The sequence below is a fragment of the Phaseolus vulgaris genome, chromosome 8, assembly GCF_051622355.1.
Source record: "Phaseolus vulgaris cultivar YP4 chromosome 8, ASM5162235v1, whole genome shotgun sequence".
Taxonomy (NCBI): domain Eukaryota; kingdom Viridiplantae; phylum Streptophyta; class Magnoliopsida; order Fabales; family Fabaceae; genus Phaseolus; species Phaseolus vulgaris.
The window spans coordinates 54,564,243-54,687,515 of record NC_143505.1 but is presented as its reverse complement, the minus strand read 5'-3'; the positions used below and the strand labels follow the sequence as shown (position 1 = coordinate 54,687,515).

The 123,273-nt window shown below is 31.0% G+C and overlaps 10 protein-coding genes and 1 non-coding gene across 18 annotated transcripts; 5 read left to right on the top strand and 6 right to left on the bottom strand.

The window, feature by feature from the left end:
• Positions 1–8,062: 8,062 nt before the first annotated feature.
• Positions 8,063–14,097, bottom strand: LOC137827070 (L-ascorbate oxidase). Its single transcript, XM_068633280.2, has 5 exons — positions 13,783–14,097; positions 13,531–13,623; positions 13,100–13,312; positions 12,221–12,415; positions 8,063–9,159 (listed from the first exon to the last, which is right to left on the bottom strand). Exons 1-5 carry the CDS (start codon positions 14,059–14,061, stop codon positions 8,200–8,202), a joined length of 1,740 nt encoding a protein of 579 aa, XP_068489381.1. The 5' UTR covers positions 14,062–14,097; the 3' UTR covers positions 8,063–8,199.
• Positions 14,098–23,843: 9,746 nt separating this feature from the next.
• Positions 23,844–23,927, bottom strand: TRNAL-CAA (transfer RNA leucine (anticodon CAA)). Its single transcript has one exon. It is a non-coding gene; the product is annotated as a tRNA-Leu (tRNA).
• Positions 23,928–25,065: 1,138 nt separating this feature from the next.
• Positions 25,066–29,618, bottom strand: LOC137826745 (Leucine-rich repeat (LRR) family protein). The gene is made up of 6 exons (XM_068632878.1): positions 29,156–29,618; positions 28,111–28,182; positions 27,167–27,310; positions 26,134–26,205; positions 25,959–26,030; positions 25,066–25,357 (listed from the first exon to the last, which is right to left on the bottom strand). The coding sequence occupies exons 1-6, from the start codon at positions 29,593–29,595 to the stop codon at positions 25,285–25,287; spliced, it is 873 nt and encodes a 290-aa protein (XP_068488979.1). The 5' UTR covers positions 29,596–29,618; the 3' UTR covers positions 25,066–25,284.
• A 7,249-nt stretch (positions 29,619–36,867) lies between these two features.
• Positions 36,868–44,795, top strand: LOC137824374 (protein argonaute 4). 4 transcript variants are annotated; one of them, XM_068630006.1, is made up of 23 exons: positions 36,868–37,056; positions 38,441–38,674; positions 38,758–38,966; positions 39,068–39,292; positions 39,418–39,554; positions 39,659–39,756; positions 39,846–39,943; positions 40,061–40,223; positions 40,313–40,429; positions 40,514–40,621; positions 41,070–41,132; positions 41,214–41,327; positions 41,403–41,568; positions 41,662–41,774; positions 41,881–42,018; positions 42,113–42,243; positions 42,591–42,656; positions 43,241–43,304; positions 43,393–43,504; positions 43,588–43,661; positions 44,051–44,145; positions 44,247–44,278; positions 44,372–44,795. In XM_068630006.1, the coding sequence occupies exons 2-23, from the start codon at positions 38,444–38,446 to the stop codon at positions 44,530–44,532; spliced, it is 2,715 nt and encodes a 904-aa protein (XP_068486107.1). In that variant the 5' UTR covers positions 36,868–37,056; positions 38,441–38,443; the 3' UTR covers positions 44,533–44,795. The 4 variants fall into 4 exon arrangements, with proteins under 4 accessions (XP_068486107.1, XP_068486110.1, XP_068486106.1 ...); XM_068630009.2 differs by having other exon boundaries at positions 36,928–37,056; positions 39,071–39,292; XM_068630005.1 differs by having other exon boundaries at positions 36,947–37,114.
• A 16,447-nt stretch (positions 44,796–61,242) lies between these two features.
• LOC137826293 (protein argonaute 4) lies at positions 61,243–68,085 on the top strand. Its single transcript, XM_068632204.1, has 23 exons — positions 61,243–61,554; positions 62,352–62,585; positions 62,671–62,879; positions 62,972–63,196; positions 63,290–63,426; positions 63,531–63,628; positions 63,718–63,815; positions 63,935–64,097; positions 64,187–64,303; positions 64,388–64,495; positions 64,833–64,895; positions 64,977–65,090; positions 65,166–65,331; positions 65,866–65,978; positions 66,055–66,192; positions 66,287–66,417; positions 66,507–66,572; positions 66,728–66,791; positions 66,878–66,989; positions 67,065–67,138; positions 67,262–67,356; positions 67,450–67,481; positions 67,565–68,085. Exons 2-23 carry the CDS (start codon positions 62,355–62,357, stop codon positions 67,723–67,725), a joined length of 2,715 nt encoding a protein of 904 aa, XP_068488305.1. The 5' UTR covers positions 61,243–61,554; positions 62,352–62,354; the 3' UTR covers positions 67,726–68,085.
• A 711-nt stretch (positions 68,086–68,796) lies between these two features.
• On the top strand, positions 68,797–70,856 carry LOC137826294 (3-hydroxyacyl-[acyl-carrier-protein] dehydratase, mitochondrial). Of its 3 annotated transcripts, XM_068632205.2 has the most exons (5): positions 68,797–68,879; positions 68,981–69,020; positions 69,784–70,113; positions 70,403–70,518; positions 70,606–70,856. In XM_068632205.2, exons 3-5 carry the CDS (start codon positions 69,826–69,828, stop codon positions 70,706–70,708), a joined length of 507 nt encoding a protein of 168 aa, XP_068488306.1. In that variant the 5' UTR covers positions 68,797–68,879; positions 68,981–69,020; positions 69,784–69,825; the 3' UTR covers positions 70,709–70,856. The 3 variants fall into 3 exon arrangements, with proteins under 3 accessions (XP_068488306.1, XP_068488307.1, XP_068488308.1); XM_068632206.2 differs by lacking the exons at positions 68,797–68,879; positions 68,981–69,020 and adding an exon at positions 69,229–69,391; XM_068632207.2 differs by lacking the exons at positions 68,797–68,879; positions 68,981–69,020 and adding an exon at positions 69,229–69,467.
• A 3,126-nt stretch (positions 70,857–73,982) lies between these two features.
• LARP1A (LA RNA-binding protein) lies at positions 73,983–82,949 on the bottom strand. Its single transcript, XM_068632203.2, has 14 exons — positions 82,223–82,949; positions 80,897–81,428; positions 80,528–80,693; positions 79,971–80,061; positions 79,772–79,843; positions 77,659–78,197; positions 77,266–77,335; positions 76,808–76,912; positions 76,376–76,707; positions 76,017–76,205; positions 75,849–75,912; positions 75,265–75,410; positions 74,996–75,100; positions 73,983–74,642 (listed from the first exon to the last, which is right to left on the bottom strand). Exons 1-14 carry the CDS (start codon positions 82,451–82,453, stop codon positions 74,495–74,497), a joined length of 2,790 nt encoding a protein of 929 aa, XP_068488304.1. The 5' UTR covers positions 82,454–82,949; the 3' UTR covers positions 73,983–74,494.
• Positions 82,950–84,847: 1,898 nt separating this feature from the next.
• LOC137826291 (UBP1-associated protein 2B) lies at positions 84,848–89,090 on the bottom strand. Of its 3 annotated transcripts, XR_011083473.2 has the most exons (3): positions 87,476–89,090; positions 85,589–85,804; positions 84,848–85,075 (listed from the first exon to the last, which is right to left on the bottom strand). XR_011083473.2 is itself a non-coding variant. In XM_090294191.1 (2 exons), the coding sequence occupies exon 1, from the start codon at positions 88,958–88,960 to the stop codon at positions 87,476–87,478; it is 1,485 nt and encodes a 494-aa protein (XP_090150317.1). In that variant the 5' UTR covers positions 88,961–89,090; the 3' UTR covers positions 84,848–85,804. The 3 variants fall into 3 exon arrangements, 2 of the variants coding, with proteins under 2 accessions (XP_090150317.1, XP_068488303.1); XM_090294191.1 differs by having other exon boundaries at positions 84,848–85,804; XM_068632202.2 differs by lacking the exons at positions 84,848–85,075; positions 85,589–85,804 and adding an exon at positions 86,450–86,748.
• A 6,634-nt stretch (positions 89,091–95,724) lies between these two features.
• Positions 95,725–98,338, top strand: LOC150025666 (uncharacterized). The gene is made up of 6 exons (XM_090294161.1): positions 95,725–96,252; positions 96,341–96,566; positions 96,651–97,091; positions 97,240–97,598; positions 97,685–97,778; positions 97,836–98,338. Exons 1-6 carry the CDS (start codon positions 95,806–95,808, stop codon positions 98,336–98,338), a joined length of 2,070 nt encoding a protein of 689 aa, XP_090150287.1. The 5' UTR covers positions 95,725–95,805.
• An 11,328-nt stretch (positions 98,339–109,666) lies between these two features.
• AKINBETA1 (5'-AMP-activated protein kinase beta-2 subunit protein) lies at positions 109,667–114,662 on the top strand. Its single transcript, XM_068632201.2, has 4 exons — positions 109,667–110,170; positions 113,077–113,255; positions 113,380–113,542; positions 114,187–114,662. The coding sequence occupies exons 1-4, from the start codon at positions 109,976–109,978 to the stop codon at positions 114,502–114,504; spliced, it is 855 nt and encodes a 284-aa protein (XP_068488302.1). The 5' UTR covers positions 109,667–109,975; the 3' UTR covers positions 114,505–114,662.
• A 5,832-nt stretch (positions 114,663–120,494) lies between these two features.
• Positions 120,495–122,509, bottom strand: LOC137826289 (calmodulin). Its single transcript, XM_068632200.2, has 2 exons — positions 122,375–122,509; positions 120,495–121,207 (listed from the first exon to the last, which is right to left on the bottom strand). Exons 1-2 carry the CDS (start codon positions 122,448–122,450, stop codon positions 120,834–120,836), a joined length of 450 nt encoding a protein of 149 aa, XP_068488301.1. The 5' UTR covers positions 122,451–122,509; the 3' UTR covers positions 120,495–120,833.
• Between the last annotated feature and the right edge of the window lie 764 nt (positions 122,510–123,273).

Below are 123,273 nucleotides of genomic sequence, written 5' to 3'. Positions count from 1 at the left end.
TTAGTAGTCGCCAGTCAAATCCTTAGGCGTGCATTGCAATGGTTCCTCTTCACTCACTCTTCAATGCTGAAAGGGAAATTGCCTATTTGTGAGACAGGGAAAGGACCACATCACTTGTCAGTGTTAAGCTTCTATACCTGTGCTTGGTTAGTTTACGTGCCAATGCCACCTTTCTTTTGCAAACTGTACCTTCATTTCTTATATATCAGAAGCATCTGTTGCTAAATATCATGTTCAGTGGCATAATTGTCACCAAATTCAGTGACTGAAAGGGTGGTATAACTAATTGTACTACGTATTCATCATTGCATATGGGGAAACCTACACAGTGCACGATTAATTGTTGTTTGGTCGTGTAGAAATCTCTTCTGTTTTAAAGATAAGGTATATAGCACTTCTAATAATTTACATGGCATAATTTCAAGTTGTAATACATAGCAAACTTGTTGAGTTTAATCAAAGGTTAAACAATATTCTAAAAGGCAAGCTTACCTTCTGTTTCTCTTATTTATGGTTCTGACTAATATAAATTTTCATTTATTATATACTTGAGAAATTAATGGTTGTAAATTTTGAACTGTTTTATCCTATAAAGTTTGAATGCAGAGAAATTAAAGTCATACTAAAATGACAAAAGGGTGTAGATGAAAGAAAGCAAATTTTGATGATAAAGCTTTTCACTGAATTATTGAAAGCATGAAATAGACTTTGGCATAAAGAAAGTGAAGTGGGGGTGGTGTAGCAGCAGGTGTGTTTTTTCTACACATTGTGACAACAGGAAGTTAGAGAAGTGAGATTGTAGAATAAGCAGTGATGAACCCCACCTTTCCCAAAATCATGGCTCCCTAGCTACTGCCACCATCATAGCTTAAATTCCACCACAGATGCTTATATAAAGTGTAAACTCCTTTTTATATCAAAGATGTAATTCTTTTTCTTTCACCTTTTGAGTTACTCACTTCCTCACTCATTCTTCTCTTTTAACCTAAACTATATATATTTAAAAAGTTCTATCAGGCATCAAAATGGTCTGTGGAGATTCCAAAAGTGTAAAAAATGTCAGTTTTCTAGAGAGACCTCTTATGAGCAGGAGTTGCTTCTAGATTCATTTTGAGGATTGGCTGTAACCAAAGGGAAAAAAGATAAATTCCAGTTAAAAAGCTTTTTCACTCTCTCTTTTCACACATCACCCTCTACCATCTTTTCAGTTATCCATTGGTACTATAAAATCATTTTTATTAATCAAAATCTCAAATTCAAGCTTTGTGATGGCTGACAAGGAATTGGGAGTGGGACCAGGCCCAATAAGAAGAACATTTTCGAGAAGACTGTGTAAACATTTTATGACAAATTCTCCTCCACCTTCATATCTCTTCCAGCTCTTTCATATATATATATATAATAGCTTGTGTTGAACAATGTGATGTCTTTTTTTTTTAAGTGGTGAGCGTCTTTGTGGTGATTGGTGGTAAAAGTTAGTATGGTTAAAATAAGTTTTGTAGTGTTTTTATTAGTGGTGGTTGTGTTTTTATTTTATTTATTTTTTTAGAAGTCATAAGATAAAAAAAAATAAAAAATCAAATGTGTAAAAATGAAGCACAAAACTCAAAAAAAATATTTTAGCACTAAAAAAACATCAAATACAACTAATCTTTTTTTAACTCTCTCACACGTTAAAATAATGAAATTGTTCTATCAAATGTAACAAGTAAAAAATAATGAAAGTATTGCAGTTAGAAAATAAGTATGCGGCTAAAAAAGAAGTATGAAGATGTGGAATTACAACTATAATTATTAAAAAAAATGATGTTATGCTTTATTTAAATTTATTTTACAAAATTAAATCCAAGTTTTTACCATTAATATAAAAGTGAAAGAAGACAGGAGAATTTACCCATTTTATGGAAAGATCTATATTTCTTGATCCAACTTCACTTGAAACTTTGAACAATGTTAGAATAGAAGTTGGTTAGCTAGAATAGTGGTTTTTATTTTTAAACTAAGAAAAATATAATAACATTTAATATAATCATATTTATAAATTCATGAGAAATATAATAAAATTGAAAAATAGAAAAGGAAAATTCCTCCAAAAATGCTTTAATCCTAAATCTTGTTAGGTGCACCCTAGATACACACTAGGAGATGATTAACATTTTCCTACCAACACAAAATTCAAACTTTCACACCTTGAGAAATGTTGTATTGAAATGTTGAGGAGATTTATCACTACAAGAAATCATTTAATAGAAAATAATTTTAGAGATAAAAAATAACTAGTTGCTATAATAACCAAATTAGATATTATTTTAGAGACTAAAAAAATTGTTGGTTTCTAAATTAGTAAATAGTTTCTAAAGATATCTAATTAGCTACAAGATTTTTGTTACCAAATTTAGAATCTAAATAATTGGTAGTTAAAATATTGGTAGCTAATTAGATAACAATTTAAAAATTATTTAACAATAATATAAACTAATTTAGAAACCAAAAATTATTTTAGTCTCTAAAATAGTATCTAATTTAGTTACTATAACAATTAATTATATTTTAAAAAAAATGAATTTTTATTTATTTTCTTGTATTGTATGGAAACAAAATCGGATATAAGTGTTATTAAAAAACAAATTGTATCATATTTTTCTTTGAAATGATCAAGGATTCCAATTTTATTATGTGTGAAATCTAAGAACCAATATTTTTTTTGACTTAATTAGCTTAAGGACAAAATTATCTTGAAACTCAATTATTTAGTAAACACTGTCTTGCCTTTTTCTACATTTACAAGTCATTGTATCATTAGTAAAGTTAACTTTTGAGTTCTTTATTGAAAAAAATTAAAGTAGATTGTACCAAAAATAGTAAAAATGTTAGATTATCAAAATTAATAAATCTCCCACTAAATAATGTGTCAATCATTTAGGGGTGTGTATAATTAATTTTTCTCTGCCAATTATTGATTTCACAATAGAAACTTTTTTATCGGTAGTGTTTACTTTAACTGCACCTTGTACAATGTATTTAGTTAATTATATAATTGATTATTCCAAACATGTATTTAGTTAATAACTTATGTTAATTGATTAGAAGCATTTGTGGATTTTCATCAAGATAATAGATTATCAAACAACTTAATTAATTACAAACTTTTTTTTCCTTTGATAAAATTTTAATTAGGGTCAATGAATTAAATTTAGATCAACTTGCTATGTAGTTTGCTAAAAACTGCTTACTTTTTTTTTTCTAACTGTGTGAATTAGTTTTATAAATTTAAATTTTAGATACTTACAAGTTATTTAGACATGAATGCGGACACTGATACGATACGAACACAAATACGAAAATACATATAATTTCTAAAATGTAGGACACGAGAACACAAATATATATCATAAAAATTGATAATGAATATTTATGTGCACAAGTATGTTTATATTATTTTGGAAGCATGAAGATGTTTTTCATTATTGGTTCAAAAGAATTTGTTTCTTATTTTTATAATCATAATAAATATTTATACAATAAATTTGAGATTTAGAAATTATTGTATTTGTTCTTTTAAAATTGTGTTATAACCGTGTTAGAATTGTTAGAAATCCAATAAATATTTTTTGAATTGAATACTTCACTATTAAGTGTCATACGAATGTCGTACGAGTGTCGATACTGATACGTGTGTCAAACACGCTATTTAAAAAAAAATATTTGAACCTCATAGCTTACAAGTAAATTCTTTTCTTTTGTTTAAAATAATTAAAAATAGTTTGAGTCTTTAATTAAAAAAGAAAAAAAGAAAATTCAGAATCTTACAAAACAGTTAACACTTAATTTTATGTGTCATGTAAGTTTGGAACACATACCTACTACCCAAATGAATATGAACTTCATTTTGAAGCCACCCCCACTTTTGAATGTGTAGAATGACTAGTATGGATTTGTTTTAATTTAATTAGTGATTTTAAACTTAAAATAAATAATTATATTAAATATGTTTTTTATTCTTTCAATTTCACATAAAAAAATACATAAACGGAAAAAAAGTTATACTGCTAAAAAATATTCCTACTTTCTTAATTTTGGTCCTAAAAGAAATGTAGATGCAACCTACCAACACTCCATAAGGTAGCCTAGTTTTATCGATTATTCTTCTGCAGCTGAAAGGTATCTTCAATATGAAGAAGTTGAAGGAGAATTTTTTTAAACAAAATAAAAGTTGAAAAGATAGTTAGGTATAATTATAATGAACAAGAAAAGATAACAAGTTGAAGTGAGAGTAAAGCACAGAGGAATATTATATTATTATGCTTCTGGACCTATGCTTTTGAATTTTGATGATGAAAACTTCAATAAAAAAATACTATTTTATAATAATGCAAGAGAGAGACAAAAAGAGTAGAAGATGCAATTTAAAATTATTATTTGAAGGGTTGGAGAGAAAAAAAATTATTGTATAAACTGTTTGAATGAATAACATAATTGAAGTAAATAAATGCCAACTAATGTGAAACACACATAGTGCAATAAAATATACAAAACATGTGCGATTTATATAATAATAGTTATTATTGAAAAAGTCAAAACTAGAACATTGAGTCACGTCTCTATCATTAATTCACTGTTAACATCACGGATGGTATATTATCATCAATGTCCTAGTCAAAAGGATATTAATAAAATAGTAAAATAATTATAAGATATTTTTAATATAAAATAATAAAATAGGATATGTCATAATCATGGTAAGAGGAGAAGGAAGAGAAGAAACGTAATAATGTTTCCCTTTTTCTTCATACTACAAATTGATGATGTGAAGTGACTCTTTCTTCTTAGTAATAGAAAATATATTTTTATTTTTTTTACCATCTTCTTATATAATTTAAAATAAATTTTGGATCCGTCATACATCTAAAAAAAAATTTTATGGATTATATAATTCGGAAGCTAATCTTATGTATAGAAAATACTTTCAAATTATATAATCTAGAATCTAATTACAAAAGACTTTCGGATTACATAAAGCTAATTTTGAATCTAGAAAAAGACTTCTGGATTATGTTATCCGAAATATTAAAGAAGGATATTTTTGAAATACAAAAACTTATGGGGTGGTACAAGAAGGTGTAGAGGTGCAGGAAGAAGCAGCCTGTGAAGTTTTGGATCAAGAATTCAGATCCAGTCCAGGCCCAATAAGAAGATATTACATAAACTTTGTCTAAAATGCACTTTTAAGTATTAATAAATACTTTTAAATACAGATCCCCTTTATATTTTTAATCTAAAAATACTTTTAAAAAAGACTAACAGTGATCCAAAATGCTATCATCTTATACCTTATTATCTATGGAATGGATAAATAGCAATGCAAAATTGGTGGTTCCTCGGCTTCTAATTCTTTAGGAATTTATTTTTAAAAGTTTAATAAAAGTATACACTTTTTAGATTTAAAAAACTAAATCATTAATAGGTACAAACTTTAGAGTTAACATTATTAATGCAATGAATAGATCAATTTTATTTATTTATTTGAGAGTTAAAATGTCTTGACATATATACCTTGGATAAATTAGAAATTGATAAAGAAGTATACATGAATTTTCCTTTGGTAAGAACATTTTTCAAGATGAATTTTATATTTTTGTCCATTAAAAATGGAAACTATCAGCAAGATCCACGTTCGGAACCAATTTAACTATTTACCTATAAATTAAAAACTTAAAACATATTAACCTAAGGTTGTATATATGCTGTTGGGTTTTATATTTATGGGCCCATTTTTGTTGATAATGTTGGACCCTTGTAAATATTGTTAGAACCATAATGAGACAATTGCTTCTTGTACCATATCACTGCACTCAATTTCAGTAAAAAGACAAAAATGCTCTTTGATATATTATTTTTGTATTAATTTTCTTATCTGGAATGGGCTTTTGATTTTTTTTCGGATTTTTTATTTCAAAACACAAAAAGCTCTTCTGATATACTTTTTCGGAATATATTATTTTTAAATTTTAATTTTAATTTTTGAAATAAAGAGTATTTTTGGAATTTTAAAATTGTGTTGAATGCAGGTTAAAAATATTGGATTGTAGGAAGAATTTGGCCTGATAACGTTCTATTTAGAAATTAAGAGAATATAATTATATAATATTACAAAAAACAAAGTATTAAAGGATAAATTTACGTTCTCTCAAAATAAGTAAAAATACTTTATCAGTTTGAATTCGTTACTATAACTCCTGAAGTAATTTTATGGTAACTATTAAACTTTTATTATAACATGTAATTAAACGAAAATATAAAAATCTTTCAGTACACGTAGACTATTTATTAAAATTAAATTATTAAATGTAGATTGATTTATGATTACATTTTTAAAATTATTAATTAGACTATTTATTAAAAATCGTATTTAATTTTTTCCTTTAAAATTAAACTCTAAACATATACTCTAGAAAAACTGTTGTCGTGAAGTAACTAAAAAAATATTATATAGTAATTAATTTTAAAAAGAATATTCATTATATTGATTAAGTTAAATATTATTTAATAAATTAAAAAAGTATTAATATTTAAAATAGTTTTAATAAAATAATTCATTTTCTAGAGACTAATTCTCTAGTTATTATCCAACTACTTAGACATAAAAATTGATGATCTAATGTCATTCTAAACAACAAAACTTTTGTGACAAATGAGACTAAGATCCCTCACAAGTTTTCAGTTTACTTTACTATCAATCACATTGTTTGTGTTTTTTAATACAAATTTTGAAAGTCCTATATAAGTGAGAATGAGAATGTTACGTATTATATATAAGTGAGAATGAGAATGTTACGTATTATTTATAGGTGTTAATTTTTCATAAGAGGTTAAACACTACAAGAAAATCATGAAATAGAAACTAATTTTTAGACACCAAAATAAAACTTTGGTTGCTAATTAGATACCAATTTAAAAATTGTTTAACAATAATAGAAAATAATAGAAACTAATTTAGAAACCAAATTTCTTTTTAGTTTCTAAAATGGTCTCTAATTTAGTTTTTATTGCAACTAATTATTTTGGTTTCTACAAATTAGTTTCTATTTCATGATTTTCTTGTAATGAAACTTGAATTTGATTCTTGCTACAACTCTAAAATCGATTAGTGCACAAGTATCATTATAAAGCTGCAATAGTTTTTTGTTTTGATAAGATATAACTCTTACATGTGTTTTGTTATCTTATAGAGATATGTTAGTTAGAAATGTTTTTTTTTGTTATTTAAGAGAGAAATATGTCTATAGTGTTTTTTTATATGAATTGGAGTATCTAATAAATATTTAATTTAATTTATTATTTTTGTTGATAAAAAAATAACATTATAAAGCAACCATTCCACTTCCAGTTTCTTTTATTATCATATAGTAAAAAAAAAAATTACATGCAATTTCTTTAGTACTTATTTGCGTTGCTCATTGATCATAATTAAAGTTTTACTTTAATAATTAGAGAATAACACTAAATATACTTGAGGATTTGCATCTAATGTTTCAAAATTCTGATTTTTTGGTAATGAGTTGTATGAGGATTTAGTGAAAACGATCAAAGAGGAAGCTAGTAATATAATTGTGCAAGCCACCAAGTAAAAGTGTTATGGAGGATTGTAATTATGTTGTAGAGATGACACTAAATTTTCACTCAGATGAGAATTTGTTTTGTATAAATATTTGTAAAAAAAAAAGCTAATATTTGTAATTAATACTATTTAATTGGTTTAATTGTTCTACAATATATTTTGTATTGCCCCTCTCATAAATTTTTAAATTAGTCTCTTTTGTATAAAATTATTTTGAAAACTCATTTTTACTTTATTATCTAACATCATTCTAATCATATCTAACATGACTATGTTTAAAATAAGTTGTATCTAGTTTTGTGTTGAAATATAATCATTTCACTCGCACAACAACATGTTATAAAGAGTACATTATAAAAATTATATAGTAAGAATAATACATTTTGAATTAAAATAACAAAAACAAATTAGCAGAGAAAAAAATAAAAAACAAGACAACAAAAGTTAGTCAAAAGATCAACCTAACCTTTAATAAAAGCACAATATATACCACCAAAAATGATGAAGAAAATAACAAACTAAAACACAAAAGAAAGACAAACTAAACTAACTAAGGACAAACATGAGAGACAAAACTAACTTTAGTTGTGCTTTTTATTTATTAACACCTTCCTTAGAAGGCCACATGCTAGAGCTTCACGAGGTATTTTCTTAACATTTAGAACAGCCTCAGCAAAAATTACACCCATTCCCATGTACAAATGAGGTTGAATGTGACAATGGAAGGCCCAAACACCAGGATTATCTGCCTTGAACCTCAAAGCAGTCCAACCATACGGGAATATCACTGCAGTGTTCCTCAATGGTGGGTTCTTCAAGTTGAATTTCCTCTCATCACCCTGTTGAAACTTCCCATCTCCATACCCCAAAACCCAAAAGTTATGCCCATGCAAATGCCAAGGGTGAATCTCACTATTTTGCCCCTTCATTACATTAGCATTTTGGAGTATCACATCCACCACTTGGTTTAACTGGAACATGTAAACCCCATTACCAATGTTTGAATTAGGATTCAAGGGAGGCTTGTAGATGTCGTGATCCTCTGAGAAAGTGTCTGGGGGGCTTTTTGTGTCAAAGGAACCATTGACATTAAACTTAATAGAGCCTAGGTATGGAGTTGATGGCAATACTAAGGAGACATTGTTGATGGCCCATTTAGTGTATCCACCGACAAGGTTTTGTGTATTAAGAAGGAGAAGCCTACGATCATAGTGTTGAGGAGGTTTTCTGGTTCCCTTTCGTGCAATAATTTTGTATGTGAATGTCTTGCTATGATTGTAATCATCCCATTGAGGTGTGATTGGTGGTGGAGAAGTGGGGAAAATTGAAGCAGATATTGTTTTGTAGTTTAGTATAGTTAACCCTTGTGGAGTGTTAGGTTTTCTTCCTCTAACACCAATTGAAATCCAATAGTTCTTCTTTGGATCTTGATTTGTTGTGAGGAGGACTGAATAGGATTCACCAGAATATATATCTATGTCATTAACAGTAAATGGTTTCACATAGTTTCCATCAGCTTCCACCACCACCAATTTGTGATTCTTCAAGCAAAAGAAAATCAAATATTAACTACAAATCACTCATGTTGAAATTAGACATACATGTTGAAGTAAACTTTTCACAAAGATTATGAATTTATAGGTATAAATCATATTACATACACTATAAAAATACATTATAAGAGTATGGACAATGATCAATGACATTAATTTTTATTTTGCATATTGATACAAAGAATTTTGTTACATATCACTAAAAATTATTAAATTAGAGATTAAAAAGGGATGAAATTCAAAGCAAATGGATAATTTTGGTTTTTTATAAAAAAAATTGATGTGAGATATATAAAATTATTTACAATAATAGCTTAGAATGATGAATGATGTTGTTTTTTTATATCAATAAAAGAATGAATTATATGCATAAGTGAGGCACATGTGGATGTTCCAACCTTTTTACATAATATATACAAAATAAACTTTAACATCTCATAACTTATAACATTGTTTCTCTTCCCCCTACAAAGCGTTCATCTCTTGCTATATTAAAGTACATATTTTGCTTATCGCATTTGTCCATTCCCTAACAAAAGTCCCTTCTATCTTCTACCCTTACATGACTTACACAATAGCATAATAGACATGTGTATATTTTTATCATCTTGCAATTGTCCCTATTTTTGTACTCCTTGTTGCATTGTCATTATTTATGTTCGTCCAATGTTTTTTTCTTGTTTGTGTATTGACTTCTTCGTGTTCTCGGCACATCCTTATCCTATAAAAAAAATCAGTCAGTCTATTTTTTGATAGCAACCTTCCTTACATTCCTCTAACTTACTCTACCCCCATTGACCTAAAAACCTATGGTATCAACAAACCTCCTTAACCATATCCAGTCCCTCTTGTTTTGTTCCTTGCTTTGTATTACAGTACCCCATTAATTTAGTAAGTCTTTTTTATTTATGATTTTTATTCAAGGACTATATACAATACGATGGATCAAAGTAGCAGCTTGAATAAGAGAAATTCACTTTAGAATATTTATTTTTTATCCATTCTCATGTTTTCTGTTATGCCACGCTAAATATTTCTTTTAAATCAACCTTCTCATTTTGGAGTGTTAAATAATTTCTCTGATTCCATAATCCCCAAATAAGTGTTATTGACATTCCTTTCCACACTTTGTTTCCTTTCTTATTGAACTTTCGATCATTAAAGTTTTGAAAATGATATGTTGATGGCAGTGTGAAACTATTTTTGTGTCTAACCACTTATAACACATATTTCATACCTGATTCACTATAGAATAACAAAAAATATATATGACTCTATTTTTCTCAAACCACTCATTTCCATTTCCTCTTTTACATACCTCTTGTAGATCCTTCCACCATCTAAACTATTTGTTGGTTTTATCTATGTCTTGTTCTTCATATCTTGACTCTAAAACTTCTTTTCAAAACCCTTTTTTTTTGTTTTCTAATCTCCATTTTCATTTAGCTATGAGAGCTTTATTGAACTATTTTAAATCTTTAATGCCAAGATCACCCTTTTGTTTTGATTTACACACCTTCTCCCACTTGACCCAAGCTATCTTCTTATTCTCCCCTACAAAAAAGTACATTGCAATTTCCTAATTTTCTTTCCTACCTTGCTGGAAGCTTAAAAAGTGATAGGTAGAAGACAAGTAAAGTTGTAAGTACTAATTTTAGCAGGCATACCCTTCCTGCAAATGTCAAATATTTTTCATTCCATTTTGAAAGTTTTTTCTTGAGTTTATTTAGTACCGGCTGCCAAAATAATACGTACTTGGATTTCCCTCCATGCTAATACCTAGGTAAGTAGAAGGAAAATGCATAATACTATAATTAAGAATGGATGAGAATCTTTCTAAGTTAGAACATTGCACTCCAATCCCTCCTATCTTAGTCTTTTGGAAGTTTACCTTGAGTCTTGATGTCATTTCAAAACATATTAGCGTGTTTTTAGGACCAATATATTATGAATTTGTGTCTCACAAATAATGTGTCACCTATAAATTATAAGAAGTTAATCTCAAGTTTCTTAGTTCCCACCTTAATTCTTGTCAATGCTTTGACTGTTTGCCTTACAATTCCTATCATCCCCTCAGCCATAATTAGAATAGAAAGGGTGCTAGAGGATCACCTTATCGTAAACCTTTAGATGATTTTATTTCCTTAGTTGGATTGTCATTAACTAAAATTGAAATTGTAACACGTTCTATTATCCAACTAATCCACCGCTTACAAGATCCTAATATTTTCATCATATATTGTAAGAAGTCTCATTTAACTAATTGTATGTTTTTTCATAGTCAACATTTATAATCAGACAACTTTTTTTTTAACCTCATTTACCACTTTGTTTGTTATCAATACACTATCAACCTTGTGTCTGACAAAAGTAAAATAGGTCGAGAGATAAGGAGAATGTCTTATTAAAAATCAAAATAAGAGGAAGCAATGACAAGAAGTAAATTTTATTTTTGTCTTACATCTTGTTTTCTTTTTACATCCCTACTATATACTATAATGACATTCCGCAAACTTATAAAGGAAGTTTCATCTCTATCGTATCTCTATTGTATTATCACGTTGTTGTTATTTTTATTTTATTTTTTTTATTAAAATAACTTTTTGCAACATCTTTAAAAAATTTAATTCGGTTAATTTTCTAAATTTGGAATCCAATCATATAATCCAAATTTGGGTGATCTAACTGAAATATAATAATTTAACTATTAGGAATTTATTACCGATATTATTATGTTGAATATTACTTGTAAGTGCTTTTGAAGCAAACAAATCTTGTTTTATATCATATACATTTATATTATCAGCAAAAGAGTGCAAGCTAGTACCATACTATATATAGCACATTTATAATATATTTCTCCTGACGTGATATCTATTATTAAAATAAATAAATAAAATAGTAATATTGGATATTTAGCTCATAATAAAATTGTCCAAGAGAATGTACTCTTTATCACTAACAAATTTAAAAAATAATTAAAATATATATAAAACTACTATGATGATATAGATATATAAAAATTGATGGAGCAATAATATAAACTTACCCCAATGGCCAAGTTGAGAGATGCTAAGGAAGTTGCACTAGCAATTCTAATTCTGTAGGTCTTGTTTGGATGAACATGAAAAATCTGGGGTGCACATTCTTCATTGCCTTTGAACTTACATTGGGACAAGGAGGTGTTCATAACATTAGCTGCCAAGGAACAATTGTATTGTCCTCTTCCATTCATAAGCAGAGACTGAAAGGCAAAATGTTTCAAACTGTCACAAAATTATTTCAATTCAGATGCCTTTTCTAAGCTGAAACTCATAATTAATTAAGTAGTGTATAGGTAGAGTTTTTATTTTCCCTTTTTCTTCTACTTTTAGAGTTAACCTACCTTCAAACTATGGAATCAATTAAATATTAAAAAGTACTATGGGAGAACTTGGACCACTTCATAAAAAATCAAAAAGGTGTTATTTGAATAAGCACGGCACTCTTAGAGTCTCCTTCTCCATCTATCACAATTAATTTTTGTTAATCATAATTAAAAGCAATAATTACAGTCATTTCAAATTTATTTACATCTTATTAGTTTAGATTTTCTTTAATATCACAGTATATAAATGAATACAAACTTCTTCTTATAAATTTAATAAGTTGAGTTAGTACTTAAATATTTGTTTATATCAAAATTATTTAAAATTTATTATAACTTGTTGATTTTATGATTCTTATTATCAAATTATCCATAAATATATATAATAATGAAGTTAATCAAAAAATAAGTACAAATTTTGTGAAACTTAAATACACTTAAAGATTTTTTTTTAATTTATTTAAAAATATTTTAAACTATATTTTTTTGGATAGAAAGTAAACTAGTTAATATATATATATATATATATATATATATATATATATATTTGGGTTGATTTACCTGAGGTTCATTAATCCATCTGAAAGGAATGGAGGAGAGAGCAAGCTGCTGTTCATGTGTGCTTTGGTGCCACCAATCACTCAAAAGAAGGTTGAACTCACCATCATAATCAAATGCTTCTTTCTTTCCCTTTGCTAAATCCACTATTAGAAAACCATACAACCCTGCTGTTCTCTGCATACCATAGTGTCCATGGTAGAAGTATGTACCAGCCTGCACCATATTTCACCTAATACTCATACTTTGTACATTCAACATCATATGCAAATCAAATAAAAAAGAGACAGAAAACTTATGTTGTACCAAAATGTAACACTTATATGCACATGTAAGTTTTGTTCATACAAAAATGTAATAAAAATTACCCATGTTTATGTTGGTCCAACATTTATTCAACAAAAAAACTGTCAAAAAATGTTGTATATACATACCTTGTCAACTGTGAATCTGTAATGAAAAGTTTCTCCGGGGGATATAGCACACTGAGAAATGGAAGCAGTTCCATCTGCCCAAGGCGTTCCATACTGCAACACAAAACATCCAAAAAAAAAACATGAATATGTAGTAAAACAAACTTTTTACAAGAATTTGTTTTAAAGAAGATATGGAAAAAAGCACGTTTACATTTTGTCGAAATCATCTTTGTATATGCATGAAGAGAGTGAGAAAAATAGTATGAAAACCTGTCTAATTCCATGCCAGTGAATAACTGTTCCCTCTGTGACAAGCTTATTGGTGACAGCAATATGAAGGGTGTCTCCAGCTTTTGCTCTTATGGTTGGGCCTGGAAACTGACCATTGATTCCCATCACAACTTGCTCTTTGCAATCTGGCTCACCATATCTGTACTTCACATCTAACTTGTAGTGCCTCACAGCTCCCAGTGATAGTTGCAACAAACACAACCAAACACACCACAAGATTACACCTCTTAAGCTCATTGTTGTGTTGCTTTTGCTCATAGAGGAAATTTCTCATATATCTATTACAACTTAATTATTCATCTACTGCATAACTTTTGCATTATAGGGCATAGCATGTACTTTTTTTTTTTAATATATAGAGAAATCGATTCTGTCCTTTATTATTTTACTTTTATTATGAAAAATATGTTTACTTTAAAAAAACACCCTCTTAATCAACTTTTGTGGCACAAATTTTTACTTTTCTTGGTGTAAATATATATCTTAGAGAAATTATAAAGAGAACAAATAACATCATAAAAGTAAAAATAAAATAGTGGTAGATGAATAATATAACACTAGCTGTCTTTACTGTACCCTTTTATATATTATTTAGAATTTTATAAGTTTAAAAATATTCAAATCATTCCATCACTAAAAAAAATCACTAAATAAAATTAATTTTAAAAATAAAAAATTTATTCTTATGTTAGTTGTTAGATACTATTTTAAAACAATTAAAAAATTATTAATATTTAAAATGATTTTTATTATTAATAAAAATTTATAAACTAGTTTTAAATTGGTATCTAGATATTTGTATTATTAAATATTTTTTTTAAAATACCCTATTTTTTCCGAATTTAGATTATTTATTTTTATTTAAATTTGGGAGTATATGAACATAGAAATTGAGTGGGTAATATTAATGAAATTTTTGTATTGGCTTGGGGTGGTGAAGCAGGTAAAATGTATTTGATTTCGTCCACAAAAAAAATAGTAGTTGCTGGTTATAAAGTCACAGAGAAGTGTATAAAAAAGTCATTCAGAAAAAAGTTATAGCTATTTTAACTTTTGTGCTTCCATTGTAAGAATCATTCTTCTCTCAGTATAAATTCTTTCTTGCAGATTAAAAAAAATCATTCTTCTATAGTTCTTCTATAGTTGCTTAGCCTTTGAAGTATTTCATTATTTGTTAAAATAGAAAAAAAAGTAAATAAAACATTAAATATCTTGGATAAAGTAAATTCTGTTCTCTTACCTTCGTTTTACTTTAATTTGATCTTTTAAGTCTTATATTTTAATAGATTACAAGAAAATTATTAAATAATATCTAATTTTAATAATAAAAAATAATTTATTATTATATTAATTAAGTTAAATATTATTTTATAAATTAAAAAAATATTTATATTTAAAGTAGTCTACAATAAAATCATTAAATAAAAACTAATTTTAAAAAAAATAGTTATTATATTAACTAAATTAGAGATTATTTTAAAAATTAAAAAATATTAATTTTTAAATTAATTTATATTATTGTTAAATAATTTTTAAATTAATATTTAATTAATTACTAACGTTTTAACTACCAAAATTATTTAGATTTTAAATTTGATAAAAAAATCTTCATAGTTAATTAAATATTAATTTATAAACTATTTAAAAATAATAGAAATTAAATTTATACTAATAACAGAATTTATCTTATACATCAATAATTTTTTAGTATATAAAATAACATTTTAAATTAATTTTTATTTAATAATGTTTTTTAATACTTATCATAATAAAAACAGAATGATTACTTAAAGGGGAATTTCTTTTAGAAAATTCGAACAGAAAATTAAAAGGATCTCAATTACTTCATAATATATATATATATATATATATATATATATATATATATATATATATATATATATATATATACACAAAGAACCAGAATTCCCCAAATATATCTTCTATCCGATCCCTAATGATTATATTTTTCAATGACGAAACTAAATCGAATCATAAGTTAATAGTTATAATGTGTTTATGTTTATTTATATTCTCTTTGAAAGAAGAAATTGGTCTATTTAAAAAAAGTTACTCGTAAAAGATAAATAACTTATTCTTATAAGAAAAATAGTTTAAAAACAAAGTTTTAATTAGGGCAGTAGGAAGAGCTTTTTCACATTTTATATTAGCTTATTCATCTCTTCAAATCTCAACTCAATCTAAAATAACACCATTTTTATTCTTCACTGTCCTAATTTATGAGTGCTTTATTGATTTTTTTTATTCAATAATTTTCACAAATTAAATATATTTATTTCTTTTTTAGGTCTTGATTGGTTTTAAATCATTTCTTAGAACGTTAAAAATTATTGTTTTATTTTAATTTGATTACATAAATAAGAAAACGTTACTGAAATCAATAGTATGGTTAAATAATAATGTATATTCTTTAAATTGAAATAAGACTTTATAAAACTTTTTTGAACTTTTTAATTTGTAGGAAAGTTCTTTAATTCTTAAAGAGAACAATATATTTCAAAATGTTTTCGAATTTTGTATTAATTATTTTTAATCTAATGTGATATTTATTAAACTCTGTATAAATAAGGACATTGTATTGTTTCACGTAAATTTGTCCAAGGCCAGGCCCAGGCCCATCAACAAGTTTTAAGTGATTAACGCATGTGTTGGGCAATGAACAAAATATATGTTTTATAACGGATTTTATTTTCTTTCTTTTTGAAATATTACAAAAATAAATTATCTTTTATCAATAAGAATTAAACATTATACTTTACAACAACTCTCACACCTTATTATTCATCGAAACAAAATGTTTTTCATATATTTTTATATTTTTTATTAAGGAGGTGAGAAAATAATATTTTCGTACAAATGTAAAAGATTGTTTTTAAATTTTACTATATTCCTAACCTTAGTCAAGCCAAAATTTTGATAATAAATTTAAGAATTCATTCAAAGGCTTAGAATATATGTAAATTAAAAGAAATTTTCAAAATTTAAAATACAACGTCAATTACGCATATAATCAGATGAAAATTGTATTATATTCTGTAAATATTTAATTTCCTGTTGTACCTGCTTTGGAACAATATTATAGATATAAATAAGGGACAGAGATGCACTCTTTTTTCATAATAAAATAACTCTTTCAGAGTTTTCTCCAAACTTTTCTAAGAGTTATTTTTCACACGTATGATTAATATTGTGTTAAATAATTATTTTATTATATTATAATTGCTATATTTAATTTCATTCTTCTAAGCACATGTTGTATATCACGTTTCTATTTTAACAGATTTATTTTGGCATATTTAAAAAATAATTTCTATATTTAACAAATGCTAGATTTTATCATATATTATTATACTTAGATAATCTATCTATTTAATGGACTTAGTCCATATCTTTTTATATATTTTATCTTTATAATATATGTTTAATATAATTTGTTTTATTTTTTTCTCTATTTTAATAGGTATCTAGATCATTGGGTTAGGTTTAATTTTTTTCTTACTGTTGGAGTCGAATCCTCGTCAAAGCTATTGTTATTGTTGCCGCTAATTGGTCGGCAATTGAATTTTTCCTGTCATCTATGGATTTTTCTCCTATTGTGCGTGATTCATCTATTTATACTAATTATGTCAATATTCATCTTTCTATTGACAAACTGGATGGAACTAATTATAACACTTGGGCATCAAATATCAAATTATGGCTTAAGAGTCAAGGTTATGTTGATCATCTCACTTGTCCTAATGTTGATGAAAACGAGATTTCCCTTTGGTTGAAAATTGATGCTCAATTATGCATTATGATCAAATCTACCATTGATTCATCTTTAAAAAAAAAATTTCATACATGTGAGACATGTTCAGAAGTTTGGGAACAAACAAAATTATTACGTCTTTATGAAGTGTGTCAAGATCTCATCACCGTTGTTGCTTCCAAACGTCTTAACGGTACAATGGTTGAATATGTGGGTAAACTTCATGCTCTCCTTCATGATTTTAATGAGTTATTGCCTCCTGCCTCCACTCCTTCTCAAGAACTAGAGCAAAGGTCCAAGTTCTTCATGTTATTATGCTTACACGGCCTTCCTAATGATTATTCTCATGTTCGCGATCAAATTTTGGGATCTCTTGCGCCCAATTTTACTTCAACTTGTTCTACCCTTCTGCATGTGTTAGATAAACACACCACTACTGATATACCTCCTTTTGTTGATGACTCTTCAACTTTAGTCTCTCATCATAATGATCGCACTCGCCCTCATAAGCCGACAGGAAGAGTTTGTCACAAGTGTGACCATTGTGGCAAACTTGGCCACAAAATTGACAGGTGTTATATCTTACATGGTCGTCCTCCTAGATCTGTTTCAAGTGCCCAAACTTCTCATGTGCAACCTTCTACTATGGATCCTACTTCATTTGATACTACAGGACAACTTGCTATTTTCAATAAATTTCTTAAATGGTATGAGAATCGTCAGAACTCTAGTCCCACAGCTTCTGTTGCACATTCAGGTACATCTTTATCTAGCCTCAATCACTCAAATCTTATTGGTCCTTGGGTTATTGACTCTAATGCCACTTTTCACATTACTAGTAATAAATCTTTTTTTCTCTTCCATGTCTACCTCATGTTATTTACCATATGTTACCATGGTTAATGACTCTAGGGTGTCATCATAGGATGTTGGTATTATTCATCTTCTTCCTTCTTTATCTATTGATAATTTTTTTTATGTTCCTAAGTCTCTCTTCAACTTATTATTAGTTATTCGTCTAACATGTTCCCTTGATGTTATTTATCTTACCAAAGATCCTATTTGTTTACAGTATTGGAGTTCGGGACGAATTATTGACACCGAGTGACATGGTCTTTATCACCTACATATCTCTGCAGATGTTGACACAATTATGGATTCTCCATCTCTTATTCATACTCAGTTGGATCATTCTAGACTTGTTAAGATGCAGTAGCGTGTTCCAAATTTGTCTATTTTATCAAGTTTATTGTACGAGTTATGTAAACACATTCGTAGTTCTTTTCATATTAGTGTTTCACAATATGTTCATCTTCTTTTGGCTTAGTTCACTCATATTTGGAGATCAAGTCTAATAATATATAATATATTATTAGATATATTACATATTATTAAATATTATAGATATATTATGTATTATATATTTTATATTATTAGATATATTACATATTATTATATATTATTAGATATTATTATATCTTATTATTATATATTATTGTATATTATTATATATTATTACATTCTATTATATATTATTAGATCTTATTATATATTATTTATATATTATATATAATATATAATTGTATATTATATTATTATTATTATATGTTATTATATATTATTATATGTTATTATATATTATTATATGTTATTATATATTATTATATGTTATTATATATTATTATATGTTATTATATATTATTATATGTTATTATATGTTATTATATATTATTATATGTTATTATATATTATGATATATTTTTATATAGTATTATATGTTATTATATATTATGATATATTTTTATATAGTATTATATGTTATTATATATTATGATATATTTTTAATAATATTATATATTATTAAACATTTCTATATATATATATATATATATATAATGACTTAACCCATATTTTCTAATTTGTTTTCTCTATGTATAAACATAATCTATATACAATAAATAAATATATATATATATATGTATATATATATATATATATAAGTGGATTTATTTTTACTTCTTTAAAAAAACAATTTCTATATTTAATATTTGATTAACATCTAAGTTATAATTTTTAAATATAATATCTATATTTATATCTTCTATATATAAAGGGAATTCCCCTCTTAACTACTCTTAATTTTTTTTTTCTATTTTATCCTTATATTAATATTTAATTTTATTATTGTATTATGGTCATCGTGTGATTTCTTATTCCCCTCTTAACTGCTCTTAATTTTTTCCCCATTTTATCCTTATATTAATATTTTATTATTGTATTATGGTCCCTGTGCCCTTTCTCATTTTTTCTACCATATTTGGTATACGTAGTGGGGCGATTTTGAATTGAAAGAGAGGTGGAAAAGCGGTTTTGAATTGAAAGTGAGGTGGAAGAACGGTTATGAATTGAAAGTGAGGTGGAGGAACGGTTATGAATTGAAAGAGAGGTGGAGGAACGGTTATGAATTGAAAGAGAGGTGGAGGAATGGTTATGAATGGAAAGAGATAATTTATTTTGAGAATTAATTGCATAATGAGAGAGTGTCTTTTGTATGAGAGAGAAATAAATTTAATAAAATATTTAAAATAAATGGAGCAACCATTTGAATTGAAAGAGATAATTTATTTTGAAAATTAATTGCATAATGAGAAGGGAGTGTTAAATATTAGGAAATGTGAGTAGTGACCAAACGTGAACAATTTGATTATGGTTACGAATGAGTAGTTTTCACCAGCTACATCCACTCCCTTATAAGGAGTAGCTGAGCGGTTACCACTTTCTTTCACTTCCTTATAAGGAGTAGTTTTCACCAGTTGCATCCAAAGAAAAAAAATGCTCATAAATTTTGACACATTTTGACCCTCTTCCTTCACGCTCCATGTTCTTCTCCTACTCTCACCCATCTTAGTCCCTCTTCAATCACCATTGTACAACAACAACCACCATTGTTTCCTCTTCAATCACCACTGTACAACAACAACCACCATTGTTTCCTCCTTCTCGCATTTCCCAAAGCGTTCGAAGCAGAGACGTGTCTCATTGTTATAGGATTTGAAAATTTTTGTTTCTATTGCTTTCTTAATTTTTTTTTATATTTTTGTATGAATCCTAAGCCCAGCTTTGCGGGCAAAGTTTTTATGTCTACTGATACTTTGATCTATTAGATATTACATAAGTTGGAAGTTTGGTAATTTGTATTTAGTTTATTATTTTATTTTTTTCAACTTCTTTGTCATGAAAGATGTAGATTCAATTGATATGGTGATATATTCTACAACTTCCAACATACAACCATTGGCATTATGTTTTGACATTGTTTGCTGGTCCATTTTTTTAAACCTTAATTTTAATCTTGATAACCTTACAAAGTTCAAGATTACACCCAAGTTAAATCAAAATTTAATATTCAAAAACAATAAAATGAAAATATAAAAAAATTAACATAAAATCTTAATAAAACTATTATCAATGTTGCATTTAGATAATTTACATATCTTCTCATATAATTTAATATTTATTAAAATTATATGAATATATAAATAGTAAAAATGAAAAATGCCCACTAGTTTATATATAAAAGAGATTTTCCTCTTAACTGCCATTTTATTTTATTCCAATTTTATATAATTTTATTTTATTATTTAAAAAATATATGAGAGGAAATATTTGTCATTTTGTGAGTAGTTTAATTTTATATCTCAAAAGCATAACAGAAGAGATAACACTATTTTTAAATTCAAAACTAAACATTGCAAAAGTGAGGCTTGCGCATTTCCCAATTGCATCTTTTCTTTTCCCATTCATCTTCATTTTTATCCATTTAAACACCTTTTTTGTTTTCTATTTTTATATTTAAAATTCAAAATATGAGAAGTCGTAATTTCTTTCCAAAACTACTAAACCAATTATAAAGATGGAAATGCAATGTCTGAATTTATTTTTCTTTTTTATTCATTTATGCGTGTCTTTGGTATTGTATGATGACAATATTGTTATTATTGTGCTGACGCAAATAGTGCCATAAAATACACGAATACAACAATTTAATCAAACTTATAACAAAACTATTAAAGAATAGTAGGATTTTGTTCATTGAATAAAAAATTGAAAGGGAAAAAAAAATACCAGATAAAAGTGCGTCGGTCGGAGTGAGAGTGGTTAGTCTATGAGAAAGAGAGGGCTTAAGGAGAAAAGGGGAGGCGCATTAGTCTAAGAGTGAAAGGAGTGAGAATTTGGATCGGGAGAGAGGAGAACAAACAAGCAAAACGCTTACGTTTTGGGATTTGATTGGGAGGATTAAGAATAAGGGGGTGACAGTGATGGAGGATATGGAGGGGAAGTGGTTGACCGTGGTGGTAAAGGATAGGAACGATTTGACTAAGTTTCTCTACGGGTCCAAGACAAATAAAAGAGAAGCATATTTCATTATATTTTCTTCTTTTGTATATAACATTTCTCATGATTAATGTTGATTGAACAATTGAGGATGAAATTCTGGTTTATTGCTTAATAGTATCAAATGTGTTATAATGATAAAAATAAAAAGTGTGGATACACAATAAAAAGTGCACATACACCGGCACAACAATAAATGAGTAGAATATATTTTTTTATATAAAAATTAAAATAAATATATTTTATTTATGTGGGTCACATCCCATCCTACTATTGACCCTGTTGAGGCCTAAGTGTTATAAAGATACATCTATAAGTATTATAAACATACATGCACTGTTTATTCATTATACATATAAACTCAGAATGTAGTTAGGTTTAATAGTATATTTTACTCATAATGTGACCAACATAGTGGGGCCTGGAAATTGGGCATTGATTCCCATCACAATGTGCTCAATGCAATCTGGTTTCTGAATCATGTACTCCACATCAAACTTGTAATGCCTCACAACAACAAGTTCGGCCAAATGCTTGTGAGACCTTTTAAGATCACAATGATGTTGCTTTTTGCTTGGATATATTATCAACAATTGATGAACTTGCAACAAATGAACTCAAAAAAGTGAGAGTTGAAAAGGGTTTGATCATGCTATGTAGGTTGGCTTTCATGTATGGTCAGAGATATTACGTCTTTAGACGAGATAATTATGAATGCGTTTTTAAAAGCCTGGTGTTGTTTTTTATTAAAATTAATCATTCTTTTACGATTAATTATTTTATTTTAAAATTATTTATTAATATGACAGAAAAATGCTATAAAATGTCATTTTTTATATGTAGGAGAATTTAACACATCATCATTCATGAATCGTGTTAAACTAATTGAACTACATTCTTTTAACTTATTTCACAAGTTATTGTAGATTCTCAAATTTGTTAATCTTCTTCTTCTGTAAAGGCTAAAACTAGCAGTTTCTCTTATAATGTGATAACGCTTATAATATAATGTAAAGTTATTCAGACATACATAATGTACTTTTTTTTCTTCTCCGAAATACAAGTTATTTGCTCCAAACTAAGAACAGAGAAAACTAATTGGTAGATATATGATAATTTAGTTTTTAAAATATATTTTATATAATCCAAAAGAGAAAACTATCAAATTTTCATCAAGTATGGCATGTTCTCCTAAATAGGCCTTAAAATAATAAAATTATACAAGTAGTTTTTAAAATATTGAATATTCATAAATTTAGATTATACAATGATATATTTATTACCACTCAGGAACTAGTTTGAAAATAAAAAATAAAAAATTGGAGGAACTGTTTGGTATAACTTTAATTATCAAATGATTTCTTAATATAAAAGAGAAAATAACACTTAGAAAATAAAATCCGTCATTTATTATATCCTAAAACTAATTTTCAAAAGTATTAAAATTATAATGCATTTTGAAAACTTAAACTTCAACACTTCATTCATGAGCCACGATTTTCAGATGGGAAATAAAGATATGCAAAGCCACTTGTTAAATGTGCTCTCTTATTTTAAATTTTTTTTATTTATACTTGTTAAATTTTATCTAACTTCACAACAATGTAAGAAACTATGTTTCACCATTTTTGCATTCAATTGACTTTCTCTAAATGGTGGCATTAAAAAATTCTTTTAATGGTGTTATTAAAAGAATTCTCTTAATGGTTAGCATTTATTTGTAAGTTTAATATTTTTCAACCGAACCTAACCTTAATGTTAAAAGTTTGTTACCCAATTACTAACAAACACTTGATTCAAGTGGAATTAAACTTTAAAAGGGTTTAACTAAATTTTATGAAAATAATAATAAAAATCAAAATGTAAGTAAAATTGTCAGAAGTGGGATTTGAACCCACGCCCTCTTTCGAAGACCAGAACTTGAGTCTGGCGCCTTAGACCACTCGGCCATCCTGACATCTTATTGATAGTGTTGAGCTTATCTATTTATTAAAACTAATTATATTCTAATATTAGAATGTTGTAATTAACTTTATTTATTCAAGCTTAGATAGAATCATGAGTGGAATTGTATAATAAAAACGTTTGAATCCGACGTTCTAAAAGCGTTCATAAATTTGCGGAAAACTTTTCTTTGACACAGTAAACAGTGAAATACACACACCGGTGTTACTGTATCAGGGTCCAGAATTTTGTTTGCACAACGCGACAATTCTGAATGCTGCAATACCAAACATGGTTTTAAAAGAGAGACCCGAGCCTTCACTTAGAAGAGCAGTGAATAAAAAGGACGCCGGTATATTTTCAACTTATTATCCAATAAAGTGGAATTAAACTTTAAAGGGTTCAACTTACCAAACAAAATATGATATTTTTATTTTAAATAATAAAGGAAGCATATGGAAGAACTCAAACAAAATGCATAACGTAACCAAACAAGATGTTATAACAATTGAGTTGTTGCATTGCAACTCATTACCAGCGCTTGCCATGACTTCCCTATAGAGACGTGAATGATTTCAGCATGATAAATGACCCCAACTCTCGAAACGACGAATTCAAACAATGAGTGCACTGATGGTGAGTTTAAAAAGGATAGAATACCATGTTTTCTCGCTAAAACAAATTAGTTTCCTTGTTTCGTAGTTAATTACCAATTAAATCCAATGTAGAAGGAAGGAGCCATTTATTTAAAAACCTGTAAATCACTCCCTAAATTAAATTGTCCATTATTACGCCTCCACTTCTATCTGCACGCAATTTTAATTTCCCCAAACATCTAAATATGATATTTAAAATTCTGAGAGGTTAACTCGAACCATCCAACTGTTAACCATTTTCATTGCATCCTTTGCTTAATAAGCGTCACCTTTGTAAGAAAAGCAGAACAAGAGAATATTCCTAGTACCATTATCCAGTAACCGCATCAAATCCTAAAGAGTAAACCATCTTTGAAGAAAGTTTTTTGCCGTGCAAAAGATATTCCCTGTCACCCAGCAAAAGTGGACCACGGCGACAAAGAAACAATAACAGGGCTTGCAATAGGAACTGACAAAAAGTATTGCTTTACAGTGGAGAGGAATGCGTATCAGATATTTTCAGAGTAACCAAGTCGACTTTTTTCTAGTATTACATCAATAGATATTCAAGTCTCAACATCATTGTCAGATCATAATATTGTTACAGATGCCAATGCTCTTCAGTATGTAAATTTACATATACCAGAGATCACATTTACCACTGCCCATTACACTATGAGGTAATACACTTAAATTTTAGAATATATATATTGAGATCCTACCACATCACGTTATTCACGAGCAGTTTGTATCGTAACTTACAAGACCCAACAACTCTGGACCTTCCAAACGAGGGTTATTCTCAAAGCTACAGCATTGAAACAAAAAAAATGCTTATTCAACGGGTAACAGGAAAGATAACCAGGTAGCAGAAAACATGTTCTAGCTAGAATCTAGAGTGCAAACTTTGAAATGATTTCAGAATCAGTGCCCCAGAAAAATGCAGGAAAACTGACTATAATTAACTAAAAGAACAGATAAATGCAATCAGATTCACTGCCATCACTATGCACAAAACATTGATTGTTACAGGGCAGCGGATTTAATTAAATCAAAATTTTGCATTCCTATTATCCAATAAAATGATTGGAGAATGTATTACATGCAGATATATCATTATAACACAACAATAAATAACAATCAAATATTACCACCACAAGTTAACAGGTCCATAAATAGAATGTGAATAACAGTTTAACAGGACCTTCATGAATAGAATGGGAACAAGACATCTTTAACATCCTACTCATTAAGCAGCAAATATTGCACCCGAGTGATTAATATAGCAGTGTATGGCACAAAAGGTTACTAAATTTCTCGTCGTTGTCCCCCTCCCCCTCCCTCACCCCAACACAAAAACAAAACAATAAACAAAAAAAAAGGCACAGGACAGATGTTTTGGGACCTACTTATTCAATGGAATATGCTCGAATGGCCCAGAGGTAGGAATTGTACCGCATAAATCATTGTTGGAGACATCCCTGAAAATAAGTTAATGGTTAGTCTCTTTGAAAGCCCACATCTTCATCATACCACCAAATAATACTATCATGATCAACATGTAAATACAACATTTTTACTTACACTACTTTAAGGCTCGAAACAGCAGCAAGTTCCTTGGGGATAGGGCCAGTGAGTCGGTTGTCATTTAGTCGTCTGCAAAGAAAACACAAATGAGTGACATGCAAGTGCTGAATCTTTTATTCCACAAAATAAAAATCAAAGGTTTCACCAGTTAAGAAACTGGTAACATAAACCATATCATATTGAAAGACTAACCGCTTCCAACACTTCAAAAATGGAATTACTAAGGTTGTTACATATTTTAGATTTTAACTTAGCTTCCTTTCAGAATCTGGGAAAGCAAATAGTTTTCAAGGTTTTCAATAGGTCATGCACTGACTAATAGTTTGATTTATGAAGGAATTTTGGATGTTACTCAGACATGGTCCATCAAAATTTATAGACTGAGAATTTTGATATTACACAGGAACCCTTTAAGTTACTTAGTTTGTTTATAGATTGAATCATACCACTCAATGTTGGGACTGAAATCATCTCTATCTAATCAGAGTGAGTCATACTAAAGCCTCTCTTCACTCAGTCATGAGTCATATATATGAATCCCCGTCCTTCTTTTTAAGGGGGAGATTTTGTTTCTTTACTGATTGGACTAAATTATGCTTACTTAATGGCTTTATTTGTCTATTATAAGTATAAGATAATAAATTTATTTTCCCTTCTCTCCCTTCCTTTGAACTAAACACTCTGTTAATATTCCTCCTATGAGTGAGGTTTAAATAAATTTCGATATGAGCATGTGAATTTTGGAAGCAATTTATTTTATATCTACTGTCTCAATTCAGATGTCTTAACATCAAATATATGCCCTACTGCTCAACATCTTAACATCTACCACAAAGCCCACAACTATCCATGTCCAAACTTTACATAAAATGTATAACTGAAAAACACCAAAGTCCATGAGTAGCTATCCAAATGTTCTTGTAATTCTCCTGCATCATTCAAACTCTTGTGAGAAATTCAAATGAAAGGATAATGGAAGCAAAGGCCACAGATCAGACCAGTCATGCTTAACATGCTATTACAGACTTACAAAAATACAAGATTCTTCAATTTCCCCAATGAAGACGGAATGGTGCCTGATATGTTGTTGTTGTACAAGTCCAAGCTAACTAGACTCTTCAGGTTTCCAAGTTCTGGAGGAATAGTTCCTTGAATGTTGTTCTTGTACAACTCACTGCATCGAATTAAAATAAAAACATATAAAACACAAACAAATATGAAGTGCTATAGTTCACAGCAAATGCCAATAGATCAGTCATTTTAGTAAAATATGAGCACAATATGAAACATATCTATGAAGTACACAAGCCTTTTTTAAAAAGTCAAGAAAATCTAAATAGCCACATATCATATATATGAACAATGTATAATATAGAAATAGAAACAAGAAAGCATCGTTCCTTAATGAACCAAAAAATGGAAATTGTCCTCTATGAATGATCTCAAGGGAGAAATGATATTGATATTATTCATACTTGAAGACAATACGAAATAATTTATGATTACGATAATTTATACTTTTATTTTGTTCATAGTATGTCCTAGAAGTCTTCTATTGGATTTGCATGATTGGAATTATATTTATTATTTATTTTTTATATTTTTATACATATCTAGATGTGTCAGATATGCCAGATAGATTTATAAAATATTTGTATTGTGAGATGCACACAGTATCTGATACATGTATTGTATCTATACATCATAAGAGCACATTAAATAGACTCAAAGTCCTCTCTTTTTCCAATTTGAAAATAGAACATGATTTATGATGATAATGATTCATAGCACATATTTCGTTGACAGGTATCACACATATATCGCCAATATGTTTTTAGACTAACTATATCACGAATCTAATATCAAATATGTATCATATCTAATACATATATTGTATCTATCCATCATACGAGCACACCTAGACAACTGAGTTACGATAGCCAAAAAATATTAAGCAAAAAATAGAAAACATACAGATACTGCAGATGCTCGAGCTTCCCAAGTTCAGGTACCAAATGTCCAGATAGGTTAGAGTTACCAAGATCCCTGTAGAAAGCACCTTAATTATCACCATAAATGTGGAGAAAATATTAACAGATTCAGTCAATCCAACATATTTTAGTTAGATTTGCGATATTATCCATTATAACAGCAACAATCTATGAAGAACAATACTTTCCTTTTCTTCTCCTATCTTCTCCAATAGACATCAATATTTTACCAATTCGTACAAGTGAAACAAGAAGTATCTAAACTACTAATAAAAGAACAAGAAAATTTAATTTAATACAGCTACATATGACACATAGAAGCATGAATTGCAATACATATCTATTATGTTTTATGAATTTGTACGCGTCTAAATGCGCACTTTACATATATTGTATCCAACATATTTTAAACTTCAACACCATATATCAATCAGAAATCATCACTAATATAACTTTTAAGCTAATTATTATAAAAGCCAACAAACTTTTCAATTTGCGATTGGATGACGCCAAATTTACACTGCCAATACATAGATTATTTACTCAACACGAACTTATACATGTATAATGTATAATATTTATGCATCATAGGCAACAATAATCCCGCGCCCATAAAGTAAAACAGCAACGAAAGGCATCTAATTAAACTACATAAAAAAAATTCCAAACACATAAACACCACAACAACAAACAGGTAAGTCAGCAAGCAAGTCTGGAAAGCTAACTATTAACAGGAAGTAATTCGACGAAAACACGGCTTTGTCTGTTTCGTGAATATAAAAACAAACGAATCCAACCGCAAACAGTGAATCCTGCAACCTCACGGAGGATCCCTCGACTTCATAAAACAATTAACAAAATAACAAAAATCGGCAAAAATCAACACCGCGAGATAAAACAGGCAGTAGCAGTAGAGTTCATTAACGCAACAAACGCTAACAATTAAGAAGAATCGGGCACGGAAACGGAACTAACTAGTCTTAGCAACACAGAAACAGACAAAACAGAGAGAGATAGAGAGAGAATACACTCGAGTGACTCGGTTGTCCTGGTTGCAGGTGACGTGGAACCAAGTACAAGGACTCACGAGCGTGGGATCCCAACTCTGGAGGACGTTGTCCGGGTCCGAGAGGCTCCGTTTGAGCGTGTAGAGCGCGTCGCCTTCGGAATTGGAGGCGCCGAGGCGGAGCAGAGTTAGGGTTACGGAAACGGAGAGGAGGAAACGCATGGAAGTGCAAGTTGCTGCTGCCATGGTTGATCTGAGCTTCAACCGAACACCTCTCCTCGCCTTGTTAGGGTTCTCGGTCTTATTCGTAGGTTCGCAACAACCGCGCAGAGAAGAAGAAGGAAGTAGAAGACGAAGTTCTAGAGAGAGAGGAAGGAAGAGGGAAGAATCTCGTGTGTGAGAGAGAGAAAAGACTTGAAAAGGAAGTATCGGCTTTGGGAATAACACAGAGCAGTAAAACATGGCGAGCTTCGGTTTTATAATATACTATATAGTTATCATTAGTGTTTAGTTTTTCAAATAAGTTTTATTTATTACAGCTATAAAAAACAAATTAATATCTTTTAATTTTGATTTTTATAATTTCCTTTTGTTGCTATAAAATCTTAAGCCATTGCTTTCCTCCTTGCTAACTATTAGGTGTCACATATTCTTATTATGTTACCACATTAGTCTATCTGATTTAAAATAATCACTTTTTTTAATAAATGAGCAGTTAGCTTCTAATATTGAAATAAAAAAAATAGTCATTTCCAGATTTAGAACGAGAAAAATAAAAGAAAAAAAATTTACAGTGGCCAAAAATAAAATTTACCATTTATTACAACTTGTATTTTTTTATGGTATTTTAAAAAAAGTTCCATTGTTTTGCCACTAATTTTGTTTAGTTTAACAAAATATGTTACTTCTGTATATATTAGCTATAATTTTAAAAGTAATTATTATAAAATTAGTAATTTTACTACATACGATGGTGTAAAAGAAATTACTATTTTAATTAAATTTTAATTTTTTTACTCTTTATTTTCACATTATCTTTGTGTTTTTCTTCTGTTTCTATGTTGACTTTTGATGTTCCCTTTATGGACAATTTTCTGTACTTAGTCATTAGCGGATGTCACGCACTGAAGAGAGGAAACAATAATTGTTTCTCTAAAAACCTAATGACTTGATAAAAGAGACTAAATTCTCTTATATTAAATTTCTACGTCTTGTTGTTACATTGAAACATAAATTTTCTTATTTAATTAATTACAATAAATAATGATATAAATGTGAAAAATAAAATGGTAAGTGGTGTATTGTGTGTGCAAAGTTGAGTATATTTGGTGAGTGGCGTATGCTGTGTGATAATGCCAAGTCTGTGCAACCACCATTATTGGCACCACCTAAAGTGGTTGGGAGTATCCAAAATGGTTTAATAATTTATGGCTGTGGTGCTGCTGCACTGCACATACTGACTTTCGTCAACGGATCCATCCACTAGTTTTGGTAGAAGGATCGTCATCTTCTAATCTTGTCCAAATACCATTTTTATTTCTCAAATCTATTGCTTAAAATGGGTATAAATACATGAAGTAATGTGTAAGAAGTGTTTATCACGTTAGAAATATACAGATTATTGTAAGAAATTATTACTTATGTGAACTAACCTTTTTTTCACGTTTTTTTTATACAGTAGAATTGGAGATGTAAGATAACGTATAGGTGAGAACTTACAAGTTATATAGGGTTTGATATCCATTATCCTCGATCGATACGTTTAAAATGTATTAAAATTAAGAGATGATTATTAAGACTAAATCGTACCAAAAAAAAATTAGGCAGTATACTCCTAATTATGATCCATACATTAATCTTAGTCCCACAATAACGAGACTCGTTACAAACATATAAATAAGTATAACTTTCAATAAAAAAAAAGATAAGTCATTAAGCATTTATTGCATCGAGCACCGAATACTCACTTAAGTGTCGGAGCATGTTTTGCAGGTGTTCTCCCGACCAAGAAAACGTATAAAGAAAATAAAGTTGGAATGAAGTAGAGGAACAAGAGGAGAGGAAGAAAAGACAAGCCAAACAAGTCTAAGGAATAAAAGAAAGAGTGTGTACCGACTCACCAAAACGGATTTAATCAAAACAATGAATAAATTATTCAACCGGTAGGAGGGTATCAATCCCTTTTGTACGATAAGAGATAATTTTCTTACAAAACATTATTATAATGCATTTGTATGGAACAATTTTAAAAAAAAAATATTTTTATTAAATAATTAAAATATTTCGCGATAAAATATATTGTTAAGATAGAAATTATTTTGAAGAACGGGTGGAATATTTTCTTTCTTTATATTCTTCCGTATTGATATAAGTGTGTTATGTTTATATCTATTTGAGTACTTTTAATATCTTGTGTTCCTTCATAAATGATTTTTTTAAAAAGGTTATAAATTGTTCTTCTTCTAGTTGCATAAGAATTATTGCAACTAAATAGTTCAAAAATATTCTGAAACAATCCATTTAAGATTGCTTGAATTTAACTCGATGTGGATTTTATGTGCATTTTTTTTTCATTTGACAATATTATTTATTTTTCTTACTTTATTGTAATTCTTGTCATTACTTATCTTTAAAAAAGCTTTAAGAAGACATTTCAATTATAATACGTTTTTTATTCAACCAATTCGCTCTCACTATTGATTGCGAAGCCATACTTTCTTCTTGAGGGAGATACCGATTTATAAGGTTAAAACCTTGGAAGTACCACAAGTTCAATTTAAACTTTTTGTGATATTTTGAAACTATTTAGCTATTAGGACACAAAACTTCCAAGCAAGGGGGAGCTGATATAGTTACATTTTTTTTTAAAACTGATTTAGATTGTTTGAAGTTAAGGTGTAATTGTGTATAACTGGTGTTTTGTGAATCGTTAAAGAACTTTTTTGATTAATTAAATATATACCACTTGATATTGATATGGGATATGATTAGTGAAGAGTAATCATTACATGCATTAGTGTTTAAGTAGCCTCATATCATGCACATTTCTGTGTGTGGTAAAGTGGGTTAATTTGTCCGCAAAAAATTGGTGGATTTGATTGGTATTCTTAGTCAGTTAGTCCGTTTTGGTCCACATGGTCTAATTCACCACTGGTTAGAGATGGAATGAACTAGTGTGTCAATCTTTATTTATTAAAAATTAAAATAAAAAATATTTTAAAAGATTAATTTTTTTTTGTATTATATTACTCAAAGAATGCAATATATACAACATTGTTGTAACTTAAATCATCAACACTTACAAAATAAATTATAAAATAATTAAATAATTTAACATGTAAAACTAATAACTACTTTGATTTATTTGATGAGAAACATTAATTAATCAATTAAAAGCTTAGAAAACATTTATATGATTAAATGTACTTTTAATATATATATATATATTAATAATAAATTTTTAAAATACAATTTTTTATAAAAGCTTTCATGTTAGGCATCACTATGCAACTTAACATCTCAACTAAGTTGACACCTCAAATAACAACAATCATCTGTCATCACATGAAAAAAATATTATTAAAAAAAATACAAAACTATGGGGGGATTATACCAAAATTCATATGCTAACAAAAACTATACATAGGTAGACTATACATATTCATAAATAATTTTAGGAACAAACTATATGGAAACCTATTATACTAATGAAATGGTTATCTATGAATAAATCTTAAATTAGCCAACTTATCAGCACATTCATTTTCTTCACGAAAAATATGAGTAACCTTAAACCTGATTTTCTCACAGTCATTAAGACAAGTATACCATCGATTACGAAGCATCAACAAAACATTAGTCCTAAAAGAAAACGCAACACAAACCAATGTAGAATCACATTCAAATCAGACATTAGTAAGCCTAATCTTTTGAGCTTCCTCCATAGCATGTATAACTCCATAAAACTCAACAATCATAGTTGTTTGAACTTCAAAACACGCAAAAAAATCACCAATAAACTCCCTTATACTCCCACGAAAAATACATTCACAAGTAGCAAAACTAGGATACCCCTTAACATAAATGTTTTTGAAAAAAAAAATATAATTTAAAAAAATGACGAGACAAACCAAGGTTTTCAACTTGTTATGCTATGACAGGCTAGCCACATCTTGTCCCATTTTTTATGAGCAAATGACGGGTTAAACCAAAACGGGTCAAGTTGGTTAATTTTGACACCTATACATTGTTGTTTAAGTTATGATTTGAGGTTAAAGACTTAAGTGAGCGAGAAATTGAAAAAAAAAAATATTGTAGACTCTTGCTACTTATATAACAAGTGGTTACTCAAAAGTTGAATGGTTTTGTAGGATGTTTTTGAAATATGGTGCAATTACATCACTCAAACAATAATGTGACACTTAAGTATTATGAGAATATGAATGGCTAATTAAGGATGAGTGAATGCTTAAGTGAAAGAGAGATCAAACAATTTGTCTCTCCTTTGAAACTAGTGTCATCTAAGCAACTAGAGGTTGTTATTATGAAAATATTTGATTGACTAGATTATAGGCTTGTGTAAAATATTATGAACAGTGTAATTACATACAAATGTAATTGATGAAAATTATATAATGAATTATTTTTTAATTTTACCAGAGCTTAGGAATTCTTCTCCCAAGCAATCAATTGTTCTTTATTAAGTGAAGATAGGACACTTAAATAGTATCATCTTGGTAACATATGGTCTGAAAAGGTCGATTTTTGTTTATGTTGACTAAAAAGGTTGATCCTTTTTATGTTGCTTGAAAAGACATTCAAAACTCATTAATGCACATTAAAAAGATATTAAAAAATGTGTAATTTGAGCCATGTAACTTAATGCATGACATATCAAAAGTCATGCAAGCGTCGCCCTGCAAATCACCGACATATGAGGAAACTAAAAGAGTCTAAATCAAGATTGTTCATCCTTCAAATTGATCGACTTGCTCCTCTTCACGAATTTTGAGCTGGTGGACTTGTGTGCCTACCTGTGATTACAATAAGATGCGTTCTAGTCAATAACTATTCATTGAAGGTAATAATTAAATTATATAAATTGGATTTTAATATGATCATTTACCTTGGGATGTATCTCTTAATATGATCATTAATTGATATGTATTTTTAGGCATGGGTTGTGATGTTGAAAAGATATGTAAAATAAATAAGACATATCTTGAAATATGTTATTTAATTATTATTACTAAATAAACATGAGTTATTTGTTTGCATCAAACTTTATTGGTTTATGTCCAATTTTATTAGGTTGCACTTGATTTCATTGAATTTTAATATTATTATTTGTATATATTTCGGACATGAGTAGGTACATAGACCCCATCCAGGCTCGAAAACTTAAAAGAGGTGCAAGATGACCAATTTGAGGGATGAACGAGTTTGTAGTTTTAACCCATTTAGGTTTTTCATAGATAATTGTGAAGGTCGGTGTTTGCACGACTCGACTTTGTTAGTCAATATGATGTGACTCATAATTCCTTTTAAAATGTTTTTCAATTTATACCGATGAGGGTTTTTATTAGTAATGATGAATTCTGTCTTTTTTTTAGGCATTTCATCACTTGACGGTTAACATTTTGTCTTTATGTGACATGTAACGTCTTACTTTCTCATGATACATTGTCCTAAATAACAAAAATTCAAATGTACTCCCTAGTCCCCATAGAAGATAGTAGCTTGAGTAATATATGTCTTGACATGAGAGTTTGCGTCCGATGTTCCACTATACTTTTCCAGACTCGACCACTTCAACTTTCGAGGAAGTCCGACCCTCACCTTGTAAGTCGAATAATAACTCTGAGTTATGATTGACGAGTTGGACGAAGACGATGAAAAGATATTCATTTACAACCGATTATCTGATACTTAAGTGAGTAAAAACGTATAAAATTATATAAAGTAAGTAAGATCTTAAAAAATTATAAATATATAAAGGAATATAAGAATTGAGTAAGCACTCTCTTTAATATTAATATATATTTATAAGATTTTTTAGTTTGAGTTGTAGTGTTAAAAAATATGTAAAATAAATAAAATATGTCATGGAATGAATTATTATATATTTCAAATATCAAATACGGGTAGTTACACATTTAAACTTGACACAATTTAAGCACGTTAGAAATACAAACTAACACCAATTTGGTTAAAGATTTCAAAAGTGAAGAGAACCTTAGAAAGGAAAAATGCAAAACTCCATGTCTAAAAAAAACAAAGTAACCAATCAAAACTTCAAGCATTGGCAGTTGTGCAAAATGGATAATAAAGTCATGGATGTTGTGTGAGAGGGGAAGATGTAAGGATGAACTTTAGTGAAATTCACAATAAAGATATAGAAAAAGTGAAAAAGAGAAGTTTAAGAACCAAAAAAAAGGACTATAAAATATTAGAAAGATTTTTTTGTTATAACAGAGAAAACATGTGGTCACAACCATGACGACTAGCTTAAAAAGAGGCAAGTTAAATAAGAAAAAAAGTGAATGAATGAAAAAAACATTTTTGTAATAAGTAGGAATTGAAATAAAGAGAGTGCATAGTCTCAAGAGTAAAAGTTATTTTTTTTTAAACACCATTGAAAGAGAGATGACAATTAGTTACAACATGAAATAAATGATTATGATACAGGCATTATGAATCTTTTATTGTTAAACGTAAATAGTTAAAGGGAAAGTACTTTTATTTTTTCTCATTTTTTATATCTATATTTTCCTTGTAAATTTTATAATGTGACTTTAAAAATATTATTAAAAGTAGAATAGAAAATAGTTTATTTATAATAAACGAGGGATCACATTGTTATAGATATAAATTATATGAGCAAATTAAGTTTTTATCCATTAAGTTGTGTCTAAAATATAAATGATCAAACTTTGTATGCTTCTTTGCTCTTTACTTTTTATCAGTGAAAAAGAGGAAATACTATCTTAATATTTAAAGAAAAGGTAATATAAAAGGTAATTTGTGGTGTGGTGTGGTATGATTAACTATTGTTAGAGATTGTGAATGATTTATGTAACGTAGTTAAGATTATAGAAGAAAAATAATAATGATAATTACGAGGATAAAGTTACATATTATAAATGCAAAAATGTTCTCTTTATTTTTAACTAATAATATATATTAAATAAAGTTAACATTATGTTTTCTACTTTTTTCTGATTTTAGCTTTTTCAAAAACAATGAGTGATTGATTTATTTATTTTTAAATAAGTTATTCACTTTAAGTTATACGTAAGTTAACTAACTACTATATATAATTAACTTCTATGCAGTTTTTGATTTAAAAAAAATCTATGCAGTTTTTTGCTTTTAATAAAATCTATGCAGTTTTTTGCTTTTAATAAAATCTATGCAGTTTTTTGCTTTTAATAAAATCTATGATGTTCAGAACTCCTTGAATAATCCGTACTCTGTTTTTTGGAAATAACAATTCTGAAATAATAATGAACAAGTGAATAATTTGTTATATTTTATGTACTTTTTAACATTAAACGGAGAAGGGAATATTTTTAATTTTGCACATTGATGCCTATCCGAATTTTTTTTATTCTTAATAACAGCATTATATCCACAAGGAATTGCGAACGACAGACTTAAAATGCAAAAAGTTGTTTTTAATGAAAGGATTTAATTTGTTAAGAAAAAGTAACAAAAACTGAGAGAAAAGGGGTCATCTGACACAAGGAATCTCAGCCGTCCACGTCAAGAAATCAGATCATCTAAAGTGGGAGAGTGGGGAAGAGTAGAAACTGTATCCAAGGGTCACCGTAGAGTGACTCATTTTTTTATTTCTTCTTAGTCAGTTCAGAGGAAACAAAGGGAGGTTTTGACGATTCTCTATTCACTGCCACTACTATATAAGTAAGAGTGGTAGGACTGGTAGAATGTTCTAGGGTTAAGCTTGTTGTACTGATTTCTGGTTAGTGAGTAATAAAAACTTTACCACGCGAATTTTGCTTCGTCGTTTGCGTTTACTCTTTGCTTTGCTTGATATACGTCATGATCACATGCTGCATTCTCTGTTTTCGGCGTTTTTCTTCTGTTTATTCTGTTCTCATTGTTTATTTTACGGTTTTTTCTGCGTGTTCTGATTGTTTTAGGGTTTTTTTGTGCAAATAGTTTGGTACTGTTTGCTTCCGTTCGCGTTTTTGTGTTTTGTGCTGTATTTTTGTTCTGCATGTGTTTTAACTTTGATCGTCGTTTTGCGTGTGTTTATTCTGAAGAAAAATGCATTCGTTGACTTTTGACCAGTTTTTGCGTCTGAGGCGTTGCTTTATTTTCCAGAGTTTTTTTTACTATACTCCTTGCATTAGCTGTGTTTTCTTGTAAGCGAAAAACTATATGTGATGTGTATTGGCGGCTTGATTTGGCCGCTACGTTTTTCTTATTTTGCTTTTTAATATTTTCCTAAAATTTTTGAAAGTGAAAACTGCGTTTATGTAATGATGATTCGGATCGTCCACTTATTTTTTGAGCATTTGTGTTCTGAAACCAGATACTTGCTTCAGGGACTGATTCTGATCAGAGATCCCTTGTTTTAATTTTTTAATTTATTTTTTATTTGTATTTCTTAAAAATATTATTAGTTTTAACTTTTACTTCCCCATTCGTGCTTTTGTCGTTGACTGCACTGTTGTGTAGACCTTTCCTTGCATTGCATGTGCTTTTTGAGTACTTTTATCTGTGTAAAATGCATTTTGTTGGTAACTTAATTGCTTTGTTTCTCTGCATTTTGTTTTAGTAATAAATATTACTCTTGCTTGTATGTTTTCCCCTCTTAAATCAATGTTTATTTTGCTGTTCAATTTGCAAAACAGTTATTCCTTTTTTTGTCGCATTAAGTAGGCCATACTATGATGTCTTTGTACTTGACTTGAGTTATGCACATAATCTCAGAAGATTATGCTATTTTTGAATTTATTGTTTAAGTAGGTTTTGTATTGTATAATGTATAATGCATTTGGTTGTCTTGTTTTATCACTCATTTTTTTATTAATAAATATTATTGTACTTGCTTCTCCCTCTTAGATGATGTTTATTTTGGTGTTTTGCAAATTGTTATTGTTGCATGCGTATAATATCTGATGATTTAGTTCATTTGCAAACTCTTGTATATTTTATTTGAATGACTATGTGAATTCCCGACTAATACTAACCCAAGTTTTTTAATCACTTTTTCAATATAGTTGATATTTGACGGTGCTTTTTGGCATGGATTTGGTTATTTCATGTTTGAACTATGCAGGAGATGTCTTCTTTCGAGACAAATGGAACTGAGAATGAGGGTTCTCTGCCTCCCCCACCACCTGCTATCCCATCAGATGTTGTTCCTGTCAAACTGGAGCCTGAAAAGAAAAAGGTTTTGAGGCTTCCAATAGCCAGACGTGGCCTTGCTTCTAAAGGGACGAAGTTGCGACTTCTCACCAATCACTTCAGAGTGAATGTTGGAAACACTGATGGTCACTTTTTTCAGTATAGTGTATGACTTTTGTTTCCTCTGTGTTATTAATTACCAGTATATGTGTATGTGGAATTGTGCATTCATTGTATATGTTTGAGCAGGTATCTCTTTCTTATGAAGATGGACGTCCGGTAGAGGGCAAGGGTGTAGGGAGAAAGGTGCTTGACAGGGTGCAGGAGACATATAATTCTGAATTGAACGGGAAGAATTTTGCTTATGATGGCGAGAAAACGCTTTTTACACTTGGCTCTCTCGCCCGCAACCGGCTTGAGTTTACTGTTGTTCTGGAGGATGTTGTTTCTACTAGCAGGTTCAGACGTTGTGTTTTTTCTATTTTGAATATTGGCTTATATGCCCTTGTTTTTGGTTGTATAACTTTTTGTGTAAATTTCTGTAAACATGTATATATAGAAGTAATGGAAATGTCAGCCCTGATGGAAATGGAGAATTAAGTGAGGGTGACAAGAAGAGAATGAGGCGCCCAAATAGAGCTAAAAGTTTTAAAGTTGAGATAAGTTTTGCTTCAAAGATTCCATTGCAGGCCATTGTCAATGCTCTCCGTGGACAGGATTCTGATAATTATCAAGAAGCTATAAGAGTTCTTGATATCATTCTAAGGCAGCATGCTGCTAAACAGTGGGTGATTTATACCAAATTCTTATTATTCCTTATATATTGTAATTGATTTTCGACAATACTTTGGTGCAACCTTCTTTGTCTGCTCATGTTACATTTTTATTAACAACATTATCTATCTGCAGAGGCTGTTTGCTTGTGCGCCAGTCATTCTTCCATAATGATCCGAAGAATTTTACTGATGTAGGAGGAGGTGTGCTTGGCTGCAGGGGATTCCATTCTAGTTTTCGAACCACACAGAGTGGCTTGTCACTTAATATTGGTACGATCTGTTGGTTGACTTGCTGCATTGTGGTAACTACTGCGGTTGGGGATTTACATTCTTCATAATTGGGCTTTACTCATTCTTTTAAAAATGAATTCCAGATGTCTCAACCACAATGATAGTTACTCCTGGGCCTGTGGTGGACTTCCTCATTTCCAATCAGAATGTAAAAGGTCCATTTAATCTCGACTGGGTTAGGGTAAGCAAATTCTCCAACAATTCTACATTGTATTGTTTCATTTGTTTTTAATTTCAGCAATGCCATTTTGATTTAATTATTTTCAACAGGCCAAGAGGACCCTGAAAAATTTGAGGATTAAAGCAAGTCCATCCAATCAAGAGTATAAAATAACCGGACTTAGTGACAAGCCTTGCAATGAGCAACTGTATTTCTTATCCTTTTTTGTCATTGTTCATTAATTCTCTACATTTTTGTGATTGCTCTTGTTATGGTTATAGTCAGTCACCTGCAAGTTAGGATTTTAATGATTTGGATATATTAGGTTTACATTGAAGAAAAAGGGTGGAGTGGATGGTGATGATACTGAGGAGGTGACTGTGTATGATTATTTTGTTAATCATCGAAACATAGAACTCCGCTACTCGGGTGATCTTCCATGTATTAATGTTGGAAAGCCCAAGCGGCCAACATATTTTCCTCTTGAGGTATACATTGGTGATTTTGTTTTTCTTTAGTCCACAATATGAAATTGATCATTCTCGAATAACTTTCTATCCCACTTATTTGTGCTTAGCTCTGCTCTTTGGTATCCCTTCAACGTTACACGAAAGCTCTATCCACACTCCAAAGGTCCTCATTGGTGGAGAAGTCCAGGCAGAAGCCTCAGGAGAGGATGAGAGTCTTGACAGATGTAAGGCTCTTTGGATATTTTTTTGATCAATTGTTGTATTATAAACATTTACTGGTTGAACTGATGTTACTTCTATAATAACAGGCTTTGAGTCGAAGCAATTATGGTTCTGAACCTATGCTTCGCAATTGTGGTATTTCTATTAGCTCTGGCTTTACTGAAGTTGAAGGTCGGGTTTTACAAGCTCCAAGGGTAAATTTCTTAATGATTTTATAATTTTTCTAGTACTTGGTAATTTTTATCGTGCATTGCCGGTCTTATTTGTGTATTCAATTAGATTACCTAAACATCATTGAAATTTGAAAGAAACACTTCATTCAATCCTGTTTTCAGAAGGATTTTTTTAAATAGTGTTTGTGGAAGATTATTTAAATACTTCCGCGCCTGTTTACCTTCAAAGATTGTCTTTGCAAATTTGCATTCCCCCTTGTCTTGGGATATTCTGTAATTTTTAATGATCACTTTCTTTTGTAGGAATTGTTATATTTTTATATACTTAGATATATCAGTTTTGATTTCCTAGTATTAGTAATTTTTATTTGGCTTTGTCTAAGGCAAATTATAGACTTTGAGTTGTAGCTTCATTTGTTATTGGTGTTCTTGTTGAATTCGAGACTGATAATTCAATTTTTGTTTTCAGTTAAAGTTTGGAAATGGGGAGGACTTCAATCCTAGAAATGGGAGATGGAACTTTAATCAAAAGGTGTTTAATTAACTTCTCATCTAAATTTTTATGTTCTTAGTTAAAGATTATTATTTTTTGTTGACGGTGTTCTTTCTCCAGAAATTAGTTAGGCCAACAAAAATTGAAAAATGGGCTGTGGTTAACTTTTCTGCCCGATGTGATGTACGGGGACTTGTTAGGGATCTCCAAAAGTGCGGTCAAATGAAAGGAATTGTAAGTTCTGCAATTACATGTTGACTTAGAAACATAATAAACTTGCTGACTATTTTTCTTATTTGTGTTTGACAGGCAATCGAACCACCTTTTGATGTATTTGAAGAAGATGGTCGCAATAGACGATCCCCACCTCTTGTTAGAGTGGAGAAAATGCTTGAATTCGTGCAGTCTAAACTTCCTGGGGCTCCGCAATTTCTTCTTTGTCTGCTTCCTGAGAGAAAAAATTCTGATCTTTATGGTTAGTTATTTGATTTATTTTTCACTGTAATTTATTGCCTTTCCTATGAAATAGTTTAGTTTCATTCTTGTTAAATTATTTGAACTTGGTAAGGTCCGTGGAAGAAGAGAAATCTTGCTGATTTTGGAGTTGTTACCCAGTGCATAGCTCCACAAAAGGTCAATGATCAATATTTAACTAATGTTTTATTGAAGATCAATGCTAAGGTATGGTATTACCTTCTCTGGTAATTTATGTTGTATATTTTGTATTTCTTGTTTGTCACCAGGGATTTCTTTGTTTTATTTTATCATTGGTTTTTATTTTGTGTAGCTTGGAGGCTTGAATTCATTGTTAGGCGTTGAACATGCTCCTTCCATCCCCGTTGTTTCCAAAGCTCCCACCATCATTATTGGCATGGATGTGTCTCATGGCTCCCCAGGGCAAACAGATATTCCTTCAATTGCAGCGGTAATTGATTGGTGGTCTTATGTGTTTTTATGAATTGTATTTGTTTGAAAATAATAATCATTGAACATTTCATGCGTGATATTCTTATGTTTAGGTGGTTAGCTCTCGAGAGTGGCCCCTAATATCAAAGTACAGGGCATGTGTCCGTACCCAGTCTCCGAAGGTTGAAATGATTGACAATTTGTTTAAGAAAGTATCTGAAGAGGTGGATGATGGCATAATTAGGTGAACATGAGAATTTTTTTGGAATACTTGATTTCATCTATTTATGACATCTATTTTATGAAAAATCTGGTAATATATATTGACGTCTATAGATAAATAGTCTACAATCATGGCATCTAGAAGTATGTATTTTATCATCTCATTACTCTTTTATTACAGTAGTACTTTTGTCTTAATTTTTCCCAATTAATCTGTTATATTAAACCAGTTGCTGTAAAGGTATTTCTAGCAATATAATTTGAAGTGAATTAGTTTTATCATCATATTCAAAAACAATATTTTGCATCACCGTTTTATCCCGGTCTGTATTATATGGAAATTTAGGAACTTCTATTTTATGTTTGCAGGGAGCTACTACTTGATTTCTATAAAAGTTCTGGGAATAGAAAGCCTGAAAATATAATCATCTTCAGGTTAACATATACATATCCTCTAAATTACTGTGCGTACTTAATTTGTTATTGTGCTTGATTATTAAATATTTCGTGGTAGGTCAATGTTCTGTAAGCTTAAATTATTTCTGAAATTTATTAATTTAATAATTAATTTTAGAATGCTATATATGGAATTAAGGTAGCGGTGCATACCATACCTGCAAACCTTTATTTTGTAATGTTTGATATTAAATTATTTAGTATTATTTGAATATAATATTAAATTATTTAATATTACTTGGTAATATTAAATGTTTAAGACTTTAAAATGTATGCAAAAAATGTGGCTTAAACAAATGTCAAGTACATGTTTTTAATTTAGTTTTTGATGTTATAATTTCTAAATGCATCTGAAAATTTAGGTATTTTTTAGCTGCTGTTAACCCCATACATGTTATCCTCCTGCAGGGCACGATTTTTTTTGCTTATATATACATATTTATTGACTTTTTTTCATCTTCTTCCTAAAGTGACATTATTTAAGTTTTTGTATTTTTGTTATTGTGCTTTATCGGATTGGATTTTGTTCTTGTAACACTAGCTCTTTTTTTTCCTGAATTTAGAGATGGTGTTAGTGAGTCCCAGTTCAATCAAGTTTTAAACATCGAACTTGACCAAATTATTGAGGTGCTTGTTACATGACCTGCTCAAACAATAATTTAACTATAGAATTGTTTTGTATTTTGTGGTTAATATTTATTGTTTTTAAAATTAGGCTTGCAAGTTTTTAGATGCTACTTGGGATCCCAAATTTTTGGTCATTGTTGCTCAAAAAAACCATCATACTAAATTCTTTCAAGCTGGTTCTCCTGACAATGTTCCTCCTGGTAATATTTCTTTGTTTGAAAGTTTTTTAAGATCAGGTAATATTTGTTTGTTTTGTTACTTAATTTTTTTTTTCTTGTTGCAGGAACTGTAATTGATAGCAAAATTTGTCATCCTCGGAACTATGATTTTTACATGTGTGCACATGCTGGAATGATAGTAAGTGGTCGAAGTATTTTGGTGACCCCTTTGTTACTATTTTGACATGGTTTTATATAAGTTTGTGAAGTCTCCCAGGTCTAATTCTGGATTCTTTCCTTATTTTTTTTATGTGTTATTTTGCATGTATTTTTTCTTAGTTTTCATGTTTTTTTTTTTATGGTTTTTATCGCCTCTTGTTATTTTTATATTTTCATTAGTATGGTTTTGTTTTTTGTATATCGGATTGAGATTTATTCTTTGCAAAAAAACTTAGAGGACATCATGTTTGCATATTAATCTTGGTTTATTATAACCACATTGTTCTTCTGTCAGGCTATCCATAAATGATGGTTTTGTGTTACAACTTGGATTAATTTATTTAGTGATTTAAAAAAATTCCTATTCAGGGTACAAGTAGACCCGCACATTATCATGTTTTGTTAGATGAGATTGGGTTTTCAGCCGATGATCTGCAGGAGCTTGTACACTCCTTATCATACGTGTAAGTTATATTATTATTTTTTAAATGGAATATTATTTATTACCTGATATTTAGAATCGTTTGGACATTTCTTGTAAGAATTATTTGCTTTGTGTCGATAGGTATCAGAGGAGCACCACGGCCATATCTGTCGGTAAGTTGTCACAGGAATTTTGTATTCAAGTTACTCGTGTGATTATTTTTGCTGTTATGAATTGGTGAATAATAAGCATATATATATCTGCAGTTGCTCCAATCTGTTATGCTCACTTGGCTGCTACTCAGATGGGTCAGTTTATGAAATTTGAGGAAAGATCGGAGACAGCTTCTAGTCATGGTGGTGCTCACACTGTCCCTCAATTGCCTAGACTGAATGATAATGTCTCTAGCTCAATGTTCTTCTGCTGAGCAAATCGTTATGCAGTTTTAGGAATAGTAATGAAATATAGGTAAAAGAGTTATTCGGGAAGACAGTTGAACGATTAGGTTGTTGAAAGATTATTGCACATGTAAAAGCGTTTTGCCTTTGCATTTACATGTGTTTAATCTTTTATTACTTGTACGTTGTCATGAAGTACTTCCTTCTTTTGATAGTCGTTTGCGTGGATGATTTACTTGTAAGTATGCACTTTTTGTTAATGTGGTTTATAATATCCTATGTTCATATAAAAGCTTGTTTGTGACCTACGTTCTTGCTGCTTGTGATGGATGCTATTTTGAACCTGAACAAGTTTAGTTTCGTCATTTACTTTACTGCATATTCTTTTATTCCTGTTATTAGGTTAATTTTTTAAAACTATTTACCCTGCATAGTCTTCGACATTGGAGAAAATCATAGTCTGGGCTTTAAGATTAAATATTTACAGATTTGGAAGAAATTTGATTGAATTTTTTTAAAGTAATGTGATTATTTTTCAATTGATACAAGTTTATGAAATTGTTAGATTTAACTATTTTATAATGTTTTTGACTTTGACACGCATGATTTTTGTATCTCTAGTTTTTATAGCTGCGGTCATTCTTGCATAACGTCATGATAAAATAATTGTCAACTCAGACGTTGAAATAACTTGATTATTGCTTTTGAAAAAGGCATGACTAATGAAGATTTTATGGAACCTTTGATAGACTTGCATTGCCTTCAAAGTGTAGAAGATCATTATACCAATGAAACTTTGATTAGAAATTGTAAGTGAACATGAGAAGAAAACTCGGGATTTTAGAATTTTTTCCCGCGATGTAAAGTAGGCATACAAAAGAACACTGGTAGAAGGCTGTAATTATTTCATTTCACTTTATTGTTTTAATTACTACTAATAAATATTTTATTATTTAATAATATTTGATAGTTTAAAATTATTAATTTGGAATACTTATTGGTTTCAGTGGAGATTATTCAGTCAAAAATCTCATCAAGATATATTAAATGCTGATAAATATGTTTTTAGATTGATTAAATTTTGACTACAATTACTTTAGTTGATTATTTATATGATATCATTGGCTTTTGTAGATTTTTAAGTATAATCAATAATATTAAATAATTTAAATTAATAATACAAAATGTGAAATAGAATTACATAGATAATATAATATTGTTTATGTGTTTATTATTAATCTATGATACTATTTATATTATATTACTACACTATAATTCCCAATTTTATTAAATTTCAATAAATATAATTATTTAATAAAATGAACCATTTTATTCTATTCATGTGTAATAAATAATGTTTTAATCAATAACTCTTTATTATTAGTGAAATATTTAATAATATTAAGGAATAAAAATGGATTTATTTTTATGCATTTGTACGTATATTTAATAATATTATATAATATAAATTAATATGAGAGAAAATTATATTTACCTCTTTTATATTCGTGTTAGTACTAAAAAAAATCATTAAATAAAAATTAATTTTAGAGATCAAAATAATTAGTTATTATATTGACTAGCACGAAAAAAAAAATCATTAAATAAAAATTAATTTTAGAGATCAAAATAATTAGTTATTATATTGACTAAATTAGAAATTATTGTATAAACTAAAAAATATTGGTATTTAAAATACTTTCTATTATTAATAAAAAATTATAAAATAATTTATAAGTTGGTATTTAAGTATTAGCTATCAAGATTTTAGTTACTAACTTTTTATTATCTAAATTAGTCTCAATTAGTTTAGAAACTATTTTATCATATTTTTTATTAATAATAGAAATTGATCTTGCCGGTGACTTGATTGTTGAAGGTCCCGTCACGTCAAGCTTCTTCTCTAGCAAGCACGTTCCTACCAGCTCCGAGCGTACCTGTGAAAACACCACAAACGGCGCCTCTAGCGGCCGATTGCACTTCGACGCTCAAGTCAGTCTAACAAGAACACCAAAGAACTCTGAACTGAGAATCTCAGTGAGACTCGTGCACTCTCGTGATTCTCTCCTTTCTCTCTCTGTGCGAAAACTAGCCACTTATCAGTATGAAAAACGTACCTTAGAAATGAGTGTGGAACCCCTTTATATACCTTGTCACACCCCTAAGTTATTCGCGTACAAAGTAACTTAGCGTGTTTCATATGTTGGGTGTCTCAAGCAACCTCAAAGTGAGTACCAGGTGCGATTTGGACCAACGCGCATACCAGGTATTCCCTGTCGCGTGAGAGACCACCCCTTCTGCCCACGCACGCCATGGGCTACAGAGCGCCGACCGACTGCCAGCTCCCTCAGACCACTCTTGTGCACGGTACCGAAGGGCGCATGACTTCTCTGACCCCCGACGCCATGCCACACAAGGCTCGGCTGCAACGCTCTCCCCGGGAATCCCCTCTCGTTCCCAGCTTAACTGCGTGTGACACAACGACCGATCAGCCTCGTGGCTCACCTAGACGATGATCGCGCATTCCCTCTAATCACCGATCTCCGCCTGATCGCTCTCTTCAATACGCATCAGCTTCCCTGGCCTACATGTCCTACTAAGAACGGCCCACGTGGCCATCAGTCGCTGACGTCACCCTAAACTGTGACCGACCGGATCAGAAATTATATTAAATATCAGTAATTTTTTAATTTATAAATCATTATCTAATTTAATTAATATAATAATTAATTATTTTTTATCTCTAAATTTAGTTATGTTACTATTTAATTAATATTTTCTTGATAAATGATATTCACATCTTCCTCTAGTTTAAATATATATATTAACTAACTCTCAAGATAAAAGAGTATATGATCTAAAATATAACATCACTTTAATTATAATATGACCAGTTTTCATTTATGAAGAAATATATGAAGACACATACAAGATGAAAGTCCAAGAGCTTGAAAAAAAAATTAAGAAAAAAAATATTTTTGTAAAATTTTAGGTTTCTAGTACATTTTAGTAGGTGTAAGATATTTGGAAGTGGGAATATACAAAAACTTACTTAACTAACATAATGAAAAAATTAAGCAAGTTCATGCACCTAACTAATTAATAAGGAGATTAAATATGTAATGAATGTAACCATCCATTAATAAAAAAGTTGTAACTTTCACTTTATGTCACTTTTATAGTAGTTTTGGGAGTGTATCAAACTACCATAATTTTATTATTGTTTATTGGTTTGTTCTTTAGATTGGTTTTGACCCATTTTTCTACAATAAATAAAAGGGTTCACCTTATATAATTTTCAATCATGTAATTCATTACCCGTATCTTAAGGACAATTATGTGACATGCTATTTTCATTTATTTTTCTGAACTACATTTGTTTTTAATTTTACCCTGTTGTATATTTGCTCTTATTGTAACCCGTAGCTTCCAATTTATTTATAAAACTTGATTTTGTTAATTTAAATTCATAAATTTATCTAATATTAAAAACAGGACTATACAAGATATTGATAAATTTTTATCTTCCAATGAAAAAAACACATCCTAAGAATTTAATTTCCAACAAAGAAAGAGAAATAAAAAGAAGAAAGAAAGAGACATACACAAACAAGAACAAAAGTTAGGTAATGATAGATATTCTATTATATTTTAATATATAATAGTATCATATAAATAATAGTCGAGCACTAATTTTACAAAAACAACAATTTTTTATGATTTAATTTTTTAAATATTGACTTGTTTAATAATTATAAATAGTCAATTTTTTTAGTAAGAAAAGAGTTATAAATAACAATATATAATCCAGTAAATATAGCAGAAAGAAAACTACTATCAATATCAATATGTTCATAAAGTTGAATAGGTTTAAATACTTTTTTTTCCCTTAAAATAATGATTAAAATGATAACAAGTTTCATTTACTTAACAAAATGAAGTTATATAGCAATCAACGTTTAAAATAATTTTAAGTTTTTCTTACACATTAATATCTTAAAATTATAGTTTATTATTACTATTATTAACACTAGCATATATTTTCAAAAATAATAATTTGATTTCATCTCAATCCTCATTATTTTTTATTTCATTCCAATCATATCGATTACCCATGAATCCATTTACAATCACAATATATTGATTTCATTATAGTTTCGGTGTGCTTTGATCTCATTTTCATCTTATTCATAACATATGAATTCGTTGTTTTCACTAAGTATGTCTCTATTAGAGACTAACATCTAATTCATACATAAATAATCATGATAAACTTCAAACATTCAATATTGTGTGTGTATGAGCTCCCTCATCAACTTTTCGCATAGATAAGTGAAATTAGACAATCTCTATTCAACATATACTTTTCATATTTAATGTATCATCAAACAACAACTCATATATTATTCTAAATGTATGACATTAATTTCATACAATTTTCATCCTTCATATATAATTCATATAATTCAATCAAATTTTCATCATTCACGTACAATTCATATAATTCAATCACAAAATATTCAAGAGCATTTTCAATATCAAAAACAACACTTAACTACCAAATTATAAAAATATAATATTTATACATGTTTACACAACATATAATCAAACAATTTCATCAAATAACATACATGTAATAGAAATTAAAACTTTGAACCATGTTTAGTACAAATACAAATCTGCTAACTTATGATATTCTTAAAAGTTAAAGTTATTTTCCTTTATTTAAATTGTTTGTCTTCCAAACAACCTCCCAAAATCTTATCTTTTAAGTCAGGATGAGCTTCAAAATATGGGATGTAGTGAAAGTTATTCACTCATAACATAATCTCAATATGTAATATCACTTTTTTCAATAAATAATCTGACGTGCGAGAAGAGTCTGTCTTTTCATTCAACTTTTTCCGCAACTATAGTGATGACGTGCTGCATTTTACGTTTCTTGCCTGATTCTTCTGCTAATAATTGTCAAATTATACGCAATTATTGTATGCATTTATTGTACATTATTGTACGCAATTATAAACAATTAATTTAATAATGATAGAATCTCATAATTAGCTCATATATTTATGTACATGAAGTTACACAAAAGAGGATAAAAAAATCTTTATTTTTTTTTACCATCTTCTTATGTAATTTTCTTATATGCTCTCAGAGCTTCTCCATTTTTATCCACTAAATAAGAGATGTCTGACAAAAAAGACATCAGTAAATAGTCTGATGGAAACCTGGTACACAACTTCACTACCGAGCAACTTCGTTTATTCAGGTGATGCATTTGCGATTGTATTTGATCCATTTCATGTATAAACGAAAGCACATGTTACGAAACCATTGCATCAAAGAAATTAAGAAAAAAAATGAAATGTTGCGGAACCAATTGCACATACAAAAAATTACAGAACCATTGCATCGATAAAATAATGAATGACAAGAAAACAAGATGAAATGTAACTTACCAAGGCAGAGAAAACAAACTAGAAAACTGTTAACTGAGGAGAAAGCAGTAGAGGAGGCAAAGATGATCTAAAAGCTTTATGTATCTATGATATTTAGTATGAATGAAAATGTTCACTCACTATTAAATATCACTATTAAATATCAGTTACCAATCCTTTATTTTCCCTACCATTGTTCTGAATCCAATTTCTTTAGAAAGGAAATTTGTATCTATCATATTAGTATGTGTATTGTTTTGGATAAAGATGATCTAAAAGCTGACCCTTCCACACTCTTATAGAGTTGTGTAGGGACACTTGAATCGTCAAAACTCTTACCTGCAATGCAAATGAATGTGAGGAAAAATAAAATGTTATTGTACCCAGTTATGGATCGACCGACCGAATGATTAGTAAGACACTCATGTCCACGTGTGCAACTAAGGATGCTAATTGAAGTCAAATCAATCACATCGAAACTTATTATACAATGTTTCTTAGAGTTATTTTGTTATTTTTCATCTTATGTTTTTATAGTCAAATTTTACGTAATTATTGTATACATTTATTGTATGTTATTATAAGATATTGTACGCCAATTATATGCAATTATTTAATTATTTAATAATGATAGAATCTCATGATTAGTGTATCCTTACATCATTAGCTTATAATTTAGAGAGAAATCTTGTATATATTTTGTTTACATGGAGTTATGTAAATACACACAACAAAATAAAATAAAGAAATCTTTATTTTCTTACCATTTTTTTATATGGTATTAAAGCACCGATCTTGGTGTTCTGTTAGCCTCTCCATTTTTATTTGCTAAGAGATCATGTATCACAAAAAATGCATCAAATAATGAGTCTGATGGAAACCTAGTAAAGGTTTCACTGCCTGCCAATCAAATTCAACAATTGGCAAAAACTATTTACTCGCTCGACAATAATGGTAAAAGTGACACGTTTATAAACACATTGCAGTCCTGTTTATCGCATATTCGTATTTGCAATTGAATTCGATAACGTAGACATTTCCTGTTAAGAAAACAAATTAAATGTGTAGAAATGTAACTTACCAACAAACGATATAATACTCCATTTAAAGTAATTTAATTTAAATGTGAAAGTTTTGTAGGAATTGAAGTTAGTCAACTTTTTTGAGTACGTGAGATTGATTTTGAATTATTTTTAAATGATAAAATTTGAAAGTCTTTTAATTAAGTAATTTAAAATAATAATTTCATATTTTGGGAAGTTAGGAATTTTACAATTCAAAAATCAATCTTAGACTTCTTAATTATAATGGATTTAAAAATTGTAATTCTAAGTTTCAAATTATAGTATAAAAATATAAATATAATTATACTCCAATAAAGTTAAAGAAATAATAATAATAAAATTATATTGTAAGATATTGTATACATCAAGTCACTGTCACTATTCGCAGCCTTGATCTCCTTCACTTCTTGGATGGCTCATGCATCCCACCACATCTCTTCTCTGCTGGTGAGGAATCATCTCCTTCTGTTAATCCCAAATATATCATCTATGATCATCAATCCATTCTAATTTGGCTATTGACTTCCATGACTTCGAGTATTCTTACCAAAATGGTTGGCCTGCATTCTTCGCATCAGGTTTGGCATAAACTCCAGACTCACTATGCTTCCCAAACTAGAGCCAAAATCAAGAAACATAAACAGTTTCTGCGCACACCCAAGAAGGATCGCTCTGTTTCAACCTATCTTGAAATCAAGAAAACTGTTGACACCTTAGCTGTTTTGGGTTGTCCCATTCTACAGAGATCATAGAGAAGTTATCCTTGATGGGTTGTCTTGTCTTGATGGATTGTCTTGTCTGATGAATATGACAAAGATAATGAAAACAATATATTTGAGAATTATAAAACAATAACCAAATACATTGGTGCTAACGAAAACAAATTTTAATAAAAAGGTTAAGTGGTCAGGAAAAACAACTTTTAAATATAGGTTTTCTAGGTTATATAGTTATCTCAAGCTATATAGTTAGCTCAAACAGTAAAGAAAAAACAATAGGGAAGCATAATTTTACTCAATCTTTAATCATAGTCCATTAATATAGTCATAATTTTCTTGGATTGAAATTATGAACTAATCAACTGATAAAAATAATAATTAATCAACTCTTTTAAATATGATTGATTTAATTGGATTTATTTAAAACTTAATTATTATTATTATTTATATTAAATCTTGAATTTTTAATCATAATAAATTATTTAATTCTTCATTCACAACTTATTTACTAAGACTTATATGAAGAAAATATCTTAGTAACACTAACTTTAGTAAAGACGAAAGTGTGGGAAACGTCCGATGTGAATCATTGATGCACAAATATAAATAAAGTGTTTATTGTTGCCAGTGGATTTAATAAATCAAAATTCAAGTTGTTTTTTTTAATTAAAACAAAACAATATATGGGTAAAATAATTAGAGAATAAAAGTTACAATATCTTATAAACAAGTTTTGAAGTAAATAATCTAGAAAGATAAGAGGAAACAAAATTTCTAATAAAATGGAAACAAAATTCAAAATGTTTGGAAAGATAAAAACTAAAAAGCACAATCCTTTTTTTTTTGTCAACAAGAAAAAAAAAGAGATTGTAGTTATGATATTGTCCACAAATTTTCAGTTTTTATCATAACTATTACGAAGTGGACTTTAGACCTAACTCAACCCCATAAAACCGACTCAATGGAGTGAGGTTTATACCCACTTATATACAATGAAATGTCCTTATCTCTAGTCGATGTGGGATCTCCAACAATAACCACAATCTAATTCTAAGAAAAGCAAATAAACCTATAAAAATATGCAAGCTTGAAGGAAATCGATATCAGGTTGTTTTAAAAGGTTTAGTTTTTTTAGTTATAATTTCATTTTATACATTTATACCTTGCTAGGTTTAGTCTTTTTTAATTATAATTTCATTTTATACATTTATACCTTGTTAGGTTTTGTCTTTAAAAGGTGTTTCAAAAGATTAAAAAAGAAAGGAGTACATCAATTATTATTATACTCAATTTCTAAAAGATGTAAGACTATATTGACGTACCAGAATACAAAGGATAAGAAAAAGAAAGTAAAAAGGTGATCACTCCAATAATTATTGAAAGGAAGAAAGAAATAAAAAAAAAAGGTGCAGAAGCACTTCACCTATCTTAATCAAGAGGTAAAACTATTGGAGAATCAGTACCTACAAGGTGTGGAATCCAAGATAACGCAAATAATGATTGAAGGACCAAACAACACAAAAATGCAACTTCAATTTGATTGCACCATATTGGTCCAACTTGTAACTGTGTAAAGACGAGAGAATAAGTTCGTACATAGCAGAGAATTGGCTTTAGGTCAATCCTTTGTCTGACGTGTAAGGAAATTACATATCTTTTTGTAGAAGAAACTACTCCATTCTAATTAAAAAAATATTTGATGATAAAAAAAACAAGAAGAAATATATAGGTGAAAGCATCAAACTGAATAATAACGGGAAAATTAACTCACAATCGAAGCGTTGTATAAATAAACGACCAAAGGTTATCATCAGTGGATAAATATAAAAGCAAAGGCATCTATAATAAAAGAGGAGAAAAAGGTTTCCAAGTAAAAGCATTATAAAACAGTAATACTTTGACATAGAAACATACAATTGAACGATTTTACAAGTTTACCTGTACTTTAAACTTACATATAAAACAACAGTATTGGAGCAGAATTTTTTTGAAACCCTTCACAGCACCACCAACATAAACTGGTCTCGTTTTGCCTGTTTTATGCCACTTTGTCTAGCTTTCCTCTTCATCGGTCTGAACCTTTCTTCTCTTCCTTGTTCTGGTTGTGTATGCTTTAGATGACCTATATGAAAGAAGTGGCGGATCTGTCCATCTTTGCTTACACCTGCAATTCTTCATGGGATAATATGTTTCATGTATCTTGCATCATATAAACAATATTCATCTTCTGATTTGCACGTATGAGATTCATGCATGTGGACAAATGCAGAAGGAAAACAGATCAAAATCAGGAATGCAAAACAACATATAAATCAACATTACAATTTAATTTGAGGATTTTTATCAATAGGGAAAGATAAAATAATTAAGGAGAAGATAATGGAGGGAGTTATGGAGTCGTTGTGAGTATAAGAAAGAGTCCTGATATTTGGACAACTCTAAATGAGTTGTTCCACCATACAACTGCCAACGTGACATAAATAATAGTATTTTATTTTTGTTGCGGGCTCACGAAAATAATATGAAAAGATTTAAAATTTGGGTGTTTTAGAATGTGAATTTAGGTTTTAACAGATTGGGGTTGAATACTCTTTCACGTTCTTCTTCACTGTTGCTTTGTTCTTGTCCTCCACCTCCACATCCTCTTCCACTTTCTCCGCAAGCTTTCTCTTCCAGCGTTCGTCGTCATCGTGGGTGCATCTCTTTTCATGGTGGTTGGGTGACGGTCTCCTCTTTGACATCTTGTTTTCACAGTCTCGTCTTCGATATCCTCTTTTCACGGTCTCGTCTTCGACATCCTCTTTTCGAAGGTAATACATCTTTTATTCATTGGTTTATTAAGTAAAACATTGATCTTGTGTGATTTTTGTTGTTGGGTGATCCCTGTTATTTGTCTTGTGGTGACTCTTGTATGACCTAAAGTCAATTTCTTGCACACACTCTTAAGACAATATATTTTCGTATTTCATGTTGGGGTCACTTTGTGGGTTTGTATTTCACTGTTATTGTAGTATTTTATTTCATAGTAGCATGTTAGGATACATAAAGAAGAGGAATTGGTTAGAATTACAATATACAAAGAACTATATCTGATATGATCATAGTTGTTTGTGTTTACTATTTGCTTATTTTTCTGGAGTATGACTTGATTTTGTGTGAAATATATTGTTAAAAGTATATATTTTCGTGTACTTAGTTTGTGTAAGTATGCATGGTTTTTTTAGTATTTTTTTTCTCCAAAAAATGTCTTTTCTGAAACTATGATATTGTGAATTCAGTCACTGTTGAGTATATAGACAAAGAGAGAGAGGTCGCTACATAGTCATACTGTATATAGATAATCATGTGAGTGACTGTTGCATATATGTGTCTAGGTGTATAAATAATGCATAGTCTTTCTTTGGATAGATAATCATGTGACTGATTATTGCATATATGTGTCTTGTTGTATAAATAATGTAGAGTCTTTCTTTGGACTGTTAGGTTGATGAGGTACCAAAATTTTTAAGGAAGTTCTTTAATCTTGACATGGATAAGAAAGGTAAAAATAGAGTGTTAGTGTTCGTGTTGGTTAGGGTGGGGCATGAGGTGGGAGAAAGTGGATTAAATGAATTCTTTAGAGGCCATGAGAGTAGGACAGTGTGAAATAACCACAAAATTCACTCAACTTAGAGAGTGACAGTATGTGGTGACCCTAGATAGAATATGTGCGTTACACTTCCTACACAGACCTAGGGAAACTTTTTCTGGAAATGGGAAGTGAGTGTTCGTGTTGGTTGGGGTGGGGAGAAAGTAGGTTAAATGAGTTATTTAGAGGCCATGAGAGTAGGACAGTGGGAAGTATCCACAAAAATCACTAAACTTAGAAAGTGACAATATGTGGTTACCCTATATATGTGGTGACCCACATTACACTTCCTGCACAACCCAGGGAAACTTTTTCTGAAAATGGAAAGTTAGTGTTTGTGTTTGTTGGGGTGGGGCATGAGGTGGGGAGAAAGTGGGTTAAATGAGTTCTTTAGAAGCCATGATAGCAGGAAAGTGCAAAGTAACCACAAAATTCACTCAACTTAGAGAGTGATAGTATGTGGTGACACTAGAGTGAATATGTGGTGACACTAGAGTGAATATGTGGTGACCCACATTACACTTCCTGCACAGACCCAGGGAAACTTTTATTGAAAATTTCAAGTGAGTGTTCGTGTTGGTTGGGGAGGGGTATGAGGTACGGAGAAAGTGGGTTAATATGTATGTTGTTGAAGAACTTAACTGTTACAAATGATGTATAATTTTGAATAATATGTAATAATAACTATGTTATTGTATCCATTCTTAGGTCTTAAGCAGTCTTTATATTGGGTTTGTTTCGCTCTTGACATCATTAGATAGTAATTTGAATAGTTCACACCACTGAAGTGCACCTTAGGCATTCAGTTATTTCTACTATAACTTGTTCCAATGTCTTATCCACTAAATTTGTTATACATCAAGATGTTTTTAATTCATCTTTGTTATTTCTTTGCAGGTAAAAAACAACGCCTTGAGTAAATATTGACGAATGCGACAATGTATTGAGGATGGAGTTTATCAATGACACGTGTACAATTTTGTTATGTATTCTTGAACAATGGTGATAGATGTTCAGTCACCCACATGCAATGGGTGGGTTGTAGATGTATGTATGAAAATTTTGTAACAATATATTTTGTAAGATTAAAGTATACATGGTAATCACCAAAAAATATATTTTTTACAAAATGTTGTTTTCTTTTATTTTAAAATCGTTACTCAAATATTTATTGTACCGCCCCGTCCCCGGGCGTTGACCAAAGTCAAAGTCAACATATAGTGGGACCACTCGAGGGGTCCAAGGAAGGAAATCAATAGATTGACCGCTTGAGGCGTCGCCAAGAGAAGGCGTCGTCAAGTTGAGGCATCGCCAGACTAAGGTGTCGCCAAGCTAAGGCGTCGCCAAGTTAAGAAATAGTCAAGTTAAGACATCGACGGTGTTACACCCCTGATACCCATGAGTAGGAAAGACCATGGAGGGGGCAACACCGTGAGGAAGTCTCGGGCCCGTCTAGCTCAGAACAGCGAAGAAGACAAGAGAAAGGTGGCTTCAAGGCCATAAGTTCTAGTACCAGTAGGGGGTAACTTGACTCGTGAAGTACCCACGCCACCGCTGGGAGACCCTGGGACAGATACGACCCATGAGAAGGCCACGTCCAGGGGAGAACCATGTGCATGGTACGAGAGAAAGGTAGATACACTCCCAAAGTGAGTGACTAAAAGCTGGGACGCATGAGTTGGCACCCAGAAAGTCACCCCCTGCGCCAGATGCACTTCGAAGAAAGAGGACTCACACAATGGAATAACCCTAAGTTGGGTTACGGCGCTGTGGGGCCCACTGCGTAGAATAATGATCAAGTCAGAAGAACATGTGACAATAAGCACGTGTTCATCAATGTTTCAGGGAAAGTTTGCTAAGGTACGCGCTAATTTAGTTTACGTATCAAATGTTTCCAGGCACATTTTTATACGCTTTCAATGCGCTTCAACGCGCTTTAAATGCAGGAGGTGTATAAAACGTGGCCTTGGGACATTTGAAAGGGGATTCGAGTTTTGACCTAATTCTCGCAGTTTTACATAGAACACAAACCCTAGTTGTTTTCGCTGCGCACCCACTGTGTGCACGAGACGATTAGGGCAACACAGGTTTAGTCACTCAGTTATTTCTGACCACCTTCAGAGCATTCGTTTACGGTGTTCCGATACAGAGGTGCGTCACCTTTGATGTTTCTCGCTAGCTGAGTTGATTGTCGGAGTACAAACGGCCGCGAGGGCGCCCCTTTGTTCACTTCTTTTCAGGTACTCACAGACGGAGCAGAACGAAGGTGCCCTAGCTCGTGAGGACAAGCCACGCATAAAGACAACCCAAGTCAACTGGCGGGAACATTTATTTTGGGAATAAGAATGTGGAAGATTTTTCTAAGGCAATTTCTTCCTGCACCATGTCAATTCTAACCTGCACCCTATCATTTTTCAAAATTTCCAAAATTACCCTTATTTCCAAAATTAACCATACTTGTCAAGTGTTGGGATTTTTCAAGTATTTGACAAGGGCACCTCCATGATAGATTCCACAAAAGGACTCCGTCGAGGGGTCGTTCCCAAGGTACTTGTTCATGCCGATCGAGTATTCTCTTGATAAGAACTCTCGACTTCTTCGATTCTCATATGTGTGTTTTTGGTTTGGGGACGCCCCCCTTCTATAGTCTCTTGGACTGTTGGATCTCCATTATGCTTTTGCTTCATTCAAACATTTTCCTTCTTCAAGGTCGCCATTTCTTCCTCACTCTTCCTCTTCATCCCTGGGATCTCTTCCTCATTTCTCTTCTTAAGCATCTCCATCTCCCTTCTCATTTATAATATCAACATCATCGGGTCAGGCTGGCTGGTCTCAGCACCTCGTTGCATATTCCTATCGTTGCCCATCATATTCCTTGTTGTTACCATGTGGACACTCTAAAAGGTTTCTTCCCGCCCCCACGGTGCGCACCAAAATTTTCTTACAAGGTTGGGTTCCTCCTAGAGTGACTCCCTTTGTCTTCGTCTTCCAGTCTTCATGGCCTCTAGGCGCAATGGTCTCCGATTGGTTCTTCCTTTCAACGAGAGGAGTGATGAGGGTGAATTCTTCCTTGGCTGAGAGGAGTGGGGGTAAACCTGCAAAGGCACCCAAATAATCAAGTTAGTTTGAGTACAAAGTGCAGGTGAGTTGAGAGTGAAAAATTACCTTTAACGTTAGGTCTCTTCTAGTATTTATACATTTTAGATGAGCCTACTCGTGGGTCCAAACGAGGGCCCAATCATGTCTTAATCATGATTTACCACTGACCTGACTTAATTACGGCTAATTATAGGTTTACGGCTATGTTTGAATTAAGAGAGTTATTCGGTCTTCTCGACCATTCAGCCTTCTCATTTATCTGGTAATACAATGTATACTATTAATTAATAAAGGAATATCTATTTTTGGTGTCAATGATTTTGAACTATCTAATCCTTTCACTAGTGTTAAAAATCTATCTTAAAGCCACTAATTACATTTATTATAAGAAAAACAACTAATAAGGTTTTTTTTTGCTTTCTTCTTCCTTTTGCTTTTATTAGTTTTGTGTTTGCTTCTTTTTGCTTTCATGTGTTATGTGTTGTTTATTTTGAAGTGAATGAACTTTAATCATTTTTTATTATTATTTTGAAATGCATTTGTAAACTTTTACTGATTTTGCTTCTCTTGCTTATAAATTAATATATTTTTAATATATAATTTATTTATTTTTATGTTGTTTGTTAGAATTTGAGATACTATTTAAGTTGTTTAAATTTAAAATTTATGAAATTTGAATATAGTGAGCAAATGATATGTGATAGAGTAAACACACTTATAACACCTAGAAAAATGAACTTTGAGATTAAATAATTAGTTGTAAGGGTTATTTAAAAAAAATACCAAAGAAAATAAATAAATAAATTTTATATGTAAAAAATATGAGACGATAATCTTTTTTCCAAAAAAAACATCTTTCTCTTCCTCTATTTCTCATATTTTCTCTTCTTTTCTTTATAACTTTATTTTTTCTTTATCTCAACTATTTCAGAATCTATTCGTACTTCACAGTAGTTGAGGAACCAAAGATCAATTTTAGTGAAGTCAATTGAAAAAAAGTGTACTTCTCAATTTGATAAAACTCATACTAAATTTTGGTGATATTTAGATATCTTGCTATAAGTTTTTAAACTTTTGAGTGGTTCCACTCCTTAACTAGGAACTTCCATTGGAATAGAAAAGCTAGTTTTAACTCTTCAATAGTACTATAGGTTAGAAGATTTGAATGTGATATGATTACAAGTTCCAAATCTGTTTTGTAGAATTTGTTTTGTTATGTGAAATATATGTTATTTGATGAAAATGTTTTGAAGTTTTAAACAATTTGAAAAGTGGTTGGTTATTTAGATTGATTATGGGTGTATTTCGAAGTGTAATTGTATATAAAAATCAGAACATTGTATATTTAGGTTAACTTTCCCTTTTAGAGTGTTTTATGTTCCTAAATGCGCTTAGTTTTCTACGAGCTCCATGTGCTCAACTAGTTAAATATTTTTAAAAATGGTTGTAAATTTTAGATTTTATTAATTATTATAATATAAAATTAAAAACCTGAAGTTTTTTTTAGATAAAGAAAATAAAAAAAAGGTTTGAAAGAGATACAGAAGATGAAGAAGGTAAAAAATTGTGTACACAAAAAATCAATAAACTACAAACTCAATCTTATGTATATATTAACTTGTGTCTGAAGTTTTTTTTATATAAAATATAACCATTACTTATTTAAATTGTAATGTTATAATATTTTTTACACATTTTCAAATTCTTGTAAATATAAATTAGATTCACAAGGATGAAAATAATATTTAAATATTATGACTTAATCAAAATTTAGTCACAAAACCTTATTCTGTACAACATTTTAAAATAGCTTGTAATTAGAAATATAGCATAATCATTAATATGATGTTTAAAATTTTAATTCTTAATTGATATTTATTAAGATTATATACAGTATTAAAATATATTTTTTATTTAGATAAAAAATATTCGCTATAAAAAAATTCATCTGTAACAAAAGGAAATATTTAAAAATAGAACTAAGTATCAAAATTAAATTAAATGCTTAATACATAAAACGTCACCTGACTTAATTAAAAATATAACTTTATTTGAGTAACAGTACGAATGAATAAAGTCTGCAATTAATTCAACTAATAGACTGAATCAATTTTAAACAATAACCGATAATTAACCAAAATACATATTTTTAATTCTCTAATCCATCTTGATAAAAAGTATGATTTTTAAATTAAAACAAAAAGTTAATTTAGAGTATTTATTATATTTAAATATAATATTATATTTTAGTGAATAATTATTTTTTAAAATTTCTTTCATAATTTAGTTATATTTACTTAGAATATATTTATACTTACAAAAATATTATAATAAATACGTAATATAATTTTTAATTATAAAATAATATAATTTGAATATGATATAGGTTGAATCAGTGAATATAATAATAATTCAAAAAAATTACAGCATATCTCTATTAATTTTTTAAGTTTAGAAAAAAAAAACAAAATCCAGCTATTTAGAGTTTATTTTATGTTTACCTCTCAATAAGAACAGCATTTTGTAATTTTACTTTTTTCTTTTCTAAAAATTGATGTCTTAATCACTTTCCTCCACTTTTTTGAACCCAATCCCCATGTATTTACTTTTGTAATAAATTATTTATATTTATATCTAAGTTATTTAGGTACTTAATATATATATATATATATATATATATTTTTTTTTTTTTTTTTTTTGTAATTATATAATCATCTGTACTTTCTCTGATGATCAGATACAAAATTTACTTTCTGAATTATATATTTTTATTTTTAGACGGCATTCATTGTTTTATATTCTCAAGAAAAACATTATATCCGCACCCAAATGCCACAAACAAAAGTGATTAGGAGAAATTTTATTTTATTGAAAGGAGAATGTAACCGTCATTTACCTGTAGCTATATCTGAACCCTCCACGTCATTCCATCAGATAATCTAACGTGCGAAAAGAGTCCATCTTTTCATTTCCCTTCTTAGTTCAGAGGAAATAAACAGCTGTTGACAATCTCTCTCGGTGCCACTGCTATAAGAGGAGGAGAGTGGTAGACAAATTGTGTGTTAAAGAGTATTAGGGTTTGTGCTTACACTCATTTCTGGTAAGTGAAGAAAACCTCTGTATCTTACAAATTTCGTTTTTCATTCAACTTTTTTCTTTGTTTCCACAACTATAGTTCAAGATGAAGTGCTACATTTTATGTTTCTTGCCTGATTCTTCTGCTAATTTCACTTTCTTTGTTTTATTCATCATTTTTTCTCATGTTTATGATTTTTCTAGGGTTTTATATTGTACAAATGGTTGTTTCCTTTAGTTTTTATGGGTTGCATGTGTATGAACTTCGATCATTGTTTTTCTGTGTTTATTTTGAAGATAAATGCTTCTATTGGCTTTTGACAATTTTTTTTTTCGGTGTTCTGTTTAAACTTTCACAGTTTTGCTTAAGTTTTCAGAGGTGTGGTGAGTCTAATAAATTGAATCTTTAGAGTGTTGAGTCTATTCCACACATTGCCATTTCACAACAAAATTAAATCGAATGAATGTGAAATGCATTTAGTTGGGTTATTTGTTTCATCACTCTCTGTTCTTATTATTAGATATTATTCTATATGCTAGATTATCTGTTTCTTCCCTTTTAAACTAGGTTTATTCTGCTGTTTTATTTACAGTAGTTGTTATTTTTTGTTGCTGTACGGAAATATGTTATACTGTAGTGTTCTGCAAATTGTTATAGTTGCATGTCGATAATATCTTATTATTTCATTAATTTTTGTTTCATTTGAATAATAATTTCCCACTAAAGGTGACTCAAGTTATTTTTATCAGTATTTCTATATAATTGATACTTGACCTCGCCTTATAACATGCATTTTGTTATTTCATGTATGATCTATGCAGGAGATGTCTTCTTTTGGGACAAATGGAACTGAGAATGAGGATTCACTGCCTCCGCCACCACCTACTATCCCAGTGGATGTAGTGCCTGTCAAAGTAGAGAGTGATAAGAAAAAGATTTTAAGGCTTCCAATAGCTAGACGTGGCCTTGCTTCTAAGGGGACGAAGTTGCGACTTCTTACCAATCACTTCAGAGTGAATATTGGAAACACTGATGGTCACTTTTTTCAGTATAGTGTATGTGTTTTTTTGTTCTCTCTGTATTATAGTTTCCAGTCTCTGACTACATGAATTTGTGTATTAAGTGTTTATGTTTGAGCAGGTATCTCTTTGTTACGAAGATGGACGTCCTGTAGAGGGTAAGGGTGTAGGGAGAAAGGTGCTCGAAAGGTTGCAGGAAACATATAATTCTGAATTGAACGGGAAAGATTTTGCTTATGATGGCGAGAAAACTCTTTTTACACTTGGCTCTCTTGCCCGTAATCGTCTTGAGTTTACGGTTGTTCTTGAGGACGTTGTTTCTAATGGCAGGTTCAGATGATGTGGTTTTCATTTTGACAATTGTTTACATGCTATTGTTTTTCTATATAACTTTATCTGTGAATTTCTGTCAACATGTATAGAAATAATGGAAATGTCAGCCCTGATGGAAATGGAGAATTCAGTGAGAATGACACAAAGAGAATGAGGCGCCCAAATAGAGCCAAAACCTTTAAAGTTGAGATAAGTTTTGCTTCAAAGATTCCATTGCAGGCCATTGCCAATGCTCTCCGTGGACAGGATTCTGATAATTATCAAGAAGCAATAAGAGTTCTAGATATCATTCTGAGGCAGCATGCTGCTAAACAGTGTGTGATTTATACCAAATATTGATAATTCTTTGGTGCATCTCTCTTTGTGTGTGCTTGTTACTGTTTATTAACAATAATGTCTATCTGCAGAGGCTGTTTGCTTGTGCGCCAGTCATTCTTCCATAATGATCCAAAGAATTTTGCTGATGTAGGAGGAGGTGTCCTTGGCTGCAGGGGATTCCATTCTAGTTTTCGAACCACACAGAGTGGCTTGTCACTTAATATAGGTACGATCTGTTGGTTGACTTGCTGCATTGTGGTAATTACTGCGGTTGGGGATTCCCATTCTTCATAATTGGGTTTTACTCATTCTTTTAAAAATGAATTCCAGATGTCTCAACCACAATGATAGTTACTCCTGGACCTGTGGTGGACTTCCTCATTTCCAATCAGAATGTACAAAGGCCATCTGATCTCGACTGGGTTAGGGTAAGCAAATTCTTCGACAATTCTACATTGTATTGTTTCATTGGTTTTTAATTTCAGCAATACTATTTTTATTTAATTGTTTTCAACAGGCCAAGAGGACCCTGAAAAATTTGAGGATTAAAGCAAGTCCATCCAATCAAGAGTATAAAATTACTGGGCTCAGTGAATTTTCTTGCCAAAAGCAGAAGTATTTCTTTTCCCTTTTTTTGTCATTGTTCATTAATTTTCTACATTTTTGTGATTGCTCTTGTTATAGTTATAGTCAGTCACCTGCAAGTTAGGATTTTAATGGGTTGGATATATTAGGTTTACATTGAAGAAAAAGGGTGGAGTGGATGGTGATGATACTGAGGAGGTGACGGTGTATGATTATTTTGTTAATCATCGAAATATAAATCTCCGCTACTCGGGGGATCTCCCATGTATTAATGTGGGGAAGCCCAAGCGGCCAACATATCTTCCTCTTGAGGTATAATTTGGTGTTTGTTTTGTTTTGTAGGCAATATCAAATTGATCATTACTAAATAAGTTTTTGTCCATTTATTTATTTTTGCATAGCTTTGCTCTTTGGTATCCCTTCAACGTTACACGAAAGCTCTATCCACACTCCAAAGGTCCTCATTGGTAGAGAAGTCCAGGCAGAAGCCGCCAGAGAGGATGAGAGTGTTGACAGATGTCAGTGTCTTTGGAATTTATTTTTACCAATTGCTATAATACAAACGTTTACTGATGGAGCTGATGTTACTTCTATTATTACAGGCTTTGAGTCGTAGCAATTATGGTTCTGAACCTATGCTTCGTAATTGTGGTATTTCTATCAATCCTAGCTTTACTGATGTAGAAGGTCGAGTTTTACAGGCTCCAAGGGTAAATTTCTTCCTGGTTTTATTATTATTCTAGTACTTTGTAATTGTGTATTTTCAGTTTTAGTTTTTATTCTAGTAAATTTTATAAACGTCATTGACATTGAGATTTGAAAGGAACACTTAATCCAATCTTGCTAAATTGATTTTTTAGATTTTGTGTTCAAGGAAGATTGTTTTAGTACTGCTTTGCATGTTTACCTAAAAAAATGTTATTGTAAATTTGGGGTTCCCCTTGCTTTTGGTCTATTCAGGTAATTTGAATGAATGGTGACTTTTTTTTGTAGGTATATTAGATATGTCAGTTTCAATGTTCTAACATGATCTATTTTTATGTTCAGTTAAAATTTGGAAATGGGGAGGATTTCAATCCAAGAAATGGGAGGTGGAACTTCAATCAAAAGGTGTTTAGTTCATCTTTTCATTTAAATTTTATGTTCTTACTTAATAACTGTGATTTCAAGTTGACTGGATTTTTTTCTCAGAAACTAGTTAAGCCAACAAAAATTGAGAAATGGGCTGTGGTTAACTTTTCTGCCCGATGTGATGTACGAGGACTTGTCAGGGATCTCCTCAAGTGCGGTCAAATGAAAGGAATTGTAAGTTCTGCAGTTACATGTTTACTTAGAAACATTATGAACTTGCTGACTATATTTCTTATTTGTGTTTGACAGGAAATCGAACCACCTTTTGATGTATTTGAAGAAGATGGTCGCAATAGACGATCCCCACCTCTTGTTAGAGTGGAGAAAATGCTTGAATTCGTGCAGTCTAAACTTCCTGGGGCTCCTCAATTTCTTCTTTGTCTTCTTCCTGAAAGAAAAAATTCCGATCTTTATGGTAACTTATTTGATTTATCCTTAACTGTTCTTTACTGCTTTGCATATGAAATTGTGTTTTTATCTATGAAGCTCGGACACTCTTCTTAAATTGCGTGTCGGTGTCCGATATCAGACACCGAATACCAACACTCGTATGACACGTATCAGTCAAGTGTCTAGTCCAAAAAGTATTTGTTAGATTTCTAACAATTGTAGTACGGTTCTATCACAATTTTAAAAAGAATAAATACATTAATTTTCTCAAAAATTCAAAATTTATTGTATAAATTGTTATTATGATTATAAAAATAAAAACAAATCTTTGTGAACCAGTCATGAGTCATGAAAAATATATTTCTGCTCCAAAAAATAATCTGAAACATACTTGTGCACATAAATCTTTATTGTCAATTTATATAATTCATAATTATATAATATATAGATTTGAGTCTTCGTGTTCTATATTTTAGAGATTTTATGTATTTCTGTATCCGTGTTGGTGTCTGTGCTACATAGGTTTTTATTGTTGATTAAAATTTACTAAACTTGGCAGGTCCGTGGAAGAAGAGGAATCTTGCTGATTTCGGAGTTGTTACCCAGTGCATAGCGCCTCAAAGGGTCAATGATCAATATTTAACTAATGTTTTACTGAAGATCAATGCTAAGGTATGGTGTTTTACATTGTCTTGCTTCCTTATTAAGGATTTCTTTGTTTTATCACTGATTTTTATTCATGGTGTAGCTTGGTGGCCTGAATTCTATGTTAGGAGCTGAACATTCTCCTTCCATCCCTATTGTTTCCAGAGCTCCCACCATCATCATTGGCATGGATGTGTCTCATGGCTCCCCAGGGCAAACAGATATTCCTTCAATTGCAGCGGTAATTGATTGGTGGTGTTCTGTGTTTTTATGACTCGTATTTGTTTCAAACCAATAATTATTTAACATTGCACAAGTAATGTTCTTATGTTTAGGTGGTTAGCTCTCGAGAGTGGCCCCTAATATCAAAGTACAGGGCATGTGTCCGTACCCAGTCTCCCAAGGTTGAAATGATTGACAATTTGTTCAAGAAAGTCTCTGATGGAGTGGATGAAGGCATAATTAGGTAAACATAAATTTGTTTGTAATACTTGAATTTGTCATGGTCTCTGTCATATGATAATTTACTTTTATTCTTCTATTTTATGTTTGCAGGGAGCTGCTGCTTGATTTCTATAGGAGTTCTGGGAATAGAAAGCCTGACAACATAATCATTTTCAGGTTAATGATTAATTTTAGAATGATACATATTAAATTCTGTTGTTGGACACAATTTTTTGTTTATGTATACATATTGATTTTTTACGTTTTTTACTGTTCTTTATTGGATTAGATTTTGTTTTATAATAGTGAGCTTTTTTTTTTCCTGTATTTAGGGATGGTGTCAGTGAGTCCCAGTTCAATCAAGTTTTAAATATCGAGCTTGATCAAATTATTGAAGTGCGTATTTCATTACACGATCAAACAAAATTTTAACTATGCACTTGTGTAGTATTTTGTGGTTAATATTTTCTTTTTTAATTTAGGCTTGCAAGTTTTTAGATGAAAAGTGGAATCCCAAATTTTTGGTTATTGTTGCTCAAAAGAACCATCATACTAAATTCTTTCAAGCCGATTCTCCTGACAACGTTCCTCCTGGTACGTGACTTTTCTGGAAGTTGTCAGTTTCAGTAATATTTAGTTTTGTTATTTGAACTTTTTTTCTTGTTGCAGGAACTGTTATTGATAACAAAATTTGTCATCCTCGGAACTATGATTTTTACATGTGTGCACACGCTGGAATGATTGTGAGTATTCGAAGTTTTTATTAACTATGTTAACGTGGTTTTATTAATTTTCAATTTGTGGTCTTTTCTTTTACTGTATATGGAAAGTTTTAATATAAATTATTTTGAAAAATGACTATTCAGGGTACTAGTAGACCTACACACTATCATGTTCTGTTAGATGAGATTGGGTTTAAAGCCGATGACCTGCAGGAGCTTGTGCACTCGTTATCATACGTGTAAGTTGCTTCAATATATTATTATTCATTCTCTTGCCATTTCGAGTTGTTAGAGTTTAATTATTTTAAGATTTTTTTTACTTTTGTTAATAGGTATCAGAGGAGCACCACTGCTATATCCGTTGGTAATTTGTCTATTTTTTTTTGCTTAATTGGTTTATTATTTGTGTTTGTAAATAGGTCTAATTTGGTGAAAAAACTTTTGCAGTTGCTCCAATTTGTTATGCTCACTTGGCTGCTACTCAGATGGGACAGTTTATGAAATTTGAGGAGAGATCGGAGACAGCTTCAAGTCATAGTGGTGCTCACCCTGTTCCTCAGTTGCCTAAATTGAATGATAATGTCTCTAGCTCAATGTTCTTTTGTTGAGAGATAGAGAATCGTAATGCAGATTTAGGAACCGTGATGAACTTTTATGCTATTTAGTTACTATACAGTAGTTACTCGGGAAGACAATGGAACTGGACTAAGCAAGTGCGCAGTATGTTTTTGAAAGATTATTGCACATGTAAAAGCATTTTGCTCTTTGCATTTACATGTGTTTAATCTTTTACTATTTGAAGATTTCATCAAGTGCTTCCACTAACACATTTTGAAGATACGTTTTGACTTTAATATCGTATGTATATGCACTATGTCAACGTGGTTTAGTGGAATATATTCTAGGTTTGTATGAATCAAAATGTTAAATGTGTATTGCTGTTCATATAAAAGTATGCTTGTGACCTACGTTCTTGTTGCTTCTTGGATCATATTTTCAATTGTGAATTGACCTTTTAAACTTAGATTCCTCGTTTACTTTATTGAAATTTGTTATATTCTCAAGTGTTCGACTTTGACGCATTATTTCTCCGAATTTTTTTATGCGCAACAATTATTGAAAAGATGTTTGCATAACATAATTGTCAACCCAATTATAGAAATCATTAGATGAGTTTACGAGTAAAAATTAGCCGAATTAGCAAAATTAAACATTTTGAAGAGTTTATTTTTATGATGGCCAAATATATCATAGAACAGGTTTACTTTAGAGGTTTGAATTTTACAAATCCAAAATATCATGACGTGTGGCTTGCTTCCTGGTCTCTAAAGGAGGAAAAAAGAAACCCATTTCTAAAATGCCACAGCGATTTTTATACATTAAAAGGATATATTTGAAAACCAATTATTTTAAACCAAATGACAAGTAACTTTCAATAATAAATTAAATTATCACTATAGTCGAGTTGTACACATGATTTGTTTTAGGCGTTTTTTATTTTGTAAATTAGTTTTACAACTGAAGTTGATTTACAGGAATGAAATATAAATTATAAGTTTATTTTAAAATTCTAAATTTATCATCTTAAATAGACAAAAAATTAAATAAAAGTTATATAAACTCTATGATTTTTAGATAGATTAAAAAAAATTAACTATCCACATTTTCCCTTAAGTTTTAAATGTTTATAATATTTCTATCAATGTAAACAATTTTTTTTTATCTATGGTTGGTGGTGCTTTAATCAACGAAACACAAGTTGGTATGGAGAAGTGAAATTGATGCTCTTGCGTTTCAAATTTTTTGAATTCAAGGTTATTTTGGCTTGTAATTGAAACCTAAAATCGGCCTCATTGTTTGCAGGGATAAGGCTGCGTAACTCTATCATCTGCAACCTCACCAGGTAGGAGCCTTCTGTACCAGTGAAATTCTAGAGATTATTTAGTTTAGGGAAGATAAATAAGAAAATATAGACTGAATATTATATTTAGGGTTTTAAAAGATGTGTATGACTTGTTTTTGAAAAATCATCAATATTATATAAATAATGAGTTGACCAAATTAAAAGAGAAACAGGAATGGGCTGATTTAAGGTCCATGTCAATGTGGAAAAAAAAAATCATTACTTGAAAAAAATGTAGAATTTGAAACTTCCGACAAACATGAAACTGCGTTTCATTACTTTTAAAATGTTTCTTAAGAAAATCTATGTACATAAACATTTGCAACAGTGAATATGGGACCCATTCTTAGTCATCCATCAAGGAAATAAAGGTAAAGGTCATGCTGCAGATTTTCATCACTGCCAAAAGATGGCTTCAGAGTCAGCACTTGGCCAAAAGATGCAATTGTAAAAATCTGAAGGCTTGGCATCTATACTACATTAAATTGTTGTGACATATCTTCAACTAGTGGCTGCAGCGTAGCTGTTTGTTAAAATGTTTCAAGCAATAATCCAAAAGAAAAATTACCTATTTCTTTTGTGTTTTCTTTTTGCAGTTTATAATTTGTTTGGCTCTCTTTTAAAACTGTAGTTGCTACATCAAACAAATGAAAAAGGGTGTCATAATAGTTGATGAACTTTTCTTGTCTTGTTTACTTTACCTTAAAAAAATTGTTGGTCTTTAGTTGTGGGAATACTAAGGTGCACTTTACTTGATTTACAGTCACTGGAGGACGTCGGGGAGTTTGTTTTGTTGAATAGAAATATGCTTGCCAGAATGCTGATCAGGAGTTTACATTGTAGCAAATTTCAGTGTCTGAGCCTAAGGGGCTTTATAACTGTAACTCCTCAACAAGTACTTAAACCTGGGGATGTCTTGAGAAAAGCAAGGGCTTTTACTGAGGAAGACGTTCTCCAGTACTCCAAGGTGAGTTTTGATTCTAATCCTTTGCACATTGAGTCTGCTGCTGCCAAAGATGTCGGATTTCAAGGTCCAGTGGTACATGGGATGCTTGTGGCTTCTCTCTTTCCTCATATCATCTCAACACATTTTGTAAGTTTAAATCTATTCCCCTCTTCAAACTTTTATTGCTTCCTATGGAAATCCAAGAGATTGGCATTTAACTCACTCATTTCAACAAACTAAATTCTTTACCAGTCTGAACATTGATACTTGTCATTAGATTGGGTCAACTTGAGTGTTAGACTTTATTATAAAGTGCTTGACAAATGATGTGAATTAAGACCATAATATTGAGTCATTCTCATTCTTTGTGATAACTTTCTTAAACTCCTCTCCTTCCCTGGCCCCTTCACTTTTCTAATATCATGGATAATTGCAGCCTGGAGCTGTGTATGTATCTCAAAACTTGAATTTTAAGTTCCCGGTCTATATTGGAGATGAGATTATTGGTGAAGTGCAAGCTACTAATCTTAGAGAAAATAGAAATCGATATCTGTAAGTTTAGTTGTGTTGGTATTTTTATGCATTCTTTTTTAAGCAAAGACTAATTTTGTTTCTAAATGAATGTTTATCGATTTTCAGTGCAAAATTTAAGACAAGGTGCTTCAAGAATGGTGAACTTGTCATTGATGGTGAGGCTGTGGCTTTGTTACCAACCTTGACGGCGGAGCAAAAGCAACAGTAGGAGCCTTAAACCAAGGGAATGTTTCACTTACAAGTGATACAATTGTTGTTTTTGTGTTTTAATAGAGACTTGTAGTCATAGATAGTGGGTTCTAAATTGTGATCCCCTATCCTGAACAAAAAGGCAATAAGAAAATTGTTCTTTGTTATTCTGTTGTTGCTGATGAAAACACTCATTCTTATTTTTTGGTGAGTGTCTTTTTTATCATATTTCACAATGCACGTCGCTGTTCCAAGTCAAAATGGCACAAAGAGATATACTTATTGATATTCTTGCCTTTTCAACCTTCTATTACTAGTGATTTTGAAGCAAATGTTTATGGTATTAACAAATAAGATTTGATAAGTTTCGCACCAACATGGTTTCTCTCTGTTTGTGTATCCTCTTTTATAGGATTCATTTTAATATACATTTGCAGCAGTTATTTATATAGACCTAATGGATAAATTGGTGTTTTAAAAAAAAAATAGTGAAAATACTTCATCCAAAATTATTGTTTTGTTTTAAAAAAACATTAAAATTATTTCATTATAAACTAACCCCCTCTTCTTCTTTTCTTGAGTGATAAATAATAATATTTGAATGTAAATCTATAAAGTTTTTATGTATATAATAACAATAAACTTTTAATCTAAAATATAATGGAAAGTACCCAAACTCCTCAAAAATGCAAACCACTTCAATTCCACAGTTCAGCTTATCACTACAAAATAAAATGATAATAAGAATTAGAGTTGATAGTAATGGTAATGCACTTTTATAGTGTTTGATGTTCTATTTGAAGAGGTAGTTTCTTCCTCCATCTCTACATTTTTCTTCTTACATCCAACAATTTTGTAAATTTTAAATGACCTTCACCTGTTATTTGAATTTGGGATCTGGAAGTGTGCTACAGATTCATCAATCCGAAAGTGAATCATGTTGCATTCTGGATAAAAGGGGTGTTCCAGAAGCAAAGTTTGCATAAATTGTTGATTTTTGGATTGCTGAATCCAGAAGCCTAATTTCTATTACGGATTGGTGGATCCGAAATGATTTTTTTAAATTATGGATTTCTGAATCCATAATGCATATTTTGAATTACGGATTGGCGGATCCGGAATGATTTTTTCAATTATGGATGTTTTGTATTTTTTTATTTTTTTATTAACACTATCATTCATGTACTATCGGAAGCACCAATCTGAAATATTACCAGATGCGTCAATTCAAAATTTTACTGGAAGCGTCAATCCAAAAATTTACCAGATTTCATAATCTGAAATATAAAAAAAAAATATACAATTTTATATAGGAACAGTTTTATCTTTGCGTAACCTTGTGGAGTATGTAAAGATGCACGAAGAACCTGCCTTTGAAGAGATACACTATACCAACACACAGATAAATACTGGTCCAATTCAATGGGCAATTTTTTTTTAAAAAAAAAAGAACTGAGTTCAAAAACTTTAAAAATACAAAAAATTGTTCTTCCAAATACGCTTTTTGGTTTGAATTTATTTTCTCTTTCCTACTACGAAAGTCTTTTATATTTTTCAAAAACGAACGATTTTTTTTTAGAAAATCTTTTAAAGCTGGGCACATGTGCACGTTTTGATTGTTTTTAAATTTTTATATTTAGAAACCGTGCTCAGTTGCACGTTTTAGGTTTAGTTTCTTAGTTTTTAAGTTGTTTTTGCTTTTATTTCTAGACTTCTCTATTTTTTGTAAAATTCTGTGTTTTAAAAACATTCTTTTATATTTGGGTGTGTTTTTTCAATTTTATTTATTTGATTTTTTTTAAATGGCTTGTACTTTTTTGTTTATTCATATCATAAGAAGATTTAAACAATAATAATAAATGGAATAATAAAATATTTATTGAAATAAAATAAATTGAAATAATAATAAAATTTGAATGATAACAACTAAAACATTTATGTGATAGAAGGTATTCATAGTTATCTTTGTCACTTCTACCACAACACCTATATATTTATAATATTGTTATTGATCAAGAATGACTCCATAAACATTCGATAACATAAATAATGATGAAGATGAATGATGACATGCAACTATAAATTCACACACTGGTTGTAGTATCACCTTAAGTATCTGTTGAATAAACTACATAGAAAATCTAGAAGACAATTCTATCTTAAGGATTTCAAAATTTAAAACAATATTTTTTTCTAAACACAAATGTGCTTTATATAATGATTTCACAAAAAAGCTTTCAAAAATACAATTATTCTTCATTTTAAAATCACCCTTAGAGTTTACTCATTGTAATTTTTTAAAACATAATCATATTCTGGTGAAGGTGTTGTTGGAGCAGCACTCTCTACAACATCTCTTCCTTGTGAAGTTAAGTTATTTTGAGTGTTAAGACTTAACATTCACAACTAATAAATTACGATTGAAACGATATATAACATACTATTTTTCACTATTAATGAGGTGACTGTTGTTACTTTTTCATTATACATTTTTGTTATTTTATCTTTCCAATCAAAACATTAATTAAATAATATTAAAGTATTCCTGGAAATATTTTAAGAAATGAAAAATAAATTTTTGAAAATAATCTAAAATTATGACAAAAAACAACTAAATTTATGACAAAAATCATTCAAAATAATCTCCTATATTAAAAAAATGTAAAAACTTATTTAAAAATTAATAATTTTAGAAAGAAAGTTATTTAAAAAAAACTTATAACTACCGGTAATTTTTGTTCTCATTTTATCTCCCCAATCCAATTTTCTTGCTTTAATTAAATAGCTCTAAATAATCCAGGTATTATTTTTTATAAATTATAAAAGGAATTGATTTTTTTACCATCATAGTTTTTTAAATAGAAACTACTAATTTTATCGTAAAAAAACTTAAAAATGATTTCATTTGTAAATTATAATATTAAATAGTCTAGATACTACGTTTTAGAAACTAATTACACGTACTTATTAAATGACTATAAATCATATAAAATTTGAACTATTATAATAATTTAATAATCTAATAACATTCTCTCAATGGATAACTTTGTTTCTGATGTTTCTTCTTTCACAATTAAACCATGTTAATATAACAAAAAAAAATTATAATAAATGCTTTTGAAACAATTAAATGTGTATAAACAAAAAATTTAGATTTTTTGCCATTACATCTATCTTCATAGACAAAAGATTAAAAAAAGTAACTCCCAAAATCATAGGAAAGAAGCTGTTCCATTTTATTTGTAGCAAAAAAGTCTTTATTTTGAAAGCATCCGAATTTGGTGAGAGAAGTGTGAGATAAATGAAATGAGATAAATGGCATGTTACAGTAAGAAGATTCTCACTCTTATTGTTAAAGTTTGGGCAAGATATATAATAAATACAACCCTTTCCCCTCTTTTGATCCCACCAAAAATAAAAACAAGAACCTCTTTTTCTTATCCTTTCTAGTCTATCATCTTATGTATGTACAACATCATTTGGAGACAAGAAAATGTGTCTCCCAAAGTCTGCAAGATCCACCAAAGAAAGGATGCAGTGGTGTATACCAACCATATAGAATCATCATCAAAGAAACCTCAAAACACTAAGCAATCACCAAATCCTCTTCATGAGGCATCATCATTTCTCACCAAATATAGAGAACAAACAAACAATCTTCCTCTTTCCAGTCAAACCAAAATGCAGGCCGGTTACTTCACAACAACTCATATTCTTATGTTGTCAAGACTTCTCATCAAAATTGGGGATGCCATCAAAACTCTATGCCATGTGTATTTACCAGGCATATCACCACATTCAAAACTTAGTTCAAATCCTCTTTCACTACAGTCTTTTCTCTTGCCCGGAAATCCTCCAAACTCCGATACTCTTCCCGGAGCAACCTCTCCAGATCAGGGTGTTTATTCAAAGGTGCTTTGTGGTCGCGGATCTTGCGGTAATGGTGAAATGCCCTGCCAATGCCATATATAAGAACAAAGCATAAGTCCAAGACTGGAGTGTGATAATGATGTGAAGAAGAGTGCAAATACAAGAAACTGCACTTAGTGAATCAACTTTTGGATTGTGCTCCACTTCCTAAATTATAGAAGAGCAGTACTATTTAAAAACAGGGTAGCATTGTTACAGCCCCTCTAGCTAGTGTTATAGCATGTACATTCAGAACAGTTCAACAGATCTAACCAATCAATATGATTTACTTCTTTCACTATCATCAATCTTGCATGATCTGGGAAATGATTGAATGAAACTAGAAAATAGAAAGCGAGCTGTGAAAATAAAAATAACAAGAGTAAATCAGTTTTACCAATATTTTTCCAGGCCATACAGGTTGCCCTTATGGTAGAAATCCAGAGTGAGATGTTCAAAATCCTTGTAAAGATCATCTCTAAATTCCTTCTCCAAACCATAACTGAACAAGAAATTATTCAAAGATCAAAAGAACTGAGCGTGAATGTCTCATAAGGAAAATAAAGCAATTTTTTTATCAGCCTCTTCAAAGAAACAGTATATGAAAAATCAGAACACTTGAAAATTAGCGTATTACAACACCCAACAAAATTTTGAAACGGATACCTGTAGAATCTGAAAAGGCACTCTATACCATAATTATAATTAGCGGCGGCATCTTCCTTAGCTAATTTCTTAAATTCATTATACATAGAAGGCACAAACATGTCCCGAAGAAAATAGGACCAGAACCTGTATAATGTATTCATTTCCTGCATACACATACAAGAGATGGAAGAAATTTTTACCAGAATAAGCAAGAGCATGATTGGAAAAAAAAATGTAGTATAAGTGAAGATCATAGAACTGCAGCCCATCTCATTTTGATGGACAGCTTTTGCTAATGATGGCATTTAATTTAAGTAAAGAGAAATAGTTGAGTACTGCAAATTAATATAAAAAATGCCAAAAGTACTAACTCTGCCAAATTTTCACTCCACCAGACATCTATACAATATAATTCATACAATTAAGTAATAAAAAGGTGAGAAATAGATCAAACAATAGGTAAAAACTGCATAATAGAAGTGAACATAATGAAGCATTAGTATTTGAGAATGAGTTCAGTCTTTGTACTACCAATGTGGAGCAACCAAACATTCAATCTTTCCAAATATTATTTTTCGTAGAAATTAAAAAATGATGTTCACCTCACTGCAACCAATTCCAAGTTTCTTTCTATCATTCAAACACCGTTTATGATACTTCAAGTACCTGCATGAAGAACAATCACATGAGGAATTTTGAAAATGCAAACTATAGGAACTATATCTTACTACTGCTTGCGCACAGAAACAGTATTAAGCATTATCACTTACTTCTGCTGTTTGAAACCGTTTTCTTCCAAGAGCTGGTGACTTGGATGCTGAAACAGTGGAAAAGACTTAGGCATGGAACCCACAGGTGGACTACCAGAGAACCCCCCATGTGGACTGCCCGAAAACCCCCCATGCGGACTACCAGAAAGGCCCCCATGAGGTGAACTACTCAATTTGGAAGGCTTGAAACTGCAAAATTAAGATAATTAGTGAAATAGTTGCTCACTGAAACATCTATTACTTTATACCATTTAATAAATATTTACTTGATTTTCTTCTAGTAAAGAACAAAAGTGAAAAAAGGCTAAGAAAAACTATATAAAAGAAATTAGCACCGGGAACAATAATTTTGAACTGACCTGTGATTTTCAGGAGGCGTAGAAGCAAAGAAAAACCCAACCGAATTACTAGGTGGACTTTCAGATATGATTCCATGAGAATTACAACCTGTTCCATGATTTCTAAAATTACTCGAGAAAAACCGCTGCTTAAGGGAAGTTGGTTGCTTGGGAAATACTTTATGTTTCCTTCGAGAAGTATTGCTTCCAGACTCTTCAACACTGTTTGCGCCAATATTCTCAGCTGCCTTTAAAATTGAAACACCTGAATTATGGCTTGGAGATTTAATATTCCGATCTCTACTATCTGAGTTATTCTTTCTGCTACGATTAGACCGCCTATGTTTCAGCTCCTGTTGATAATCAGGCAAGGCAACCAACAAAATTTATTAAAGATGATGATAATCTCAAAAATAACTGACAATTGGTAACGTAAAACAATGGTGACTCTACCTGCTCATAGAAGTAAAGCCCATCATTTATTGCAGAAGCAAGCTCATTGGAAATGGATTTTGATTCTTTGCCACCACCTCTATATCCTTGTTTAGGATCACCATTCTGTACATTAAAATAGAAAATTATCAAATAATGAGTTAACAGTAATAAACATTCCAACATAATATGTTTAAATCAGTTTTCAACTTGTTCATTCCAACCAAAAAATAGACAGTACGTAGTCCTTTTAGTAATAATTTATAATTAAGCAGTGTGCAGTGCATTACAGATATGTGGTTCCAGCCTCTGACAGCAATCAAATAAAAAAGACCCTCAACTTTAAAAAAAAAAATCATCAGCATGGCTATTTGGGCAATCAAAAATATAAAATTGAAACCTTATTTGAATGATAACCCATTTTAGAGAAAAGAATAAACATTTGAACTTATTTTTAATTAAATTAGCAATACCAATACCTGAGTGACAATTACTAGTCTCTGAACATCCTGTTCAATAACAGCCATCTCATCATCTTCATCGTCAATCCTTTTATGCAAAAAAAAAATCATCAGATGAATGTTTTAAACAAAAAAGAGAGGAAATGCAAAAAATGACACGGCACAAAAATCTCCTAATACTATTCCACATCAGATAAGAGAAGTATTTTAACATCTCAAACAGAATATAAACACATGTTTTGTCAAGGGGGGAAAGAGAGGAATCTTTGAATTTCATATTACAAAGGAATAAAGAAAATCGTCTTTAATTACCTTCAAAGGAAACAAGCAAATTAAGTTTCAGAATCTATGAAAAACACTTGTTGCATATTCCACTATATGTCAATAAGATCAAACAGAACTATGAAGTACCTTCTACTAGAAGAAAGTTCACCCTTCTTTAGCATCTTCTGCTCAAGTTCTATCTCTTCATCGAGCATAAAAGTATTGCCAAAATCATTTGTAAGGTCTTGGACATCCATATCATTCAATACATCCATGTTTCCAGTCTCATTATGGTCAAATATTTTGGGCTCAGTTTCTTGTAGATCACATAAATTATTACTACTCGTGTCAAAATCACACAATTTGACGCTTTCACCAGTTACCACAAGCGGTTTACCATTGGAATAATGGCTCTTCGTATTGTTTCCTTGATTTGCATGTGAAACATGCAACTTATCTTCATTGAGCTGATTACGCTCCGCCAAAATTGAATTATGAACAGCATCTTTAGGATTTGCTTCAGAAGTCTCTCTTGTGTTATCTCCAGCAGCATCACTATTCTCAAGGGAATTGACAGCACCATCTACAAGTTGGCTCTGTTGAATCTGAGCTGTAGATGATCCTGAATTTCCTGAGGAAACTCGAATCCATTTTGACCAATTATCACATTTCCTTATTTTGTCACCCTATAAAAATAACACAAATTACAAGTTAAAAAATAATCAATTAACAGTAAGGTATCTTTAAAATTTCATACACAATAAAATGCAACTTAAACCTGGCTCTAGTAGAACTAAAGGTGTTATTCTAATATAAAATGTAGAATCTAAATATGGAAACAGGAACTTCTAACAATATCTAGAGGCTAAGAAACCATCATCAACAAGCATAAATCATATATACTTCAGGCATTTCAAAATCTAGTTTAAACTTTATAGAGCCCAAACAAAGAAGTCCTCTTGAATAACCAACTAGCACCTAGCAATTCTCAAAAACTCAACACATATATACTATAGATGTTACAAATGCATTGGACTCGAGAATTATTGTGTAGCAGGACAGTGAATAGCAGCTAACTTTGCAATAAAAGCTAAATAATTTATACTACATAAAATAAAATCCAAAATTACCGATATTCATGGAAAATAACAACTCTTGGTGTACACACAATCACATCAATTTAGGAGCAATGAGAGCATATTAATGAAGTCAAAAAATGACTGGGGTGAAATTAATAGATAACAAAATAAAAAAATTAGATAAAATAGTAGAATGTGATAAACGAAGTCAAAAGAAGAAAAATGGAATACACGATAAAAAAAGTTTTATAATGAGGGATAACTTTTTTGTGAAATTTTTTATCCAAAAATAACTTAAACATTGATGTTTCAGGGGTAAAAAGGAGGTTTTAAATCCTACATCATGGTAGCACCATTTTAGACCATGAAAAGCCACTATTGCACTCGGCAACTTTGAAAAAACCACTCCACTGTCCCACTCTATTGTCCAATTGACTAATATATGACTTAAATGTATGTAATATTTCAAAACTGAATTCCTTCTGAAATATAGTGAAACAATAAAATATCTCTGTTGGAGGACGAGTGTTGGCACAATGCAAGGTTAATATTGGCTTGGGATCTATAGGTCACAAGTTTGAATACTAAAATCAGCCTCGTTGTTTGCAGGGATAAAGCTGCATAACTCTATTGTCCACAACCCTACCAGGTAGGAACCTTCTGTACCAGATCTGCCCTATAATAAACTACTTCCAGTGAAATTGGGGAAGATAAATATGAAAATAAAGACTGAATAGTCTGAAATCATAATCGATACTATCTTAAATACAAAGAACATTATAATCTGAATTTTAAAAGATGTCTATGACTTATTTTTCAAAAATCATCAATATTATATAAATAATAAATTGACCAAATTAAAAGGGAAACAGGAATGAGCTGATTTAAGGTCCATGCCAATGTGGGAAAAAAATATCATGACTTGAAAAAGATGTAGAATTTGAAACTCCCAACAAACATGGAACTGCGTCTCATTACTTTTAAAATGTTCCTTAAGAAATCTATGTACATAAACATTTGAAACTACCAACTCCCAAGATTAATATCAGAGATAAAGAACAAAAATAGAGTACAATCACAGAAATCTGCTTATGAGCAAAAGTAATTAAAACAACAAACTAGATTCTGCAGTTAATAAAAAGCTTACGCAGTAAAAAAGTAAACCATAGTAGCAAAATAACCTGAATTTCCACAGTATTGGAGCTCTGAAGTGCATCAAGGATAAAAGGTATGTCAGTGCTCATCCTCTTGACCTAACCCAAGATAATTAAAATCATTAAAGACAAGAGAGAAAGAGGAAATAACATGGAACTCGCCAGCAGAAAACATACATCCCTACACTATAGTAGATTTGGGAGGTAAAATTTGCTTGGGACATACCCTTTTAAATTCAGCAATAGTGGATATGGGAACCCATCCTTGGTCATCCATCAAGGAAATAAGGTAAAGGTCATGCTGCAGATTTTCATCACTGCCAAAAGATGGCTTCAGAGTCAGCAGTTTGCTCAATAAACTATCTTTATCATATGATTTACACATTCACTTGAAAAAAAAATGGAATCAACAGGTATTATTACAGGATTTCCAAAGAAATTTCTAATGTTCATTAGCTAGCTCTCAAAGTTCAAACACTAAAAATCAGTTCCCTTTTGTCATCTCTGACAATAATTCTCCAACTATACCATCTAATGCAATTGTTGAAATCTAAAGGCTTGGCATCTATTAATCTACAAGTAGAGCACTTTCACAATCAAAACATAACAGAACAATTGAAAGTCAGAAACATCATTCGCATCATTCAGATGAGCAAATGTGGGGATAAAAAGAACATCCACAAAAAAGTTTATCACATTAGGTCTTTAAGACGTATATTTAACTGGCCAACAATTAACACCAAATATAATATAGAAGTCATCCTCAACGATGAAGGTACTTACCTAAAATAATAGTCTATCTGTTTAACAATACTAGTCCTCAAAGGTACAGCGTCTGGAGGCGGTGGCTGAGGGGTGGGGTTGACATGAAATGGAACAAATTGCCGAGGATGGGGTCCTCTAATGGAGCCAGGAGGTACCATGGTGACACCCCAATATGGTGCAGATCCTATCCAGAAAATTAAAATTAGATTAAAGAACTAATTGATTGAGAATGGAGTAATTAAACAGAAAAAAACATCTGAGAAAATTCCTCAAATAGCATTCAAGTTGAGAAATCCAGAAGTGCCTGCGCACAAAAGGAAGTATATGTGTGTCTGTGTAACAATAGAACCATGTGCACAAATAGAGGACTGTGTATTTAATTTTTACCTGGGAAGCTTGGACCAACCATGTACCCTGGAGGAGGACCATAAAATGGAGGCCGTATAAATGGCCTTGGGCCCAAACCATGTTGCATGGGAATGTTTGCTCTGGAAGGAAAAGGCCTTTGATGATGCCATGCATGATTTAGATGGTCACCTTGTTCTTGGATATTTGGTCTTCCATTAGAAAAATTAGCAGCATAAGCATTTGGATCCCCTTGGACTGGCGGCTGAACACTTTTGGCATCAACAGCATGAGCAGGTGGAGCAAAAGCTTGTCCTGGTGGCTGAGATACAGGCTTCCCCAATGGATTTTCTACAGCCGGAAAAGGTCCTGGACCAGGTGGAAAAGCATAACCAGGAACAGCAATATGCGGAGGCGGTACCATAGGATAAAAATATGGAGGAACTGGCTGAAGATAAGGCAGTGGACCCGGAAAGGGAGGCGCACCACTTGAGTTCCGCTTAGCACCCGGCTTTGGATGACGGGATGATGGCAGCTTATGTACTGGGTTAGCATTTCCGGAACCATTCACCTTCTATTAAACAAAGAAACATGCATACAAACAAAAGAAATATATTACATTCCAAAAACAAGACTTTTGTCGCATTAAGCATACAAGTTTTATTTATATCATGACAACTGAAGCATTAATGGCTAAAAAACCATAAGCACCTATGATCTTTGTTAAACCATAGGAACACAACGAAATTTACTTTTTAGCTACGTACCATTCAATGTTAATAACAACAGTTGTCACGCTAGCGAAATTTCCACAAATCGAGAAAATTATAATAAGACACCAATGTCTATCCTAAACAAATAAATTTTGTAAAAATACAAGACAGCAAAAGTATATATACAAACTCAATAAGATATTACAATTTTATTAATCTATGCATCACAATTTCCAAGCCATAATCACATACTCAAGTAAAAATACAAGTCAATAAAAGTATAAATACAAACTCAATAACATGTTACAATTTTATGAATCTATGCATCACAGTTTCCAAGCCATAGTCCCAAACTCAAGTAAATTCTGTTACAATACAATACAGCAAAAGTATATCTACAAACTCAATAACATATCACATTAATATGAATCTATGAATTACAATTTCCATGTCATGTCACATTCTCAAGTAAATTCTATATCAATACAAGACAGCAAAAGTATACATACAAACTCAATAACATATTACATTTTCGATGTCATAATCACAAACTCAAGTCAATGCTATAGCAATATAAGACAACAAAAAAGAAAGATACAAATTCAATACCATAATACATTTCAAAGAATATATGCACTACAAAGAGCATACTAACCTGCATAGAAGGAGGTCTAGGAGCAATCTCACCAACATTTGCCACAGAAGCAGCAGCAATCTCAACATTTTTGGGTGGTCTTTGGGCATCAGAGAGAGCTGGCCAAGACTCAGTGCCCATCATCACAGACACATCAGCTCCCTTACCATCAACAGCAGGAGTCTTCCAAGGAGACTTAGGAGCAGCAACCCCCTTGTGATCCTCACCAATCTCAGTCTCAGCAGTCACCATAACTGCTTTTTTCTCTCACCAATCCCCCCAACTCCCAAGATTTCCCCTTCTAAACCCCACTCGCCAAAACACACAACACTCTAAACTATCAACCTGATGGGTGCTAAGAGATTCACCAAAAACGCAAAGACACCACAAAAAGATTGAACCTTTACTTGCCAAATGAATCAGTGATATTGAGCAGACGAACCCAGAGCTGAATGGACGATAATTTCACGTGGGTGTGGTAAAAAGGGTTCCTTTCGTGAAGTTTAAATGAAAAAAGAGTTGGGTCAGTGTGACAGCAGGAGAACAGTGAAATATTAGGGTTTTGGACAGTGAAGTGATGGAATGAGTTTGTTATGTGTTGTGAGTGTGTTTGGAGACAGCAGCACAATGTTAACAGACGCCAACAAAGTTGCGAGGGTAACCCATGAAAAGGCGAGTGAGGGACACCGTTTTAGAGTGTCTTCTGTTTGTGTCTATATATATAGGGGAGTGCCCTTATCAATCACATACATCACTAAACATTCCAATTGGTTTATTTTCCTCCTTTTGGAAGCACCCATGACATAAGTGCCCCTCTCAAATCTTAAATAAATCTCTATCACTAATTAATGTGATAATAGCTTTCACACAATATTTTTTTTCTTTTGAAAATGTAGTCATAATTTCCTTTTAGGTAAATGATAATACTAAAACAGAAATATTTTATGCATACAAAAGAAATATACTCATTTATTTTTGCAGTTTTTCATTGTGGGTTCTTTAACCAAAGCTTTTAATTTAAAATAAAATATCATCTACTCTTCATTACTCCTTTTCTAAAATCATGGTTGCTGTGAGTATTTTTGGTAATTAGTTTCAAAATATTTAAAAATTAAAACTGATTTTATTTTTTAAAAAATAGTATTTTCTTTTCGTATCTTAAGTTTTAAGATGACCACTCATTTTGAAATTATTTTTTAAAATTAATTCAAAGATATAGTTGTGTCAAATGTAATAAGATTGTGTTTTTCAAAGTGAGGGAAGTCTAACTAATCGGTGGAGTTGTGTGTGACTCACTTTAGATTTTTTGTTTGTGTCTAATTTTTGTAATAAATAAAAGTTTGATTTTCAAGATTAAAAATAAATAAAAAATGATACAAAAATTAATCAGAATAAAAAACACAGTTAAGATAACAAAAACAAACAAAAAACTGAATAACAAATCTTTTGTCGTGATCTTAAAAATGAAAGTATAGGTACTTAAAGATATTGAAATATCATGAAAGCAAAAACTTTAAAACTAAATTGATTATTTACTATTTTTATTCGTATATTTTATCATCATTCTTAAAAATCCAAATAATCGTACAAACAATGTATGATTTCGAATAGTTTCTCTTACTCTTCATTTTATGTTTCCATATTAAGTTAAAGAGAAATCGACTTTAAAATATAATAGTTTTATAATATTGTAAACAATAGAATTGGAAAACGAAATGTGTAAAAAAAAATTCCTTTTCTATATTGTTCTTAGTTAAGTTATAGATGAATAATCGTAGAATTTGTGTTGTCCTTGGTACTATTATAATTGAGTGTATATTGGGATTTATATTTTGATTAGTGAATTTTTGTGCTGTCGCTGAAACTTGGAATCTTTTATATATACGATTTTGTAAATCCATATATTTAGATAAATTTGCATATTATATTTTATACTTTTATTTTATTTTAGGTAACAAAAATTAAACATTAGAAAAAATATATTTTATATTTCATATTATAAGAAAATAAACAACTTTATCTTCTCAATTTCACTTATTTCTCAACACAATAAATTGATTAGCATCCTCACAATTAAGTGTGAATACTGGAAAGAGAATACCAATTTTGAGGTTGAATTTCAAATATTTATAAAAATTGGATGATTAAATTACTGATGATACACAAATGATTAACACAAGATTCAATTACTGACTAGGGAAATATTTTAAAAAAATACTAAGTATAAGAATTACGTTGAGTATAATTTAGTTTGTCGTGAGATTAATTTCATAATTTTCAGAAACATGTGACTGAAGATGCAGCTAGTGTTCAGTAAAAGACATGTCCTCTGATGTACAAACTACTACCCCAATTTCCCTGTTTAAAATTAAAAGGAGGGATATAATATAAGAATCTATTTGTAACAGTTAACACACATCAGCATAAATGGCTATTACCTGCTAACCCAGTAAAGTATTTTTCAAACACTCCCCTACATCTGCTGGGCTTTCACCCAATAATGCAAACATTTGTTATAAGTATATAAACGTTGTGATAATAAGCAAATTTTAGCCCTACAAAAATGCTTTTCAATCTGAAATTTGTTGTCGATCATTCAGGAGTTAAGTATCTTAATACCTAATTTAGGATAGTGGTTAGACCAAGTGATGGAGGAATCCTAATATTTCCAAATAAAATAAATGTTACACCTCGTCCAAGATGGGGCTACCCCAAATTTATTGAAGGTCTAACAAACTGTAACAACACAAATTAAGTATTTTTTTCAAATATTATCACTAATCTTCTTGATTACTGTAACCTCATGCCAATATAATACCTCCGGTTGATTGAGTCAGATGTGCAGTTCTCGCTTGTGCCAACTGCCTTGTCAAGCTGTGTGATCAATATCAATATGCTTTCATTATAACATCCAGAAGGTTAAGTAGCATCCACAAAATTTGTTATTTAGGAGAAAATTGTTTTCATTCTCGCGCAAATAGAAACAGAAAGCAAATATATTACTTCATGGTAAGCTTTTGCCCAGTTTGGTATTGAATTTAGCGCTTAAGCTTCGCACCAAAGTAAATACATCTTATGACATCATTTTCAAAATACATTTTTGCAAAACTTATTGATTGGTTTTAAAATTTATGAAATACTTATCTTTTGCAACTTCACAAGATATTATTAACCTTCGCCAAAGACGATATCAAAGTGGGTCTTTCACCAAGAAGGCTGTACGTAAAAACAATAATTTGAAAATCCCAAGCGAAATCTAGAAGCCCAACTTGGAAATATTAGACGAATCTCTTCAGAAATCAATTTAAAGCTTCCGTAAATAAAAAAGAAGGTAGGTTTCCGAACTTAACTTTCCTAGGCAATCTATAGCAAAAGAAAAGATCATACCCATGGATAACTGCAAATGATAACACCATCGCACCCATCTGATCTTCTCTGACATTCACTCCAAACCACGGTACACTTGTATACAGTGAGAGCCAACCCACCCACCAAGTGTGGCCATTTCTTGCCAAAGAAGTGAATGGAAGGATCCAAGCTCCATTAGTGGATGCAGATGACTCAAGTTAGAAACAGATTCAGGCATTTGTTTGTGGCAAGGACCTATATGTCAGCAAGCCAACCCTCAAGCAAATATTGTATGGTATGACAAGTCTAGATCAGTTCTCAAACAAAATTAAACAAAAAAAATCTCCACTTGGAATAATAATATATTAGATGTAGAAAACAAACTATTTAATACCAAAAAAGCTGAGGACTTATTTCCAGCAGAAACGAGGTAAAAAGATGACGGAAGGACGAAGGACAACAATTCACTTCAACTGTTCAATCCTTCATTGGGGAAGGGGAAATAACAATTGTTTTCACAATAAGACCTTTGAATATAGAAAATTGCATAGAGAGAACAAGTCGAGGGGAAGGGTGTTTAAAAGACGATCCTTGAAAATCAACACCTTGTTTAATGTTATTCTCATCATAGTGTGTTCACTTTCAAGCCCTTAAAAATCCTATGAAAGAAAAAATAGTTTGGGAAAAAAATCCAGAAGGAATAAAGATTCAAGTGATACACAATAATTAATAAGTAATCTCAATATAACCATTAAAAATGACAACGAAAGTACAATCAAATCCCCATAGGAACCTTAAACTTGTTAAAAAGAATGCAGAGGTCCTAAAAAATCAGGGCTGAATGCCACAAGACAATTAAAACATGTTAGTTGAACTCGTGCCAGTTATGCTTCACAAAGGTAAATAAAAAAGGTCCACAACACACTTAAAAATTATTATAACAGTTTTCTCTGCCCCAAAATTCACCGTTCCTCAATACTCCAATAAAGGAATCTGAGGTATAATAAGATTTTAAAAACACGTCAGGGGGAAATCTACTAAGATAAGAAGTAAAAAAATACAGGTTTCAGAATCTGATTCTTTAGTAATCAAATAGTAACTAAAATTACAAATTAAAAGATGCATTTGAATAGTGCCTGGTACTTCAGAAGAATCGGCGGAGTCCAAAACTAAATGATTGATGCATCTTAAGAGGGTATCTGCACATTGAATACAATGAGTAAAATAACTAATTTCAAACCAAATATCTCTACAGGAAACACGAACAAACATGAAATAATCAAAGGCCATACCTCTTGTACTGAAAAATTGATTTTTCAAAGTTATATTTTATTCAAATTTAAAAAAGTCAAAATCAAAGTCATTATTTTTGCAATAAAAAGAAAATGGGCAGAGCAGACAATAGAAGAGTTATATGCAAACCTGAGAATGTTCACTCAAAGAAGATGAACAGATCAAGAAATTTCATAGAAATGGAGCTCAGAATAAATAGTTATGAATTACAAATTTCATGTTCATTTTCTATCACAACATAAAAAATGACAATTAATTCAGAACAGTTTAACAAGAGTGAGTATGCAGTCCCAATGTATAAAACAGCTAAGGCTGAGCATTCATGAAACAATAAAAAAAATACATGTCAAAAACAGTTCGTCAACCTAGATATTGACATCGGGATGCAAAACAAAATATAAGGAAAGCACGTGCAATGCAACCAAACACAATTGGAGTGACACTTGTTCTCATCCATGAATGAAAGAAGCCTGGTTGAATCAGGGTTATTCTTTCATGTCATCCTGAATTTAAGAGTTAACTAATTTTAATACCGCCAAAACTTTCATTTCCTAGTTTCTAACAAGTAGCCTTCAAATTCAACAATAAAGTAGACAACAAAAGCCTTATCAATAAGCAAAAGGATGCACTCACCTAATGACCCATATAAGGAGCGCCAGCACCAGGGTGGGGTCTGACACCACTGATCTGACCCATTTGAGGATTCTGGTATCCCTGCTGCATTGCTGGCTGGTTCCCATATCCCATTGCAGGCTGATTCCCATAAGGGGCAGGTGGCCCAGTCTGGTTAACGGGGGCACCACCAAGCCCTCCAAGCAGATTTCCAAGACCCAAACCAGCTCCCTGGTTAGTAAGCAAAGCGGTCAGCGCCTGTCCAAGAGCAGGATTCAACCCTTGAGCCGGCACTCCGGGGTTGAAACCCCCCACAGCAGACGCCGAGGGAGCCATCAGATGACCACTGCCATGGGACGGCCCACCACCACCAGAGGAATACTTGTTCTTCTCCTTTCTCTGATAATGAGGCTGATGATGGTGATGGTGGTGATGATGAGAATGCTGCTGATGGTGATACTGATGATACCCCTTGTTCCCCTTGGGACCATCGACAGCCTTCTGACAATACAGAGTATGGCCCTCAAAATTCTTATGAGGTTCTTCCAAAGCCTTCTTGGAACTCTCCACAGACTTATAAACAAACAAGGCAAAACCCTTAGGTTTCCCAGTGTTCTTGTCGAGCCCAAGAGGACCATCCTCAACCTCCCCAAATTGCTTGAAGAATTCAAGAAGTTTCTGGGGATCAATCTCAGCACTCACGTTGCTCACAAATATCTTCCTCTGCGTGTATTCAGAAACCGGGTTGGCATTCGGCGGGGGCGCCGGAACAGGGCCAGCAGAGGCCAGCTGACAAGAAGTGGTCCGGTTTCCAATCTTCTTCTGGGGATTTTTCAGCGCCTTTCTAGCATCATCCTTGTGCTTGAAAAGGATGAAAGCGTAACCCTTCGATTTGCCGGAGACTTTGTCGGTGACGGCCTTGCAGTCCTCGATCTCGCCGTATTTCCCGAACACGGAGGTTAGGGTTTCAGCGGTGGCATCCCAGCCGAGGCCGTGGACGAAGATTTTCCGGTGGGCAGGGTCCACATCGGCGAGCTGGCGGACGCTGTCGACGAATTCAGGGAACCTCTCAACGGCCTGCTTCACAAGAGCGTGCAGCTGCTCCTTCGTGAAGGGTTCGAGAAGTTTCTCCACGGGTTCATCTTCGAGACTGAGATCCTCATCCTCCTCGTCGGTGTTCCCTTCTTCATCAGCACCGTTGGCTTCGGCGAGGTTCGCCGCTTCTAGGGCTTCCGGCTCCGGTTGCTCTTCTAGGGTTTCTGTCTCTGGCTCCTGTTGCTCCTCTGATTCCTCTTCCACTTCTTCGCCTTCGGCGATTGGCTGTTCCTGCTGTTGTTCCTCTGTTGGTTCGTCGATGGCCATGGTGTTGGGGTCTTCTAGGGTTGGTTCGGGGTTGGGTTGTTGTTGCTGGTCGAGTTGTTCCCCTGACTCTTGGTCTTGTTGTTGTGGCTCCATGGGTTTGGCCGGTTCAGGGTCTGAGGATCGAAGCTTTCGTTTCTTGGCCATGGCGGTGGAAGAGGTAGGGTTAGGGTTTGGGAAATCAAGATTTGAGGTTATTTCGTTTTTGTTCTTTTTTGTCTGAAGACAGAATTCTGCGGTTCGATTGCGCCCTCAGTTGGATGTAGAGTAATCTCTTTCACTTCCACTGGCGGAATATTTATACACCAGTGTGTTTATGGGCCGGGCCGGACCGGATCTATTATTGTCCAAATTCATATTTGGAACTTACTTCCTGCACCCAGTTAATGTTGACCTGTAATCAATATAAGTGAAATGATAACAATACTCTTACATAAAAAAGGGTGAGGATCAAAATATATTTCATAATCCCTTTTCTGTAATAATAGTTTTGGATTTCTATAACATTTTTTACATAATTTTTATTTTCTATATATTTTCTAGAATAATTCTTCAGATTTTATTTTCCATAATTTCTTTTCTGAATTGTATTTTTTTATTCTCAAACTATTTTTTAAATAAGATTTTGATTTTATAATCCTATTCTAAAATTTCATTTTTCAAACAGAAAATTCTATTTTAAATTTAATTTTTCAGAATATATTTCTTTACATTCTGAATTTTCATTTCTAAAATAAAGAACTATTTTCAAAATTTAAAACTAGATAGTATGCAAGTCACAATAATAACCTTTATATATTTTTTTATATCATGCAAATAGACCATACGATTTTTTTTATAATTTTAGACTGAATTTCTTTTAAAAAATGGAATTTGGCTAAACTTTAATATTAATTGAATTGTAAAAAAACTTTGTATTTAGTATGTCTTTAAACTTGTTTACTTCTAAATAAATTAGCTAAAAAATAACTACTTGTTTAACTTTTTTAAAATATGAAATAAAGTCTCAGTTTATTTATATATTATTTGTAGAAATGTAAAAAAATATGTCAATTAAAATTATAAAATAATAATAACAGTTGTTCTATCTTAGTCTGTCCTTTTTCTCTTCTCAATTGTTGTTTAATACTAAAATCAAAAAACAAAATTTAATATAAAATTTTAACACAAAAAAAAAATATCCTTCACTTTTTTTATGCCATGATATTTATGTTATTAGATATATATGAGTAAGGAAAAGGTTTCAAAAACACATACTGTGGAAGTTACTCTCACCATATTGATTCATCTAAAAATGTTTTTTAATTGAGAATGATAATGATCTAGTAATAGATTATAGCTTGGTGTAAATCAAATTAAATTCCAACATAAACTCAAAATATCATACTTAGGTTATAAGTATCATATAACTATAATAATAATTTATTACTATTAATTTAGATAGATTCAAATTTATCAGTTCTTTCTACACAATCTAAACTAGATAAATTCAATCAAAATTTAATGGTCTACAAAAATGTACAGTCATAATTTATGATTGAAGGGGGAAAATAAATAATTTTGTAAAATAATTCATACTTGATCTTTTACTACAAGATGAAAACAGTATATTTTTATTGTGATTCAGTTTCATTACATCAACTTAAAATATTAATTATGTACAATTATATCTTAAAATTCTAAGAATAATGATTAATAATATAAAGTAATTTTTTATTTTGGTTTGGATCGATTAGATTAATTAGATTTAAAAATGAATTAAATTATACTAGAAATTCAAATCAATTTAATTAATTTGATTTAATTGTCTTATTGGGTTAATATAAAGACACTAACACTCTAGGTAGTATATTACTATAGGTAACTAGTTTTCTCAAATAACGAGACATACATAATATTTTATAAAACATTAAGTGTATTTATTATTTTATTTTATTTTTATTATTATTAAATAAGATGAGCTTTTTTTTCAAATAACAAGACATGCACAATATTTTGTATAACGTTAAGTGTATTTATTATTTTATTTTATTTTTGTTATTATTATTAAATAGCTAAGCTTTTTATTATTTGATTTCTTTCTTTTTATATTACAGTTTTATTTCAACTATCATATTATTTATAATATTTATTTATTAATTCATTATTATTCAATGATAGGTTTAAGATTCCTTTTTGTGATTTATATGAATTATTTTAAATATTATTGGACTTCAATTTTATGCTTAAACGTGTATGGAGTAAGAGTGGAAGGAGATTTATTTCTTCATCCTTTGATTTCTTCTTCCACATATTTTTAAAAATACTGAAAATATTAATTTTAAATTTTATAATTTAAAATATAAAATTTATATTTTAGAATGTAGAATTTAAAATACAAATTTGGATGACAGATTATATATTTTAAAATATAAATCAGATTGTAAATTTTAAAATATAGCTTTTGTATTTAAATTGTATAATTTATAAAAAAAATAGATTATATAATTCAAAAAAATCTCTTGATTTTATATTCTAAAATAAAAGTAAAAATATTTAATAAAATATATATAAAAAAATAATTTAAATATTTTTTTGAAGTATGAGATATTGAAAAGGAAACGCATGGAGGTGTTGGAATAAAACCCCAAAAGTAGAATTTGGGGACACGTTAAAAATAAACCATGACACTTTGATCTTTAACCTTAAGCTTAAAAACAAGACTAATTTTTCCTGTAACTTATCACTTCTTTCGTCATTTCCATAAATTTTAAAAAATCCCAAAATTATTCTTTAGTAAAAAGATTATAAAAAAAAAATTCCATATACAAAACTAAGTTCCGTATTATGTAAACCGGAAGACAAACACAAAATTAAAGTGTTTCGGATTAGTTAATTCATACGTATACTTGATCCGGAATGAACCAAACTCACTTTCAGATTGTGTAATCCGGTACTAAATGAACTATGGATTACGCAATCTGAAAGTCATTTTACAACTTCAAACATGCCTTACGGATTACCTAATCTGGAATACATTTTGCTGCTAAAATTTGACTTATGGTGTTACGAAGTGGACTTTAAGCCTAACTCAACCCCATAAAACCGGCTCATAGGGTTGAGGTTTGCACCCACTTATATACAATGAAAGACTCTAATCTCTAGTCGATGTGGGATCTCCAACACACCCCCCTCACGCCGAGACTGCCAACTCGTGCGTGGGACTATATATTTTGGGTAGTCCCACGCACGAGTTGGTAGTCTCGGCGTGATGGGGTGTGTTGGAGATCCCACATCGACTAGAGATTAGAGCCTTTCATTGTATATAAGTGGGTGCAAACTTCAACCTCATGAGTTGGTTTTATGGGGTTGAGTTATGCTTAAAGTCCACTTTCGTAATATGGTATCAAAGTCATTTCGAGTCTATCCTAGCGAGTGTTTGTGTTGGGCCTATCGTGCCACCCGCTATCGGGCCGCTATCGGACCACCCAAAATATATAGTCCCACGCACGAGTTGGTAGTCTCGGCGTGAGGGGGGGTGTTGGAGATCCCACATCGACTAGAGATGAGAGCCTTTCATAGTATATAAGTGGGTGCAAACCTCAACCCTATGAGCCGGTTTTATGGGGTTGAGTTAGGCTTAAAGTCCACTTCTTAATATGGTATCAGAGCCATTTCGAGCCTATCCTAGCAAGTGTTTGTGTTGGGCCTATCGTGCCACCCGCTATCGGGACGCTATCGGACCACCCATAATATATAGTCCCATGCACGAGTTGGTAGTCTCGACGTGAGGGGGTGTATTGGAGATCCCACATCGACTAAAGATTAGAGCCTTTCATTGTATATAAGTGGGTGCAATCCTCAACCTCATGAGCCGGTTTTATGGGGTTGAGTTAGGCTTAAAGTTCACTTTCTTAATATATGGATTACACAATGTGGAAGTCATTTTTAAGTTGGCAAATGTTTTACGAATTACCCAATTTGGAATGTATTTTTATAGTTATTAAATGAGTTATGGATTACACAATCCGAAAGGGAAATTGAATGTTGTTTTTATTTTGCATACTTGTGTGAATTTATGAAAATAAAATAAAATGGAAATTTATGTTTTATGAATGAAGGTGTAAGTATGGACATGGAGGTTGAATTGATTACAAAAAGATCTGATGAAGTGGAAATGATATGTAGTATGGAATAATTAATGAATTATGTGCATCAACGTGAATTGGCTGAAGGAGATTATAGTACCCATCTTAGAATAAATGAGGTGAATAAAATTGTATTTCATTAATGTTTATTGAATTATAATTTGAAGAAGTGATTTTGTAATATTGTTAGAATAACTTTGTGTAGGTGTTTCCTTCGCGATAAGACTTACTTGAATGGGTCCATAAGGTTGATTATGGACTTGATTTTGTTATTGTCATGACTGGTCTGACATAGCAAATGAAAAGCAAGGGAGAAAGACATATGTATTGTTAGACTGTGAAAAGGGGAGGGGGGGGGAGTTACAAAAAGTACAATGATGGTTTGGCGATTATTGTAATTGGTATTAAATGTCCCTTTAAATTGTGAGGTAAACCTATTGGAAATGGTCAATGTTGGGTACTTAAGGTAATATGTGGTACTCGTAATTATGATTTGTGATATACATTAGTTGATCTTCCATATGCAAACAGATTAATTGTGTGTTTGGATTGGGGAGCGGATTTGAGGGAGAGGATTTGGAATGATTTAAGAGGAAAGTGAGGTTGTTTGGATTGAGGTATATTACAATAGATTTATGAGAAAAGATTATTCAAGTTTGTAATTAATGTGATATTGGAAAAGATTTTTTTAATTTTTTAAAATGTATAAAATGTAAGTTTACAAATTTGATAAATAATAAATTTTTAAAAAATTATTAAAGAATTTATTATAAAATAATTTTAAAATATATATTAGAATTAAAATAATTTAAAATAAAAGTGCGTATTAATAATTAAAATTAATATTTTTATTTTATTTATTTAACATAAAACATATATTAAGGAAATATTAAATTTATTTTTTTATTAATTATTTTATATTTTATTTAATTATAAATTTAATTAATATACATTTTAAAATAAAATATAATATTTATACATTTTATTTAATAATAATAAAGTAACAAATTATCAAAATTTAACTTTTCTCGCAATTGAGAAGGGAAATTTTGAAGAGAAACTTTTTCTCGTTTTTCACAATTATCCTTCTCGTTTTTCGAGCTTTCTTCTCCTTTCATTGCTTCATATGGTTCCATCGTTGGAAACAAACAAGGCCTAATGCTGTGTTTGTATCCGGGTGATTACTGTTCACCCGATGTTTGTATCTGGGAGTTAGCGGGGATAAGGGGGAGAAGAAAAGCGAAGAAAGGGAAAAAGGCCTCCCTGGTGAGATGAGAAGATTTGGAGAGAAACTTTTTCATTTTACCATATTACCCATCCGTTCACCTAACCTATGTGCCATAGCTGCCTATGCCCGTGCCATGCAGCTCCAATATTCCCTCCACGAGATTCTCACGCATGAGATTCCCTGCATAAACACAGACAGCACAAACAGGGATTCGTACATTGTTTGGTGGATAAATTCAAGTGTGTGGGTGATGAATAAATGAGAGGGATTATAAATATGGAAGAGAAGTAGAGGTAAGTTATTTGTTTTGAGTTGAGGGAGTACTTAGCAGCGGTCGGAGGTGCTGTGCATGGTGGATATGCGCGGTTGTTGGTGGTCGTTGGACGGTTTCGCTGCTGGTGGTGGGTGGTGGTTTCGCTGGTGGTGCTCGGTGGACGGTTGATTCACAGTGGTTGTTGGTGGTTCTGCATCTTTGTTGTCTACCTTCTGGAGTTTCTGGAGGTAAATTTTAGATAGATTTAGAATTTGGAGAATAAAATTTGAGAATGAAATGTTGAGAAGAAGAAATTTGTAATGTTTAGTTATTTATTTTATTTATGTTAATAGATGTATGTTGCTGCCTTTTGATTTTTCAAGTTTAATCACATCGATGAGTATATTAATGAGTATTAATGAAATTTTGAATGAGTTTTCTGCTAGTTAAATTTTTTTATTAATATTTAATTTTTTTCTTGTATTTGAAAATACATAGAGTTTATGTATAAAATTTTATTTTATTTTCTAAAAACAAAGTAAAAAAATTTATAAATATTAGTTTAAATTTATAAAATAATTATAAGTATACAAAATATTTAAATATTTAATTTTTTCTAAAATCAAGTAAAAAAAATTCATAAATATTATTTTGAACATGGTTTAAAATAATTATAGATAGTTTACGTATAATATTTATTTTTTTCCTAAATCAACTAAAAGACTTTATAAATTTTATTTTGAATTTATAAAATAATTACAAGTATTTAAATATTTTAAAATATTACTTTATAGATAGTCTACATATAAGATTTTATTTTTTCTAAAATCAAGTAAATTTTATAAATATTATTCTGAATTTATAAAATAATTATAAGTTTACAGAATATTTAAATATTTCAAAATACGTAGTCTACATATAATATTTTATTTTTTCTAAAGTCAAGTAAAAGAATTTTATAAACATTATTTTTAATTTATAAAATAATTATAACTATACAAAATATTAAATATTTTAAAATACTACGACCGTCTACGTATAATATTTATTTTTTTCTAAAATTAAGTAAAAAAAACCTTATAAATATTATTTTGAATTTGTAATACAATTATGACTATACCAGTTTACAGAGTTTATATAATATTTTATTTTATTTATAAAAGCAAAAAAAATTGAGTACTATTATTTCTGTAAAATATGGTTCTTTAGACCTAATGATTGTCTAGGATTTGTGACCATGGATAACGATAACCATTGGTCTATGTATTTCGAAAATATCGAGATGTCTAGCACGAATGACATGAATCCCGATGTACTTGGTGTTGATTTCACACTAATTTCACAAATACAAGAGCAAATCAATTTGCGGACACAAGTAGCAGCAATGACAATTCTTTGCATGATTGGATATGGATTGAATGTGTTGCATGTGTTAACCGAGACAAATAATGCTATACCGAAGTTTATTCCACAAAAAGAGCGTCGTCGGCAAGAATTGATGTCGTACTTGATCCATACTGAAAGATGTCGTGACATTATTCGCATGAGTCCGGAAGCATTTATTAATTTATGTCAACGAATAAGAGGAACGGGGATGGTTAAAGATGCATTTCGATCTACAGTTGAAGAACAAGTGGCTAATTCTTTACACAACATCAAGAATCGAAGTGTTTCGTTCTTCTTTCATCAGTCTGGGGAAACAGTGTCTATTCACTTTCATAATGTTTTGAAGGCAATATTGATGTTGCATGGAGAGTTCTTAATTCAACCAGCTGGGACTGAGGTTGAACCTCATATCTTAAACAACAATCGATTTTTTCCATACTTTAAGGTATGAATATGAAAAATAATAGTTAAATATTTAATTAATGTTGTATGCAATGCAAGTTATTTATAAATGTGAAGTTGTTGTGTATTAGGATTATTTGGGTGTCATAGATGGCACTCATGTTCGTGTTAAAGTCCCCCGAGTTGATGCTCCTTGTTTTCGTGGAAGAAAAGACTGGCCAACACAAAACGTATTTGCTACTTGTGATTTTGACATGAAATTCACATATGTTCTTGCCGGGTGGGAAGGAACGGCCTCTGATTCCAGGATATTGAAGGATGCGTTTGTACGAGAGGATCCATTGGTCATTCCAGAAGGTTAGTTGAGTGTGTTTTCAAGTGCAATAAAAATTCATTTGGTCATATGACTTATAATTAACAATTATTAATGGATGGTTGTAGGCAAATACTACCTTGGAGATGCGGGTTTTATGCTCAAAGCCCAAGTTATAACTCCATATCGCGAAGTTCGATACCATCTAAAAGAGTATTCCCAAAGAAGTCCACAAAATGCCCGTGAGTTGTTTAATCATCGTCATTCCTCACTAAGAAATGTTATCGAAAGAACATTTGGTGTCCTCAAAAAGCGATTTCCAATTATCGCTAGCGGAACAGAGCCTCATTATTCTGTGGACACTATGACCGATATTGTTTTAGCATGTTGTATTCTTCATAACTTTCTTCGCGAGGTGGATAATGATGATAACTCTTTGTTGGAAGAAGTTGACCGTGAGTTGATGCAAGGAGATATAGATGTGTCACACTCACAAACTCGTGAGGATGACTACAGGCTCGGGTCACAAATTAGGGATACTATAGCGACTGAAATGTGGACAGGTTATTGTAATAATTAATTTTATGTAACATCCATGAACTTATATTTATATTGTTGTAAGAACAATTTCATGGTTTAATGTTGACATTCCACCTTTATTAATATTTACGTATGAAACTATTTATGTTATTGCAAAATTTTAACCTTTTTTATTAGGTTTTATCATGGATCACGGGAAGGGTATTGCTTCAGAGTCATCTGCAGATGTCTGTGAACACAAGAAATGGACTACCGACATGGATTTTCGACTGTTGAATGCCATGATCGATGAGGCATCTATGGGTAACCGCATTGATGGTAGTTGGACGACGCAGGGTTACACAAACATCGTTAAATCCTTATATCATAGTGGATTGGTAGGGATTGCAAAAAATAATGTGAAGAACAGGCAGAAAAGCCTTAAGGACAAATGGTGTGAGATCCATGATCTATTTAGTGGACTGAGTGGTTTCGCTTGGAATCCAACCACGAAAATTTTCGAGGCCGAGGATGAAGTGTGGGATATGTTGATAAAGGTAATGTATTCAACTTGATGTTCACTTATCGCATACATTAACCACTAATTATGATTATGAGTGTATTTATTTTCAGTAATGAACAGGCAAAGCCCTCGGCCGCAAAGTGGCGTGTTAATCCCATCAGGCACTACAAGTTGATGGAAGACTTATGGGGGCTTGATCGTGCTACCGGCCAAGGTGGGAGAACAACATTGTAGTCATCAAGTCGAACTCAATCTCATCATTTTAATGTAGATCTTAATGATCACAATATGGAGGACATCCTAGAGGAGCCAGGATTGAATGCTACTCAATGTGAAACTCCTCGCTCAGTTCATCCTAATGTTGATTCATACAGCCCTGGCCCTAATATGACACCCCCATTGGTGCCATCACAGCCATCCCAGCCATCAGGTGGTACTTCTTCTTCAAGAGGCTCAAAAAGAAAAGCCCCCATGGTGGATGTCATTGATCTGCAACTGGAAAGACCTAACACAAGGTTTGAAGGATTAACTGATATCCTTGGGAGGGGTAGTGATCAGTCAGATAGGTTATGTCATATTGCTAAGCGACAAGCCATTTCATCTGAGATTGTCGCTTTGTCAGCACAGCAAGTGGCTAATGCTACGGAAGAAAATTTGCAATATAACAGACGCCATGTTGTTGCAGAAGAAGAACGAAACTCCATATTTCGTGAACACACGTGCACACTCCGTCGTACATCGAGTACTCTGAATTTGATATCTGGGAAATGTTAGTGGAGATGAACATACAGGATGAAGATTTGTTGGATAACTGTTACGACTTCTTGTGTGGTCATCCTAATGCGGTAAAACAACTCTTTGGCCTGCCTCTCGAGCGAAGAATGAGAAAGCTAGTCAAGATAATGACTATAAATCCCTAAACTACGTAAAAATTTGGTTGTATTTTATTATGCATATGTGTTTTTCTTTTCGAATCTGTAATCTTATTTATGACACGAATCTCTAAACAAATTAAGGACTTCCATGACTATTTTGAATGATACATATTTCAATGTATCATTCATATAATTTTCTGAAACATTATTATTATTATTATGCACAAAATTTATCAATGAATTTTGCTTTAATAAACTAAAATATTGCATTAATACACATTAATATTTATTTCATAAAAAAAATCCTTTATCGAATTATAACTCCAACACATTATCAGAAATAATTTGTTCCATACCGGAAATAATCTTTTAATTGCATACAACTATAATTGAAAAATAAATAATTCACAATTACAACCTTGTTCTCAATAAAATTTATGAATCATAAATATGATCCAAAAAATTTATATAATTTATATTTTTTCGAAGTTAGCTTGAACACGTTATCGAAAATAATGTTTCAATTTCTGAATAAATAATTTTATTTTAAAAACAATTATAATTCACAAATAATCAATCAAAATAATTTTGTATCAATTTTTAAATGTAAGGGCAAATGTGTAAAGTTACATTTTTATCAATTAAAAAAAAATACAATTTCAATCACACTCATCACATCACTCACAAACTTTTATAAACTTTCCCTACATTTTCCACTCTATTTACCTTAATCCAAACATCCTAACTTTCTTTACACTTTCTCTTCAAATCATCTTAAATCCACTCCCTCATTTCCACTCCCCAATCCAAACAAAGCCTAAAAGTTAATGAACATTCCATGCTTGTTGATATGGCTAAAAACATGGTTAAGTCGGGTATCATACTACGTACTTTGAAGAAGAAGAATGAGGATAGTATGATAACAATAAAGCAAGTATACAATGTAAGATACTCGTACAAGAGATCAGTTAGAGGACCAAGAACGAAATTACAACAGTTAATGATGTTGTTACACCTGACAATTATCTTCAATGGAGTACGTTTCATGAGTCTTTCAATACTGTTAGTGATATTTTTTGGACTCATCCTGATGCTGTGAAACTTTTGAATCCATTTAACATTGCATTCTTGATGGATACGACTTACAAAATAAACAAATATCGTCTGCCTTTGCTTGAGATTGTTGGTGTGACTTGTACAGGTTTGTCCTTTTCTGTTGGTTTTGCGTTCTTATCTGGCGAGAAAGAAAAGAACTTCATACGGGCACTACAAAAATTTAGAGGGTCACTTTTGACATCGCATATGGGGCCTAAAGTCATTGTTTGTGATAGAGATCTCGCTTTGATGAATGACATCAATATTATGTTTCCTAAAGCAACAAATTCTCTTTGTCGGTTTCACATTAATAAGAATGTTAAAGCAAAGTGTAAAATGTTGGTAGATTTCGTTGAGCCTTGATAAGTTGTGATGGATTCATGGACCGCTATCATTGACTGTACATATATTGCTAAATTTGATGGGTTTGTTAAAATTTTTGAAACTATTTGTTTACCGTGGCCATTACTTTTTGAATATGTGAAGAACACATGGATTATTCCGCATAAAGAAAAGTTTATGAAGTGTTGGAAAAATTCGTTAATGCATTTGGGAAATACAACATCAAACATGCATATCAAAATATGTCTTTACTTTGTTTAGAACATGTATAATGTCTAATTCTTTTATGTTTTATACTTATACAAAGTTGAATCAACTCATTCATATTTGAAACGAGTATTACAAGATAGTATGGGAGACTTGTGCTCGTGTTGGAATACTATCAAGAATATTATTGTACTTCAACATAACAAAATCAAGGCATCCTTTCAGATGAGTCTACATGTCATAGGACACACATTCAATGTGCAGTTGTATAAAATGTTGGTTGACTTTGTATCTAAACATGATTTGATTCTCATTGCTGAAGAGTTTGAATGGGACAACGATGTGGGTTTTGATAGTGAACGTTGTGGATGTGTACTTAGACGGACTTACATATTACCATGTGTTTGTCAGTTAGCCAAATATGTTATGGGTGTCATCACTCCACTTGATGAAGTTCATGTTATGTAGACGAGACTAGATTTTTCATATTTATTTAAATGTGATTTATCATTTGAGTTTTCAATTCAACAAGAATGAGATGTCATTCTATCCCGGTTCAAACATGTTGATATTTGTTGCAAAGTGACAATTAAAAACAAGTTGCCTGAATTTGCCTACCCGGACATTACAACATTATGTGCACCACTAGATGCAATTAAGACAAAAGGATCCCAAAAGAGTCAAGCAAACAAATTTTAGAGGTTTACAAAACGCACCCCTTCATATTGAGCATGTTGATCGCATCCATTTTGTAAACGATAGCTCATATTCTTTTAAGACCCCTTAGGGAAAGGTTAAGGTGGTGACCAACACCAATGCAATTCTCATGCTTGATCAATTTCATTCGAAATGTCACCCTTATATTTTGGATGTAATAAATGTCAAAGTTGATGAACATTGTGGGTTTCGTGCAATTGCCTCATTGTTGGGGATGTGTGAAGAGTCATGGTCACTCACCAAAATGGATTTATTCAAAGAAATATATCAGTGGCATGAAAAATACGCGACATTGTTAGGTGGTCATCAACGGGTAAAAGATATCAAAAGGTCGTTGGTCACACTCCAAACTAACTGCAACGCTACCTCCGTACCCTCGTATGCGTCAGTGCCTTCAGTGACCTAACGAGAATCTATCATGTGCTAGAGGATACTGACAATGTGCCTAAATATGCCATGCACCAACTTCAAATAAATTAAACTTGTCAAATATATTATCTAATCACATAAAAATAAAAAAAATCTTACCGAATGTGCACGCTCATCTTGAGACGAGGGACTTGCCTGCTCAGCATCTGGACTACGAAGGCGACGACGTGGTACAACAGTGAGTTGATCTCCAAGCTCACATATAGGAATGTATGAGTGTGACAACATCCTAAACCAAGAGATGTACTCAGGAACACATGCAGATGGACTATAAACAACTGTCAAACTTGTCACCAAGTGGTTATCAAACTGCAACCACCTTTGGTCAATGACATGTGAACCAGGACCTCAACCGACATCAGTGATGGTGGAACGCTCTGCTGATAGCTAAATTGGTGCAACACACGCTCAGACATATGTCTTTGTGATAAGCTGCCCAATCACAGGTGACTCGAGAATAAATAAATGGTCTCAAATGGCCTGCTCAATTTGTGGTCCTCATACGGAGTCCAGATGAGGTCATCGTGTGTGAGTCCATCCAACTGCACTGGCACATCACCAACAACACCAATCTGATAAGCAACAATGTATTGTGTTGCACGCGGGTGTACCTCGTTATATGGGGAATTAATATCCCTTCTTCCCATGCCGAAAAGTGCTCATATATCCATGCATGCGTAATTCGATCATATTAATTATAAAATATTTAATATAAAATTTTATGGAATGTAACATGTGATTGCTAATTATTTGTATGGTTTCATACATGAACTAGTGTTGCATAACCGCCCAACTGTTTCGTGTTAAAATAGCATGCATCCACCAATTGCTCATATAGATGTGTAAGTGTTGTTGCTCCCCATGCGTATACACCGCACATATGTAGATTTTTTAATAACAATAAGTACGAAACAAATACATAGGTGACACTTTTATCTGCAAAAATAGTGCATCCAACCAGATGTAACAAGTAAGTCCTGGCAGCACACTCCCAAGCCTCCTAAGCGCAACATCCCTCGTATATATCTCGGAGCCAGCTCAATCGTACGTTGACTCCTCGACACTGCCTCATCTCAACCTTCCCACGAGTCTCCTCCACCCCTAGTAACTCACTTAAAATTGTCGCAACTCTGTTGTACTTTAAGAGCACATATGTAGAGAATTAACCCAAAATGGGGAGTTATGCGACACTTATTTACTGATTTCACTATTGGATTCGTTGGAAGACGACTTGTGGTCATCTGATCGCTTTTATACTATCATCTCTTTAGCGTTAAACAAATTTACGCTATAATCATCTTAATTTGACAACAAAATGACAACTACCAAAACTAACCACGGGTTACATGATCCATAACTAACTAAACGAAGAGAAATATGTAATGCTTTAAAACACTTCCACCACCAAAGAGTTACAATTGAAGAATCAAGACTTACTAACCTCTTTGAGTCTTTGTGCTAGATGAAGAAGGTCAATGGTTGAAGCGTGATTAGAAAAGAGATTTGAAGTGGGAATGGGTGCCGTTGTTGGTGCTTTGAAGGTGGGTGGGTGGGGGTGCCTTGAAATTGGAGGGTAGGCACCGCCGATGTTGTTGCTGGGAGTGAATTAGAAAGTGTTAAAAAAGTGAAAGTGAAAACATAGGTTAAATAAAAGTTAAGTTTAGTTTTAATTATTTAATATTATTTACTAAAAAGCATAATGGTAAAATCAAGTTTATTATGGGGTGGCTGAAGAAGAAATGGAGGTGTAAGAAGAAGCAGTCTAGCATTGAAATTGGGGGGTAGGCACCGCCGGTGTTGTTGCTGGGAGTGAATTAGAAAGTGTTAAAAGAGTGAAAGTGAAAACATAGGTTAAATAAAAGTTAAGTTTAATTTTAATTATTTAATATTATTTACTTAAAAAGCATAATAGTAAAATCAAGTTTATTATGGAGGTGTAAGAAGAAGTAGTCTAAAAACAAAGAGACTTTCGAAGCAGAAGTGTCAGTAGATATTGAAGTTAACTTAGTAAGCGGGGGAGTACTCACAGCAATTAAAAGATTTCCTTTATAATAAGGCTAAAATAGTAAACTTCTCCTTTATCCCTTTTTTATTTTTCACTCATATTCAAGTTAACTACAAAAATTTATAAACATAGATGTTAATTGATATTTTATTCTATTTTAAGTAAGGATTATATAATCATTTCAAATTTTTAATTAACTTATCAATTCACATATATTTTTAATTAACCTTTAAAGTAAATATAATATTTGAATTTAAATCTGAACATTTGTCTTATTAAGTGTCTTGTTAAGTAATTTCGTCAACTAGGAGTTTATATTCACTTTATTATGTATTTGAATTTCAATGTTTATTTTAATCTTTTATTGTCCCCGTTATAATATTTTATTATTATTATTATTATTATTATTATTATTATTATTATTATTATTACTATCTTAAACCTTTATATTTTAGTGATGTAACATTTGCTATATCTATCTTTTGTTTTTATTTAAATGTTACAGTACACACATTATCTATTATCGTTCTCATAGCAATTATTTGCTAGTTGACTTTTACTAAATATCTCATATTATTGTATTTTGTCATAAAAAGTGCTAAATAATTAAATTTGTTCTCTTTATATTGTATTTATATTTTTTTTTACATATTCTGACCTATTATTGTTCCAACTCTATTTTTTTTACTGTTAATTGTTATAATATTGTAATTAGTCCCATAATCTGTGAGATGTTTTATTTGTTTTTCATTTATTGTGTATTTGAATTTGATTTAAAATATTTATTCTAACATGTTATTACTTTAGTAAACTTTTTTTAATTTCTCCATTTATCATGTATTCGTAATTAATTTTGAACATTTATACAAAAATGAATTTGTAGTATGAAAATTAGTTTGATTTCATTTTTAACCATGTAATGTGGACAAAGCTCTTCGCGGATCCTTCTCTTGCCACAATATAAGACATGACCTTTGATTAAATATCAAAAAATATTATTTTCATAACAATATAGTCCAAAACACTAGTTTATAATCTCTTTCTAAATTCCTAATCCTCTCACATTTTTATATTTTAAGAAAAAAAATATATTCTTTCACTTTTAACATTTATAATCTGAGATAATTTATTGACGAATTATCAACATATCATAACTCTTAAATATCAATCTTAAAATTAACTTAAATTATCCATAAATTTTCAACTAGTATGATTAAAATCTATAAGAGAAAAAATTACACCCGTTGAAAATAAAATCTTTGTTTCCAAATCTATCTTTATTCTTTTTCTTTTTTTTTCTTATTTTTCACGCCTCTCTATATTGTTAACCAACTCCTTTTTTTAATTTTGATTATATTTCCAATATTTCTCAAAAATAGATATCGTAGTAGTTATGCTGTCATAATTACTTTCACCCAACAACTTTTAATTTAAATATATCCTTTATTTATTTACAAAAATTTAGAATTAAATAATATAAAAAATATTATTTACTTGAACTTGTTATTGGTTAGGTCAGTTATTTGAAATAAATTATCTTAAATTATTTTAATTATTGTTTGAATTTTAAAATTACTTGTGTTCTTACAACAAAGACCAAGAACACTCGAACAGATTGACAAGACTAACTTCTTTCAAGGATCTTCCAATCTTGGATTTCTCTAAGTTACTCCTCAAGTTGAGCTCTCTTGGTCTTTTCTTGGGCTGGACTCTCTCGGCTTCTCCTCAGGTTGGATGCTCTCGGCTTCTCCTCCACTCAGATGGGTGGGTGTACCTGCAAGGCGTTTCGATGTCAAAGTCAAAAATAGTTTTATATTCATAAGACAAAAATCACTCTTGCTTACCTCTTATGTTGACCTCCTATTTATACAGTTTTCTTAATGAGCTTTCACTTTACCTTTGAACTTTCTTTATGCACAGTTTTATTATTTACGCACCCCTAACGCAGGTTTTTTTTTATTATCTAATTTAGGCCTTGTTATAATAATAATATATATGTTTTATTTTTATTCTTTTATATATTTATTGACATAACCTTTTGATTATTTCGATGTTGTTTCTTGGTCTGACTTCTCAGTTTTAGTCTACCAGTATAACTTGATTATGTTGTTTTAGGTGTATCGAATTTTAGTGCATTTAAACCCTCTCTAACCATTACTTGGAGTGCATATACTTTAATGCAGGATATATAAGTTATCCTTAATGAATTATTGGAAATGATTAACTATGTTGGTAAGTTGAACAGAGATAGAAAGTAGATGGTTAAGTTTACTTATGTATAATTTTAGGGATTTGATGACATTGGAGTGTTGAATAATGAGAAAGTGTGTATATTAAAATATAATATTATTTTAAGTTGGAATTTTGGAATTTGGGAGGATAATTATATTTATTGTTTCTGAATTGAGTTATGTTTGGAATAATGCTTGAATCTCTTAAATGGTACATTGAGTTCTGAATGATCATCTTGATTTCCAACATTTATGAATCATAAAATTATTGTAATATAAGTGTTCTTTATACATTTTAAACTCATAGATATGTAGATGTTGATTTTTGTTTTAGGAATAAATTCTGAAGAATTTTCCAGAGTTGTTGGTTCTACATAATTAACTTGTGGCTTATTCTCTGCAAGGGTCATATGCTGAAAAATAAGATTAAAATTTGGGTCTTATAAGACATCCATTGAAATATGCTAACATAACATAAAAAAATAAGACTCATACAAAAATAAGACATCCATTGATTTTTCTATCTGAGAAATATATATTTTTGCCACAATCAAATAAAACATTAATGAGAGTGTGGTTCTCATAAAACCAAGAATAGAAATTACAAAAAGTTTTAAAAATATATGATACCAAAAAATTCCCAAAAATTAAATTACAATTTTACTGAATGATTCTTGCAATTAAGATATTTATTAAAATTTTAATAAAAGTGACAAAACAGTTAATTCAACATGTTTTTTATTTAGTCCGTTAAAAATAAGAAAAATTAAGGTAAGACGGGTTAAAAATGTTAGTTTGTCCTACTATTTTTTAAAAATGTTTTACTATATACGAACACAAGTGTGCGGATAATTTGTAAATAATTACATGTAAAGTGTAGACAATTGTGTAAAAAATAATATATATATATATATATATTAATATTATGTGATTAATTTTAAGTGATATATTGTAAAGATGATTTTTTTTCTAATTTGATATTCAGTTTGAGATATTTTTACTCTACTCATATTGAACTCATATAAAAAAAAAATAGACATCGAGAGTGAAAGAAAGTTTTTGTTACTCAATGTACAATGTGAAAAAGTTGTGTCTAGTAGATAATATGAATTTATCCTGTGAATTATTTTTTATTATGTAACTTTGATGTGTAAAACAACTTGGTCAAAGTATAGTGTAATAGTGAAGATCTTTGAATCAAATTCAATCCACGTGTTTTTTTAAATATAATGAAATATTTATGATATTGATATATGTTATTTATTATACGAGTAGCCAATTGGGTTAACAGTTAAACATTTGATTATGATTTATACTTAATTAAATTATCCCTTAATAATGCATTACTTATATAAATTATAAAAACACATAATTTTAACACATAGATACATATGAGATTTGAAGAGAGTGACTTGTCTTTTTTTATGTGTTTCTGTTTAAAATATATACATGAATAAAATTACAATTTTTTTGTTTTTTTTTTAAATTTATATAATATATATATATATATATATATATTCTATAAAAAGAGAAGTTTATTTTGAAAAAAAACTTTATAGTACAGAGAAAATATTATCTAAATGTTCATTTTTCTTAATAAGTCAAAATGTTACATGTTATATATATAATTAACAAAAAGTTATTTTTATAGATGCAAAATTAACAAACCAATCTATTTGTGTAAGAAATTAATTAAAGTTAAATTGAAGCTTTTATTTTTTTCCACATATTTAACCAGCTTTGTAATAAAGTACCATAGTTCAACTAAAAACAGAAAACATTTTTTTTTTCTTTAATGGTGGGCTAGAGCCAGTAATAGAATGCAAAATAGCTCTTTTCCAAAAGAAACATATCCTTATTCTCTTCAATAAGATTATCCAAATAATTTATATTGTAGTGAGTGCAGCTTTGTAATTGGGGAGCAAAGCATTAGTTTTATTATTTTTCTTTTATTTGCCACAAAAAGAGAGAATCTTATCTGAATCCCTTGTACGTCACGTGACAATCATGGCACTTTGGACAAAATCAAACATGGGGTGGCCCCTTACACGTGTGTCCTCGTTGACACGCTTATCTCACGCGCTCACTCATGCGCGTCTCCTTCTCTTGGTTCCAAAACATCAATTTCACATTTGTTTTTCTATTTTTGTCACTGCTTAAAGTTTCACAAAAACCTGCATAAATAAATAAGTTGAGAATGGCATTTGTAAGTGAAGCAGATAGTGCATAATTTATTTACTGTGGAATGAAATTGTGTTGGTGAATGTGTAATAGTGGTCCAAAAACTGAAGAAGCAGATATTGGTAAAACCCCAAATGGTGGTTAGAGACCAATGAAGTGGATTGGTAGTGTTGAGAATGGTGTTGGTGTTCACCAATTGAAGATGCTTCTGCACTGGCTGCATATACCTTCTCTTTATTGTCTTATATATATTTATTACAATGATTTAATTATATATATTTTCATTTTTATTATCATACAAAATTGCACATAAAAGCCTACGCATGTATTTACTAACCATAGCCAAACAATTAATTAAGTGACTTTTCATAACCCTCTTAAAATGAAAGAAAAAATTGGATTGATATGAAAAATAATAGTAGATTTACTTTTTTTTCTTGGAGACCCATTTCTTTAATACAATCTTATGGTTGCGGGTTTCAACTTTACGGTAGATACCAATTGTACTTGTATAATTTAGAAATGGTCTATATAGTACTTGGAAGTGATAGTAACAATTATTGATGATGTATCGACCGTTTCTTCTTATTCTTTTCTTCACTCAGTTGGAATTGATCTGTAAAAGGTACTTTGACGCCGATCAAGTAAGTACTTTGTGTTAAAAGATTGTATAATAGAACTGATAAAAACATATGTTACTCATTTGTAGAGGGTTTATTTATAGTATTTGGTTATGAACCATCTGTTATGATGAGTCGAATATATCAAATACCAGTGTTAACTTATTTATAGAGAGGTTCTCTGATTTTCCATAACCTTATCCAGTTGATTTTTTGAAAGTTTCTGCAACTTTCTTAACTACTATTTATCATAACTGCGTATTCTAATTTGGTTGGTTAGTCACAGAGACCAAATGATATAACTTATCCAGTACCCAATGTATAACAATAAATTAAAAAAAAAAAAATCATCTTATTTTATTTCAGTGTTGTGTGTGTTGTTAATCATTCAAACCTTTTTTTGTGTTCCAATGGATCCTTTGAAGTGCAGACAAAATAGGTTAAAAGGTCTCAGAAATGTGTCTTCATCCCTCTGAATGCAGTGCAGGTTGTGATTGAAATTAAATGTGAATACTTTTTTCTTAGAGTTTTTGTTTATTTTTAATAAAGACAATTTGGTAAGGAGTCAATTTTAGCACAAGGGTCTCTCTCACTGCCAAACTTAAATTGTCCAATCTGTGATGCTGATCCATTTGGAATTATCTTTAGTTTAGCTTTTTTGGTTCTATTATGGGTTTTTCCAAACATTTTCAAATTATTATATAATGTAAATTATTATGTTTATTAAATTAACAAATACAATATTTTTATTATAAGATTTTTTACCATACAGAAAAAAAACCCTCTTCTTTTACATGTGTGGGAGAGAGAGTGAAAGTGCATATTTGTTTGAGCAAATCCTGGTTCTGTGATTTGTAAGCTATTGTGCATGCAAATCTGACATTTTGTCAGCTAATAATCATTTTAATATTTGATTATAAAATAGATCTTGAATAAAAAATATTGATTATGAGATACCCCACTTGTGATTCTGACAAATTGATAATATTATCAAATTAAGTTAACCATAGCCATGCTTCAAGATCCAACTTATTATAACAATGGTTGGAATAAACAAAAATAATTAAAATACTTTTATGTCCTTCACCCCTTTTTAATATTCTGTTTCCTCTTTTGTTCTTTTAAAGGTTTTGTTTTGGTATTTTAAGTTTTTAATGTTTTGAAATTAACACATATATTCTTATAATATATAGTATATTAGTGATTTATGACCATCAGTTAATATAATAGCTAATTTAAACATTCTAATGTTAATCATCACTGACATAAATAAGTTTTAATTAACGATAAATAAATATTTTTAAATATATAAATTACATTTTAAATTTAATACCAGTGCGTGAAGGAGCGTGGAAAAGAAAATAGTGAAAATAAAATAAAGGGTTATATTTTTACTCTCCTTTTTTTGTTTTCTTTTTCTCAATTAATTTGTATTTCTCCTTCTGCAAAGTCCAAACAGAACACAACTGGGACAGGAGAAGTTGATAAGAACAAACAACAACGAAACCGTTTCTATTTTCTTCTCCTCATTCTTCTTCTCTCTCTCTCTCTCCACTCTCACTCGCAATCTCAATCCTCGTTCCGTCGTTTACCTCTCGCGCGCATTGCATTGCATTGCTCTCTCTCTCTCTAAACGACGGCGACGCCATCACGCACTGGTTCGTTTTCCCTTAACTTTCTATCGTTTGCTTCTGCAAATAGCATATCGCATGGGAAACGCTAACGGCAGAGAAGACGGATCCATTCCAGCCACCTCAGATCCCTCCGTCGTGGAACCTGTCGTAGGTGTAGCTCACGCGCCGGATTCTCGTCCTCCTGTTCGCGCCTTCTCCTCCGATTCAATGGCCAATAGCCCGCCTCAAAGTCCTCGCCGCTCTAGATCGCCGATCCTCTTCGGTCCTCAGGTTCTACCCGCAGCATCCTCTCTTACTTCTGCTTCGATTTTTCTACATTTTGGTGTCGCCACGCTTATGCGTTGGTGTTGAATTGATTTTGGTGGAATTTCGGTTTTGTTCGGTCAACTAGGTTATTCGTTGATTTTGCTTTCTGTGTTCGGTTGGTGAGTTTTGGTACTAACTAATGTCTGGTGCGTGAGAGACAGAGAGCGGGAGATTAGGAGGCAGTGTAGGTAGGGTTACTTTTGTTGAAACCGTGGATTATTTACTGAGTTTATCTTCACACGTTCGAAGTTGAAAAAAATAAAATGTCGTCGAACGGATCTGGTAATTTTGTTGTTGATGAACTGGTTCTTTCGTGCGTGGATCGTCACGAGCATGGGTTCAGATTGAACAACAGTGTGTTTGGATATATGGAAACAAATTGGAAGCTGCAATTCACTGCTTCTTCATTGGTGGAGAAATAAATGTCCAACTTACCTGACCAAACAGGCAATAAACATGACAGTGACCTACCTGAATATTGCTATTTTTGATTGTCTAGCTATGGTTTAATTCTTTTGAATGTTGAGAGGCGGGTAGTGTGGATCTTGGAGAGTACTGCTGTAAACTGTTTTTTTCTTTTCAGAATTCTGACGTACTCACATCTGTTTGTTTAGGAGAGTTACCTCACTATTTTGTAGATTCTGTGCAATGCTGCAATCTCTTTTCTGTGCAGTGAGGGTTGAAAACTTTGCTGGACTAACGATAGTCTCAACTTCACAGTTCATACAACTGCTACACAATGACTCCATATAAGTTTAACTTGTCCCACCTAATGGTTCTCTGGTTAAACAAGCACATTGTGGATGGTTGTGACTTGTGACTGGATTATTACACCATTTGGAAATGCGCTTGGATAGTTCTTGTCTGCTGGGCTCAACCAGTTAAATTCGTCTGTGAAAGCCGTTTGGAATCCGACCAATTTTAATTTTTCACAGAATCAATTTTATTGTTATAACGATATGGGGTTTTTTATATCAATTTATGTGACATATGTCCTGGGTCTTTCCTCGACATTTCTCCATTTGAGGAACAGCACGTGAAATATTGCAATGCAGACAAATGGTGCTGCAATAATTTTGGATACCGTTATTAAGGCATTAGTATGTAATTTAAAAGAATTTTGCAGGCGAGACAATAATATACTTTGTGATTATTATATTCTAATAACAGTTGAGGATGTAGTTTCAAAAGTGCCACACAAGATTATAAGTCTGGTATATAATGTGCGATCAATATTTTTCTGTGCATTTATTCCCTCCTATCCAATGTTCTATTGATCCCTGGGTTTGGTAAATATTTGCCCAGTGTCTCCTTTATACCTATCAATGTTCTGAGTGTCCTTTTTTGTGGTTTTTGATTTGCGGATAACCTGGAGAAGAAAACTTCTATTCTGAAGGCACCTCTATCTTGTGCAGTTTATATGTACTTCCATCCAAGCTAAAAAAACAAGACTGATGGTTTAGTTTAATTTGTATGAATTACTGTCCATTCACTATTTATGAATTTTGGTTGTCATATTTTGCATGCTTATATTATGTTCGGTATGGGTTCAGACGTGTATAAGTTGATTCTTTCGTGTCAATTTAGTAAAAGGGGCGCAGAAGCAGCTTTGTCTTGCTTTACAGGAGAGCGGTTGTATATCGGTGGGAAACATGTTTCCAAACACATTTTAGTAATTTTAATGTTTTCTTTTCCAATGATTCAAAATTTATATTTTTTTTTACCTGATCTTTCAGTTGCCCTCTAGTTCTTTTAAGGTGAATGGATATGTATAATTTAATTTAATACAAATATCTGAATCTATCTTTTACCCTCATGTATATATGTTGAATTATTTTGTGTCTAAAGATTTTCACTCCTAATGTAAAATGTTGTGAAAATATTTGCACTCTGCACATTTTCTGGTTTATGGGGTGTGATCAGTGGTAAATCATTTATAGTCACTAAAAAGAACCTGTTATATGTAGAAAAAAGACCTTGTAACTTTCTCGGTATAAATTTATTCTTGTTCATACTGTTCTGTATTTTCAAACAACTTTGGCAATGCCCAGATTATGACATTTAAATTCATTTACTTCTGCATGATTCATATCAATTAATAACCACTACTTGCATATCTGGAAGCAAGATGATTACTCTCTCAAACTAGTTTGGTTTTATATAATATCTTGTACGCAAAATCCAGAGTGATTGATGGCACTTTATGTACCATAGCTATTTGCCCTTACTAACATCACTAACGAATCTATGTGAAACCCCGATGTGTCTAGAGCAGCATTAATTGATGCCATTTGCAGTCATAACCACTTTTGCATGAGGCTAAAACCCCTCTATTTTTGTTCCGTGGAGTGGCATCGTTTGGTGGGGGTGAATCTTGGGATTTTCCCCCTCTTTTATTTCATTAGACCCTTTTCCCAGTCTCGCCTCTTCTGAAGTCTCATTGATGTAGCTGTATTCTCTTAGACACTGATCATTTGACCCAGAGCTCTCAGCTGCGTTTCCCGGACAACCCACCCTCTAAAACTCTGGCACACCTTTCTGTGGTCTCAGTTGACATCCTTCGGCAGTGGTTCTTGTTCACGTCAGAGAGGCGTCTATGCTTTGTTTTATATATTTTTTTACTGTTGTGCTCAGATATGTAGCTCCACTTCAACCATTAAACTATAAGAAAATAAAGGGTGAGGATGACACGTAACACTTTTTAAAGTTGTTCATGAAGTAACTTGCACCATTGCTATATGCCTCACTGAAATTTCATTTTCTTTCTTAGTTAAGAATTTGTTTTTTGGGTTAGGAAATTAGTATGTAAGTTTCGTCAGTGGCAAATTGGCATTACTTAAAAAATAAATATTAACTTTCTTTGTTTTCAGGTTCCTTTACCTCCATTACAAAGAGGAAACGGCCCTCCTTTTCTCAATCAAATGTGGCAGAATGAGCCTCACGGTATTGTCAATCAACCTCCTGAGCAAGGGATCCCTGTTATGATTACATGGAACTATGGTGGTAACATCGTGGTTGTGGAGGGATCTTGGGATAACTGGACCTCTAGGTGAGATTTAACCACTCTTTTGTCAGTCAGTGACAAGCAGATTGATTGTATTTGAACAAAAAAGGTTATCATAACTGTATACGTTCTACAATTAGATCAGTACCAGTAAATTTATTATTTGCAGGAAGGCACTGCAGCGAGCTGGCAAGGATCACTCAATCTTATTAGTCCTTCCACCAGGCATATATCATTATAGGTTCATTGTCGATGGTGAAGAGAGATTTATTCCAGACCTTCCTAATGTAACTGATGAGATGGGACATGTCTGCAATCTTCTTGATGTTAATGTATGTATCGTCCTTACTTGTTCCTCTCTTGATGAAAATATTATTTTCTGAACGTATTTTCATCTTGAAATTCATTCTCCTGTATATTTTAAATTTAATTGTATGCCTGCATTGGAGTCCTTTTCTTCCGTGTGAGGTGATTGCTTCACTTGGGTTTTAAGATGAACATGGCATACAAAGATGCCAAAGTTTTTCCTTGTGCTCTTCTAGGTCTTTGTTTTGTGTTCGACGATGAGGGTGAACAGGACATGTAGCCAAGGTGGGTGGGCCAGGGAAAGAGTAACACATACTATATTATTTTGTCATGTCTGCATGCCACATATGGAGATAAAGGTCGAACATAGACAGGGGAAACACTGGTTTCTGCACAATACTATTGGTTCAGGGAACAACTTTTAAGTTTTGTAAAGCTAGTTTTCATGTGATTTTGTGCTTTAGTAGGGGTTGGGATTTAATAGGAGTGTTAAATGGAAATTGAGGAATCAAATTTTGCAAATTGTTTCTTGATTTTGCTTTGCATTACTTTGAAATTGACTTGACGACTATCAATATGAAAAGAAAATTCAACTTTACAAATATTTCCCTATCCCATTTGGGGAATTTCTCTACCAGAAATTGTTTTGAATGTTATTGTTTTTCTGCAGGATTATGTGCCAGAAAACCCTGGTGGGGTCTCTGAGTTTGAAGCGCCACCCTCCCCCGAATCTAGTTATGGTCAAGCATTTCCAGCTGACGAGGATTTTGCAAAAGAGCCGATGTCTGTTCCTTCGCAACTGCATCTTACTGTCCTAGGTATGGAGAACTCTGACGTAGGTTCCTCTTCCAAGCCCCAACATGTTGTGCTAAATCACGTCTTCATCGAGAAAAATTTGGCCTCAAAGTCTGTTGTTGCCCTGGGACTGACTCACAGATTCCAGTCCAAATACGTGACAGTTGTCCTTTACAAACCACTCAAGAGGTAAATATGTGACGCTTGTCAATTATATAAAACTTTTTGTTTTTTTTGGTAGCCTCAGTCTGTAAAGATGAAAAATTTAAATAATAGTCCTGACAGGCGGTATATAGATATGCTCGAGACTTCTGTTCGAATTGATAAATTTAACCTTCATGATTTTTCAATCACTTTTTTCTTATTTTCCTTCTAGAATTATTGAAACAACACTGGGATGTGCCTTAAACATGATGCTAGTAGAGCTACTCAAGTAGGTAGGTTGCTGGTCATGTTTTCTGCATTATAATATACGAACTATTTGTACACAAGCAAAAGAATAGCTGAAATTATGGTGTAGTGTGGTAGTGCATGTGATTTATAGAAGCTTCGTTCCGCACCAGTAAGTCGTGAAATTGGCCTCGTTAAACGTGAGTTAGAGTTGGTTATGTTGCATGCAACTTGTATTCTTTAGAGAGTATTGCTATAATTTTTCGTTTGCATTGTAGTCAACAAAAATAGGAAGAGGAAAGAAAAAAACAGGAAGATAAAATGTGGATGGTTAAAGAAAAAAGTCAAAAAGGAGAAAAAATGATTTGATGGATTGAATATAGGTCCTGTCTAAATGATTCCACTTCAGGTCCAATGCATTAACCATATATGTTCAACTCTTGCTTAAGAAAATCTTTTATTTTTTTGAAAGACCACGCTGAAAATTGTATGATAAGAAGATAACACTATTGGAATGTTTTCAAAACTAGTAATTTTTTATGTTTTTAAGACTATAAATCCATAATATTTCGAGGTTTTGATTTCCTATTTCTTTTTTTTTTCTTTGTATTTTTATATCTTATTTTCTCACATTTATTTGCTAAAGTAAGTTTTAAGTTCTTTAAATATAAAATTGTCATTGAATACATTTATTTATATTTTTAATAATTCTACTTTTAAAGTATAGTTTATATTGTTTCATTGCACCTACGGGGATCAGAGTACCGGTAGTGAGAATGAACTTCCGTTCCGCTTATGAAATAGCGTTGGTTTTTGGTTTGAACTAGGCTTTAGGTGATCTGGCCATTGCATTCTACACCCTCATTATTTCATTATTTGAACAGGCATTCCATATAAATTGAAATTTTATTGTATCTTTTTAAAATTTGTATTTTGGATTGATAATACAATCTACATTTTTGTGATTTTTTTTTGTAAGTAATCTAATACAAAATTATTTTTATTACAATAATACCAATATTCTTATAAATTAAGTAGATAGAACACGATTGTCATAAACAATTAGAGTGTTATATATCAATGTTTAAAAGTTCATGTACAATATATGTTTTAACTTAAAAATGTAACTTAAAAATGCAAACCTTTAAGTGCATAACAAAACTATTTAAGCATTATGTCCATGTTGCCAATATTTTACAACACGTGAACATTTAGTGCAGACTGTCCTCTTATTTTCTTATTTTCGAGTTCACATACTAATTGCAGTGCATTCTAGGTTTTTGTCATTCTAGGTTTTTGTCCATGCTAGAGTAATTTCAGACCCAATTATAATTATGCAGTCAATTATGCATTGTAGGATGTTAACAATCCTTTTTAATCTATCTAGCATTTATTGAAATAACATTAAATGCTTAAAATATTAAAAAAAAATTATAAGAAAATAACAATATATATAAAAGATAAATTACTTAATAAACAAGCAAGCTCTTCTTGTTATGTATGTTATGTTTCATCATCATCTTGATTATATGACTGAAGATCTGTCTATACATACAATCACACAAAATATATATGGGTGTGAAATTGGTATGAACTAGTGTATGTATCTGATTGTACATGTTGATAGTGCATGTATTTGATTATACATGTTGAGGTGGTCAACAAAGTGCAATCATTGAGTACCAATAACAATCATTAATTGCACTTCCTTCAAATTGCAAGAGAGGTTGAGGAATCATATGTTCTTACCCAAACTGTCGCAAAATACGTTTTGACAATAACGATGTGAATAGATCCTAAACCAGATGTATCTTGAAAACAATGATATTGTCTCAAATGACTTACTAGGATAATTGTCAAAATTACCCTAATATGAATAACACTATCTAACTGTAACGGTGTCTAATCACATAACTTGCAACCCTTATTTTTGGATATATATCCATCTTTACTGGGATGCCACTTCAAATCATGGGGATGTAGAATGCGATAAAATAGAACTTGTTTGTAATTGGGCTTTAGGTGATCTCTTGTGACAAAATAAAGGCAATTACTTGCTGCACCATATTAATGCACCCATTTTCAGCTAAAAAAACGAAAATATCCTTAAATAAATAGATTATACATTACTGATATTTTTTTCCTGAATGTTTCCAGATTTTTTTTTCTGGAACAAATTTTATGTATTACAGATTTTTTTATCCAGAATGAGATTTTGAATTTTGAATTCTGGATATATTTTTTCCAAAATGTATTATTTTCAGTTCTGGATTTTTATTTTCAGAATGAAAGGCATTTTCGGAATAAAAATAATTATATAGGGTGTCAGGTTAAAAATATTAGGTGTAGGAAGAAGTTACCCAAAATAAAACTTGAAACAGATGTCATTACTCTCTCGAATTGAAACAAGGATAGCAATGGGTGGAGAGAGGTCAAATGGAGCGGGATATCTTATTTTCCATAAATGTTGCAAAAATCCAAATTGTTAAAATACTATAGACTATATAATTTAAAAAGTATATTATAAATTAAAAAATATATTATAAATTGTATAATTAAAAATACATTTATGAATTAAAAAATATAGTTTATATTATATAATTTTTAAAATAATTGGACTGCAGAATTTGAAATATATTTTTAGCATACGTAATACAAAAATATATTTTTAAATTATGTAATCTAAAAATGTATAAATATATTAAAAATTATATAATATAATCTAAAATGTATTTTCAGATTATAAAAATGAAAAATATATTATGAATGGTATAATTTAAAAATTAATCATAAATTACATAGTTTAAAAATATATTATAGATTATATAATCTAAAAATATATTTTGAATTACATAATTTAATTTAAAGATTTCGACTACATTATGAAATTTTGAAAACGTTATTTTGGATTATAAATTCATAATAAATTTTTAAATTACGTAATTTAAAATCCGTTTCTGAGTTAAAAATATATTTGAGATTGTATAATTTATGAATATATTTTTAAATTTATTACTTAAAAATTTAAAATACGAACATTTTATACTTTTTAACAGCTCATATAAGATAGGGAAGAAACCAAAGGGTGAAAGAAAGTAATTACTGATGGAGCCATGCCGCATTGGAAATTGATTGCCACGATAATTTTGAGGGTGTTTCTTTTTGCACCCATCCTTCTTCTTCCTGCACCCCATCGTTTTTTAAATCCCAAAATTATTCTTCACATTTTATTTTAAAACACAGATTATGGTGATGTGAGTGCTTTCAAAATTTGGGTTATGGAATTGGTATTTTGGAAAGATAAAATGAATTCTAAATTAAAAATTCGTAAGTAAAAAACACATTCTGAAATAGGGTTCCAAAATGAAAAGTTGTTTTGTGGAATGACAAAAATTCCATTCTAGAATGGTGATATGCAAGACTGTTTTTTACAGCCACCCCATACCCATACAAAATGTGAAAATACCTTTTTATTCTTTTTTTGTTACTTTCAAAGTATCTTTTAGATTATGTAATCTAGATACGCATTTAAAAAAAACTTCCAAATTATATAATCAAAAAATTAATTATGCATCTAAAAAAAATTAATGGATTATATAATTTGGAAGCTAATTAGGAATTTGAAAAAAGGTTTTCAAACTATATAATCCAAAATATTACAAAAGGATGTTTTTAAAAATACGAAAATTTATGGAAGTGAGAAAAGAACATATAGAGGTGCAGGAAGAAAGAGTCTGTTGTGTAATGTAAAATTGTTTCTTGGAATAGGCATTCCCAAAGAGAGAAAAAACTCTCAGGATCATTTTCATCATTTCACATTTTTGACAACTGCAGTAAGAAGAATGATGGGGGTGCAGAAAGAAATAGTTAATTTTGACTGAGGGAAGGAGAAGCACTGAGCCAGTCAAATAGATGAATGTGTTAAATCAATTTTGTCATCTCTACTTGAAATAATAAAAAAATAAAAAATATATTATATGCATTATTAATAAAATATTTTTACACTCTTATTCAATCCCCAATTATTATATAATATTACAAGATTGTTGAGTTTTCTCGTAATAATCTTAAAATTTCAAATAAATATAGATTTTGATTGATTGTTACAGTTTGAGGGTATATTTATTAAACTCTTCATAAGATTCTCCATTTTTTTATTTTAAAATCAAACATATAATCTTTATTTAAAATTTACTCCCATGAATTTATAACCTCTGTTATTCTTATTATTAGACATGAACTTAAGGATAACTGCTAACAAGTTCTTTAAAGAAGTGTTTTTTAAGGGTGTGTTAGAACATTTAATAATGGATTAAAATATCGAATATAATTTTTTATTATTAATTATAATTTATCAATAGATCTCATTAATCATTTAATGAACACCATTGTAATTTTAATACATTTCAACAATAAGAAAAATATAAAAAAAAAAACGTGCTAGAAAATATGTGAAGAAGAGGAGAAAAGTTGAACAGTTCGCTTAAAACTTAAACAAATATCACCCTTCTTATTTTTTATTTCTCAACAGTGGTTCCACTCAATGACACTATTCACAACTACTTATATAATATTTGTAAAATTGATTTAAGTTGATATATTTTTATTCTAAAAAAGGTACAAAATCTATATAAATATATATATATATATATATATATATTTTGGATGCACAAGTTATCTAAAGTGGGTTATTGGATACCTTTAACTTTCTATGGGTTGGTCCTGAATAATAGAAAGATTTGAAGAAATTATTGTTCTATTTTGGTGATTAACTTGAAGACATTATTGCTGTATTTGAAAGTTGGCCTAAAAGACAGTGCATGGCGTGAAAGAAGCAAAATTGAAACAGAGAAGATGAAAAAAATGAAGAGGCCACAACACATGGTGTGATGGTAGTATTTATGATATGTAGTAAACATTGTTTTTATTTTTTAAGGATGTCATCAGTGATGAATCTTCCTGAATTAGGAAAAATACTAACAATGAGTAATTTGTGCTAAGAGAAGTTTATATGTATATATGTAAATGAGTAGTGTGATTGATTAATCACACAAAACTGTGGTTTCACCCATGTACATATATATCTCTTTTTGCTTTTGTTTTTCTTTATCACATCACAATCGTTTGAGATTCATCTCTTACTTCCTTGAGTCTCTACCCAAGGCATGAACCAAACCAGTCTTTTGCAAAAGCAGCATGGTGGTTTGTGTCTTCAAAAGCAGCAGTTCCCGCCACAGGAAGTTAACATTTGGCGCAAGGATTTTGACTTTGCTTGTGCTTTCACAACGAATTTGGGTTTGGATTTGGATTTGGATTTTCTTCTGCGAAGAGAATGCCTCATTCTGAAATAAATTAATAATCTCTTGCCATCAGTAAGGGAAAATCTTTCCTCCTCAGGTTCAACTGCGCGGCACCAATGTCCCACCAACAACCATTTAATCCAACAACAAATAATGTAATAATCTTCCATTGTCTTAACTTTCTTATTATTGTTTTGCTAAGGAAACATTTTTGGGTTTTGTGAGCTTGAATTCAGTTATAATATAGAGCAAATTACGCAAGATTTTTGTCATCTGTTTGGGTTCCTAGGAACGAGTATCTGTTTGACGTTTGTATTTTATGTGTACATTAGTTTGACGTCTGCATTATGAGCTTGGGAGAAAGAAAAGGGGCGAAACATGATATTTTTCACATGAGAATATGTATGAAAAAAAGTGTTTCTTCACTAGCTTTGCATTGCATCATTGTTGGAGTAAAGTCGAGAAATGCAAAATTATATCACAGACAATCATGTAGCATAAGGATGGTATTAACAGTATAAGTCACTCACATGTAAAAGCACAAATTGCAACCAATTGTTCGAGGTTCATAGTAGTAACCCAAAAAAAGATGACAAGTGAAGTACAAATGCATGGTGAAGCTACTAAAACAAGGGACATAGCACACAAGTAGAAGTAGAAATACTAATGAGCAATACCAATTAAATAAGAGCAAACAAACCCGACCAACAAAAACTAATGACCCCAAATGAAGATTGTCCTAATGAAAATAGAATTCTCATCAAAACTTATCTGCCCTGTCCTTTTTCTGTTCATGTGCTTTTCAAATTTTTTTGTTATGGTTGGTTGGTCCTCACTTGGCCATCATGACTTTGACAAACTCCTCATAGTTGATCTGCCCGTCACCGTCAACATCTGCCTCGCGAATCATCTCGTCAACCTCCTCGTCGGTCAGCTTCTCGCCGAGATTGGTCATCACATGGCGGAGCTCTGCAGCAGAGATGAAACCGTTCTGATCCTTGTCAAACACGCGGAAGGCCTCCTTCAGCTCCTCCTCCGAATCAGTGTCTTTCATCTTGCGCGCCATGAGGTTCAGGAATTCTGGGAAATCAATGGTACCATTCCCATCAGCATCAACCTCGTTTATCATGTCCTGGAGCTCAGCCTCAGTTGGGTTTTGCCCAAGTGACCTCATCACGGTTCCAAGTTCCTTGGTTGTAATACAACCTGAATCATTTGAACAGGAAAAAGTTGAACACAAACAACAGATTCAGCCTCACAACAAACTACTGCGTTATCCCAACGTTAAACACAAAGAATTCAGTGCATGTTCAGAAACTCATCACAAAGAAATAAATCTCGTTAATTTAGCCCAAAGGCAGTACAACTATAACAATTACCTTTCTGGTTGAACATGGAAAAACACATCAACAATGTGCAACCAAACATGCTATATGATGAACACTCAGATCGAAAATTTTGCCTTTAGGCTCAAATTACAATCCCCAGTTTTGTTCAAAAGTTTCAAAACACACATCAACACTCGTGGCAAGAATGTGCACTTGGAGGGTGTAGGTCATAATTGTCCAGGTCAATTTATCACAAAACAAGTACAATGGGGGGGGTAAAAGGATCCATTCCTTCCATTATAACCACACACAACTCAACAATAGTAATCAAGAAGAGCGTCGACACTTAATCAATCCTAAATCCCAGTTTCCAATCCTTTATCAGAGATCCACGTACCACCCAATTGCTATTTGATTCTCGGATACATGTTCAAAATCAAATAAAAGTGACCGAAATTAACTAAAATTAATAATAAAGGGGTCAATCCTGAATGAACAATTATAAACACACATTCTCACATATCTTTCTTTCTTGTTAGATCACTCATCACACCAATCACTTTCCTTCTCTATCTCTTACAATATCCTATAAATCCACCTAAAATGGGGGTGGATGTTAACTTTTTCCCATCCTATGTTGTTTTATTTACAAATCCAAACATGCGGCACCAAATGTCACATCTACACAAGCAATTCCTTCAGAGAAATCAAACACCCAGAAACCAAATCTCAAGTCAAACACGACCGAAAACATCCCTTCCAACCAACCCCAAAATCTCAGAACACCAAAGACAATCAATCACATCACATGCAATATTAGCAAAGGACAAAACGGGAAAAAGGGGGGAAATTTCAACGAGAACGCAAATCCAATTCACTCCCACACCCACATAAATCAAGCTGCGAAAAACCAAAGGGGAAGCAACCCAGAGAGGGAAAAACTAGAAATTTATGAAAAGAATTAAAAGGGTTAGAAAAAAAAGAGAGATTGAAATGAGATCTAATCTAAGCGAGAGAAAAAAAACAGGGATCTGCGAAAAGAGACCATCGCCGTCCTTGTCGAAGAGGCTGAAGGCTTCCTTGAACTCGGAGATCTGCTCGTCGGTGAGTTGATCGGCCATTGGATTGAAGAGAAGAGAGGATGAAATGATGGATCTGTGGGCGTTGTGTATGTGATGTGGAAAAGGAGAGAAGAGGAGTATGGTATTTATATGCTCTTACAAACACCAACGAATGAGGGCTTCTCTTTCTTTTTGTGGTACTTAATTCCTTAATTCAAACATCATCAATCATTCTACTTCCTCAATTATATCAAAAAATAAATCATCTTTTTCTTTTAATTGTGTTTTCACCTTATATCTAATTCCAATTTCAAATTTTTTTTGGATAAACCGAATACATAATTTTATTTTTATAGAAGAGAAATTGGACAAAGAAAATGACATATTAATAGCTGTAAGTTTATGCTTTGATCTAATTGTCTTGTTCTTACTCAAACAGATTTAGCTAACTCTTTTATGGAAATGTTGAAAATAAAATTATTTTCTTCCTCAAATTTCAGAAACACTCTATCTATATATTTGAAAATATACCAGTTAATATATACGTGATCATTTAAGATTCAAAAGTTCTATTATAATTGAATTGTAATTAAATCTCGTTAATAAAATAAAAATATTAATTAACTACTACATAAAATCATTTTCAAACACATAATTTTTTTAGATTAAAAAATAAGAATAGAATATCACTTCGTAAGATTTTAATATTATTTTACTAGTCCTTCGTGGTTTTTTTTATTGGATTTTTAGTTGAATTTTTCAAAATTTTAACTGGGTTTTTATTTTATTTCTCTCACAATTGGTTATATAATTTATTTGAATAATACTATATTAATTTATCGATTTTGCGATTAAGTTATTAATTTTAAAACTTAGGTATTTA

Bases quoted from the DNA above. Each gene is read 5' to 3' on its own strand.
- LOC137826291 (XM_090294191.1), bottom strand. From the start codon at position 88,960: ATGGCCAAGAAACGAAAGCTTCGATCCTCAGACCCTGAACCGGCCAAA.
- LOC137826745 (XM_068632878.1), bottom strand. From the start codon at position 29,595: ATGTTTTACTGCTCTGTGTTATTCCCAAAGCCGATACTTCCTTTTCAA. The intron at 27,311-28,110 runs GTATGTTTTCTA...AATTCGATGCAG, and splicing joins CTCGAGCATCTGCAGTATCT to TGAGTTGTACAAGAACAACA. The intron at 25,358-25,958 runs GTAGGTCCCAAA...TCAATGCTGTAG, and splicing joins GAGCATATTCCATTGAATAA to CTTTGAGAATAACCCTCGTT.
- LOC137826293 (XM_068632204.1), top strand. From the start codon at position 62,355: ATGTCTTCTTTTGGGACAAATGGAACTGAGAATGAGGATTCACTGCCT. The intron at 66,792-66,877 runs GTGCGTATTTCA...TTTTTAATTTAG, and splicing joins AGCTTGATCAAATTATTGAA to GCTTGCAAGTTTTTAGATGA. The intron at 66,990-67,064 runs GTACGTGACTTT...TTCTTGTTGCAG, and splicing joins TCCTGACAACGTTCCTCCTG to GAACTGTTATTGATAACAAA.
- AKINBETA1 (XM_068632201.2), top strand. From the start codon at position 109,976: ATGGGAAACGCTAACGGCAGAGAAGACGGATCCATTCCAGCCACCTCA. The intron at 110,171-113,076 runs GTTCTACCCGCA...CTTTGTTTTCAG, and splicing joins CGATCCTCTTCGGTCCTCAG to GTTCCTTTACCTCCATTACA. The intron at 113,256-113,379 runs GTGAGATTTAAC...TATTATTTGCAG, and splicing joins TGGGATAACTGGACCTCTAG to GAAGGCACTGCAGCGAGCTG.
- LOC137827070 (XM_068633280.2), bottom strand. From the start codon at position 14,061: ATGAGCAAAAGCAACACAACAATGAGCTTAAGAGGTGTAATCTTGTGG. The intron at 13,624-13,782 runs GTTTTCATACTA...TTTGTGTTGCAG, and splicing joins ACTGGCATGGAATTAGACAG to TATGGAACGCCTTGGGCAGA. The intron at 13,313-13,530 runs GTATGTATATAC...AATATGGTGCAG, and splicing joins ACAGATTCACAGTTGACAAG to GCTGGTACATACTTCTACCA.
- LOC137826294 (XM_068632205.2), top strand. From the start codon at position 69,826: ATGCTTGCCAGAATGCTGATCAGGAGTTTACATTGTAGCAAATTTCAG. The intron at 70,114-70,402 runs GTAAGTTTAAAT...GGATAATTGCAG, and splicing joins ATATCATCTCAACACATTTT to CCTGGAGCTGTGTATGTATC. The intron at 70,519-70,605 runs GTAAGTTTAGTT...ATCGATTTTCAG, and splicing joins GAAAATAGAAATCGATATCT to TGCAAAATTTAAGACAAGGT.
- LOC137824374 (XM_068630006.1), top strand. From the start codon at position 38,444: ATGTCTTCTTTCGAGACAAATGGAACTGAGAATGAGGGTTCTCTGCCT. The intron at 38,675-38,757 runs GTATGACTTTTG...ATGTTTGAGCAG, and splicing joins GTCACTTTTTTCAGTATAGT to GTATCTCTTTCTTATGAAGA. The intron at 43,505-43,587 runs GTAATATTTCTT...TTCTTGTTGCAG, and splicing joins TCCTGACAATGTTCCTCCTG to GAACTGTAATTGATAGCAAA.
- LOC137826289 (XM_068632200.2), bottom strand. From the start codon at position 122,450: ATGGCCGATCAACTCACCGACGAGCAGATCTCCGAGTTCAAGGAAGCC. The intron at 121,208-122,374 runs GTCTCTTTTCGC...CAAATGATTCAG, and splicing joins CTTCGACAAGGACGGCGATG to GTTGTATTACAACCAAGGAA.
- LOC150025666 (XM_090294161.1), top strand. From the start codon at position 95,806: ATGACAATTCTTTGCATGATTGGATATGGATTGAATGTGTTGCATGTG. The intron at 97,599-97,684 runs GTAATGTATTCA...AGTAATGAACAG, and splicing joins TGTGGGATATGTTGATAAAG to GCAAAGCCCTCGGCCGCAAA. The intron at 97,779-97,835 runs GTGGGAGAACAA...ATTTTAATGTAG, and splicing joins TGATCGTGCTACCGGCCAAG to ATCTTAATGATCACAATATG.
- LARP1A (XM_068632203.2), bottom strand. From the start codon at position 82,453: ATGGTGACTGCTGAGACTGAGATTGGTGAGGATCACAAGGGGGTTGCT. The intron at 81,429-82,222 runs GTTAGTATGCTC...TTTGTTTAATAG, and splicing joins CTAGACCTCCTTCTATGCAG to AAGGTGAATGGTTCCGGAAA. The intron at 76,206-76,375 runs GTCAGTTCAAAA...TTAATTTTGCAG, and splicing joins ACGCCTCCTGAAAATCACAG to TTTCAAGCCTTCCAAATTGA.